Raw genomic sequence first — 117,275 nt, 5'->3', positions numbered from 1 at the left:
CTTTCTTATGAAACCCACACAGGTTCCCTGGTGAGCATTAAAGGGATTTTTTTTATCATTCAGATATTATGATAGCAGGTTAGCCCAGTTGCTTTAGTTCCTTCCCACCACTCCCTCCCAGAACAGAGGACTCCCTTTGAGAGATACACTCCCCCAGAAGACTGCTTTCCCAGGCAAACATTCCTGCACTCCGCCTGGAGCTGAGCAGAGCCTCCAGCAGAACGCCTGGCATTCAACCCACGGAGACTAACCCCAGGAACAAGGGAGCTCCAGGACTTAGGAAACCTGCCCTGAACAATGGCTTGATTAGAACCTGAGAGTCTCCTTTGGATTTTCAGGGGCAGATGAAGAGGCTCACAAGAAAATCATTTCTCCTGTGCAACTGTTGGCACAATCCCCAAGCTAGAAATCATGTAAGCAGCCAGCAAGCCTGAATATTAACCATGCAACAGAGCAATACACGACATCACAGTCAAAGTACCCCTGCTCCATCCTTGTCATGGTGACCAGTAACTCTGCAGTGCAACAGCAGAAATAGCTTAAGTGGGCAGAGAATGGTCACAGTATTTCAAAACAGCTTGAAATTCAGCAGACTCTTCCACAAACCTCTGTAGTAAGGATCCACCCACATATCCTCCAGAGGCATCTCCTCCAGAGCTATCACAGCTGACATCCAACTGCCCAAGCAACATAGCTCTAGGGAAGCAACAAACTTGCAGACTGTACTACGAACAAGCTCTAGCACACAGCAAGCACCATCAACCACTATAATGAGCTACAGGACTCCGTTATATTCCTGTGGGACAGGTGTGGTTGCAACATCCATCCCCTTTCCCAGCTGATACCAATGCAATCCTTACCAGCCTCTGTGTAGAGGCCCAGACTGAAAGAAATCCTCAGCTCACCTCCAGAGGTTCTGCCTGTGCAAGGCTGGGGCGTGCTGAGTAACTACTAGAGAGGAAGACTGGCCTTGGTGTGGTTGTTGCCCTGCTTATATTTGTTTGGGTTGAGAGAAGAGATCGTGACAGTGTCTGTAACACATATCACTATGTCACACTAGTGCAGACTATCTGCACTAAAGAAAAAAGAATTTATTGAGCACAGTTTCCTTCTCCACTGCCAGAGCAAGCTGGTGGCAGTGCATAGCGGCCCTGCTCACACCTCCCTGCCATCTTATGCCTGGCAGCCATTTTCATCTTTGCAGGGAGAGCATGGCTTGTGCAGGCAGGGCAGTGTGTGCTGGGAGACTGCCTGCTGCTGGAGACGCAGAGAGGATGCTGACTGACACAGGCATAGAACCACAGAATCACAGAACCGTTTGGGTTGGAAGGGCCTACGCACTCCCAAGTCCCTGCTGTGGGCAGGGCTATCCCCCACCAGCTCAGGCTGCCCAGGGCCCATCCAACCTGGCCTTGAATGTTTCCAGGAATGGGGCTAACCCTGCTCCCTGTCAAGTGAGCCCCACACCAGGTGTTTGGGCCCTGGCAGCAGTCTAACAGTTCTGGTTTCAAAGAGCCAGGCTTTGCACCCTTGCTCTGGATCAAGGCTTCTGGCAGGCACCCTGAGCTCCTTTCTTTGTCTTTGCTGCTGGCCTTCAAGTGTTTTAGTCTGGGACCAAGCAAGCTCTTGAGAGCACATGGTTTTGCAGAAATCCCACACCTTCCTGGTTTTGTCTGCAGCAGTAGCATCTGAGGTAGGGTTGCTCACAGCATGTCTGCTCCCAGCCCTGGGCAAGACCTGCAAGTCTGCCTGCCTGGCGGGTTTCCCCCAGCATTTTCACAAGGTCTCCCTACCTTCTTTGAGCTTCAGGGAGTTCAGTTTGGGGTGAAGGATAGGTCAACTCTTATCTCGGATCTACATGCACAAGTGTAACCCTTACCAGTTCCCTTTCCAGCTCCAAGAGTTCCTGCCTGGTGGCACAGCAAGGACCACGCTTTCCCTCTTTGCTGGGGCCTTTCAGCAGGAGTCAAGCAGAGCCAAGGAGACACAGCAAGTTCTGAGAGACTCCCCAGCTTTAAGGAAAATCTTGGGGGCATCTGTGATCTTCCTCCTTATCAGTCTTTGATGCAGGGCTTCTGGCAAGGGGAAAGCACAGCCACCGGCTCCTGTTCTAGGCCAGCCAGAGCAGCCTGGGAGTCATACTGGGCTGTGACAGGAGCTGAATAAAGCCCTCAACTGGCCTGCAGGCCCTGTGAGACTGAGAGATTACATAAATCCACCCTGAACTCCTTTTCCTTCTGCAAAATGCTTGTAGTGCAACCAACATGGATTCAAGAACTTGAGCTACAGTTTGTTTTAGCAAATACTGTCATTGTCAGTTTTCCAAATGTCTGTTCGCACACAGACTGTCCTAGCACCCTGCCAGAGCTCCAAACATTCATCTGTGAAAAAAATTTCCAGGAAATTGCCTGCATTCTTGCCTGTCCTTGTGACCATTTAAAGACCAATCACACAAATATGAGCCCACGTGGATATATAGGTGTCAGAGGTGTAGTTCTCCAAAGCCTTGTAGACATACATGACTCCTACTCAGACCACTGCTACCTTCTTCTTATCACAGGACATCATGCTCAGCAAAAGCTCCAGACCAACAACTGCTGCCTCCACCCCCCACTCATGTGCTACCACAGGACAAAGATGCCGAAACTGAGTGGGGGTGGATGGGAAGGGAATAGCACAGCAGGCAGAGACAGTTGGTCCCATGTGTTTTCTTTCTTTAAAGATAAAAACTTACACCGGTCAAATGAAAAATCAGGAACAATGCAGGAATTTTAAAGAGGCCCAAGCTGCCACCTGACTCAGCGTCTAGGCAGGATATTGATTAGCAAGGCTATTCTTTATTCCTCTGCTATTGTTTAAGACTGGCCTCGCTCATGACAGCAACAGGCGTGGGAACACAGCAGCTATGGTGTTAAAAAGTGCTTTTATCACTGAGCTGAGTAGAGAGGTCTCTGGGAACCAGAGATGGTGTGTTCGATAGCAAAGGAAAAGCATTTGAACCGAGAGCCTTATTCTGAGATCATAGAATCATAGAATGGCCTGGGTTGAAAAGGACCACAATGATCATCTAGTTTCAACCCCCCTACTATGTACAGGGTCACCAACCACCAGACCAGGCTGGCCTTGAATGCATGAATGAGATCTATAAGGCCAATCAAACATTTCTTCTGAGTGATGTTCAGGCTTCAGTGAGTTTGGAGAGACGCAGAAAGAAAACATTCCAGTCTTCTAAAAATCCTTGTGTTTCTCCTTGAGCCCCAGTAGTTGCTGTGGTGGCAGATCCTATATACGTACTCACCCAAGTTTTAAACAAGTCATTGGGTTCTGTAAGCGGTGTGGCACAGCACAGAGAAGAGGGTCACCACACATATCTTCATCATGCTTGAGCAGGTACTGCAAGCCAGGTTGTGCTCCAGCCTGCAATGGCCATCACAGGAAATCAGCAGAACCAAATGTATGGTAGCATATATCATTTCCACTTAAACTATCCATGTGCTGGCAACCCATCATCCTGAAAAACACAGGTCTCTGCTAAGTGAACCAATGAACAATTATACAGTTTTCTGATAGCTCCAGGCAGGAATCATGCAGAATTGTTGTCTCTCTGGCAATTGTACATGCACTAAAAAGCAACACACTTCAATACTTAAACACATTTGATTTGATTGAATAGGAGGCAAACAGGGACCACTAAGCAGGTTTTCAGCTAAAATATTTCTGGTTCCCTATGGGGCCGGTAAAGCAGGCTGCTGATTTTATATTCTCTGTAGGTTTGTTCTTTGTTTGCAACACAATCTCAAATGTGACCACTTTATATATATATATATATATAAATAGGAGTCTTGTTTTCGCCTATGCTTAAGACAAAATAAAAAATGAAACTCCTTCAGGCACTGATAGAACAAACATCCTCATGTGGATTCATTCCAAAGATGCTCAAAATGAAAGCACACAGTGCACTGCAGAGTGGACCTTCTGACATAGGACATGCTCTCTGTAGACACTAAACATGTATGCCAGTGTCTAGAAACACTTTACAACACTATCTCATGTGTCTGTGTAAGCATGAACAGTTTGGTTATAGTATACCAGCTTTCTTTGCAGGCTCTCATGCTTCAGTTTCATTCTTTCCAATCATTTTTAACCTTCCCAAAGTTTAAAGGCAGATGAGACTCAGGCAAGATACTCCTCCTTCAGTCTGTAACAAATGGACAACTAAGCTAGGCGTTTAGATCATAGCCCACCTTCTACAAGAACCACATTAGCAGAAATATTGTTTTTCATCTATGAACACCCTCTGCTGTTATCTCAAAACTATTTATACTGTTCTTTATTATATTGGTTGTTTATCCTACCTCCATGCCAGCTTGTACTCAGCACAGAGCAAGCCATGTGCCAGGCAGGGAAGCTGAAGCCTGGAGGCTGGCTCACTCTGCCCACACAGCACCACAGACACTGCAGACTGGAGCCACTCAGCTGAAAACAAACTCTGCTCCAGTGCTAACCCACACTCAATCCAGAGATCAGCAGAGCAGCTACTGCATCAGGTCATAAGCTTAGCAAAGATGTCTGTCATATCCTCATCCATGTACTCTGGTAGTCGTGAGTTAAACAATCCATCTTCTTACCCATTATTCCACAGTCCAAAAAGCAATCCAATAAATGTAGCAGGTTGCAATTTAAGGAACAGCTTCTCTCTCCTTGAGCTTAGTAGTATGATCATATTTCCAACCTTCCTTCCATTCTAAACCTAGCTTGCCCTCAATGTAGGTGTGTCTGTAACTCACAAGCCAACAGGACCAAGGTACAGGCTCCAATATGATCCTGCTGTCATCAGTGCTGTTTAACTGTCCGCACACTCTCTGGCACTTTTTCTCCAGGCCAGGGATGCTCTCCTAGGATGGATCAGGTGCTAGCATCACTAATAGCAGCTCCCAGAAGGCAGTGTGGACAAAAGCAACACATTTGGGATCTGAGGAGGGGTGGAAAGACGTACACTGTTCTGTGTCATTTGCCCTTAGAGCCAATGAACAGAACAGCCTCTCATCAATAGTAAGATATTGCCTTTTCATCCCATATTGGTCAAACCCAGCAAACTCTTGCTGGAATGAAAAGCCTCACGTTTGGGCAGTTGTGCCTCTCTTATCAAGCAGCTGGTCACAAGAATGCTTCCTCTAGCTTTTCCACTAAGGGTTAAGTTTATTCAGGAACCTCGAGTACTAAGAGATGGATGTGCTTCCTCTGCTAATGCAGAGGCTTGTTATCCTCCTGTGAGTTCCATCTCATACCATGCCTGGCTATTTCAGCTTATTCGCAGAATCACAGAATGGCTTAGGTTGGAGGGGACTTTAAAGATCATCTATTTCCATCACACAAATCCAGGCTACTACCACTCCCCCAAGGACTTGGGACATGGTATCTCACAGTGCAGAAGAGATGGCTCTGCAGAACTGCCTGAAAAATCCCTCAACACTTTACATGAAAAATGCGTCTGTGAACCACTCCAGCAAACATTCCTTAACCGGAACCAGAGCCCAGAGGTAAGGATAGTCTATGAGAAACTAGGGGACAAACTACAGGAGTTCCAACCATAGCACAATCTTTCAGATGAACTGTCTCACAGCTCTGTTGCACTTGGAAACAAAATGTGAGTTCCCATCTAGGTCAGCACCTGCACAAGCAGGCCCGATACCAACCCACAGATCACCATCAGCCTCTTTGTGGATTCCTGTAATGCTGGTCAATTTGCTTACACAGCTGCAGGCTATGATTTCACATCACATCAGTAGCTGAAAGACAATCTTGCGTCAGTCCTACGCTGGAATGTCCACATGGTTCCACTTTTCAAAGTGGAAAATAATACTTTTTAATCATATGAAGAGATTTTGCAAGGTATTTTTAGTGCAAGGATGATCACAAGAATCTGAACAGAGGAGGAAAAATGAGAGGGAATGGTTGAGTGGAAGGAAACTTATGTGGTTTAGATTAGAAAGGATATGACTGGAAGGCTGTCTTGGGTTTGCCAAGACCTGTAAGACAGCAATGGAAGTAGACATCCTCTCAAAGGTTTTTGGGACAGGATTGTAGGGAGTGCAAGAAAAAGCAGCTCATGTGAGCAGTATGGGCCAGCCACAGTAGTTTAAAGAGAAACACTGAAGTCTAGTATTAGATTTACACTGGATTGTGGCATTTGTGGACATCTCTAGCTTTTGAAAACCTGATGGCATTACAACACCAACAGCTCCTCTCAAGGCAGCAGTCCTCATGTCTTCCCAACAATCTGCAAAGAAGTTCACATTTCTCAACTCAGTAACTAAGCTGTTGCCTCAGCATTTTTCTATCAGCATTCTTCAAAGCTCTCTAGATTTCCTGTGCCAGTGCAGTGCAGCCACCCATCGTCCTCCAACAAACCTCAGACCTTACTGATTATCACCAATAAAATTATTGATGTTAGAAATGCTGACTCGAGAAGATAAGGCTGTTTGAGAGTGTTTTACCAGATGTCAGTGGAGTGATACTGCATCATTTCATGCAGCACATCACAAAACCTCTTTCTTCCCCGCTGTGTTAAATTGTTACTTACTCTCTCCCTGAGATGAAGACTTGTTTCTTCAAAAAGTTGGTCAGAGAGGAACGTGTGGGAAGAGCACAGGAACAGCAGACAACCTCAAGGCTTCCCATTTTCCTACTCTGTTTCTTGTGAGCAATACTGCGTAGTTTAGTCATTACCACTCTGAAATGCTCTTTCAGTAGGCACATCCTGCAGTGCCCCCGTTTGGTGACAACATTCCAAAATACTGAGAGCACTGTCAAAAACCAGACTTGGGTTCCTTTTGATCTGAAAGAGCCAATTTATTTTTCCCCTTCAGATAGGCATAGGATAATTACAGAAAGCGTCATGCCATCCATATGGGTATCACATGCAAAAGCCATCTATCGTATCAGCATGTGCTGCTTAGCCATCTCATTTCTTTACACACACAGAAAGCCACAGGAATCATCGCTGACCAGGAAGAACTTTACTCATGACTGTAACAGTTTTTATCACGATTTTTAACATGTCTCCATTTTGTTTTGCTTTTTTTTTTTTTCCCAAGGAAAAAAAAAATGTGTTTTCTTATCAGATCTGTATTTTGAGTACCAAACATACCAAACATGTTCAAGAAACATTTAGATATGATACTAAGGGACATGGTTTAGTGGGGAAATAATGGTGTAGGTAGATGGTTGGACTAGGTTATCTTGGAAGTCATTTCCAACCATGGTGATTCTATGATTCTACTCTATGAAACTGCAAGATTTCACTCAAAAATAATTAACTTATAACTACCTACGCTTGTTTCAGTCAAGTTTAAATATCCCTTGTTTTTCTATCATTTTATGAAAAATAATAAACACCAGCAATATAGCACACTCCTGGATGACACCACTTACTTGTCAGGTGTCGTCGCCAGATTTATGCACCAGCAGCTCACAAAATCAGAGAGATGAAACCCACAAAGAAACAGTTCAGGCTAGCAATTTTGCGTATGTGCCCCTTGGTCACTCTTCATCTTAACCTCCACCAGCAATAAAAGCAAGAACATATAGCATGCAAAAGTCTGGTGAGAAAGCAGTGCCTGGATTTATAGACATCAGTCAGTAGTGAGAATTACAGCAGGCTGCATCAGGTTGCTCATGAAGAGTAAGGTGAGAGAATTTCAATGAAATTATATTGGAATCTAAGTGGAGAATGCCCTACTTGAGACCATCGGCAGTACTTCAATGCTCAGAGGATTCCCTAGCACCAAGCCAGTCCTCACAGCTTCACATGGGTGCTGCCATGGCCATCTGTAAAGCCCTGCGGTTCCAGCGTGGCGGAGAGGCGATGGCAGCCACTTCCTTGCCTTTGTGGCTGCTGGTGACTAACATGCACACCTGCTTCCTCTGCAGACTGTCACCTCTCCTGGACAGCTGGGCTGTGCATTTTACCAGGTGTCCAGAAAGACAATTAAGGAGACTTCAATTGACTAAATCCTTCACCCTCCCAGAATAGAAAACTGAATACAAATCTCTTTCAAGCTTTCCTCTAGAAAATACTCAGGACATCATCTTAATGCTTAATAGGTGCTGAATGCCATCTCTATGTTTATTTGCCTTTATGCAGCCACACTGAAGGTGCAGCATGAGCACCAGAGTGGCCTGAATCCCTTGCATGGCTCTAGTTAACTTCAAGACACATTCTGGAAACAGAAGTTCACTGTACACCACAGCATTGCTGGGAATTGGGCTCATTTGTGAGCTCTTGCCAAGTATATTTCATTTGAAATATACTTTTATTCCGTGTGTGTATACATGTGTATGCATATAGCACATGAATATTTGGTCTTCTCATGTAAAATATATCTTTCTGTTCTCCTTGGGCCATCAGTGTACTCTCGCCTCCTCCACTTGCTGTAATTTTCATTGTTCACAGAAGGCTTCAGAATCCAGCCAACACACATCATAGAATTAGTGAGAACTATTAGTCAGAAATTTGTGCACTAATTAAGCTCTTAATTTTACACAGGATATCATGTCTTGAAATGCTTTCATACCATCACAGAAGAGAACAAGCTGTCTGGGAGCAGTAAGCACCATCTGAGATTTCTTCCGTAACTCAGACTGTCTACTATTCAGCTTCACCCACCCCCATTCGAGCACGTCTCTTTTCCCTCATATCCTTTTACTGCTTCTTCCTTTGAAACTGACTTCCAGGGATAGCTCAAGTCCTGATTTCTCTGGCCCCCAGCAACGCCTAGTGCACACCAAAGTCCTTCTACCACACTACAAAGCTAGGTTTCTTTATAACAAGACACGTCTGCGATTCTTTCTACACTGGTAGAGTTACTTAAGCAGCCTTTTTCTAAGCTCAGGCTTTACAGCTGGGACATGTGGCAGTACCACAGCTATCTAACCCCTCTATGAGAGAGCACAGCCCAGGAACCAGCTGCTGGCACTGGCCCCACATGGCAGCATGTGCAGCTGACCAACATGAAATGTTCCTCAACATTCACATGTCCAGCTGGCTGGTAACCTTTGTCATCCTTGAACCTTCTGGGAAACCAGAATGAAGCTCCAGATAGGAAAAATAGGAGCTTCAACATTGTCCACTCAATGACATTTGTAAACAGACAGACTTTTACACACATGAATGCCCACAGGATGTAATTATATCACTTCCATGACCAAGCTTTTGCACGATCCCAGCCCCAGGGATTACTGAGTCCAACAGCGTGAGCAAGTGACATAAAGATTCTCACAGCATACACATGGAGTTCCTGATTATTAGAACAAAGCATGAATTATACGATACCGGTTCAGATGACACAGATTCCAAATAAGTGCAAATGAAGTATTTCTCTTTGTCAGACCACCATCACATGAGATACATGTGGCACCCCTTACAACAGAGGCAATTGAGAAGTATATTGGCTAGCTGCTGTTTGCTCGGAATTCCCCCAGTAAAACTGGCCTGGTTAGCATTGCAGGGTGGTCGACTTTTGCTATTAAGGCTATTAAGTCTTGCTGGAGTCAGTACAACTCAAGAATGTACTGAAAAATAAGTAAATGTCTATGGACTGCAATAAACTAAGATACAGCATTTTCTAAGCATTTTTGGCTGCTTTGTTTACCAAGGAAGTATCTCTAAGGGACACGAATTAAAGAAACTTTCTGAAAGCTGTAAGAATACCTTACAAGCAAGATAAGTATAAATTGAATGCAAATGCAAGGCAGTTGTATTTACACTGAAATGATTAAGTTTAAGATGCAGCTTTCTAGGTCTTTCCAGAGATGGTGCACTCCCTTTGACCTTCAAATAAGCATCTAACCTGGCTAAATTAAAAGAAAACATAAACCAAATCTTCTACTACTTGCCAATGCAAGATGCACTATTGCCCCAGGCTCCAAAGATCACTATAGTTGCACATTCCCAGTCTTATTTAAGCTAATGAGGAGGAGTAGGAAGAGAATTTTTGAGGTGGGATCTTCTTCCTTTCATCTGAAAAGTGATTACTGAGTTGTTCAAAGCTTGCACGCATAGCTCCGTGTGCCCCGCGACTCTCAGCGTGTGACTTTCTAGAGACTACTGCTGCACCACTGAAAGGAAAGGTGAGTTTTTCCTATATGACCCTGGGAAGAGGGCTAAAATCTCAATTAGCAGAGAGCCCCCTGAAAAAGGGGTATGGTTTTTCATTAAGAAGAGCTTGTAAGTGCTTCTCAGTAATTCATTCTATTCTCGTTTCTTTGCCAATAATGAAACTCCTTAAAAGGAGTCAGACAGCATGGACATTTTTGGCTTGCAAGTCTAATAGTTTGGTTGTCTATTCTTCTCTGTAGCTACATGCCTGCATGTGTTCAATGACTTAATGGTGCTGCTACTTTGGAGCAGCTAAACAGAGAAGCAGACTGCAGCTGCTTCTGAAGGATATAAATATTTTTATAGTTGGGGGGCTCAGCAAGTCCAACATGATCAAAGACACCTGGGTTCTATTCCTGGCTCTTTTATAGACCTTCTGTATTGTTTTGCTCTTTTTGGTAGCTCTAACTGAAGATCTTTTCCTTCCATATCGATAACCTTAGGTGGGAGATTTTGATTTGAAAATTGGACCACAACAAGTAATTTGGGGAGACGGGGCTGAAATGTGAATGCAGGCCTGGGCACTTACCTGATAACAAAATCCAACTAAAGCCACTGCACTGGTCAATACGATGAATGGCTCAGAGGCCAGCTTTGCTTGCACCACTTACCAGTTAGCCATCTGCTCCCTTCAGATATTATTTTATGGCTTTCCTTTGTTTTCACCAAGGTCTAAACAGGAATGAAATTGTGAGTCTTGTCGCTGGCCCTTTTAAACAAATAGCTCTGCCATCACTCTAATAAGTTTGACAAGTTGGTCCCAGGCCCTGGGCAGGAAGCTAATAAACTTTAAGTTGCTTTTCTATTGTTTTCCTAAAACAATTTGACTTCCTTTCTGATAGCCTCAAATTCCTTCATTAAAAATAGAGTAGCTGGGAGCCAGAGGAAGAGCTGAACTTGAGCCAAGTTGTGCTTACAATGCCGCCTGCGTAAGATCACATTTTTATCCTGATCCACGAAGACTCTTTAAAAGAACGACAGGCAGACAGCTGCCAGTGCATGTCAGGAACAGCTCGGGAGCCAGGCTCCTCCAGCATTGGTCCTTCAGGCCGGAGGGAATATCCGGCCAGTGAGCCCTTGTCAGACCACAGCGGGAAGCTGAGTTCCAGGGAGTTGACTGGGGTGTGCTCACCTGCCCAAAGTGTCCTCCGTCAGACACGGATCTCTTCTGGGAGCCAAACGGGGACAGAGAGGTGGGCTCCAGTGAGATAGAGGGGGCTGTGCTGAAGCAAACACTTCAGTCAGCCACCTGCTCCTCCCTCCACCTGTGCAGGCTCTGCAAAAAGAGGTAACTCTCTGTTCTTTCTTTTCTTCTCACTTCGTGAAACATATTTATGTACATATGCATGTATACTATACTTGTGTGAAGCAGCAGTTCATCGAGGTGGAAATTTACAGGACAAGGTGAATGTCTGGTGGCTGGGTAGGTGAGGATTTCTTGCTTGAAAATGGCTTGTTCATCCCTTGGACAAATCTTTTAGGATCCCCATGGTTTGGTTCCTCCACCTGTGGAGCAAGGAGAGTGTTTATTATTGCGTTATTATTTGCAAAGCACTTCTCAACTACTGAGATACGCTGCAGAGTTAGGAGGTGGAAGCAGTGTTTGATTTCCAGTAACACAAAGAGGACAAGTAAGCATTTACTTTGGGATAGATGGTCCTTTCTTCTCAGGGAGATGAAGTCCTCTTCAGGTTTTTCCTGCTGAAAATGTTATTGGCAGGTGATGCTGGCACACAGTGACATTTCACACCTTGTTGGTTCTCGTTTCCTCTTTTCTCATTCTGGTACTCTGAGCTGTGTGGTGGTTTCATGCTGATGGGCAGCTCAACTTCACCAAACTCCTCTCTCCTTCCCCTTCCTCAAAAGATGAAGGGAAGAAAATACAATGAAGAAGAGCTCGCGAGTTGAGATAAGGACAGAGAGACTGCTCACTAGTTGCCATCATGGGCAAAACAGACTGAGCGTAGGGAGATTAATATAATTTATTGCTTATTAATTATAAACTAGAGTAGTGAGAAGATAATAGCAAACTATAATCACACTTCGACCCCATTCACCCTTGTCTACCTCCTCCTTGTGAGCAGTATAGGGGAATAGAGGCTGCAGTCAGTTCATAGTCCTTCATCTCTGCTGCTCCTTCATGGTCACCACTCATGCTTCCCCAGACTTCCTGCTCCACCATGGACCTCCTCTGGGATGCAGGGAACTGCTGCTGTGCACCTGGAGCACCTCCTACCTTCCTCCTGCACTGACCTTGTTGCCTGCAGGGTTGTTCCTCTCACATCTCTCACCTCTCTCTCCCAGCTGCTGTTGCACAGCAGATTTTCCCTTCCTTAACTCCTCTCTCCCAGAGCACACCGAGCATCGCTCACAGCTCAGTTCTGGCAGCAGCATGTCTCTGTTGGAGCAGCTGGAGCTGCTTTGCTCTGACGTGGGGCAGCCACCTCTGCAGCCTCTTCACTACAAAAAGCTTGCCGCACGAGCCCAATACAGGCTGGAAAGAAATCAAGGGGAAAACGTCCATATATAATGACATAAATGGGGATTTTTTTTACTAAGGGAGGAATAGCGACTATAAAACTATCCCCTGTCATTTGGGGACCTATCATTACATGCTGCTCCTGCTCCCTTGGGCCAGGCCCGTCTTTGGGAATTTGCCTTTAGCTGGAAGATGCCTTCAAGCTGTCTCCAGAGGTCTAATAGATAACTGAGAACTTTCTCTCTCCTTCTCTTTCAATCATATCCATTCCCGGGGACTTTGGATAAAAAGCTTCACCAGGAAGGTAGCATCCACAGGCACTTGAGAGGGAGTACTTAGCTGTGTCCATCCAGCATGTGACAATTTAAAGAAACAGAGTAACTGCAATGCTGGCCAGGCATGGGAGATAACATACCTACAAGAATTTTCTCTCTCAACCATTGGTGGTGACAGAGAGGTGTCCGAAATTTCCCAGGGCAGTAAATCTGATATTTGCCCAGGCACAAAGGGCTCCGTAACAGCAGGACAGAACAAGGTATTTTACTTTCAGGCAATCTCTTGAAGTTCTCAAATCTCAGGAGAACATTTACCCACATTTGAAACAGCTTTTCAGCAAAGCCAGATGCTGCAAGAGCATCTGCTTTATGTGAAGAAGCTCTTTCCTATCTGAACTCCCATCTATATTACTGCACCTTTGCAGACCTTCTCCATGCATTGTGTCGGCTTGCTCTCATTGTTTGTTTAAATCCTTGACACAGAATGAATACTCCATTAAATAGTCATGGGATCAATGCTGAAAAACTCATCACGCTGAAACTCTGTGCAGGATTTACCTGGCTTCTGCATGAAAAGGAGCAGTTCTGATAAGGCAATAAGGGAAGTGTGGGAAATAGAATGAAAAAGGGACCTCTTGGCTTATCAGCTTCAATCCCTTTGAGTAACAGGCAAGTACAAAACAAATGGCCTTTTCTAAACTTACTAAGCTCTATCCTAAATCTCATTAGGTTTCCGCCCTCACTTCTGTTACTAGAATGCTGTTCCAGCACCTCCTCTGCCCTGTTGCTTAGAAACCTTCTGATTTCCAACCTAAATTCATTCATGGCCAATTTATATCTATTTATTCTTATGCCACATTGTCCTTTAGTGTATGTAGCTCTTCTCTCTCCCTTGCACTTACTCGCCCAACCCCCATCTCTGAGAAGTATTTATAGGCAGCAAATCTCTCCTCTCTTAACGTTTGTTCTGCCAGACATGTAACCAAGCTCCCTTGTAGTATTTGCCCTGCAGGCACGTCATGCTGTGTTTTAATTACTTCAGGTAGCTGCAGTAGCATGAAGTTCAGTGTGAAATAATGAATGTAGGAAAGCTTGTACTTGTATCTCATCTATTTTCAAATCAGCTCAAATATCTGTTTGCAGTCACTTCTGTGACTGATAAGTAAACACACTTGGCTGAGAGACACTTTTCCATTCCTCTGATCACCCTGATGCCTTTCTTTGCACCTGTTCCAAGCTGAACGTCTTTCTTGAACATGGGCAGGCACTGCACACACTGCTCTGGTGGGGGTCTCACATCCTCTTGGATGACATTAATCTTAGCTGCTGCAAGTGGAAAACTGCTGTGTCCTGGGAGCTCACTTGCCATTTTCACCTACACATCCCATCGCTGGTTCCTCCCCTGGTGACCTTCACCCAGGACGTTCCCCTTCTCTGTCATGTCAGCTAGGAACTTCCAAATGCTAATTTTCCTTACTCTCTCAGCAGCAAGGCCCTGGAGTGTGTGTGACTTTGTATTTTCCAATTTAAACCTCACCTCAGTCACTCCAGTCGTAAAGAGCCTTCAGTTCTCCTGGTGCTGGAATCCACCTTTGCCCTGATAATACCTACCAGCTTCCCTACATCAGCAGATTTCAGTAGCATTTCTACTTTTGGTGCCAAGGTAATTAACACAAACATTTCAAAAGATCAGTCCTAAGTACAATCTTTGATCAGCCTCACAGCTAACTTCCTTTCAGATTATTAGGGAACTGGTGTCTCAATCCCATCAATCTCTTACTCACTTGAGGATTTCTCTAATAATCCCTGCCTTCTTCAGCTGAGTCTTTTGCATTAATTTGTTTTTTTCTGGCACAGCATATCTTGTGCCTCACTGAAGACTACGTAGATACAGTCTGCTATGTTTCTTTTACCAAGAAGAGCAGAAATCTTACCCCCAAAAAGCCATTTACCTTTGATCAAAAGATGGCACATGTTGTTCTATTTTTCCCTTACCTCCTATATTTCCCTTTCCTGCAAAATATGTTCCACAGCACTACAAACTGCTGAGATTCACAAGCTGCACAAGGCAACCGTCAGCTGTTCATCTCATTCCCACTATCTAGGGGAATATTCTCTTCCACTTGATCTCCTCATTCAAGCCATAAAAGTTTTGCATTGCAGTTGCCTGGGGAAGGAAGAAAATCCTTCTTCCCAGCTCACTAATGGAGCTGGAGAAGCTGCCTCTGTTTTCCTTAAAAGAGGTGGCAATAGAAGAAGAAGGGCACACTGAGGGTCTGGCAGAGGCGTCCATACAACACCTCCATTCTCTACTGTCTTTTGCATCCTACATGGCCTTCACCCATTTCCCTTCTGTGCATCAAAATTCAAACAGATCCCACCATCACCAAAAAAAAAAAAAAAAAAAAAAAGGAAAGAGCTCATAACAGTCACTTCATGTGCACAATGTGTGTATTTGACAGAATCCTTCTCCCTGTATTCATCAATAGAACTACAGCATAACTGTTTGATTGTAGGGGAAACAGCATTCCACACTGGAACAATGCTCGGGTAAGAAAAAACAAAGGAATGATAAAGAAAAATCAGATCTGACTATCCTGAGTGCACAACAAAGGTACAGCATGGAAGGGAGCAGATGTTGCATTTCAGACAGCTTGCTCACAAGAACTGCATGTGAGAAAGAAATACCTGACAAGCCCAAAGCCCAAAGTAGAGCTGTATTACTAATACCTGTTTTGGACATCTCTATGATGAAATGTTTGACAATTTCACTGGCATAAAATCAACGGGATAATCACAGGCATAATACTATTATGCAGGAGAGAGAAAATGAACTCCAGAAATATTCTTATTTTCTTTGAAGTCATAGGAGACCCTTCAACAAAGTTAGAAATGCAGTGACAAACAATTATTGGTTTCTCAATATCAGTTTACTGAACTGTTATGGGAACGTACCGCACATCCTGCAATAGTCATCAGTGAGGATATAGCAGGAGGGAGATTTGCTCTCCTGAAAAGGAGGTGCATTTCTAGCTACAGGGTGAGAGTGCCCACGCAGTCCTGTGGCTTACTCTCAGAGCTACCTTTGCTTCATGATCTACACTAGCTGCCATACAGAGACAACTGGGGAGTTATGTTCTGGATGGGAGATACCTAGGTCAGGAAGGGCTGCTAGAGGAACACCAGCCAAAGCCTGTGCGTAGCAAAAGCCTTTTAAGCAAATCACATTCTCCTGACACTGATTCCTTCAGATCAGCCTTTATCAAAGCCAGAAGGTATTTCTAATTCACCCTCATCTCTTGGCCCAATGTACAGGATTCAGAAGCTCAATTTGACATGTACATAAAATGTACCTCAGTGTGCCAAAAGCATTTGTAAGAAAGGCCCCTTCATCAGAGTGTGTGTGTGTACAGGAATGTGGGAGGTTGTCAAAAACCACCACACCTGACAGACAGGTTGTTCTGTATGCATCTGTAAGGGGACCTGGGACACCTTCCTGGGAAGCACTAAGTGCCCTGTGGGACAAGGCAGCAGCTATGCTCCAGCTCCTTGGAGCTCCTTGGAGAGGCACAGGACCCCACTCCTCATAGATTCTGCTTTGCTTAATCCTGAATGAGTCAAAAAAAAAAAAATCCTTCATTGATGTCCTGTGCAGAAGAGCCTTCTCAGGTTCTAGCTGGGGTAGCTGTGGGGCAACCCTGTCTCTTTTCATTTAAGGAAGACTTAGACCATGGCGTGTTATCTGGGGGAGGAGGTGTAAGGAGCATTGGCAGCAGCAACTGTAAGGGACAGGGAGAAGGCAGTAGTAAGTGCATCCAGTCAGTGTGGGGAGGGTGGCACAGGGAGAGGCTGAGAATGGAGAGGGAGGAATAAAACCCATGGTCTTTAAAGGAAAAACAACAGGAAACTAGGTTTGAAAATAGAAAGATTAAGTTGGAGGTTGTGGGAGAGACAAGAAAAGTAGGTGAAGAAAGAAGGGGAAAGGCAGAGAGGTGGTGGGGAAGACAGAAAGTGACATGGAAAGGGGGTGGAGAAAAAAGAAGAGAAGAGAGAGAGAGAACCATACCAAAGGAATAAAACCAAGTGACTGAGAAGAACAAAGGATTCAACTCAATTACAGGAAGGAGAAGTGCTGAAGCAAGGAAAGGAGGCAGAAGAAAAGACACTGGAAATCAGGTAAGTAACCATGAGGGGTAAATAACTGAAGAAGCATCAATAGGGAGAGCAGGCTGTTAGACTACAGGGTAAAATAGCAAGAGGGGAGAGATGGATTTGGTGAGGCAGAAAAGAAGGACAGCCAAAAATAACTTCAGAATTCTGCATTTTCTTCCCATTTCTCTCCAAAACATTCCCTAGTAACAAGGTGGGCTTGGAGCATTTAAAAAATTACACTACTTTTGCCACGGGCACTCACAGAAGAGCCTCCTTACAGTGAACGTGGATCCCAACAGATTTCAGTGTACAGGAAGACAGGATAAAAGCTCCAAGTACCCTCAGACATTGTAATGTGCAAACCGCAGTTTCTCCTAGATCCTGTTTCAGCACACTATCAGGCTGCTTTAGGGAGTGTGATGAAGGGAAATCTTACCTGTGAGAAGCTACTAGGGCATAAGTGCTTTATCAAGTGTCTGCTTGAGCTGCCTGTGTTCCAGAGCACACACGATAGTTTGAAATGTTGCAGCTTCTTTTCCTTGAGAATATTCTGTCCTGGCCAGTTTGTGACATGGACTCTGGGAATGCACGTCAAGTATAGGAGATTGTCTTGCTCGTGTCCCCCAGTCATATGTACGGCACGCACCGCGGGTGGACTGCTTTTCTTCTTCATCCCAGCACTGCTGAGAGCAGCCTCAGCAAAGAGGCACACAGACCTAGGGGACAAACACTCCCACTAGCAGATTCCTCTTTTTATTTGCCTTCCAAACTTTTTTCCCCTTGCATTTTGAATAATTATCCTATTACACTTCTATAATTTAACATCTCTTGCATGTTTCGAACAGCGTAACTTGAAAATACAGTACCTTTATAGATCCATCTGGAAAGAAGCAATGACTGAATGCAAAGGTTATCTGATAATTGCCACCTCTAATCCAGCACAGTTCCTTCGGTAACCCCTTTCATTTCCCAAAGGGTCATTCTACTCATCATTTGTAGCATCTAATGAATGAGTTTTGTGCCATTCTGGTTTTAACAGCTCGAGTAAACTGAGGCAATACCCCGTCCCAGAGTACTACACAAACCCATCAGAGGATGATGATGTAAATAGCATCTCTGGATAAACTTTAGACAAAAAAAAAAAAAAACCCTAACTGGGTAAATGAGCCTTAATTGTTGAAGTCTTCCTCCATGCTAAAATCTTGGTGAAGCAGTATATGTGAAAAGTTTTTCCTGCTGCTTATATGATCCTCTCATTAAAGCTAAAGAACTTAACGCATGGGATATGTGTCTGCATATTTGTGTGCAGCTAGGAGTGGGTTAAACTGTTATTCAGAATTCTCACATCCTTGCTGTGTTTGTGCTAGAAGCCAAACATTTCTGCATCAGCTAGTCTTTTAAAAATCTCTGAGAAGAAAACAGAATCTTTCTGACTTTCTTTCCTCTTTCCTTGAGAGCAAAACAATAGTTTAGGAGAATTCCTGAGGGTTTAGGGTTTAAAATACTCATCAGAATCTGGTTGCTGGGAACTATGTTAAGTATTCCTGCTACTGTAAGTATTTGGGATTTGTTTTTGCTTTTCCACTCAACAGAATACATTATCACAATTCTTTAGTATTTTGGATTTCCACATGAAAAATTTAAATCTTGCCAGAAGACACAGAACTTCCTATCCAGCTTCTCTTCTCTTTTTGACCTTCAGACAGATTTCACTCATTCTGCACGTTTGTCCTTGTTTTCTGACTTATCTCAAAGCACTGAAGGAATGAGTAATTCAGCTCTATTCCAGGTCATTAGGGAGCAGATTTCAGAGACTGCTCCGCACCTCGGGTGCTTCTGTATGAAGCACGAGGACAGAGACTTAAAATTAGAAATAGCTCCCAGGGGGCACCAGAGAAACTTCAATCTTCAAGCTAAGAATTCATAAAGAGAAAAATAAATCAATTTTATGGCTATTGATAAGCAACAGAGAGATCTCTCTAAGCAGCGCACTAACAGGCCGGCTCTTTCCTGAAACAAAGAAACATTCATGCCATGCAGCACGAAATGAACACAGAGATGCATGCCTCTTAAGTCTCTTCAGTGTATTTTCCAAGAGGGGTCAGTGTTATTTTCCAAGAGGGGTCAGTGTTTTTTTAATGTAAGAACTAAGAGTTTTACACTTACATTTCCTTCTCTCATCATTACCTTTGTCATGATGGACATATCTTGAGAATGGTTGAGAATTTCTGTACGAAGCTCTTCTCCCTTGGAAGTGGAAAGCCAGCAGATGCCTTTGTCTGGGCACAGAGTGACCACAGAAACAGCAGTCCAGCCAGGGTGTTCCAGAGCCCTAGCGTCTGGTGGAAAAGGGAGAGAATAGTGGCATGGGAGAAAAACTATCTCCAGTTTAAAAACACATAAAGGTATCCAAGAAGACAGGGTTTTATTCTTGCTGTTTACTCCAGTGTCCTATGCCATGATGAGGAAAATCACTCAATCCGGGTTTGTTCACAAATGGTCCCCCAGTTGTGCCTTTTAGACGCGGTCTAACAGGTGGAACTGATAAATGCTCCTGCTCCACTGCTAACCAAAGAGAGCTCTGTATCAAATATACATTATATAGGTCTGAGAATACGGAGGGGGGTGGAAAAAAACAGATTAGCAACATCTCCAACCAGCTTCTGAAAGTAATGAACATTTTTTATCTTAATCTCTGACTGTTGTAAAGTTGATAGAATACCATCACCATATCTCCAAGTAGTAATGAAAATAAGTAAAGAAATAACTGTGAAGCAATCAGGTACTGTTGGGATGAAAGTTGTAGGAAAACCCATGAGGAAACGAATAATTCTGTCTTTTGAATCAGACTTGAATAATGTACAGTAAATGAGGCACAGGCCACCCACTGAACAATAAGGAGAAAACAAAACATTGAATAGCTGCTGTGCAAGAAAGCCCCAGCCAGGCTGGCACAGAATGAGGCAGGCATCCTGTACAAAGAATGAGGTGACAATGTGAGGATGTGGTTAAAGGCTCATAGCTATGAGGCACAGGCACAAAGAGATTGAATTAAGATTACTTAGAAAAGTAACTTCTTGATTACTCTCTGCTGCTTGGTTTTGAAAAGTTAATATTAGTTTTTCTTAAAGGGTTATATATATGTAGATATATGCACATATCCTGAGTATATAAAATAACCCACTCACAAGCTACAGCCATGCTCTGCTCTGAATGAGAAACAAAATACTTGGAGGTAAAGCTATGGCAGTGATGCTGGGGTGTGAAGAGAATCCTATGGTTCTTTGGACAGAAAGAATTTGATGAGGTAATACTAAGTGGGCAGTAGACGACTGCTGAAAAATTCCTCATTCTAAAGCAGAAAGCGCTAGCAACTCGAGTGCCATAGAGAGTTAACTAATCAAAGGAGCCAAACAGCTGAGGCAAATGTCCAGAGAAGGGAAGGGGTAGGCAGAAGGAAGAAGAAGGGATGTGCTAAGTCTGAACATGAGCCCTTTCCTTTTCCCATTACCTCTACAGTCTGTTTTACCCCAACACTGCTCTGAGTTGCATCTCGTGCAGTTTGTGGAACAGCCTAAGCTCATGTAGACTGGTTTTTTACCACTATATCAGGTCCATTGTGATGCTTACCATCACTTCCATGTCTCCGTACACCAGCCTCCTCCATGGACAACACAACGCAACAGACAACGCAACGCAATGCACATAAACAGTTTCTGTCAGCAGAGCTCAGGAACTTCTTTACTACAGCAATCCCCACATTTGTCAACATGTTTCTGCCTTCCACAGCTCCCTCTGCCTTGTTTGGCTGTCCCCTCTCTGGTACACAGCACTGCCCAATTTAATATCAGTTGCCAATACATCTAGATTAGCTTCTCCCTACTGAGATAAATAAACTGTCAAGAACACCACGCTCTCTAATTCCAAAATGGATGCTCTTCAACATATTGGTTAAGGAATAAGGAATAATATCCATCAGCCTGTTCACAGCATTTACATCAGAGAGAGAATTGTGTGTTTTTTTTTCTAGCAAAAAGCATATCTGCACCTTTATTTAGCTTATCCCAAGTTCAGTTCTATTACATTTGTTTGGCTAAGGGCCGACATTTGCAAAGCACAGAGTGAATCCCAAGAGAATGAGAGGGTGCTCCCTGCATGCTAAGTATAAGCCTGGATGCCACTACCACGTAACTATTTCAAGCAGGCGTTCAAACACAGAGGGACAAATTCATTCCTCAGCTGGACCCAGATGAGTTTAAGGCCTTCTCTGATTTTAGTTTCCTGTGTGTGCATAGGGCAGAGCTTGGCCCTAATGCCTAGGTTACATATGAGCACAATTTGACTACAGACAAGAAAAAGAAAACAAAACCAAAAACATTGTATGTCATGTATAGACAAGCAATAACAGTTCAGCAAATGGCGAGTCTGCAGTTTCCACTATCACTTCAGATGAAAATATTCCACATAATACCGTCATCTGTGTGTAACACATCCCTGATGTATGCACTTGGAAGTGTTGAGTGAGCTCCCCTTGTGCCCATGTGCGTCAGGAGGTGACAGGTTATTCGGCTCCCTTATCTCCTCACCCACTCTCTTTTTTGTGAACTCTGAGATTTTCCACATTTGGAGAGGAGGGGGAAGGCACACCTCATTAGGAATAATGAGCTGTCTGCAACTGCAAGCTGGGCAATGGTCTGGGTATCAGCACGACCCCTCCAGAATCTGCAGCGAACTCAGGATGAACAGAGAGATGAGAAGCACAGGGTGGCTGTCTGCTGGGACAGAGGTGCTAACAAAGAGCCTCTCCTGTGAGATATGAGCACAGGAGTCAAAGTAACTGTCCTTGCTGCTTATTCAGGACAGGATTCAGAACCCAAGCAACTAGAAAGGAACCCAAGCAAATATGTCAGACTTCCTTTTATTTTTGTAAGCAGAAAGAAACATGAACTTATCAGTTCAGATCCATGCACAGATCAGAGTAACCACTTAGGCTAAAAAACTGGCCTATTTCAGGCAGAAATTTGTCATAAACACATGTACATACATATGAAGCCATAGGAATGGGGTTTCATAGAATCACAGAATCAGAAAGGTTGGAAACGATCACTAAGTTCATCTAGTCACATCACCAACCCACCACCACCATGTCCACTAACAGTGTCCCCAAGTGCCACATCTGTGTGTATCTGGAAAACTCCCAGGGATGGTGACTCCACCACCACCTCCCCGCATCACTGTTTTTCCTGAGAAGAAATTTTGGTAAGCTTTGGATGATGATACCTGATGTGTCACTGCTCATCTCTTGTATATACATATGAAAAAGCCAATGCCAGCTAACTGAACAAAAAGGTGCATACTGAGATGGGCTTCAGCACTGCATTGATTTACATCCCGTTGCACTGTTTATGTCCCAAGGCTCTAAAAAGCCTCTGGAATTCAAAGCATCACTCTCACGTTGGAGAGAGCATTTCTAAATTTATTCATCTTTTAATGTTGTAAGTCATGTGCCCCTAGAAGGCTCCCTGACCAAGTCCTGACAACAAAGGAACACTGTATTTGTATACTGAAAAGTCAGCTTCCTTTGGGACACTGACCCAGGGCTGTGGGCTCTGCTGCAATAACAAGATGGTCACTTCTTGGGAAACCACAACTCTGGTTCTGCCAGGCATCCCTGCTACAGAAGAGTAGCGTGATGGGAATTTATTTCAGATTGCAGAATGCTAGCATGGCTTGGGTTGGGAGGGACTTCAAAGATCATCTAGTTCCAACCCCCCTGCTGGGGGCAGAGTTGCCCTCCACTAGATTAGGCTGCCCAGGGCCCCAACCAACCTAGTGTTCAAGATTGTCTCGAGATACAAGCAAGAAAGGCATCAACTTGCCCTGTGGCTTTGGTCTGTAGAAGCACATGTCCTAGTGCTATAGAAGCAGTGCTGTGTCACTATCAGAAAGTCTAAGAAGCAGTGCGATACAGAAAAAAAGGCCATAGGTTTACAAGTCACAGCCCCTATCCCCATGCTTCCAGTGACACAGTGACCTTGAACAAGCAGTGTGAGCATTTCTGCACCTAAGTGGGATGCTGAAAGACTGTACTGCTGCTAATGGGGGGCTGGAGATCGCTAAGTGAAATGTACAGCTGTAAAGCAAATCTGGGTTAACTACCTGGCAGCGCAGAGCTGGAAGCCTCTTTCTAAGTCTCTACAGGTGTGAACAGCCAAATTTACAGTGCTGGGAGCTCTCAGGTCTGGCTGCAACTTGACAATTATTAATGCAAGAGAAAAGACCTCTGCCGCGTGCCTCTGCAGTAGCTATCTGCTGTGCCACAGATTGCCTGGGCCTGATAGGAAGTGGCACAGCTGGAGGAAGGCAGGCCACAAGCAACTCCTAGGCATTGGCCTTGCCGCAGCTGGCTGGGATGCTCCACTAAACAGGACTGAGGCTTTCATTAGCTCAGTGTGGGGGACCTGCTGCACGGCCTTGAGCAAAATGCGCTGACTTTGAATCCATTACTTTCTCCCCTCTCTGGGAATCACACTTCCCTCACACAAAGGAGCCCTTCTCTACAGCCTCTCTGAGCCTGCCTGGGTCTTGCCAAGGGAAAGAAGTGGGCTGAGAGAGGGAGACCAGAACGGTATTATAATCAGGCTCTCCACTTTATTTTAGAAACAGCCCGCAGAGATGTCGACCTCCTGTCACCTTCCTTGTGGGAAAAGTTAGTGTGAAGTGTTGAGCCCAGCTATTTATATCACTGCTGATAGTCTCGCCTGTCTTCTAAAGAGGGGGAAATAGTGGATTCCTAACAACTCCTGGGGAATCAGACTTTCATAAAGAAGAAAAGTGGGCAGGAATAGCCTTCTTGCCTCTTTGGTGCGGCTTTCTTAGCGGTTCTCCACAGCTCCATTCAGTCTGCCCAGCCCAGTTCACTTGCCAGAGCAAGAAGCAGAGATGCAAAATGCCTGCCTGCCATTTACAGCACGTGACATCAGGAACACGAGAGACAAAACTGCTCTGAGAGCTACGAACACTTCTCACAGAGGAAGGTAGCACAAGGAAAGGATAGAGGAGAGCCATACTTTGGTGGCAAGCCAGCCTGGCACACAAGCAGGTGCCGTCTTACTGGGGTATTTTTATCTTGGAATTTGGCAGTCACAAGGCTCAGAGCTGGGTGGATGCCATGCTTGGTCTGCAGTTTTGATACTTGTTTTTTTCCCAGCTTTAATTGCATTCCAGGTGATGATTAAGGCAGAACAGCCACATCGCTGGGTTTATGCTGGGCTATGCTGGTCTTTGTCACATACACATTTCGTGCTGCCAAGATCTCCTGGCTGCACACAACTCCTTTGTTGATCCAGCAGAAAGCTGCCAGCCAAGTGCACGACAGCACAGTGGCACAGCCCAAGACACTGCATGAATATGCATGACTGCTGTCAGGCAGCCTCTGCTATCAGGTGCTGAGACCTCACAAAGATACCCAAAGGTATTTTTTGCTGAGTCACACCAGAGAGAGATGAGATTTGTCTAATTAAGTCCAAAGTAGGAATATAAAATCTACAGATGCTCACATGCTGAGAGGTCAAAGCATGTGGAGATAACAGTCTGGGAATGAGGAAAGGGAACTATATGGAAAATTCCCAAGAATAGTAAAGCCCTGAGGAAAATGGCTAGGTCAGAGTCTGTCCTGCATAGCCTGGAAAGGCTGTCAGGAGGTGACAATAATTCTTTGCTTGCTGGCAGCACAGAACTAGATGCTTTCGTCTGTTGTTGTCAGAGGTTCTTTGACTGGCTTCACAAGAATAGCCCACTAATACCTAAAAACAGCGAAGCCAAAAGCACCACACTAAGAAGGAATCACTTTCTCTTGGTATCCACCACTCATTCTCTCCTGTCCACCTATCTCCTTGTAGCAGCCCCCTGGCTCTCTGGGGCTGCAGCAGAAACAACAGGAGGCGTTCTGCTCTTTGGTAGCCCCTCCACCAAGCAGCCTGTGCAGGGGAGCAGCCAGAAGGGAAGGACAGAAGGAGTGGTCCTACTGCCCAGTCCAAGCCTCATAGCTGCCAACATTGGTCATCTAGATTGACCTCCTTTTGAAAGATGTTGTGCAAACAGTTGACTGTCACTCACATGTCCAGTGTCATTTTTAATCTCTGGATTCTTCTTGCTCTCATGTTTGCCAAGTTCATGTTCTGTACACATTGATTTTAATATCTGCCAGTGTCTAGGTATAGAAGCCTTCAATAGGGGATGCCTTGTCATCAATCTGCAAAAAAAAAAAAAAAATCCTGTGATTCAATACAACTCTCTGTAAATATCTCCCATCCCTGATTTATCTGTCTGTACTGAATTCCCTGGGGCTTACAGAACAAAGCCATACGATAATTTCCCCAATGCACTAACTGTACCAAAGTCAAAGTCATTTCAGAAGACAGGCCCTCCGATTTTTCAGTTTACCAGCGCCAGGAGGGGGAGAGTCAGCAAGATACAATGATTTTCTGTGTTGCTGCTCCTCTGGTTCTTGACTGGCAGCAGATGAAACAGCTTTAGCATACCCCAGAAGTCTCCAGGATCTACATTCACATGACTGCAGTATGTCTGCCAGCAAAGAGACGCAGCCCATCCTTGGCTTCTCTATCTGCCTCTTCTTTCTCTCTCCTCACACAGCTTCCAACAGGCAGAGGGGCAGCAGAAATCCCGTCCCATCTCCTTACCTGGGAAATCCTCAGGGCAGCCCTCAGTAGCACCAGCAGGTTAAGGATTCAGCTTTTGATCTTCATCCCATCCATCCTTGCAGACTGATGCTGTGCACAGACAAGTAATGGTGTAAATCATGGTGTGCATTGCTACATTAAATTATACCAGTTACATAGCTGGAGGAGGGGTATCATTCTCTCAGCAATCATATCTCCATCCTCTCCAGCTTTTGCTCACAGGAAATCTACACAATATTACTGCAGTAAATTTTCAGCATTTAAGTGTCTACTCTCCACAGCCTTTGCATGGCAAAAATAACTGGTTCTCAAATATGAGAAAAGGAAAAACAAAGGAGCATTAACACTTTTGGTGCCTATAACTTTGAGATTTACCTTGTCTAGTACTTTTAGTATTTCATTACCATGATTATTAAGTTCGCATATATTTATTAAAAAGGTTTTTTTATTTAATTAAAAAAATTAAATAAGTTCTCTTATTTTCAAAAAGAGGAACTGTGGGAGAGCATTATCTTCAAGGTAATTCTGCCCACCGTTTAGAGCCTTGCCCCTAACCCATGCACAGCAAAAAGCTTCTCAGTGGCCTGGGAAGATACATATGGTCAGCCTAACCGGACCAAATTATTACATAAGAGCCCCACAAAAGACAGATTAAACCTAGCATTCTCTTTTTATCCAGGGAGTTAAGTGACCTGGCCAGAAACAATCTGCCAGAGTCAGAAACAAAACTGAAGTAGGCTCTCCTACATCCTGACTCTGCCATCATACTACCAGCCCAACTAACTTTTCCTCCTCTCAGCAACCACCTTCCAAATCCTAGTTCCCAGGAACTGCTGGTCTGCTGGGAAGCATTACAGGAAGACTTTTTTTTCTTTGTCTATATAACTTGAATAGTGAACATTATCTCAAGGCTTAAGAGGAAGGAACGAGATCCACCATTATGATTAGGCAGCAGATCCCTCTTGGGCAGGTATGGCAGTGTGGCTGCAGGTTAGGTTTACAAGACTATCACAGCAATCCGAAGTCTCTACACATCCCCAAACAGTTCAAACTTGTAATGAAACAGTCAAAACTAGTTATACTGCCAAACCAAAGCAAAACCTATGGGCAAAAGGCAGGTGGGCAACAGGAAGGCTCTCCATGCATTTCTTTCAGTAGTGACACCAAGCTCAGAAACGAAGCCCAGATCTGCAAGGCCTTCACATTCCAAGTGTCAGTGCAGATATTATGTAAAAGTGACATATGAACGAACCCAAGCAGTGCTGAGACCAAGCTGTATGGTCCAGTCTTATCTCTCAGAAGATCAACCCATTTAGGGATTCTCCAGAGTACTGTTTGCAGACGGATGAATACTGCTTTAACTACACAATCTACAGAGGACACAGTATGCACTGTGGTGACAGGACTTTCTGAAGCAAGAAAAAACCTGGCTCGCTCTCAAAATTTTAGTGGCTCATTTACAGATTGCAGATGGATCGTGCTAAGAAAGTCCCTTTCTGTTTCAGTAGCTGAATTTAAAAAAAAAAAAAAAAGCCAGCCAACACACATTATCTTCAGTGAATGTGAAACAAAGTCTTCAGCAAACATGAACACATTGTTCATCACATCAGGTCAAATAAAAACATTTCCTTTGATACAAGATAAATCAATTCACTCCATGCATCCCTAAGCTGGACATTTCCTAACCTTAGAATCACTCTCTTCTATTTTCTCCCACAGAGGCTGTCTCCAATTCTGCCTTCAGGACTTCTACCCACTCCTGGTGAGCAGAAATGGGGGACTGGAGTTTCCTGGGAGAGTTCCTTGAGGAGGTCCACAAGCACTCCACAGTGGTGGGGAAGGTCTGGTTGACTGTGCTGTTCATCTTCCGGATGCTGGTACTTGGTACAGCAGCTGAGTCCTCTTGGGGGGATGAGCAGTCTGATTTCATGTGTGACACCCAGCAGCCTGGCTGCGAGAACGTCTGCTACGACAAGGCCTTCCCCATTTCCCACGTCCGCTTTTGGGTCCTTCAGATCATCTTTGTCTCCACGCCATCCCTGGTGTATATGGGCCATGCGATGCATACGGTGCGCATGGAGGAGAAGAGGAAGATGAAGGAAGCAGAAAGAGAGGCCCAGGAGATGAAAAACAATGGTGACACGTACTATCAGCAGAAGTGCCCCGTGGCAGAGAAGACTGAGTTGTCTTGCTGGGATGAATCAGGAGGCAAAATTATACTCAGAGGCAGTCTGCTGAACACCTACGTTTATAGTATTTTGATTCGCACTGCCATGGAAGTTGCCTTCATTGTGGGACAATACATCTTGTATGGGATCTTCCTGGAGACCCTGTACATCTGCCAGCGGGCACCTTGCCCCCACCCTGTCAACTGCTATGTTTCCCGTCCCACAGAGAAGAACGTGTTCATCATCTTCATGCTTGCCGTGGCCGTGCTCTCCCTGTTCCTCAGCCTGGCTGAGTTGTACCACTTGGGCTGGAAGAAAGCCAAAGAGAGGTGCTCCCGTGCCTACAAGCCCAGCCCTAGCACAGCTCCTCGAAGGCTAGAGTCCGCCCCACAGGTAGAAAGGGCCCAGATGTACACTCCCCCACCAGATTTTAATCAGTGTTTGGCAAGTCCCAATGGGAAGTTCATCAGCCCCTTCAGCAACAAGATGGCCTCCCAGCAGAATACAGCCAACTTCGCCACTGAGCGGGTCCACAGCCAGGAGGATGCTGCTGGGGAAGGGCCCTTCATGAAGTCCAGCTACATGGAAAGCCCAGAGGTGGCCAATGAATGTGCGGCACCTGCCCTTCCTGAGAGCTACTTCAATGAGAAACGCCGCCTCAGCAAGGCCAGCCGTGCCAGCAGCAAGGCGAGGTCAGACGATTTGTCTGTGTGACCTGTCTGCAGGAGGGAGGAGGAGTGGTCTCAGCGCTTAGGAAAACTTCTACAAAGTAAACTGCAGACTCTTGCCACATACCTCTCTCCATTTCAATGTCCTCCTGTTCCTTTTCAGTGAACGTCACTGTTGTAATTCAGACAGCACTTCCCACAGCTTAAGGCAGGGGCAGCCCCTGGACAATACATACCTGGAGGTTGAAGAGAGGCACCAGTCTCTAGATGTGAAGTTCTCAGCCCGTGGGACTCAAGGGAACTAGGGACTCACCGACCTTAGCCACAGACTGGCACACTCCTGAGGCTGCCTGGATGCTTCAAATGTGAGGCAGTCATCACTGCGACACTCTGTTCAGCAGACTGACTGGACCTCAACCCTCTTATATCTTCTTTGATGTCTGTTCAACATAGGCTAAAACAGGTGGGCAGTTACACTGAGCTAAAGTTCCTCTCACCTGCAGGGATCTGAAACACACTTTCAGAAAGACTTCCTCTTTTTCTTTGCTCTCTTTTTAACCCCCTCCCCCTCTCCACTTAAGTCCAGATATTTTAATCCAGTTTACTTTTACAATAAATCTTACTTGAATTTTTGACACTGTGCATTAAACTCTTCCCCGTGGATACAGATGCCCATGGTCCCCCAAGCACAGCTGCCTCATGTCTAACTTTGGAATCCCTTCCTCATTCCTAAGTCAGCAGAGCAGCTGGCCTCATGGCCCTGGGATATCGCTCCGATGACTGGCTGATGAAGACTAGGGAATGTTCCCAACATACTTGTCATCAATTATAAGCAAGACACCCACTAACAGAAATAGAGATTGTCCTGTGAAAACAGATATCCAACTGCTTAAGAGAGAGGAATTATCACATGGAAACAAAGTGATTTTTCCCCCTTTTAAGCTCATCTTTCAAGCAACCTGAATCTGCCAAAAGGGTGCTACCAGCTGCCAGTTTGGGAGAAAAACATCCTCTGTTTATCTGCAGAACAGGTACAGTCTGTATTTTCTTGCCACCACCCTACCAAAATACTTCAGCAAATTTTGCAAGGAGCAAGAGTCCTGTCCAGGTCCTGCACATCACTGAGCTCCTGGCTGCTCTCTCAAACCTGTCAGCCACTGCGAGCAGTGATATTTGTCCTCTCTGCAAATCTCTGTTCTGCAAACGAGTCATCTTCATCTTTACTGCTAGTGCATACAGTACAAGAAACACCCACAGACCACCTCTTTTCACCACTGTAACCTCCCAGAGCAGCCGCTGAAGCCCAGCACTGCACAGTGAGCCTGGTGGGTGAGGTCTGCAGGCAGCTTCCACCCTGGACATGTTTTCTCACTGCAGAGCTGACATACTGAGACCAACCAAAGCCACGCTGCTGCCTGTTGTTTACCCTGCACTGCCCTTTCAGACATGGGCTGCAGCTTCCCAGTGTTGGACTGTGTGAGTGAATGGCCTGGGACCAGATTGTCATGGACTGAGCCATTCCCTCTCCCAGGAGCTGCTACAGGTTTGTGAACCTTGCTCCTGCATAGTTCAGTACCCTGTACATGTGCATACGTTCCAATATACAGAAAGGGCAAAACCATGTTTTTTGTTGGTAAGGTGTCTTATGAACATGTATTTTTTAATCTTGAAAAGACTTGTGTGTTCTTCTTAACATGTGATTTTAGTCAATTGCGCCTAGGTTTCTCCTAATAAAGTTCTAACTCCATCTCTTCTTGTTGGTGTTCTGACTTTCACATGGCTGGAGAATGAGCTGCTAGCATCTATCAGGCTGCCTGCCAGCCTCTGCTGCTCAGAGATCACCCAAATTCCCATTGCCCAGAAGGGCAGGGATGAGGGGACAGCTTGGCCAGGGGGATAAATAATAAACATTGGGAAATGATTGATCGACTAGCTGGCAGAAAACCCTCCAGCTCCCCTGCACTACCAAGAAGAGAAAGAGCTGTCTAGAGAGCAGCTGTCCTGTATGGTTCCATCCTCTATCAAGCACACTTTTACACACAGAGACCACTTGCTATCTAAGGGCAATCCAGCAGGAAAAAGGTCCCCTGAGCACCTGATTTATTGTCCACAGCCTTGAAAGGCTTTTTAAGATGCAAGGTCCGAAGAGACCGTGAGAATCCATGGCTAACAATCACTGCAGAGTTTTCCCATCACTACTCAGCTCTCATAAGATGTGGTTTTCCAGCCCATCTCCCTACCCATACCTCCCCTTCCAATACCCAATCTGAACTTCATCCCTTGTTCCCACTTTCTGGCTTTCACAGGCTCCCTTCTTCTGACCTTGAATCTCCGTCCACCCAAAGGAAGTGCCCTTCCTTCCTCTCTCCACACAATCTCCCATCCCAGGGGATTCTTCATGCTGGGAAGCTGGAGACTAGTAAGGTACTGCACTCCAGCAAGGAGCCTGAAAGGAAGCATAGAGAATGAAAGTGGAATTTGATGAGGACACTGGAGCAAGGACCTTTAGCTGTTAGAATTTGCAGGGATCAAAGGAGTCTTGGTTTGGGGATGTTTAGCACAGATATGAGGATGTCACGTGGGCCAATCCACTGCCAACACAATGCAGCAAGGGGAAAGTATTAGTCCTGGTACAAACTTTTACTGATGTGTGTACAGACTTGAGCATGCCCATCCCTTAAGGTGCCACCTTGGCAGAAGAGGCATGCAGTGAGAAAGCCAGGAGCCCATTAAAAGCATATTCACAGATCACTTCCCTCGAATAATTTGGCTGTTAAGTGATATTGCTGACAAGCGGTGGTCCAAACTTGAAAAACTGTGTTGCAGGCACTTAGAGAGGCAGTGTTTGGAGAGCAAGACATGGTCAAAAAAATTAGAATAAGGATTTTCTTTATGCTACTTCTCCACAATCTATACACATTCACAGATTGGGTTTTGATGATCTTTGAGACCATGACCATTCCATCCCAGCTCTCTGCTGCATAAACACATGCATCAAAGCCAACAAGCTCCCTGTGCCACTCTTACCTTACTGCATTCCTAGTTCTTCTAGGTAGAACAAGCAGGGAATAGTCGATGGATGGATGTTTGCACTGGCTGACAGACTATAAACTTGTAACTCGTAGAATCCATAGTCAAGGCCAGACAAGCTATCATATCACAACAGGAGGATATTTACTTCAGCCAGTAAGCAGAGAGGCTGGCCTGTCATTTCAGAGTTTGTATTCATTGCTTTGCAGCAGATGGATGCATGGATGGACTATCTTATAGCTGTGGCCTAAATCAACATTACATATTACATTCAACCCTTGGATAGGCACTCAGTATTTAAATGGCAGCACTCCAAAGTGCTCTGAGGGGAAAAAGAAAACAGCTGAGAACTTTTTATTCTGCATTTTTCCTTCTCAAGAGCCTTACCTGCTGGGTCTAGCACAATCTCTGAAAACTGTATTTTCTAGTGAGAGATGGAACTGCCATTTAACAGAAATACTCACTGTTGTCTTCACCTCCATCAAATTCGCACCTCAAATCATTGCAGCATTTTCTTCTCTTAATGGTGTCTTAATGGTGTCAGAAGTCAATTCTGTATTGTGGTTGTTTGCTAATCTGCAGCAGAAAATGTGTGTTTCACCAAGCTTTTAAAAGAGAAGTACTTAATCCTATAAAAGGAAAAGTTATATTTAAAAATACAGAGAATGCCAAGACTAACAAAGTAACAAATCAAGGCAAAGTCATGCCTGTAGTCCTCTCCTTTCTCCAACAAGCACAGTGGGACAGCTGAATGGGGTAACAGACAGATGTGAGAGATAGTGAGGGAAATACTGAAAATTAATGGCTGATCTGAAGCTTGACGGTTAAGCAAGTCATTTCCTCTTTCAGAATATGTGAGCAAGGCAATACTCATGGAAACTCAAATCTTTAAGATTGCTAAAATGCAATTGATGAAAAGATGCCAGACTACATAATCTCTCCTTACATATTTTTCATAGTTACTGTATATCTCACATCAGAAGGGACTCGCGAGGATAAAATTATAGAACCATAGAATGGAATAGAATGTTTTGGGTTGGAAGAGACCCTAAAGACCATCTAGTTCACACACCCTACAGTGGAAATGATTGCTGCCTACTAGATAAGGCTGACCAGAGCCCCGCCCAACCTAGATCTAGTCAAGTAATTCAGAAATGCTTCATTTTTCCTCCAGTGAGCATTGTTTTACAGTTTTTTAAATGATTTTTTTTTAAGACCACATTCACATAACATACTGGCTTCCCAGAGATATTTTAGCAATTGAGTTTGACGGGCAATAGAGCTCTCAGAAAGTGAACGACAGTCATGGAAACCGTGTTTTAAATTCATACGTACAAATATTCACCCCAGAGACAGTTGTGCATCCCTGAGCCATCAGGAAGCACAAACAATATTGTGTAACTGATCCTGCCAACCATAAGCCTAACAACACACCTCCACTGTGCATGCCACAAACTTAGACCAAAACTGGACAGTTATGGAATAGATCTGTCAGAGTTAAACATCTGAGAGAACTGTGATCCACTAGTATTCTGCGGGTAGAAGTAGTGGTTACACATTTAGTTGCCTTTCACACATCCCTATGCACTACCTGAGATGCTGCTGGGAGTCCCCTGCACCTACAAAAGGAGGTGTGTGGATAAGGGGTGTAGATGACCTCACTTTCTTGGCAGCTCACAAACTCTCCATGGGAAAGGTCTAATTTCCCATCAGCTGCTTAAGGCAAGCACTTTTCACTATTTTGTGCTCCTGCACACAGGCCTCAAAATACCCCTGCAAGCCCCTTCACAAGCACACTACATAGCAGAAGTGTTGTAAAAGCACAGCCACTCAGGCATAAACCACCCTCCCTAACCTCTAACGCAATTTGCCACGCTAACACAGGGCTTCATAGCCTACCTATTCACACAAAGGCATTGGGCTCTGGATGAATAAAAGTAATCAATCATGTTGCATTTCTTGGCAAAAAGTATTCCCCCAGAGCAAGCTGGGAAGCAAAGCTCTGAAAACCTGCAATATTTACTTATTCCTGTAAACTGATTTCTGGACCGAGGCCTGTAAGATGGCTACATTAAGTCGTGTTACTCACTCAAGGTGAGCAACCTTTACTAGCAGATTAGGAAATCCTTTCCTTTTTTCCATTTCCATATTGCTCCAGCCTCAACCCCTGCTCAGCTGGCACGTGATGAGTTCCCACGAGGCCATGGCCTCACTTTGACGTCTGCAGGAGCAGGCTAAGGGCAGCAGTGGACTTGGATGACAAGCTGCCACTTCCTGCTGCCGGAGGTGACATCCCTTGTATCAATGCCTGCATTGTCCCCCTCCCCTGATATGTTTGTTGGTGACTGACATGCTCTTTGATGAGTTCTCTGTAGACCACTGCTGGATTTTATGAAGACATCACCATCTGGCAGGGCTGGACCACAACAAGAAAGCACTCAGGGATTACTCTGAATGGAGTTCTGTGACTCACTGTTCACACGTAGTAGCTCCTCTTCACTGTAGGATTAATTTAGATGCAAGGGTAAGGCAGATATGGCCATGCCAGACATTGAAATGAACTGTGAAGGACCCATGAGAGAGTTAAATTTTCTTGTTCATGTTGGACGTGAGCCTAACCTTAAAAAAGCATGTCAGCAATGGTCAGCCATACAATATTAAGAGAGCAAAAGTCATCTCTAGCAATTTTTCCAGAAACTGGATACAGGCTGCTAGGACATGCCATTTTTAACAGCCCGCCCCCAGTAAAACCCGACACTCTCATACTCAGCTACACTCAGGCTTTCACAAAAACTTACATTACCCACCAGCTCCTACCCTTAAAAGGAATCAGATTAGCAGGGAGAGGCAAGCTTGGGGTCAGAAACTTGCTATTTGTTTGGGTGTGTTTTGAAGTAAATGTCATGCCAGCTGTTCAGCCTGGGAACAAAGTTTGAGGTTGAAAAGGGCTCTTAACAGAACTGGTTTGATCGGTGCTGGGCTACAAGCAAGAAGTCTTGGAAGCAACTATTTAAACTTAGCCATCACTAAAAAATGCTCAGTTTCCACCTGGCTTTTCTTCTACTTCATCCAACATCCAAGAAAGCGTTAGGTACGCATATAGAGCAGAAATTACCATCACCTTCACTGCATATCATGAAATAACAACCCAAGGCACATGTGGTTTGTAACTGATACTCCACTGAAAACTGGGCTTTTTTTCCAACACATTTTCCCCTTTGGATCACTAGAACTCTTTTCTCATCCTTTTTTTCCCCTCTGAAATGAGACATTGGATTATTTTTTTCCTCCTCCTCCATGGTCTTTTATTTTGTTAGGATACAGCTTTATATTCCTTTTCATATTTCCAGCTTTTCCAAATTTCCTTTTGACTCCGGCAATTCCAATGCATCAAATTCAAGGATTTTCTGAAAAGTTAATCGACATCCCCGGTTCTAAGTCATCAATAAAGACATTCAGAATAATCCTCACTGGTCTCTGACTGCTGTCTCTGACCAAACAAGCACATCACAGGTTCCCAGCACAAGGAGGTACCTGGCAGAATGATAAGGACGTCAAAAGCACACACACTCTTCAACCCTTTTCCTCTCCCTGAGCATACATGGAGCAAGAACAGCCCGCTCGCTTACCATCGTGCATAGAAAGTCTACAGCACATAGAAAATCCAAAGCACTCCTCCCCACAAGTCAAATGAGGGCTGCCACTGCCCCTGTGTGTATTTCTGAGCAAGCAGCACCACACATTTACAAAGCCAGCAGCATGCCCTGGCAGCCCCAGGAGCCAACTGTACCCTGGGGAACATCAGCCACTGGGCAGGGGGAGGGGTTGTCTGGTCTGCTCTGTCCTGTGCAGCCTCAGCTCCTGCACTGGGTGTGGGTTTGGGTGCCACAGTGTAAGAAGGACATTAACAGTGCATCCAAAGAAAGGCCACAAAGATGGGACAGTCTGGAGGGCAAGGTGTATGAGGAGCAGCTGAGGCCCCCTGGTTGGTTCAGCGCAGGGCAGAAGAGCTGAGGGGAGGCCTGATGGCGGCTGCAGCTCCTCACAGGGAGCGGAGGGGCAGCGCTGAGCTCTGCTGTGTGACAGCGACAGGGCCCGAGGGAACGGCATGGAGCTGTGTCAGGGGAGGGGCAGCTGGGGGTTAGGGACAGGGTGGGCATGGAACAGCATGCCCAGGGCAGTGGGCCCGGCCACGAGTGCCAGAGTTCAGGGAGCGCTTGGACACCGCTCTCAGACATAGGGTCTGATTTTTGGGTGGTCACGTGTGGAACTGGCAGTTGGGCTTGGTGGTGCCTTTAAGCTCTGGGTATTCTCTGATTCTGTGATACCTCCCAGTACCTCTGCAACGCAGGCAGGCCTATCAGAACAGTGAGTGTAATTAACAACTGGAAAGAGCAGCCTGGGGATGGGATAATTTCTAACTACTGCAATGTGATTTAAGAGGTATGCACTGGTACTGATAGAAGTTACTGATCCCACCAGAAATTGCTGGTTATGGTCTTCTCCCCTGCACTAAGCAGGAGTTAGGTTAGGCACCCCAGCATTAAAGTCTACGCATCTGTGAAAAATTTGCCGCAGTCGATGCACTGCAGTTCATAATGATTATTTTCTGTCCACAGCGCTGCTGTTTGTTTCAATCCATTTAGCAATATTCATTAGCTCCCTACTTCAAATTAGGGTAATTGAGAGTAAGAGATCGTGTAATAAAGTCTTTTACTAAGGGAGACCTGCCACATTCCCTTCACTGACTCATTTGTTGACTCTATCAACTTGCAGTCAAGCTTTCCCAGCTATCTTTCTTCAGATTTGCCAAATGATTCTTGAGAAAAATCACAACATCCCTTTCTTACCACCTCATTATTACCAACGGTTTTAAGTTGTAAGCTTCTTTTCACATTTATTCTACTGTCTTACACAGAAAAAGACATTAAACTCTAATGCCGAGATGGTTTTGCCTCTGACCCAATCTCACGGCCAAAACCACGGATACCAAAGCCCTAGAAAAACTCATGCCTGTCAACAGTCCTTAAAATAAATACTAAAAAGCAGTCTTACGACAAAGCTGCTGTTAGCCATACCATTGTCTGGGATACTTTAAATTCTTCTTCTCAGGGAATCTCAGTCACTCGCATTAAATGACTCCTAACTGAGACATGAGAACTGGTAGCAGCGCAAATACCCATGAAGCAGAGACTGGTACAGCTGACAGTCACACGGCACCAGAATGGCAACAAAAGATAACACTGAGCCCAGAGGAGAGGCTCCAATACCCTAAGCTAAAACTTTGGAGAGCACCCTCAGGTCCCTCCTGCAGGAAGCTGTGTGTGTGACAGTGGAAAAGTCCAAGAGCCTTTCTTCACCTGAAATCCGTCTGAAAAATGACTACAGTGGTGCTTGCCTATTGCTGAGATATTACAGGAATCAGATGTCCTGAGACAGGCAAGAGATGGGAACCAGAACAAATAAAATTATATCCAAAGCAAAATCAGTTGGAAGAAAAATTAAAACAAAAAGTTAAAACTCCATGCCTGGAACTGCAGTAAAACACAGGTATGGCACTGTGCATGTACACGTGTACCTTGCACAAAAGTAACGCAGGACTATTTCCTTAGTAATAGCAATGCTTTTGCAGCCATGATGGGGCAGGGATGTAAGGCAAGACTTGGAGAAAGATCATATCCTTAATTCAAATAGGTACTAATATAGGCGGAAAAACAAATGAGCTCTTACGTATACAAACTCTTCTGCATGTTCTTTGCTACCTCAGAGCCTTCCTGGTGAGGCAGAGAATAAGCGTTGCTCCCATTTGTGAAAAGATCAATTTTTCAGTGGCCTACTGAACACTCCATGTGAAATTGCACCAACTTGTACTCAGCTCAAGTTCCTAGTGCTCCCTCCCCAATTCTCCTGGTGTGTCAGCACCATTTTATGTTCATTACATTCATGTTTTGAATTATCACCTACCACCTGCATGCAACTGCACAACTTGCGGCTAACATTTCAACAGCTTTGAAAAACAATGAAAACTCTTAGAAAAAATGCACTTAATTCCTTCCAGCACTGTTGCATGACTCAGGTTCTTGTGTGCCATTCTCTGTTCTGCCGTGTATTCACTGCATCACCGGAGCAAATCATTAAAATGCCTGACAACACTGTATTTCCTATGCGTGCACCAGAAATCGTAATTATGGCTATAGGTCTCCACTGGGGAATGGTACAACTGTGAACTGCTTTGCATTGTGTGGGTGGAAGACACTATGGACATATGAACCACAAAGGTAATAATGGATAACTGTACTTCTTCATTAAAATCATCAGTTGCGGATTTGTAATGGATTTCTCTTCCAAGAATAAGCAGTATACATCTCCTTTATTTATGAATGTAAAAACCACGGTATCTCTCATCTCTCTGTTAGTTCTTGACACCAGGAGCATTCACCCTATAGTTCTGCAACTGGTATTACACCAGATTTAGGGACTGCCCATCCTCTTCCATAATTCAGCTGTTTTTATTTTTTCCTTAGAGCTGGAATGGGGAGCTAACTGCTGCTGGCTTACTACTGATTTATACCAAGTGCCAGTCTGATACGCAAAATAGTTTTTCCATTTGATCTTATGAAATGTATTTAAGAGGCCTACCATACATTTGCAATTAAGACACTGAAAAAGCAAGTGACAAAGGTCCATTTTAAGCTAACAAGAACGATTTTCACAAACCTGTGGGAAAAACACAGTTTTAAAAAAGGATTATTTTCCCAGGATATGATTGCTGCAGGACCAAGAATAGAAGGATGAGTTATAAGCCTTTCAAAGCAGAGATTTATCATGGAAAATTCTGACAACCATCAATGCAAGCAATGCCGCCAGGCACCACTTAGAATCCACAACATCTTTCAAACCTGTCGGGGTTTTTTATAAAGGGCTAAAAATAAATGTAGAAATGCAGCAATACACACACACACACACACACACATATATATTATTGTTCAAAAAATAACAGGTGGTCCTGCCAGCAGTGTAAACACAGATGACTCTTGAAAACAGTTAGCAAACACCCAGCTAGACAGCCCTTCTAGCCATGCAAGCAGCACGTTCAGAGCTCTCCTTCAGTTCTCTCAGTCCATAAGCCATAATCATCAGGGATCCTGACTCCCTGTCATGACTAGGCCTGAGGACTTCCAAGCGTTTTGATCTCCTTCACCCACTGTATTTGCACAATTCCACCCTACTGACCTCCGGCGGATTATTGCCCTTCTGAAAATAACGCACACAGAACAGCTGGTGGGGCCAGAAACATCGTGAATGTAAATAGCATGGCTCCCCAAGACGAGCTTTATGTCCTCTCCTGTAGCTCCCCACCATTTGGTCTGGTCCCCATCCTCAAATAACAAAGAGTATATACTAAAGGAGAAAAGAGACTGGAGAACTATGGGCAACCTAAAGGGATTCAAACAGCCAAACTGGATAACTGAACGCTGCAACTCGGCAGTGAAGGCAAAGCAGATAAGAAGCTGCCCTTGAGTCTCAAAACTTGTAGCCAAACAAAAGGAATACATTTCACCCCAGGTTTCAGTTATGTCACCCCATCCTGCAGCAGGAAGAAGGCACACAAATCCCACGGTTTGGGCACTTGTGTATGAGTATGAAAGCATAACGAAACAAACAGCTCAACGAACTAGGAACGCACATTAAGGTGCAAAATGATCTCTTTGTAGCCCTTCTTTCCTGGCTGATTAGAAGAGAGTAACTAGACTGACTTACTCTTGCATTATCTCCCTTAATTTCATATCATCCCAGCCTGTTTGATGTAATATATGTGCACAAAAAGCAAAGGAGATGGTAAAGATTAAAAGTGCCAAACATTTAAATGCTGCCATAGGGAAGCACCTCTGCCACAGTATCAAAGCACCACGCCTCAGGACGCAGCAGCTGAGCAGCAGTGAAAGCTCAGCTGCACTCCGACCACATGTAGGGCAGCTCTACAACTAAGGCACTGAGAGTTCACCTTGTGAGGCTGGAACAGCTCAACCACCTTGCTTCTAGAGGTTCCTCCTTATCTAGGTCCTCATTTTCCATGGAAAAAAAACACCTACAGCTGACAGGAAAACTGGCCCACTGTTATTCCAGAGAGGTGCATGATCCCACGGATGACCAAATGCAGCAGATGGCTGTAGGCCATGCAGGTTAGGATGACGAAGCTTGAACGAAAGAAAAACAGAAGGCAAAGAGTGCATCTTTCGCGTTAGGACAGGGGATGAACAGCTACACAACCAGCATGCCACCCAGCATTCAGCCTGCTTCTACCACTCACGGGGACCAAATGCCCCATCCTGTAAATTAAAAGGAAAAAAAGAGGGAAAATAATGTGATCCCCAGCAAAGGGCACAAGAACAACCAACCATCTGATATGCTGTTTCTGAAATCCAGAGAAAAAAAATCTCTGAAAATGTCCTCCTGACGCTGAGTCTGGATGCCACAGCTCCAGCTTCCAGGGCTGTGTCTCACAGCCCACACAAATTCAGAAATGACATGTAAGTATCAACACACACCATTTTACCAAAACAAGGAAAATAAACTGATATTGTGAAAGCATGCAGGGAAAGAGATGAGATGCATAGACCCACACGCTGTACTATGAATGGTGCTTGGTCTGGTGGCATTTAAGAGTTTATTTTTTGCCAATTCCACCCCAAAGGATCACCGAAATGAGGAGTGGAAACATTCTTTCCATTTCCCGGGATGCCTTGCTCACAGAGCAGCTGGCTGAAGGTTTACAACAACAGACAGACTGGAGCAGAGACGAGGGTGATGTAGCTCCACAGGAAGCAATGCAGCATACTCAAACAATGTATAAATAAATTTCCACTCTTTCTGACTGCTATACAGCTTACGTGCCCAGACCGACTAGTCTATTATAGTCACTGTGGTCATTAATTGCTGCAGGACAGAGACAGCACCAATAGCACTACAGTTGAGAAAGGTGTGGGCTCTTTCGGTGGCAGTGTAAAGAGGTCTGTGATTCTGCACGAGTACTGCTTACGCTGCAAGGCACCTGACAGTTGCAGCATCTGAGATTTGGGTAGTCATAGACCAGAGTGAAAAGCAGCACTCTGTAATCAATTGGAAACCCAGCCATAGGAACGCTTTTCATGGGGGGAAGTCATATAGTAGAACACTCACAGTAAGATCCAACCATTTCTACCTCACACAGATGCTCTCTGTGCCCCACAAGACTGGGGCAGGGAAACACCACACTGGGCATTAGCTGCTCGTGGATGGCTTTGGACACTGATGCCAGCCTGGATGTGTCACCCTCCTGCGGCAGCCAGCTGCACTGCCCAATTCCCAGCACAGCTGCAGCCTGTGGCTGCACACAGCTGCTGGGAGCTCACTCCCCTTGCTAAGCAAAAGGCATTCAGAATAGAAGCAAAGAAACCAGAGGCAATACAAATCTATTTTCTGCCCCTTCTTACTCCAGAAAAGTGTATCTACCGTAGGGGCATCCAAATTCTGCTTGCATTCCTACTGTATGGGAATTTTATGGTATCTCTGGTTTATACAACAAACAGCTAGAGCCATTTGTTCAGGGAGAAGGCATCCAGGTAGTCCAAGAAACAATACAACACTCAAACGTGTCAAGCTAAATAGTTTTATCAGGAGGGACTTTTTAAACACTAATTTCAATGAGCATTGTGGAATAAAAATCTGATCATGACAGGACTCAAGTAAACAAGAGTGGGCATAACTTAGCACTTACCATGCACATAATGACTGTGTGGTTTGGTCAAACTAGGAAACTCACTATGAATCAGTTTTCTTTTCAAGAAAATGAGAATGTTAATGCAAGTTTACCATGCAGGAGTGCTCTGAGGCGTGATATGTTTGTGGAATGTTATGAAAAGGCAAACGATTGATAAGAATAGTAATAGTAATACTTTGCCAAGGTAGTAATCATTGTAAATTGGTTAAATTCCAGCCAGGAGAAAATCTGTGCTCTGCTTGCAGGAGAAAGAGTTCCTGAAACTTGGTTATTTGTTAGGGCTCATTAACTATCCTCAGTGAAACAGTTTACTCACAATGACCATTGGAGTAGCCTCCTGCTCCTTGTCTAGTTGCAAAACGCTACAGAAGAATGAAAATAACAGATCCTCAGAAAACAGGTCTGTAAAGAAGACCCATCTTAGAATAACTACACAGTTGGACAAAGCAAAAATGGGCAACACCACTTGCTAAAAAAATTGACAGCCGCCTGCTATTTCAGAGAGCTCTCTTCTAATTGCACACACCTGCTGTGGCGTGATATATTCTAAAATACATCTCTACAGTAATGCTGCTCGGAAGCAGCCAAATCCCCCCAGGAGGGACTGCAGTCTCAGTCTTCACAGCTTCACAGAAGCTGGGATTTTCTTCCAGGGTAACATTAGAATGGAAATGCAAATCAGTGTGCTGCCAGCCTCTTCCCTCCCTCCACCTCTGCTCATTTATATCACACCATGTCTCTCTCTCCCCCTCTTTCCCCCCCTCTCTATAGCTTAACTACATTTTCCTATTCCCTCTCCATTCAGCATCTTCATTTCCTTCCCACCCCACACCGCAAGATTGAGGCTTGATTTCTCTTGATCTGTTATTTGATTAGCTTCTGCAATAGTCTTTTCCACCTCTCTGCTATAGCCATGAGTGTTTCGAACATCCCTACTCGGAAAATTCAGGTAGCCCTGTAGGAACAGCACTGCTTCAAGACACCAAGATCACCAAATCCCCCTGCCTGCGCAGGATAGAGGTGCAGGTGGCTGTGCCTTTCACTGCCCGCATCACCTGCTGTCTCTGCCCATTGTGCATGTTGCTATCCTCTCTCCTATTACCCTGGACTATTCCCTGCACACAGCAGCTGCACTGCTCCTCTCCTGCCACCACCCTGGCAACCAGAAGCCCCACAAGCTCTGTTTCAGCCAGCTCTGGGTTCTGCTCCTACAGAGGTCTGAGAAAGGCTCCCTCAGAAGTGATGCTCAGGCGACCTGGTTCCTATGCCTGTATCTTCCCATCAAAATAAGGGTGAACATTAATTCACCATTACCGCAAGTTCCCATCTGTAACATACAATTCCTACTGCAGGATTGTTCAAGGGTACTGGCCTTTAAAATCTAGCAAGAACTGAGCTGCTATGCTGAACAGGGCTCATACACGATTTTCCAGTAGAATCATAGAATGGGCTGGGTTGAAAAGGACCACAATGATCATCTAGTTTCAACCCCCCTGCTACGTGCAGGGTCGCCAACCACCAGACCAGGCTGCCCACAGCCACATCCAGCCTGGCCTTGAATGCCTCCAGGGATGGGGCATCCACAGCCTCCTTGGGCAACCTGTGACAGCAGGCTCTCCTTGGAGCAGGAAACCCTGACCCTGCCAAATGGACGTTCTCAGCCACTCTTATTCAGCCTGCAAACCCCACCTCAAACCACGGAACACCGGACAGCCATTTACCGCCCGCCCCAGACGCACGCATCATCGCCGGGGGCGGGACGGGAACCTCCCCACGCGCCCCTCCCTGCGTCTGCACACAGCGGTGCCCGCTGGGAGCTGTAGTCCGCAGCCGCGCAGGCGCACAGCTGTTTCCCGGCGGCGCGGCGCGGTGCCCGGTGGGAGCCGTAGTCCTCTGCCGCGCCCGCCTACTGGGCGCTGCCCGCGGGGGACTTCGCTTCCCGTCGTCCTCCGCGGCCCCAGCCGGTCCGGTGCTGGCAGTGCCGCCGCCATGGGTTGGGGCTGGCGACTGGGCTTGCTGGGCGGCCTGGCCGCGTGGACGCAGCGGCGGCGGGCGGCGGCGCAGGGTCCTGCGGGCGGGGAGCGGCGGGAACTGGAGCTGCGGCTGGTGCAGGTGGTGTTCCGGCACGGTGCCCGCACCCCGCTGCGGCCCGTCCCGGGGGCTTCGCCGGTGAGGAGGCGCGGGGCGGCGGCTGTAGGCGCCGGTTCGCTTCTGTGAGCTGGGGGAAACGTGATGTAGTCGGGAGTTAGGTGAGGGGAGGCGGCCGGCAGCCGGCAGCAGAGCGAAGGCTCGGTTCGGCACTGCGCTGCGTTAGCGGCCGGGCGGCGGGCAGCGATGTCCAGCGTTGGCTTAGGGCCCTTGGGAGCCCTCGTGTTCCCCTGAAGCAGTTTGTTTCAAAGCAGGTGGAGTGGCCGCCCAGTCTGTTGGAGGTGCCCGCTCACACCAAGCTGGACTACACGGTGACCGACCTCCGTGGCGGCCCGCAGCCTCCCTCGCCCTATGAAGAACGCTACAGGAAAACCGCTTTCAAGGTGAGGCTCTCTTCTACACTTCCTTCTGCGGATTGCTGTATTATTGGCATGTTCCGGCGAGACCCTTCCTCTTCTTTGTGCGCAGGGTGGTGCGCTGGCCGGACAGCTGACCGCTGTCGGGATGCAGCAGATGTTTGCCCTGGGGGAAAGGCTGAGGAGGAGCTACATGGAGGAAACCAGCTTTCTCTCACCAGCATTTAAGCCTGCTGAGGTCTTGTGAGTTTCTCGGTACCTTTCTGGACTTTCCTTTGCTTGCGAGTACCGCTGTGCTAGGGAAACTTCCTCTGAGCCTCGTGTGAGACCTCCCTCAGAACACAAAGCATCCCAGTTCCTAGCGGAACCCACTTAGGGTTAGCCATTGGCAGTGGCGTTATGTGCTTTTATGGTGAGTGAAGAGAAACAGGTGTTTCTGAGGCACAGTCTAAAGTTCATTGAGATGAAGCACATAGTTGTTGCTTGCATCATTAATGCTGGGAGATAAAATTACAGATAAGTGCCCATTTTTCATCTCCGCTGTCTTCAAAGGGAAGTTACATGGCACTTAAAGTAGAGGTGTCTGTATTTTAAAGTATGTATAGTAGGGTGAGATGAAATCCAAGCACAGGTTTCGAAAGCCATGATGAAAGCTGAATCCTCAGTTCCAGCAAGTCCTCCCCACCTGCAGCTCCAGCCACATGAAGGAGAAAGTGCTACCTCACATGCTGCTTTCTCTCTTCCAGTATCCGTTCCACTAATATTTTCCGGAACCTGGAATCCACGCGATGCCTGCTGGCTGGGCTGTACCAACAGCAAAAAGAAGGTTAGGGAGACTTCTGACCAGTACCTTTCCTTTTATCAGTCTTCCTAGATGCACACACCTCTCACATCCCGACTCTCCCTGGCTCCTGGTTGTTGCTTCGTAAGCTCTTTGCTCCTGGTCCTTTTCCCCAGTCTGTCCTGTTTGGTACTTTCTTTATCAATTTGTCACTTGCCTCCCTCTCTTTGTGTAGCTTACTGCTGGTGCTTGGATCTGTTGCCATCAATGCTGCAATTTCAGACCTACTGAGGAGGTTTGCATTAACTGCACTTCAGAATCAAGAGAGCAAAGAGTTCCAGGTCCAGTGTTTACAAGATGCACTGTCACATCTGAAAAAACTTTGAGGCTCAGAGTCTCTCAGCAGTAGGAGTACCAAGATCCTTTGCAAGTTCAGTATCTGGAGTAACTTTCAGCTGTATCTGATAGTTGACAACTACTTGTATGTCCTAGAAATACACTCTGGATTTTTAAGTTCTCACCTCTGCTCCCTCTGTATTGAGTTCCAGGAACAAATAACAAAAGTGACCTGGCCAGAGATCAGTACGCTTCATGACACAGAAACTCATTTTTGACACATACATCAAACACTAAAAAAAAAAAAAAAAAAAAAAAGTTGAACATGCAACTAGGAGATATTACAAGGTACACAGCCGACAGCACTATGGAAATAAATGCTGAGTGAGCAGTAGCAAGCACAGGAGATTGTATTGCTAGTGATAGCTCAGTGGGAATTGCTAGTTGACAAGAGTAGGCTTGAACACAAAGGCTGTGGGAGTGATTAAAGGAGTCTAAAGACACATACACTAGCAATCACACAGTCTTCCTTCTTATTCCATAGGACCTGTTGTCATTGTCACTGATGAAGCAAGCTCAGAAATCCTCTACCCCAATTACTACAACTGCCAGCGCCTGAAGTGCTTGACCAGGTAATTGCCAGCCATACCTCCCTCCCATATGATTTCACTGCAGTTCCATTTCAGCAACAGTAATTTAAAACAGCATGTTTTCTTTCCATTTTCTGCTGCCCATTGGGTATGTGTAGCTAACTGTATAAAACATGAGATGAGCACAGTCATGTACTAAGCAGTAGCAGCAGAACAAAACAAAAAAGACCAATTGTTTAAAAGACCAATTCAATTTAGTGTGCAACTAGCAAACACTCGTTACCAGCTAATGTGTTGCGATTCTGCAACAGAATTAATGTCATCTGCATCCTTTAACACACTTTAATGTGCAAACACATTGGGCCTCCTTCTAAATTAATCTCCTGCCACATTTATACCTTCAAGAAACTGAAATATACTCCACCTTGACACATTTAACAAAAACTATTGAATTAAAATAAGAAACATCCTACATAAAAAGAACACTCATGTTTGCAGAATCAAGTATTCCATAAATGTTTATATCAGGTTGGGCATAGGGTGGAAGCCAGACAAGGCAAATATATTACCGTTTGGTTGGATTGTATATTAGCCTATTTTTGTCCCAGGATATCTAAGGGTTTTCAGAATTCACTTGCAAAAGCTTATTGTATAAAACTCAACACTACAGGCAACAGGTTGTTCATGACAGTGGTGAGGTAACAATCCATAGAAGCAATTCAGAAAAGCCAAAGTATATTCAGACTCAGCTAGTAATACCAGCAGTGCAAAGGGAGAATAAGGTGTAAATCCTCCCATCCCTTCCCCCATCTCACTAACCACACATTTTGCAACCATGTCAAGGTGGATTTTTTTAAGCTGCATTAAGAAGTAGTGACCCAGCCCGGAGGCCACCCGTGCCAGAACTTTTAGTGCCTTTGATTTCAAACAGAAAATACAGATGTTTCTGGGGGGAAAAAGAAAAAGAAAAAGGCAAGCAATGACAATAAAAAGCACCAAACTTTCCAATTGCTCCCCCAGCAGATAAGGGTAAGAGAAAAAAATCTGCAGTATACTTAGCTTCAAGTATAGTCAGCACTGATAGTTAAAAATATAGCTCAAACCAGTGTAATGAGGCGTATGGGTTCTACCGGAGTGAGAGGAGAATTGAAGCTACCAGTGATTTTTTAGGTATTTCTCTTTTCCCACACCATGCATAAATCTGTTCAAAGCTTCTAACTTTTTTTCTTCCATGAGGTAGTTAAAGGCTGTTCCCCAGAGATAATAGGCTTGTAGTCTTCTAGTATGATGAGATCTTTTAACAGATGATACACAGCCTTTGCTTATGGGAACCTCCTCATAGGAGATGTTAACATCTCATCTAAATTTTTCTTTCCCTGTCTGTGAGAGCAGATGCCAACTGCTGACATCGTGTCTGTCCTCTCTGCCTCTGAGACTCCCATCGTCAGGAATCCTTCAGTCTCCTCTGGTGCATCTACCCCTTACTGATAGGACACAGCTCCTCTGGACTGAGATTTACAAAAAAACTGAGAGATAAAAAGCCTGATCTGTGAACAGCTTTTGGCTTGTTTGTTTTTTTCCCCAATTCCCTGACAGGCAGAAGCTGAAGGATGCTCAGCTACAGCCAGCTATCTCTGAGGACTTAAAAACAATTAAGAAGAAGATGGGTGTTGATGGCGATGAGTCTGTGGATTTTTTTCTCCTCCTTGATAACATTTATGCTGAGCAGGTGGGCTGGTGATCTGTTGCACTGTCACATTAAGAAACGTCTTTTTTTTTTTTCTTTTTTCCCTGATCCCAGGCATATGGAGAAGATAATAGAGGTGCTAACTCTCACTGATACCATTGGGTATCCCAGTACCTCTTTATGTAATTCAGGAAGTCAGTAGAAATAGTTTGGCCTTTTTGAAAAGCAGGATAACGGAGTCGGCCTTCTTCTAGATGCATCTCCCACGTTCATGTTCTTACCTTAAATCCAGTATCTTTTTTCAAGCATAATGCAGTAGATCTAAGAGGGTTGGTCCTTGCTTACCCCACTGCACAGTGTTGTCCCTTTTTTTGATAGTCAGCACCTAACAAGATCATCTTAATTCTGGTTCCAGCATACTAACCCCTGAGCCAGATTGTCTCTGAAGAGAGCAGGGCATGTTTGTGCCTCTTCTTAATACACCTTTTTTGCTGGAGCAACTGGTAATTGGTAGTTGCACTTGGTAGTCAAGGTCAAGGACATCCAATCTTCTGGTACACAGAACAAGTCTCTGTGTTTAAAAAACATACTAGAACACCTCATGTGAAAACTCTAGTGTGTACAGTAGTACAAATGCTGTGATACAAACAGCTGTTTTCTGAAGGTGATCATTTGTGTTGATTCAGTATTGGCATGGAAAAGAGCAATCCTGTTCTTACGTTGCCTTCTTTCCTTCCAGGTGCACGGTTTGCCAAGCTGCCCTGTGCTGAAAGACTTTCAGCAGACTATCGAGCGTCGATGCATAGACTCACTGCTTTTCGTTCTGGAAGACGGTTCAAGGTGATAGCTTCTGTTTGTGCCTCCACCTTTAGCCTTTGTTTTAGGTTACCCAGGTTGGGTGAGCTGTACCAGCTTACAGTGGCAGACAGGAAGTGTCCTTTCCAGTTTGCTCAGTTTTCCTATCGGAGGTTATTGTCCTTTCATCAGGTCTCTGCCTCAGCCATCCCAACACCAAGTTCAGTGCCTCAAGTCAGGAATATGATCTAGGACAAAGGAGCCCATACTGAGGAAGCAAGATGTGTATTTAGGTCCTGTTTTGTTGGCAGCCATGGAGGAATTAATGTCCAGGGAACAGGAGCAAGCCACTGGTAAGCAGTGAATGGTTCAGTTGCTAAAGTGGCATCAGTGAACCTGTGTTACAAGCAAAAGCAGAAGAGAATGGGAAATGCTTCAAGCCTGGGTGCTGAGGCTGCATAAGGCAAGGCTGTCCTTGCAGACACACAAGTATGATTTGAATGCCGACCAGGTACGTTTATTCCAGAGATGGCACATGCACAGCTGGGCTGCAAAGTGTTGATGCTAGAGGAAAAGGTGATGCCAGGCTCTACACATGTAACAACTTGCAAAAGACCTGTTGCTACATGCAATTAATTACTTGCTTCACAGTCATTTGTAAAGGTAGTGGAGTTGCTAACCTAGCAGCAACTTTCCAGAATCCGTCACAGCTGCCACAGTCATCTGCTCTTCTCACATGGTGGCATAGGGCTGCCTTCTCTGGGAGGGCACTGGGCCTTAGTCTTTTCTTTATCTTGTATTAGAGATCTCAAGTATTGAATGATTTTTCTCCCAGTTCCATAATACCCAGTACAGCCACAATCACAGTCACACTACCATTTCCACTTAGGTATTCATTAATTAGACAGTTTCTTCACAATGGAAGTCATCTGAAGAGCTCCTCTGCTACAGAGACAACAATATTAAAAAAGAAAAAAAAAAGTAGTAGCTTTCTTCTTATTCTTACTCCCAAAGGCACCCAACACTTCAGTTGTTCTTTTAGAGTCAGCTACTGTCATCTTCCCTAGTAAAATCTATGCTTCCAGAATCACAGATAGGGAAACAAAATAGGCTAGAGAACATCAAGGAGTTTCTGAGTTTTCCTTTTAGCATACCACATCTTGTGAGACTGGCTTGTTAGCATTTCTCCCTTTCAAGTCTGCAATCACGTTGGAATCTCTGTGGTGACTAAACGACTGCTGAAAGAAAACATAACCGTAGGAATCACATTCAATAATTCTTAGCTGTATTCAATACACATTATCAGTTTGTAAGAGAAAAGCAGGTTTCCAAGTGTTCATTTGAAATTAAGTAATTAGAAGGTTAAAAAGTTAGTAGATTTATTTCTGCTTCTTTTATAGAGAAGTTCTACAGATGAGTGTTGGTCTCCTTTTCTATACCTTACAGAAGAACATTACAGAAGCAGCAGATCCCTCATCTCCAGCTGAAAAGGCCAGGTACAGGGCAGATCTCTCCCTCTAATCGTAAATTCTGACTTGCTGTCAGTGTGAAAAACTGGTTCAAAAGGATGTTCAGGGGGGTGGGTATAGAGAATGAGTGCTTGTCTGCTAGAAAAAGCATGGCTATCCATGGAGAAACACAGCTAACCATTTAGGATGATTTTTTTTTTTCCTTTTTCTTTTCTTTTCTTTTTTTTTTAAATTATCAGAAAGCTCATTCTGTATGCTTCTCATGATGTTACCCTTATTCCTCTCCTGATGGCCCTGGGCACCTTTGATCACAAGTGGCCCCCTTATGCTGCAGATGTGACCCTCGAACTGTATCAGCACCGGCAGTCCAAAGAGTGGTTCATTCGTGTATCTTACCATGGAGAGGTAAGACCCCATAGGAAGCTCACCTTACAAATCCTGAGCTTTTGCTTTAGCTCTACACCTGTGTAAGGCTGTGAAATAAGATTTGTTTTGAGCATGCTCTCAAGCTAAATAACAGAGCAAGACTCATAAGGCACATCCACACTAGCCAAGGTATCTTTTCTGCTGAGCTGACCATTGATCTGATGCAACTTCACACAAGGACTTGCTTCAACCCGTTTATTTCCCTGCTGCAGAATGCATGTGGATTAACAACGAAGTTAGCAGTGCGTGAGATCTGTGATTTTGTCTCTTTGCCTTTGCAGGAGCAAGTGGTGAAAGGATGCAGAGCAGGCCTCTGCCCACTAGAAGAATTTCTAAAAGTTCTTTCACAGTACTCAGTCAGTCCAGAGGAATACAGTAACCTGTGCTCTCAAACAGAGGGGAATCAGCAAAGCGACTTGTAAACAGTTGTCTTAAATTAAATAGTTTAATGTCATCAGAATCTTTGACTATTTGTATTCTTGCCAGCCACCTTTCCCTATTGTAAAGCTATTTTAGATGAGGGAAGTTTTTCTGACCAGACACAGGGTGGCACAGTGTCACATTTCACTGTTAGCAGCAAGAGGAAGGAAGCTGAATAACAAAATGGCTCAAGTTCACTTCTGAGACAACCATACAAAGGCAGAAAGAGTCTGAAAACAGCAAGGGAGAGAAGAGCCCTGTTTGAACTGCCCTGCAGCTGTAGGAATGCATGAAAGCATAACAGCTCATCATATGCTGGGACTGTGAGATGAAGCCCAGCCTGCTTTGTGCTAACAGAATTAAGAGCTGCAGAAGCTCCTGTGCCTTTCCCTTTCTTGCCATGTTGCAGATAAATGAACCTCCCAAATCACATAGCATTAGCTACCCCATCTTCTCAAGTACACTTTTGTGCACACAAAACCTCTCCAAAGGGACAGTAAGCCTCCTGAGCTCTGCCCTGCAATCCTGTAATTATGGAAATTCTACAGTGAACTTGCAAAACAACCACAGAAGAACAGGGCACTCTTGGTGAACCTTGCTTAAATACGCTTTAAACAAAGAAGTCCATGGAGCTGCTACTGACTTCAGCTTTGGGCAGTGTTGCAGCTATGTAGGTCACTCCAAAAATAATGCCTCCTATTTATTTCCATGGAAACCGCAACATCTACAAGGTGTAGAATGACAGTTTGTTAGAGCAGATTCTCAGCTACAAAACACTATTTTTCCAAGAGTTGCCACCATTAGCTATGCTTTTTCACCAGCAGTGAACAAGAGCTAACATGCCACACTCATAGAAATCTACAGCAGAAGGAGGTGAGCCGCTGTTTCACAGCTGCTATCATGATGTGGCTAGGAAAATGTTGCCCACGCAGTCATTGGCCCAAACAGCTGGATGTCAGGAGGCACCAAATCCATACTATATGGGAGATATGGTAGGATGGTCCAGCCAAGATTGGCAATGCACTCCATGCCCCCCAACCTGGCATCATCATGTTGCAACGGAAAGGTTGTCCTCTTCTTTGCCTGACTCAGGAAGTTAGAGCCTTCAGCTTAGTCAGCATCACAATATAGATGTCAGACTGGATGGTTACTCAGGCTTCCAGGAAATCCAGAAGAATCACCCCTTTCCTGTACCAAAAGATAATGCACATCACCGTAGCCACTGAGGACTGCATCTTTAACTTTTTCTTTGATGGGGAATTCACGTTGCCATTCCACGGACTGCTGTTTCAACTTCAGCTCATAGTGGTGACACCATGTCTCATGACCAGTAATGATGCAATCCATAAAACTGTCACCTTCAGCCTCATATTGGTTCAATAGGTCCTGACAAACTAACATATGGTGTTCTTTCTGTTCCTGTGTGAGAATTTGTGGGACCCACCTGCTGCAAATTTTTTATATTCCAACACTGGCACCATTGTTTCCAATGCATTTAAGCCGACATTCAGCTCTGCGCAGAGTTGCCTGGTCATAATCTGCTGATTCACATGGATGAGCTGATTGAGATGCTCTTCATTTCATGGTGTGACAGCTATGCATGGCTGTCTGGAATATGGCTTGTCTTTCATGTCACTGTCACCACTGCTGAAACGCACCACCCACCGCCTCACTGTGCTCACATCCACTGTTTGGTCTCCATAAACGTTCAGCAAGTGCTGATGAATGTCAGTGGGTGCCATTCTTTCCACATGAAGGAATTTAATGACACACCTTTGTTTCATCTGCACTTCCGCATCAGATACGATTTTGTAAGACTGCCCCTCTGCTACCATCTGTTATGTAGCAACAAAATGTAACGGAGTATTGGTGGGAAGGTTCAACCTTTGCTGCCATATCACCAGCATCCACCTCTAATATCATAATACAACAGAAGGCATTATTTTTGGAGCGGCCCTCGTACTTTGCACTTGCTAAAAAAGGAGCATTACCAACACAGCCAACAGAAAAGTATTTCTAGCTGCGATGCTGACACTTTCCTAAAGGACAGTACAAGGACCAATATGTTGCCAAAATTTCTCTCTCAGTAAATAAAACTTGGATACTACTTTCCTGGGGATACGCAAAGGCTAAAACAGGTGGACCAATTACTAAAGTGCTGCTGCAGCATTGGTTCTGCAATACCCTTTCTCACTTAGACTGCAGCAATGTTAAAAGTGAACCACTGACAGATAGGTGACTGCAGGCTTTTGGCTACCTTCTCCCAAGAAGAGTGGGGTGGATGATTTAATGCTACTCTTTCCTTAGGCTGCCCCCACTACAGTTACTTGTTGACACTGTGCACAATGAACAGAATGATTTGAATATTAAATACATTGCTGGTCTCACTGAACTGCTGTTAGAAGCTGTCAAAAAAAGCAAACAAAACATTGTTATTTTCCACCGAGCTCTTTATACAGCCTAAAACCATAATACCGTTATATAAAAATCAATGGCCTTGCTTAAAAACATCATGATCTGCTCTAATCAAGCTCTCTCTTAGGCATGGTATGAAGCATATGGAGAGTAGTGACTGAAACACGAGGGGTACAATTGGAAGCCATTTGCAAGACAGGGATTGTTTCAGAAGGGGGATATTAAGGAATGTTGTTGGAGGCTTGAGCTGTGATGGTAAGCAAAGCAGGAATTCATGCACAAGAGCCAAGAGCATATCCCCACAAAATCGAGTGGCAAATGCACTTGCAACACTCAGAAACTGCAACACAATCAAGATCAAGAGAATTCAGCAGCACAAGCTATTCCAGTGCTCCCAGGACTGTTAAAGGGCATTGCATTCACACTATTAAAATAATCTAATTGCTCTAGGCAGGAAAACATACTGAAATGTACTGAAATACATTATTACAACAGCAAAGGATTTCAGAAAAACAAGCCAGCCAGCATCTTGGCAGCAGCTAGGAAGGAACCTCTGAACAGGTTATTCATACTTCTCTCATAGATTTCTGCACCATCCTCTGCACCAAACTCTGCCTTCCCCTTCTCCTTGGTACCCTTCTCCTTGGAGTTGCTTGGACAGAACATTGGCCAAAGCCCATCAAACATCTCCAAAGTTGTCATGGAAGGAGGCATATTTAAATACTGATTTTGGAAGTGGGATTGATGGGACAGTGGAAGGGTTCAAAGATCACAAGAAACAGTTAGGTGGCAAGTGCCAAACTGCAGAAGAACTGAGGCATTTCTGAGAAAATGAATAAATAAATAAAAATAGTGAAACTGTACATAAGTTCCATACAGAACCAATGCATCTATATGGAATAGCCTACTTTCCACAAGAACCAGAAAGGACACAAATCCATCCGAAATAATGGGCACAAAAAAAATCCAAAACTTTTCTTACCCCAAGGCTGTTAGTAGGAGTGCTGCTGAAGTGAACTAAGGGAGTTTAGCCTCAGGTTCCTTCATGAACTTGAGCTGCTCTCAAGATTTCTAGCATCTCAAACAAAACAGCATTGCTTTTCTTCTCTGCCTCACACTCTGCCTCCAACAAAAGTAACCAGGAGAGTAAAGCCTGGCTGTGCAGTAAGTTGAGAGGACCCACAGTGAAGGACCACAAGCACTGAAGACTTACTGGCTGAACATGAAGATCAAGGGGATATTGAACTTAATATATTTTAAGTGACGTGGTTTAGAGGTATGGTGGTGATGTATTGATGGCTGGACTGGATGATCTTAGAGGTCTTTTCAATGTTAATGATTCTAGGATTCTATATTTGTCAACAAATCCAACATAATAAAGCTAGCAGTTTGAGTTAGGAGTTTAAGGTCTGAAAAAAAAAAAAAAAAAATCCACTTCAGATAACGTGCTTTAATCTTAAACACAACTAACACAATAAAGCTCAGTGTTACTCATCTATCACAACAAAGAGCATTAACAGAAATAATTGGAAACTACATGGACTGCTTCAGAATAGGAAAATCTTTCAGTTAGAGGTCACCTCATCAGGATGAGGACAGACCACATAAGCAACACAAAACTTACACCTTGGGACAGCTTTAGGATTACTACCTAATCAATACAGTGAAGCACCCTCTTACCATCCTTAGGAGGGGTCAGTTTCTCACATCTACCCCAAGTCAGGACCCGTGCAACATACCAGAAGCACAGCCAGTGCTCAAATCCCAACCAAGACTGAAGAAGATCTCCACATACTGGTCTGTTTTCTGAAACATTACCCATTGGGTACCACTAGGAGGTCAGTACTAAGCCAGTTGGTCTAGCACATTGCTTGTAACAGCCTTTGGTGGATTAGCTAACCCACAATACAGGCACAAAACTCAAATTCATTTGGGCAGTGCTTAAAACTGCCAGCGTACTTCACAGGTGACCTGTTCACAACAGTCTACTACTTTAAAACAAACAGATTTAAAACATTTTAAACTTTTGATTTAGCAGGCACATTACTTTGCGTTTCAGAAGTTCACCATCTGCTGGGTTTACCTTTTAAGTCTCTGCGCTCCGGCTGCGCAACCATCTGGGATGAGATAATTTGAACGGCAGACTGTTTCCTCCCATGCTACTAGAGAGGAAGAGCAGCCAAGCATGTATGAATAAAGTCTATTTCATTCTTTCAAACAAAAGGTGGAGGAGGAGGATTTGAAAATTAAAAAAAAAAAAAAAAAAAGATGGAGGAGAGGAACTAAAAATGGCAGCCCCACTATCCTTCAAGTGCACCATGACTACCAGAGCTGAATCACAGCTACTATTAAAAATAAGCAGGAGAGAGCAGAGCCTGAACTTACAGATCCTAAGGTGAATTTGCAAGGCTGGCAGCTAGAAAGCTTTTGCATTTGGGAAGTGAGAAGGGGAAAAAGTGAGATCAGAACAAAACAGGGCAGCTCAGTCCACATCTACCAATTTATTTATTTTTTTTTCTCAACTGGATCCAGCTGAAGCCTTCGAATCTCGTAGCTGGGAATGCTACTGAGGTTAAGGGGACCTATGTGATGCAGGAGAAGCCAAGTCTCTTGAATTTCCTGCAGGAAAAATCTTGTTAAGATACCAAATGCCAACATTTGAAGTTGGACGCAGAAGGAGCTTTAATTACATAACATCTTAAAAATGCATCTTTCCACTTGCCAAGGGCCTTTGATGCAGTCATTTCATATCCTTTGCTACTCAGAATATCTCAACGTGTATAGGAAGGAATGGGGAAGACATATTAAAAAAAAACAAAAAAAAAACAACTGCTTATTACCATGACAGTCGAGTTTGCCTTGTTCAACATGGTAAAACAGTCAAACATGGCAGCAGCAGAAATGTTTATAAAAGTTGCACTGTGACAATTTCCAAGATCCTGAAAAAGGAACTGTGCAACCATTTAGAGAAAAGGTAACTCCACTGTACAGGAATAACACTTACTATGTCATTGTCAGCTGTCTGAAATCTGACAAGCCCATGCTTCAGGCACGCTACTTGTCTTGTTAGAGGGAAGCACCACAACACACATCCCACACGTTGTCAGAAGAGTAATTCTCACCCAAAATCATTTCAAATTTGCATGACAGCACAAAGGTGAATTTGGAACAGCCAACACAATGCTTTGAAGACTGTGTGCCTCCCGATGTGTGTGGGTTCATTCATTTTGTAACACTAGCAATTAAACTTTGGTAAAACAGCCGTGGACAGAAACTCTTTTTCCATCCTTTAAACATCAGCCAACTTTCACAAACCCTCAGACACAAGCATATTAAAGATGCTCATTCTCATGTGAAGTTTCATATGAATTGACAACCTTTTGAGGAAACTACTAATTTAAATAATTTCAAATAAGGACAAGTGAGAGGAAGAGACTACATGTTCCATATACAGTGCTAGGGCAAGCAGAGAGCACCTCCTCCCTTCCCGACAGATCTGATATATCCCAGTTTTCTCCAGCAGTGGGGCCCAACTCACAGACCATGGTTTAGCATCCAGCCCTTTACTTCTCATAGACAAAACCCAAAAACCTGCTCACTGAAACTCAGAAGGCAAGCATGAAAAGACAAGGATTAGGAAGCAATCGATGACAACTGCAGCAAAGCAATAATTTACCCAGCAGGGCCATCTTGATAAAAATCTGCTCACTGATAACTTCTTTCTCACCTTTGTTATTTAAGTTCATCCACTCCCTGCTATCTCAACCTCTGAGCGACAGAAGTCAGAGATGCTACCCAATCCAAAGCCCCCTGGGGGGCAAAGGGGGCAAGGGGGACACAGCCCAGGCACCCAGCACAGCATTAAGACTCCAGTGCTCAGCAGGTGGACTTTGCTGCTCTGGGAAAAATGAAACCACCTACCTTGTAGAGTTGCAAGCACTTGCCAAGAGAAAGCAATAGAAACAACAGGCATTATCTTTGACTGCCAGTAAGGAAAGATCGTAACCATCATCCCTAGGGCATTCAGAAATAAGGCCTCACTCCAAAGAAAACCAAACTCCATTCAAAAGTAAGCAAACAGAAGCACCTTGCAAAGAGCACGTGGCTCCTACAGACCTGATTTTTATGAGCTGCCAGAGCTTGCCCCACCTAACCACCAGACTGTCTGTGATCACAGGAAAGAGCAAATAGTCATCTTGCCAGCCATTTGATGTACATAGGAAACAACTGGATTGGATAAAAAAGACAGTTCATCTTTGTAAGAAACAATATATTTTATTTTTCTGACACCACAGCCCTGGCGAGTGGTTTTGTACCAAATTTAATGGAGGTTACACAGAACGTTTTACGCTGGGGAGGAAAAAAAAAATAACCACAAAAAAAATTCTGGATAACTTTTAGTGTCTGTTCCACTCCCACATTAATAAAATCACTTGGGGTTTCTAAGAAAAGGAGAATAGGAAACAGTGAGAGAGACTACTGTAGAATGTAACAGTGTCCAAGTCCAGCCCCTTCCTAGAAGTGGGAAGAGTCCCCACGTGAGGAGAGGCGCACCTAGATTTACCCCCCAAAATAACACAATGTATTGCAGCTGCCATAGGAGGAGATAGAAGGGGGACGGAGAGAGAGAAGCCTATTTAATAAAGAGTGGGAGGGAGAGACAGAAGGTGCTGGACAGCACGCCATAATTTGAAAAATATGTCCTTAACTTATTATTTATTTCTTTTAAAAGATTCCCCTCACTGAACTTAAGTTCCTTTTTGTGCTTTTCATTAATACTCTGCTCTGAGGTCGTAGTTTGGTTTTTCTATACATTGGAGTTGAAGGAAAATAGTCCGAAGTTCTGAAGATGGATTCTCCACCTAAAGTAAACAGCCTAGAATCCCATTCTCCTCTCACCCCAAAGACTAAAGTCTCTGCTAAAATCCCTTTTACAATATAGTACAGTACACAAAAAAAAACAAAAACAAAAACAAAAAAATAACTGAGAGTCCTGGGAGAAGCCAGTCCAAAGGACGTAAACATACAGAGAATGGTGCAACTTGTGACAAATGGCAATTCTCAAAATACAGCTACAGATTCTCAAAGCAGGTGCCATCACGGGATACCCAAGTCCACAAAAATAATTTTTAAAAAATAAATCTTAAAAAAAAAAAACAACCTGTTAAAATGAATAATTTTTTTTTTTTTTCAGGTAATTCCATACATTCGAGATTTCCCAAAGTGTTCTCTGGTCTCTTTTCACCTATTGCATGGCCAAACTGTACTCCTGAAGCTCCCAAAAAAGCCCTCAGGACTTGGAATCTCATCTTGACAAGGATCGGAACATCCAGTCTTACGGTAGCAGCTTAAAACATCATGTTCCCTGGGTTTCCAGGGCCTTGGCTAAATCCTCCCATGCCAACATCAGCAGCCATACCTCGGGGCCTCATCTGAGGGGGAATCATGATGTTTTGTTGGGGTCCCATCATGCCCTGCATTGACATCATCATCCCAGGTGACCCCACAGGGCCCGGGTGGCTATACAGCCCGGCGGGGGCTCGGTCCTTGCCTGGGATCATGCCCACGGCAGCCACAGGGTTGCTCATTAGCGCAGGCTGGCCAGGCATTGCTGTTTGTGCTGGTGACATCATGCGATGGTGCGGCCCCATCATGCCTTGCTGCAGAAAGGCTGGCGGTCTCATCGGGTTGTGACCCGGCATGGACGGAGCCGTCCCAAGGGGGATATCCGGAGTTCCCACTGGCCCGGGGCCCCCCATGCCAGGCAATGTTAGTCCCATCCGCGGGGTCTGCTCTCCAATCATTCCCTGCATGTGGGAGAACCCAGGCCCGGGGCCCTGCGGTTGCTTGCGGCCTGGCACCTCTCCGCGAGGGAAATACTGTAGTGTCTGGCTGGGCTTCTCCGATGGGATAATCCGGGACAGGTCAAACTCGGGTATTCCCGTGGCTCCGGGACGGATCACCTCCTGCAGCTCTGGGTCAGTGAAAACCGAAGGCATATTGTTTCCAAGAACAGTGAAGGAGTCTGGACCACCAGGGCCTCCAGTCTTGCAAAGTGCTGGATCTGTCGAACTTTGGGGCAGGTTGGTGGGACGCCCCAGAGGTCCTTCTCCATGGAAACCCATTCCCGCTGGGAAGTTGCCTTGTCCACCGCTGGGCCCATTGTGTGGGAACGGCACCTGCTGTGGAGGAGACTGTACAGGAGGGAAACCCTGTGGGAAGCCCAGGCGTCCTTGAGGTACCATTGGAGACTCTTGGGAACCGTGCCCCATCATCGGGTTGTGTGACATCAGGCCGGGTCCCACGGGGACCCCGTGAGGAGGTATATTGGGTCCCATAGCATTTGGAGAGGGCATCTGGTTGTTATGGGAAAGAGGTTGGGTCATTCCCATGGGGCTAAGGGTTGGCATTGGACCCACTGGGTTTGGACCTGAAATTCGAGGATTCTGAGAATTAATGCCCATTCCTAGGGAAGAAATAAGGAATCGGATTTAGATAACAACCAACAGTTAACAAACATCAAAGATACCAGAGAGCTTTCTGCATGGTTACCAAGTCCAAACACACACACGAAAAAGAATTAAAAAAAAAAAAAAAAAAAAAAAAAAAAAAAAAAATCACTGCTAGTAAAAAAAGCATCAGTAGTGGCTCTGGAGAGTGATATTTTAACCAGAAAATTGATGGCACTTGCACAGCAGTTTATCTAAGTTAGTCTCTGCTCTATCAAAAAGGAATTAAAGCCTGCTCTGTAAGTAGCCTCTCAATCCAACTTGTACCTTTACTACTTTCCTGGCACTCTAGCTCAGGCAGTTGGTGACAAACATGTCTGTGGCAGATTACCAAGATATGGACATTTGTCCACCAGGAGGTGACAACCTCCTTTCAAAACCTGAGAAGAGATGAATGAGATAATGCTTGCAAAGCCTAGACAGTGGAGATCAGTGAGCTATCATCAAACTGACTCAGGTAAGCCAGCTTTCTCAAGTATATTTAGCAATTCTCATTACTACTGTGTGAAACAAATAGCATAGCTACAGGTAAACTCATCAAGAATTCATTACTAATTGCCACTCTCTTCAAACATCCAGTCATCCTCTCTTTCAACTGTATTAATTCAACTGGGTGGAGGGGCTACAAGCTACTTTTGTATTTAATAAACTCGTACCTATCATCACTGAAGTGTCAGCAGAAATTGGATTTATCATATAAACATGCTGATCCATGAGAAAGCCCAAAAGAACAGCATTTTATTTTGCCTTCCCCCCCACCCTCTCAAGTAGAGACCAGGACAGTTCCCTCAATTCTGGCTGAGGTTATCATTACATGCACACCAAGTATAAGTAAATTTTGAGAAACTGCTTTAACATTCTATTCTGTAACAAAGGCAATACGTTAAACATAGTGGAGGAGAAAAGACCGGAAGATTCAGTGTCAACAATAAAACAATTCTGTGAAGCTTTTATGACAGTGCCTGAAGAAGACAAAGGAAGAAGACTTCTCTCTAGATAGTACACTGTAGGTCTGACAATTACCCCCATGAGCAGCTTTCACTCACACAAGTAATTTCACTCAACCTGTGTTGAAATCTCTCTTATGCATAAACAGTTTCCTAGATTAGATGCTTTACAAAGAAAAGACACTTTCCAGTCAGAAAAACTGGTTGCAAAGAGAACTTCCATCTCTCCACTTCAGAGAACTGCAACTGTCTTCCCTGAAAACAACCCATGGCTATACATCCTTCAAGGTTTTCCCCCTCACCATCTTCATCTGATGAAACTTCCATAAAAATCCCCACTATACTGCCTGATAGCTTGGGCTTATGTTCCCTTGAATTTCTTACCTGGTACACTGTTCATAGGAGGCAAGTTTGGGGAGCGTGCAGGTGGGGAGTCATCATCTGAACTGGCCACAGTTTTGATGGCATCGTGATAGAGCGGTGTTGAGCTGGGCATGGCAAATTTGGACATCCTGGACATCATAATGGAGAGAGGATTTTGGGAGAGGGTCGGTTCTGGAGGCATTGTGTAAGGACTGCTAGAGGGAAGATTTCCAGGGAGAGTCACAGGAGCAGGCTGGCTGACGGTGGAAGGAGGTGGACCACCTTAGGAAAAGAGGAGGAAAAAAAATTTTTTTAAATCTTTTCACGGTTTCTTCTTCTGGAGAGCTCAAAAACTAGAAAGCTTTTTTATTATAGGAGACCATCTGACTACTGCAGTCGATGCCTGTGCAAGGTAACCAGAAAAATAAGCCTATCAGTCAGTCAAGATGGCTAACATTTATTATCCTAGATTGTACTGTAACTATCCTGAGTCTGAACAGATCCACAAGAACGATCTTGTCTGCAAATCCTACAATTTGACTTCCATGCACTAAAGACAATGTATGTACCAGATCTAGTAACAAAAATCCAAACTAAATACAGGGTCAATTAATTGTTCCTGCACCCACCGAGTGCAGGAACACTTTTTTTTCTTTAGGAGGCATCTAACAAGCACAAAAGACAGTGCAATGAAGAGATGTAGCAGATATTATGCTGAGAAACACAGGCAGATTTCTGACAAGATATATTAGCAGCTGCAAACAAAACTCCTTTAAATTTCACTTTTAATTTTACACATGTATGTATGTTTACTGCTCATTCCAGTACCTATTCGCTTAACATAATCCTTTGCTCTCCCAATATTAGAAATATCTGCACTTCCAGCCTCCTTTGTTCTTCAGCAATGAATTCCATACCCCTCGGAACACGTCTGAAGGAAAGACGCTAAATCAAAGTCATACCACCCCTCAAAATTCACTGCACGTTTTCAGCCCACCCCAGAAGAGGGAAGACAGAACAGAGAAGACAAAAATCCCGCAGTGCCAGAACATTTCCACTTTGAAAGTATTAGATATAAAAGCATCCTTCAGGCACAGACTGAAGCATTTGGTTCCGACTTGCAGGAGCTCCAGCTCGTGCTGGGCAGACACCAACAGCCAGGCTCCCCTACCACACACTCGACGGCCCGGAGACATAGCCGGCAGCCCTGCTCAGTGATGTAAGAGGTCGCCCTGCCTGCCACCACTGCTGCTGGAGATTCCAGTCTCACCAGCCACGTCCCAGCTGAGCCTCTGCAGCGCTGTTACCCACGGCAGCACTAGAGGGCAACGTGGGCAAGCCTCTCCCAGCCTCTGGCCGGCTCTCAGCAAGATCTCTCCAGGCTGGAAAGCTTCCGCGCCTCGAGCCTGGATGGAGGGTACAGCCTGCTCCTCTGCAAGGTTGTGGATGGCATGCCACCAACAGCCCAGAGACACTGAAGAGTACCCTTTCACTCCACTGTCCTCCCAAGGACCATCCCTCACCCTGACACCCATGCGAGAGCCCTCTCCAAACCTCTGGATAACCCATCGAAGCCAAAGAGCCGGGCCGGACTGGAAAAGGCAACACTCACCCGACTCCACGTTCCCCAGCATGGCTGGAGAAGACATGGTGAGAGACGCCTTGTGATTCGGGGGGATGCCAGGGCTCTGCAAAGGAGGCTTTGGAGACGAAGTCCATCCTGGAGAAGGTGCAGGGAGAGACGGTGACTTGAGGTGGACAGGAGAAGCAGCAGCAGACCCCAAGACCGGGGGGGACTTGATGGAAGCAGCGGCAGCTGCGGCGGTGGGGCCTGCGAGCATTCCTGCCAGCTGGGAGGGCGTCTGAGGAGACTTGAGGTTCCCCGAGGGAGACCCCATCATGGGAGATTGGACCTGGCGCATGGTGGGAGACTTCAGAGGATTGATTCCTGGAGAATGCACCTGACCGGCTGCGGAGATATCCAAGGGCTTGCGGCCCAGGCTGCGCTGCGCAGGGGGAGCAGTGTTGAGGCTATTAGGGTTACTGGTGGGATTGAGAGGTAGTGGCGGCATGTGGCTGAGCCGGTTGTTAGTCCTTTGGTCAGGCCCTATCTGTTCTCTGAGGTTTCGGAGACCAACTGCCGGGCCCTGAGACATGGGAAGGAAAGGCCTGGGACCCATGCCATACTCCTGTTGCGGGTGCTCCCCAAACGGCAGCGGCACCATCTTCTGCTGAGAGGAGAGCATCTCCGAGACACCCGGTCGCAGTTTCATCATCTCTTCCGGTCCGACTCCCGCCTCCCTCAGCTTCTGAGGTACCAGGGGTGGATTGGAGCCCATGCTGACATTCATGCCCATGTCCCCCTTCATGCCACCAGGGCCCATCCCAAACTCCAGCTCCCTGCCAGAGCCCATTTGGGGGGGCATTCCTTTTGGGAAGTCCCCCCTGGAGGGGCTCATCGGCCCTTCCACTGGCATGCGAGGGAAGATGGGGTTATTCCCAGGCTCCATGTGTCTCTGGGAGGCAATCATTCTGTTGATCTCCATGCCAGGCCTGATGCCTTCCATGTTGAGGCCAGGAGGGAGGCCCATCTGCTTCTCAGCCAGCTGCTGCTGATAGATCTCTTCCGGCAGGCCTTGCGGGTTGGGGAACCGCTCCCCTCGGCCAGGGCCACTGAAGACACCCTGGCCAGGAGGGAAGTTTCGGCCATCTGGGATTTTTGGCACATCGTCTGGCCAATTGACTCCTGAAAGCCCCGGCCGAGAGGCAGGATTTGGGACGTTGGGGCCCTCCATGTCAGGGTTCATCATTCCCGCAAAACCAGGCAGGCGCATCTGGCTCCCAGGCATGTTAGGATGAGGGGCCATGCCCCTGGGGGGCAGAGAGTGTGACATGTTCATGCCTTCGGGGAAGGGCTCTGGACCCCCAGGTCCCCAGCCTTCCCCAGGGGTCATCTGGTAGGGAGGAGGGGGGCCTCGGACAACCCCACGAGGCCCGTGCTGATGGACCATCATGTCCTGCAGGGAACACTGCTGCACAACAACCTGCTCTTGTTTTCTTCTCTTCTCCTCGTAGAACTCCTGCTGCAGCTTGAGCCAGGCCACCTGCTCAGGAGTCATGTGGTCCAGGTGGTCTGGGCCTATAGGTCCCGACTGGGAGTTCATTGGTGGTGGCCCCATTTCATCTGGGGAAAAGGGCATGTCCCTGTGTCCTTGAGGGCCAAACGGAGCCCCTCCGTCTGTCCGAGACCCTGACCCTTTGCCTAAACTTTGGGATTGCGCCATCATGGCCTGTATTGGCCCTTCAGGTTTCTTTTGGGGCCCATCCATCACCCCAGAATTTGGAGGTGGCCCTCCGCTTTGCCCTCCAGCAAACTCCTTCTCATCAGGGAAGAGCATGCGCTGTATGTCTCTCAGGGTCTGCAATGAGCGCTCTCGATGTTCCAGCTGCTCCTGCGACAGTCCATCTGGATTCTCACCCAAACTGGATGGGTCCCCACCAGACACCTGCTGGGGGGGACCTTTGGGGTCTGCAGCAGAGCTATTGCTACCTTGGGAAACAGGGCTAACTGCTCGATTATTGGGGGTTGAACTCTGCCCAAATCCTTCTGTCTGCAGCGGGGTCGAGCTGGCAGGGCTGCCCACAGACATCACTTTGCTTTCCACACTGGGGCTGTCCTGGTCTATGGGACACGGGGGACCAGTGGATTTGGATACTGGTGCTGACACAGGTGGAGTCGGCTGCATTTTGGCGTTCTGAGGAGGGTTCTGGTCCTGGGCTGTAGGGGGCTGTGGCTGCGGCAGGGGTTTGGGTTCAGTCCGAAGTGCATTGATCTGGGGGTTCTGAAAAAGAAAGTCACATGCCATCACTCTCTTCTTACAGCTGTGCCACATAAGCAGAGGTGCCAATAACAATGTCCTGTCTTAACCTCACCAGCCCATGCTCTGCAAGGAAGGGTAGCATCCTTATAAAAGGCATTTACAGAGCAGCATCTTGGCCGTAAAAAACAAAACAACAAAAAAACCCAAATGTTTTTGCTCAAGCATTTCAGCAGGTACACCTTCCTTCTGCATTAGCTCTGCATGATCAGTGGGTTGGAAATACACTACCCAAATATTCCAAGACAAACTTTCCTTTGGATAATTCAAGACATTTATTTGCAGAACAACCACCTCTCTCTTTTCCATCCTAAAACTTATTTCAAAGCATAAACAATCACCCATCTCTCCGAATCACACATGCACAAGCACACTTAACATTTCCCTTCCCACCCACTTGCAGGCAGCTCCCTACCAAGGGTACAGTGTTTCGTTCCACCTTGCTGTTTGAGATGTTCTGGATATGAAAGGACACAATGGTTTCCACCTGTCCCTTCAGCACGGCTTCTGCAGCCCTGCAAAGATAGACAGACAGACATACATATCCAGTTGAAGCTAAGAATCAAACTTTCCTAACTAGCATCCTTCACCTTTCAGCTGGCAGAAGGATAAAAGACTTAACCACACATATTTGATACCAGAAAAGCAGCAAAAGGAAAATACTTACATCTACAAACTCAACAACTCTTAGGGGTCACATCTAGGTTTAAGTCACTCCAGCTTATACTTGCTGTGTGGATTGCAAATCAATATCTTATTGACATCTGCCAAAAATGCACCCCATAGGAATATACCATCACTTCTCAGAGAGCACGGGGCCTCTTCCCCACGCCAACCGGGGAAGCACCGTCAAAACACTTAGCATTGCCTTTTTGCTACGAAAACATACATGATAGAGAAAGGGCACCTGAGAGTTTCATGAAAAGGGAATAAAAATATAAGCCCCTTTCCCTGAAGACATTCAAGCATCTACCTACTTGTTGGCCATCTCAGTAGAAAAGACATAAACCACTTTGGATGGAGTCTTTTGCCCACTTGCTGGCTCCAAAGCAGCAGTCAGGCCATGGGAAGGTGTGGAAGACCTTGGGGCTGAAGCATTTGAAGGTGTCATGGAGTGCGGTGTGTGCTGAGAATCCTGGGACTTCACATGATCAGCAGAATTGCAGTCTGGAAGGAGGAAAGAAGAAAAGAGGAGAAATCACATCTTGGCACCTCTCCTGAAACCATTTCTGGTTCATATTTGCAAACTGACAGAGTTTAACTTCCTCTGAAGTTTCCTGCTTATCCACCAAGCACTAATAAAGGCAATTCATTTATTACACCATGCCCCTTCCCTTTAATGCCACGCTGCCCTAGAGATACTGCTGGGGAAAGCTCGCCTTGTCACATTCTAAGACAAGTGGCAGTTCCCAGAGCTGATCTCTTTGCATTCTCTAATGGCCACAGAGAACAGCAGGAAGACTACACACTAAAATGTGCAAATATAAAAATGCCTGCATTCAAGGAGAACACTGCGACAAACTCTGCTTTTCCCTCCTCCTCCAGTCACCTTAGCCAGGATACCTAGCAAACAGATGAAATAAACGAAAGATGGACAAATGGCCATCTTGTCTATTTTCACACCACCTTACAACGGCAACACTGAAGTCAGGAACAGAATGCAGAAATCTCAACTCTCTGATTTGTGTTACCAGTCAGGGTGCTACAGGTTATGTATCTGTGTTGACAAAACAAGCTTGCATATTGTTCAAATCCCCAGTTACAACAGAGCAGTTCCTGGAAGGCCAAAGGCCAGAAGGAAACCAACAGGTTGTATTTGTACTTTCAAATCCTCGGGGGAGTTTCAGAGTTACAAAGGAACTTTCCTACCAGAGTTGAGTCTGCACTTCAACTTAACATGAACAAGAGGACATGCTTATTGATGTCAGCTATGGCATCCCCTCTTTACTTGTTCTCAAGACCTTTAGACATCTTTGGCTGGAACCACACGCATAGCAATTCTCCATCTCACAGACGACGCACACCAATTGTCTGTAGTTGTGCACATATCCTAGCAAACATACCTTTGATTTCAGGGTCGTCATTAGGAGTCCCAGCTTCCCTCTGTTCAAAGGAATCTGCTGAAATGCTTCTCTCTCTCTTTCCCTTCCCCTTGGCACCATTTCCAGCCCCATTCTTCAGCCCCATGCTCCCACCTGGGCCAGGGAGCACTTTCGGGGGATGACCTCCACTTTTGGGGTCACAGGGAGAGGGCTGGGATTGGCTGGTCGAGCCCCCTTGTTTGCCCTGGTTGGAAAACTTGGAATCCAGCTGGGGGTTGCCAGACGGGGACATCACTGTAGGGGGACGGACCATCACCTCCTGCTTTGATTTGGGGCTACTGGGGGCAGAAGAAAAAAAGGAAAAAAATTAAAAAAAAATAAAAAGAAAGTGACAAATCACTCCATGGATTCATTCAACCCTGTGGGAACAGAAAGCAGAAACAACCACTGCAATCTTTGCAAGCTAAAGACAACTGCTGACAAATAAGAAATGCCTGCAAGCTTAGAGTCATCCAGGTGGTTTTCTGAACATGCCCTGAAAGGGTTATTATCCAAGATGGGATCTCGTTGCTCAAGAAGACACTAAAGAGAGCTACAGACCTGCCAGATCCCAGGAACTGTTGTCACATGAGGACCTACCTCTGGGGCTTCTGTCAATAAAGACAACGGTTTCTATGTGCACAGAGAAGCGCCTCACACCAAGACCAGCTCAGAGTAAACAAACACAGCACAATAAAGTTCACCTCACTGCTCTCCCAGACCCAAATTACACAGCGTAGCCTTGATCTGAGCAGATCCCCCCCCGCCACGCACCTCCCTATCCAGTTCTACAGGGAGCACAAGGAAAACCCAGCATTACTGCAGCATTCATCATACATTGGGGCGAGCTGCCAGGAAAACACAAATCTCTGACCGTGAAAACAATTAAACCAGCTACAACCTGCTTCTGAATAAAGAAAGAGAAGTATACTATCTCCCTGCACACTCCTTTGAAATAAGGCAGATGAAGCTTCTTTCATTTGCCAAAGGATATTCAGAGTCTTCTCCTCCCCTCCTCCATTCAGTCAATTGCATCCTAAAAATATTTTGATCCTCTGGGTTTTATCCATGTATCAGTCATCCTTTCCTCCTCTGCCTCTAGTTACTCCATTCCTACTGCATTTGGTTTTCTTAACATCAGTGCCACTTCCAACAGGCAGTGCTCGCTAGCATCCCCACCGAGGGACTCGCACATGCTATTTCTTCCTTTGGACAGATATCTGAATTAGAGGTATTCCCTCTGAGTTACTGTTAAGCTCCACATGACCTCTAGGAGTAAATAATCAAACTTGAGAATGCTGTCAATCAGACCACTGCAAGTCCCTGGACGCTGCTTCACTTCCATATTTTTCCCTTCCAAATTAGCAGAGGAGAGATGCTGACCTGCTGCACCAGCAGGTGAACGATACAGAGGACCTCAGCGCACAGCTGATCAGTTCTCCAGGCCATTCAGTTCAGGCACATAATAAGAAGGAAGCATTTTGTGTGAAAATACAGGCAGAGAGACCTCCCGCTGTCCAACCACCCCTAGGGAAAACAGATAATTAGAAGGGGGTGGAGGGAAGAACACAGATAGAAACAGCATGATCGCTCTCCTACAACCTATTTAGACACCTGCTGGAAAGGAGGAGGCCATGAGGAGCACAGAATCCAAACTTCATGGGCTTAGAGCTCTTTCAGTTCACTCTGAGCCTGGCAAACACGGAGGCACGTTGGCACCGCACAGCTGCCCGACAAGAGCGCAGAGGAAGATCAGTAAGTCACATGCATCAGTCTGGCTAACACCACAGCAGAGCAGGGACAGCATCATGCACCAACCCAGCAGGCTGTTTTCCTTACCTCTGTGTGTTGCCTGACGGGGAGTTCCTCACTTTGGGGTTACTGGAATGCATTGACAGAAATCCTGAGCTCAGTCTCACACGCACGCAGATGGGCTCTCGTCAAGTTCCTCTGGGGACTGTGCCGCCAGAGGCAGCTCTGTAGCACTTTCTGCCACCCGCTTCTCTCAGTGCTGTCTGTCTGCTTGCCTTTTTTCTCTTTGCTCCTCTCTGGTTTTGCACGGGGTGCTTCCCTCTTGCAGCTCCAGCATTCTCTAGACGCGTGCCTCCTGCTGCCCAGGGGAAGTCTCGCATCTCCAGGGCACACTGTTAAAACCATCCCACAAGAAGAGAACAGAAATCCGGTGAGGAGCTTTCCAAGCAGATGTCTCTGATGCGAAGCAGTAAATGGCAGTCCTTCCCCGTTACTGAGAAGACGCAGGAGAAGAGCTTTCAGATGGCTCAGCACAGCTGTCTGTGTATTTCAAACAGAGGCAGCCCTGGTTGGCCGTTCAGTTTACAGGCAGCGAGGCCAGCTTCCCCTCATCCAAAGCATACGGCTCTGGACACAATAAAGCAGGGAAGCTTCTCATACCTGCATGCTTTGATTCCATCTCTGCGCTCAGCATGAAGACACCTCAGAGCAAGTCAGCAGGAAGCCAAAATTACAAATCCCCAACATGACTTGGCTATCTAGAAATCCCCCGTGAATGGCCGTAATCTGATATTTCTTAAGAACATAAACTCTGCTCAAATCTTTTCTGTCTCCTTGGTCCAATATAACTAGACATATGTTCAGTGATGTGTGCTAGGAGTTGCACAGAGGGAGGAAAATAAAATAAAATGCCTTCCTGTCCACCTGTAAGCAACCAGCTATGCCGTGATTACTCTGTAAATACCAGAGAAGTTAGTTAGTCATTATTTCCTACTAGAAAGGCCAAAAGATCACTAGAGAGCAGTCCCTCTAAAAATTTGCTCAGCAACACGGAGACACCAATACACAAACAACAAGAAGGAGCACACAACAAAATAAGCATTTCTTCAGCTTATTACCAATTAAACACTCATGATGCAAGCAACACAGCACACAAAACTGATTCTGAAGGAGGAAACTATTGAACATTATGGTGTACATCCTTTGGGCTAAATTATTTTGGAGCAAATTTCTGTCTTGTTTATGTTTCAACAGAATCTCTTCTCCTCATCTCATCTACTCAGATGCAAATCCACTTAATTTAGAATCTAACCAAGATTTATTGTTAATGTATTAAGCATTGCTAGTTAAATATTATTCAAATGTAAATATTCCTGGTATTCCTTCCCAGCACCGAAGAAGCAGTTTCTTTCTGTATGTATCAGATGAAACAAAGTAAGTCTCATCAGAAAGGCAGTATGCTGAATATGTATTATGGAGAAACTACCACTTGAATTGTATTTAAAAAGCAAAAAATTGGCTTGCTTGTATGTTGACATGAGAGGACTAAGAAATTCTGGTACTGTATGACCACCTTTAGCCAACGAATGTTATCAGAAACTTGTGTTATTGAGTTCTGCAGTTCCCCAAATGATCTTGCTGTGAGGTTGTGCCATTACAATTCTTAGTGATTTTGCATTGCTGTATTTTAACAGGGCAGCTCTCTCCACTGCGATCCTTCCATGAGGAACATCACCTCCAAAAATTCTCCTCTTTGCTGTATACCTCCTTCACGAAGAGAAGGAATTAACCTGCTCCATAGTCTTACCTCTGCTGTGCTGCACATCCCATTAACACAGGGCATGTTTCTGCAGTAACGGTCTCATTTGTCCTGCCTCTTACTAGGCACAATCAGATGAACTCCAGCCTGAGCTGCACACTCCACAAGATCCACGTGCCCCTCTGGGGCTTTAAACTGGTTAGCCCATTGATTCTGAGAACAATGTTGTGTTACTCTATTACTGTTGTTACCACTATCATGCTGTAATTGGAGCTGCGGCAATATGTACACACTGAAGACAAAAGAAAACATCTTCCTAAGTAACTAAATGGTACCAGCTTTCCATACAGATTCTACTACAAGCTGCTACTACAATTGTTTTGAAAACAAACCTGTAGCATTATCAACAGCACCTAATTCTGCTTTTCAGAAGAGATTTATGCATCAGTAGAAGTTAGTGATTCTAGAGAAGGTGAAGGTGTGACTGAAAATACAGTGAAGTTCATGTTTAAAAAAAACAACAGCTTTAAAATGAGCTGAGCTCAATCTAAAAGAAGCATACGGGTGACTGAGTGATGGACTTTAGGTATTCTAGTTGCTTCTTCCTCTGCTTTTCTTCCACTTTCGATATTTTTGCATTATGATGTTACCTTTTACTGCAAGATCAAAATTATCTCCGATTCCCAGTGCAATAGAAAAACACTGAAGATCAGAATCATGACCACGCTGCCTGTACAAGATTTCTGACATCACCAAACTTACAAGTGCTTCACAGGGGAAATTAAAAACCTCCTTTTGCTTTAACCCTGCATTTTATATTATATACATATCCCCCATCTACCAGAATGGTACACTGTACACTGGGAACATGCCATCTTTTATAATGTGAAATTGAATGCCTCATGATTTTTCTAAATGTACTTCTAACATATGTCTGTCTGGAAAACTAGGGCCCAGTAATGGAAAATCTCTAGAGAAATTCATTTTTACAGCTGGATTCTGCCTGGTCTAGTACAGCCCTTATCACTGCTTTAAAATTAAAGGTAGGGTCACAGATGGTGAATGGTAAAGCAACTTTTCAAAGTATTTTGGCAAGCTGCATCTGAGGCTGTATTTTCAGGATTGCTTGAAGGCATGCCAGGGTGGTTCGACTATCTGCTCATTCTCACCTCTCCCCTGACCAGATCAGGGGAATATCTGAAAGGGAATCGACCCAAGGCAAACAGGAGAAATCTCCTTTCAGCTGGATCAGTCTCCCCTGATCTGGTTGATGATGCAACAACAACAGTGCCACTGCAAGCTCAAAGGAGGAGGTGAGAACAGGTGAAAAGTAGCCTCACCCAACTTGGAGGCAGCTCGCACTATGGATGGCTTAAAACGACTTCAAACATCAATTTCGGAGACAAAAGAGATGTACCCATGTTTGTGGAAACATTGAAGGCCCTCCCCTTTCCCTCAAGTAGCTTACCAAGACCCCTGGCGTCACGACACAGCAGTACTCATTGTGGAGGCCATGAGGTGCAAACCACTCCTCTCACAAGCAATGATCACCTGAAAACAAGGAGAGAGGCAGAGTTTCAGCAACAAGAACACACAGCCCAGCCAGCTGCCACCCCCTCCTTCCCTGCACCTAGCCCCAGAAGCAGAGGAGTCAAAACTTGCTCTCAATCACTGATGGGGAGAGCCTTTGCCTAGGCTGGCAACATTCATCAGAAGCAAAAACGCCATCGTCAGACTAGAACCATCTGAAGAAGTCTGCTGCAAAAAGATGTGCAGAGGGGAGGTAGCTCAGACCTGCTTCAACACTCCCACATTTAAGCTTGCTGGATTCCCATGAGCTCATCTGTGCTCCGAGAAGCTGGCACAAGGCTCACATGAGCAACTTCCCTTTTCTCTGCATCCATTGCTCTTCAAAGGCTTACTTTCCCCTCACTGTGAGTCCAGCCAAACCCCTATGCTTGATACAAAACTCCTCCACATCCACACCAGCCATAAATGAAAACACGAAGCATCAGGTAAAGCCAGCTAACGGCTCCATCACATCTCGGGGAGAACCAGGCAGGTTTTAGAAGGAAGACGCACAACCTGCTGTTCTACCAGCCCTTATTTCATGTCACTGTGCTATGCCCCGGGGAGAAGGGAACTCACATGAAGACCTTTCTGCGTAAGACAGCCCTAAAGTTTGCTCGTGAGAAGTGCAGAAAGGACCCTTTGCATTACGGCTGTAGGTCAAAGGAGTTCATAGGCTAAGAATAGATGAGCCACACTTTCAGTACTGGAGACAACCCCGCAACAGTAATGCCCAGTCACATCTCAAAGAAAACACAAGTGCCTGAAAACATTGTGAGGAGCAGCTCAATAGTAAATTTGAGGTCAGTAAAGAAAGAGCAGCTAGCTGCCTGCCAGCTTCTTCTCCTTCACCCTCTCTGAAAACCAGAGAGGCTGCAGGAGCAGTATGAATCCAGACGGCATCCAAACTGTCAGAGCCAACGCAGTCCCTCTGTGCACCCCGTGCTTACAGCAGCAGACAGCCTTGCATTACTGTGACTGCACACCAAAAGAGCTACCAGGGTTTTTTCTGTGCTGCCTCAGTCTGTTCTGCTGACCAGATCCCTCCAGCGGGAGCACAGGAGCTGCTGCGAGGCTGTTAGTTACGCACTGTGAAACACTCTGCGTGCCCTCTTCCCTCCGACGTTCTCCAACTGTTATCTACTGCAGCTTCACCTTAATAATGAGGCAATGCCTTGCCATGTAATACACTTCAACAAAACCAAACTACAAAGCTGGGCCCAAACAATGGAGCTACATTCTCCACTCAATCCAGCCAAATCAAACAATGAAATCATCAACGTGATAGACCATCCTTATCTAGCTAAGTCACACCTGCAGACAGAAACTGAAACAAATACCTATTGCAACAAGCTGCTTCATCCAGCAAAATGTACAACAGCAGCACAATGATCCCTGACTCCAATTACCTGCTCCTATCGCTTCTTCCCTTTCCCCACCCAAGACAACAATGCTGGCAGTGCCATGTCAGTGCCTATACTGACACACTGCTGTCACCACAGCAACAAATTCACCCTTTCCCTTAAAAGAGAAAGCACAAACACCAGCACGCATCACGATGGACAGAATCTATCAGAAGAAATGGCTGGAGCTCTGTTGCTTGAAACATTCAAGTTCAACTTGGCAAGGCACCAGAGAAAGCCTTACAAAAGTGAGCACCATGAGAGGAACAAACGTGAGCCATCTTTCAGGTGACCCAGGCCAGCTTATTGCAAGGTAACGCCACAGTCTAGTTTACTTCCCTTTGCTGCTCACCAGCACAGTCTTAGCCCACGGCCAGTGTAAGACAGCTTGCTTCTCAGCAATAAGGTGAGAGCATGCACACAAGCAGCCACTACTGAGTAACTAATAAGACATAGATACTCATCTTACCTAACAGTAACTTACTCATGAACCATCTTCTGTGAACTAACCACCATATTACTGCGATGCAAACAGAAGCTAAAAGAAGAAAAAACAAACCACACAAACTAGTTTACTCCCCCTTTATGCCCTCAAACTGCAGAAGAGGGCTTGCACTGCTTGACAGCAACAAGTGGCCAGGTACTTGGAGGTGTACAGCACTGTGGCTGCTTCAGCAGGATCAGCTGTAGCTATCGCTGATGCACTTCAGTCTTTTCTCCCTCTTTGAGGAGGAGAATGTGGAGATGAAATAAAAGGCATACCAAGTAGATAAAAGTATCAAACTTATGGCCTTACTGTGACACGAAGCATTAAAGGCAAGAAACCTTTTAGCGTACAAGAAAGAGTGCAGCTCTTTTTTTCCCCACACAGCCTTTCTGAGGCTGTCAATCTGTGCTGGACCAAGGGTGGCAAGAGCCCAAAACCAGCATGGAAAAAGAAAAAGGCTAGAAGCCTGCTGCTATTGAAAACAAGCGATGACTTTGAATGCAAGCTGAGCCAGCACCCTGAATTGTAACTGGGGTAGTGAAGTAGGAAAGAGATGAGAGAGCAGCTGGAGTTAAGAGACTGCTCTGCAAAGAGCTGTAGCCTCGGGAGGGACCGAGAGCAGTGGCATCAGCAGCAGTCTGAGCTGCTACCACCAGGAAGAAACGTGTGCATCCACCACTGGGCTCCCCATGTGACTGGAGCGATGGGTTAAGGCAATGAATGAACGCACACGCTCCTTTCGCACAGTTTGGCTGGGAAGTGCACATCCTATTTCCCCCACCCTCATTTAACCACTTAAGTGCGACAACATCTACGCTGGCAAAAGGTGAGCCCAGATTTACTGCTGGTTTTCAAACACACATACACCTTAACAGTTGGTTAACACCTGCCTTTCCTGCACGCTTGCAACTGAACTGCACGTGTTACTTTTTTTTAATAAGCTGCTGTTTAACAGAGTATTTGATTACACACCTCACTGATAAGAGTGCAACTAGGAAACAAGGAGGACGCAGGAAGTGTTATTCAATGCTTTTATTCAGCTGTCACACTCCTTAAAGATCATGTGTAAGCAAACAGCCCAGTCGACATGAGTATTCCAACACCGCACACATCTCCCCATGACAACTGAGGAGGTGGGGACACAGAACACCCTTCATACTTCAAACCAGTCCATACTTCTAGATATAGCCCCTAGCAGGGAATTTTAACTACACTTGAAATCGCTCCTGTCTCTCAGCAAAAGCTGTTCTCACCCTTTCCCAGGACAAAGCACACACCTGTAATACAACCAGTACTGGACCCAGATGCATTCTTGTCAAAGATAGGCTTGTCAAAACACTGCCCTACCTTCAGTAGGCCAAGCACGTGCTGCAGCCAAGGAAATAACTTCTATCAGTCTAAGAATATCCAAGTCTATCCCTTCCAGCCACCATTTGCACTTGTAATCCAGCTGAAAACTAACTCTACAAAAGATTAGATTAATTTTCAGCAGACAACCTTCCTGCTTCAGCCAACCAGGTGGCCACACGCTCACTGGTGTTGGCACGAAGCAGGCAGGCACAGATAGGCTTCAGCTGGTTGTTCAAACGCTCGTACATTGTTCCCCTGCCTATTTCTTCTGCACTTCTTCTTAAGTGAGAGCAGAAAATACACCGGGTACCCAACAAAGCACCAGGGCTAGAGACACATGACCAACACACGTCAGCTGGACATATTACAATTCTGCTTGTCCAAGTAAGTAATCAGGAGATGGCAAGCTATTGTCACACCCTCTCCATAGCACTGTTTGCAAACCTCATTCTCTAAACAACCAGCATCGTAACTCAGTAGACTTTCAGATGATACACTCATATGTTCCTTCTGCCAGAATTGCAGAGGCTATTTGCACCAGGAGCACCTCAGGTGGCCCATGAGTCATATTCCACCCCAAACCAGCTGCTGATCTGGGAAAGCTAGCAAGTTCTATCACTACCTGGGGTAAGCTACAAATTCAATTGACTCACAAATTATTTCATAAAGATGGCATAGCACGGAGCTGTGTCAGGGGAGGGGTAGCTGGGGATTAGGGACAGGTTCTGCACTAGAGGGTGGTGGGCATGGCACAGGCTGCCCAGGGCAGTGGGCACGGCCACGAGTGCTGGAGTTCAGGGAGTGCTTTGGCACAGCTCTCAGACACAGGGTTTGGATGGTGATCAGTGGTCCTGTGCAGAGCTGGGAGTTGGATTCAGTGTTCCTTATGGGTCCTTTCCAACTCAGGATAGTCAGTGATTCTACGAAGATCAAAAGCCAACTTGTTAATACTAAGCTGACTGAACAGCAACTCACAGCCAGACACCAGTTTCCAGATGCATCCTAACCTACCCTAAAACAGTATGGACTTTGCCATGTTTATGTCTTGGCAATAAAAGTGATGACACACCTAAGGTCCTTCCAAGAACTTCTTATGCACGAGTCAGAGAAGCCTTCACAGCACTGCCACTTTGCTGACAGTCTTTCACAAAAGCAACTGTCAATCAAAAAAAGAATCCAAATCCTGTCACCTAAATTCATTTCCCTACATGAATACAGGACAAGGCTCACTACAACTTCCAGAAGAGGCTGATGAAATAACTTTCGTTGTACACACGTACTGTGAATCCACCACTCCATTAACCTCTAAATCACGGGCAGATTACTGCTCAGAACTAACTCCATGCCTTGAAGCACAGAGAAAAGGTCTGAGCAAAGATAGGCGGCACACACAAAAATCAATACTTGATGATCTACAAGCATATTTTCATGGAAAAAAAAAAAAAAGAAAGAAAGGAGACTATGTCACTACAAGAAAGTAAGTCCCTTTGAGTAGCTCAGATTAATGTAAGATTTCACAGCCATGCTACAAACCCTCCTGAAACTATAAGAAAAAAGCACACCATGCAATGTGATGTGTGGTCATCCTAAGTGCCATTCCACTGGATCTAGCTCTGCCTACACATTCACACACCTTGGTTAAGATAACACAGGTACTTTCTTCCACACTTCCCCCCTCCCCTTATTTCTACCACCACACGGATGTTTTCCAAAGAACCAGTCTCCCCCAGATCCACTCAAAATAAGTAGAGACAGCCACAGAAAGTTCTACCTCCCATTCTCCTGTCTTAAAAAAGCACAGTCAAAACCACCACTGACAAAGCAACCCAAGTTTCAGAGAACAGAGTTTTATGATATTCCTAATGCAACAGCCCACTGACTGTTCTCTTCCTTCTGACAAGCACAAGGATAACAGCAGCTCTGATGTAAAGGCTGTTTAAGTACTTATTCACTCTGAGTATTTACAGAAACTACTCTAAAACAATCTTTTGCAGTGGGCAAGTGGTCCAGTAAACCATAAAAGCTGTCCATAATATGTCCATTAAACTTTCGGTGCTGTAAAAACACTTCATTGTGCTATTAAGACAAGGAGGATGATCACCTTTCACAGATAGTTTCTGATTTCATACAGCTCTTTCCACAACTCCCTCCACAAAGTAACAGGGGAGACGGATATTAATGGACACTGGTGAGCAGATTCAAGCTGTCCACAGACATCTGGAGTTCCCTGCAATCTCTGACGCAGTTCCACAACACACCAAAGCTACAACTACCTGCTTCTGTACAACTATGGTGCAAACAATTCCCGTTGTTAACACCATGGCTTCACCAACTTTGCAGCTACAGGTTGGCAGGGATGCCACCAGGGTGCTTGGTGCACTGTGGCCATAATATGCTGCAGCATCCCGCTAGCACCAGCCTCAGCATCCCGAGCATAGCTGCCAGAGCGATACCAGCTCTACTTACACCAACAAAGCTGTTTCTGTACTCATACATTACAGCTGGAGTTTTAAGCACTTTACGTGGAATGTCACTTACCTGAGCAGCAGCCTGTCTGCTCTGGAGTTCCTACTATTGTTAACACTGACAAAGATCAAAAGCTTTTAGCAATCAGAGATTTCTCAAGAAATGCTTTAACAATATTTCCAAAATGTATGACAGGCTTCTGCAGCTTTCTACATCATGTTAGCAGTTAACAGACCTAGCATCAGTCAACACTACGTGGTGGAGTCCGGTGGATAATGCCAGAGATGTCCACAGGCTGCCTTCATAGCTTTGCCTCCTGTCAAAATCTGTTTGGGGCAAAAAAGATAACAGGATTGCAGCCAGAGGCAATCTCCCCTACTCCCCTGAGTTTATTTTTTCTAAAACATAAACGGTGACATCAGCATGAACAACAACCACAGGTAAAAAAAACAAAAAACAAAACACCTGTACAAAGCTTTCCAGAAGCCCATTCTTCACAAACTAACCCATGGAAAGAGTAAGGATGAAAAATAATAATAATAATAATAATAATGAAAACAATGGATAGGAATACAGGACTGAAGAGACATTGAGTTTGTTCTTCAATACGTAGTAACACCACAATGTTTAAGCAGAAACCTTGGAAGAAATAAGTTACGTATCAGCTCAGAATGGAGGAGAGAAAAAAAAAAAAAAAGCAAGTGCTTCTTCGTTTCATTTTGGCATCCCCTCGCCAAGCTTCTAGAATGAAAGGTATGAAACAGTCCTCAGGCATAACACCTCAGGCTGCAATCTTGTCAGTTTTCATAAGCTAAACTGAGGCTGGGCTGGGTCAGCACAGGACAGACCTCCTCCAAAGAGGACCGTAGCTACTGGGTGTGCTGGGTGGGGACACCATACCCCAGGTCTGGCAGGAGTGCTGGGGGAAACCCACATACCTTCCTTCATCTAACCTTGGCTGACCAGTGACCCGGCCTCCCACTCATCCCACACGAGCAGTGTCTCAAGGCTCCCCTAAGCATCACTGCCCTCCAGCATCAGTTTTCTTTCACAGCCACACCGCCAGCTGCTCTCTCACCTGCACAAGCCCTCCCGCAGCCTTCTAACACGAGGCAGGTTGGCAGGGTGAAGCACACACAACCACAGCGGGTTACTGAGGCTGTGCTGAACCTTTCCTTTCTCCGCTTTTAGACCCACGTTGGGCACATTACACACATCACTATCTCTAGTGACCCAGCATGGTGCTTCCGCGTGCTGCTTTCCTAGCTGTTAAACGTCAGCTCGTCAGCACAGCAATGATTCTTCTGAGGAGGAAGGCACTTCAAAGAAAGTCTACAAGCAAAGACAGCGTGCACACCATGCTCCAGGAGGCTACATGATCGTATCAAAGCTGCCGGGATGAAAAACTGACATTTGTTAAATAACAGGAGGTCACCTAGAAGATCTCAAAACGCCACATGTAAAAATTTTATTTTGACAAGAAATTAAGAAACTCTACAATCAGGCCTATTATCTAATCTATTGCCTTGTTGTGATCTTATAAAAGCACAAAGTGCGTGCAATTCCAACCGCTGCAGAATCCTCCCTCATTCGACCAACATGTGCACATTTAATACTCTCCTAAATAGCCACGCGTGTACAGCAAAGCCCAAAGAACTTCAAAGTATTTACAGTGCTGTATAAACAGAGTGCTATTCTCAAAGCCTTGCAACTGTCAAATCAAAGCTACCTTTCACAAGAACATTCAGAAGCATTTCTCCTGGATGGTGGCTATTTGCCTGACAGTTTCAACTTTCAATCCCCAACCACAAGAAGGTTAAGGGCTTTTTTTTTTTTTTTTTTTTTTTTTTTTTTTTTTGAGGCAGAAGAGAGCGTTTTCTTGCTAACAAGCTGTCAAGCCATCTCAGCCTGAAGTTCTTTACTCCCTTCTCATTCATGCACATAAAATGCTGCAGAAAATTTCAATTCTGCTCGCACGGGCTCTGAGAAGAGCTCCTCCACACCGAGGATGGCCTCAACTCTACTGCAGCTGCTCCAACTGCAGAAGCTGCAGCTGCCCTGCTTTGACAGGCTACAGCTTACATTACACCACAAATACACCTCTAATCAATCCCCAAACAAAACCAGATCAGTGCGTAGATAAACCACTGCAATTTCGCAGGCAAAGAAACGTGGTATCGAGATGCCTGAAGAAGTCACTTTAGCAAAATGCAGAGGGTAGAGCTCTGAGTAAGCTGAAGAAGGGTCTGCTGCTTGACTTTACCGATGGTTTTTAGCAGTGAGCTACCAAAAGAGAATCTTCCATCATATTCTGCACCAATCCATACACACCACGTAGGTGGCAAAAACTCTTTCGTGTGCCGTACTCAAGTATAAATGCAGATCTAAAGCATTTTGTGGAGTGGAAGTAACACAGCCTAGTCAATAAATCACAGGCATATTAAGAGCCTGGTTTTCTCCTCAAGTTCACCACAAGATCCAACCTCACCTGGCTTTGAAAGGTATCAAAGGTAAAACAGGTACCTGCAACCTCTGTTCCAGAAGTTCAAAGGGCACTTGGGGCCATGCAGTGACAAGATGGACAAATGTTGCTGAGCTCTCCCACTCTGCTGATGCACACAGGCATCCCTCTACCAAGGTAAGAAGCAGGAAGATAGTAGCACTCCTTTCTTAAAAGGCCCAACAGTCAGACAAACTGGACAGCCAGCTCAGAGGAACTGCTCATGTGCTATCTGTGCCTGAATCACAACTACTCCGACCTGAATACAGAAGGAAGCAAACACTCCTTCCATTCTGTATGCAGTTAAATTATCACATATATCACACACTCTTTTGGCCACAGATTGCATCTCTAAGGAGCACTTAAAATCACTATTGTTTTCCAGACTGCGGCACCCGATTCTCAGTGACTCTCAGAGGACATTGCTCCAGCACCTCTCAGCCTTGCTTTGTTGAGATAAATTGTGTCACATGTAAAGCATACTTGCCATTCTCTCTCCTTCAAAAGCATTTCACTGATTCCAGCCAGGCTTCAGAAGCAAGGAGACAAACAAACCAGCCACCTTACAGTGACACTTCTCATCTCCATTCCCTATTCCACAAGCTCCTTCTCAGAAGCCAAGCAAGGAACAGCGCACCTCTGCTTTTAAGTCACTGTGAAAAACAAGGGATCTTGGAGCATGGTCAGCTACCTGAAAGAGATAAGACTCATCCTTAAGATACAGTAGACTGCAATTTCCTAACAGCCTTTAAAATAAATTCAGCGAAGGGTCACCAAGATAAAACCAGAAGCCCATGCAATTTACAGGCACATCTCAAATTCTGGTACCAATCAAGTTTCCAGAGAAGCGTGCAAGATCATCGCGGTAAAGGCGGGCAAAACAACCCCTGCCCTCCCCCTCTTTTCCCAATATAGAAGCACATCTGTTAGAGCAGAATAAAATCAAGGTTTAGATCACAGGCTTAATACTTCTTCCAAAATTTTTACTGTCACTGATTATGATAATTGAATATTCTTCATATTCCTACAGACATCTGATCCTTTTAACTCTTGTTGAATTCTTGCTCCTGATGATTCTCACAGCGTGAGTTTCACTGCTTAATTGCAACCACGTTAAATATTCTATCAGCAATTTACACTACATGTTCTGTATCATCAGACTGTCATGAAGCGGCAGAAACTTCTCCAAAGCTCAACAGCCACGCTCCTCTTTTTGCCCCCACTAACACTTAACCATGGCTTCTCTTTTCATACGTAGCACACACGTTTGGGGATGAGAAACACTTTTGGCAGAAAGGATAAGATAAGCTGAAGGAATCATTCTCAGGCAAGGGAAGCTGTAACAAATAGGTGTAAATAACATTTAGCAAGTTTAGCAGACTCTTAGGGGTACAGTTAGGTGAGCGTTCCGTTTGGCAGCAATGTCAGCTGAAAAGACTGCAAGATTTACTTCCACCCCTGCACCACGCTGTCTGATGTGCCAGTACCACCACATGCCTGGCCAAACACCAAACTACTTTGGCAAACTGATCCAGGCTAAATATAACCTTTTTTTTTTTTTTTTTTTTTTTTTTGCCAGGCTACTTATAGCCCAGATTGGTCCCTTGATCCATTTCAGCATCCAGCTGCTCAGGCAGCACTGGCATGAAGGAAGGACTGGACTAGCGCAGGGTTCAGCAGCCAGGCTCCTCAAAAGCCAGCTCTGCCAGAGAAAGAACTGCTCACAGGCATGTGAACAGCAGGTAGACAGGCCTACAGGTAAGGATACAGTCGGAAAATGCAACCCCATTTCTGCAAAAATATGAACGATGCTCGTTTTAAAGTCAACACTGAGACAGTTAACTTGGATTCAGCACACCTTTAAATATCATCTTATGTCTTGCTGTTGATACAGTTAGCCAGTGTTTGTAAGATATCCTGGTCTTAAAGGAAACTTCCATATTCTCCCAAAAGATGTGTTTGGAGTTTTTTTTGCTCAAATTTGTCACGATCATCTGCAATCCCAAATTCTGTGCAAGGTCCCCGTTCTGTGCTTGCACAGCCCTCCCATAATGAATATCCAGTCCCAAAAGAATTAAAATAGGAGAAGAAAAATGTAACAAGACAAGCAAAGGTATGGGGAAAGGCATTTTAAACACGACAGGCACAGCAGTACTCAGACCAAAGGGGAAAAAAATCAGAAAGAAAAAGAAAAAAAAACACAAAACAAACAGACAAACAAAAAAAAACAGCAAAAGAAATCTCCTTCCATTCACAACATGCACTCAAAACCTGAGTTAACACCTTCATTTTGCCAGCAGGAAGACTAGAGGGACTCCAGCTGAGCTTGTAAGCAGGAAATCCTAGCCCACAGCAAATCTTGCTGGGTTAAAGGACTTGATATCTATGTAAACAGACCACAGACCTTACTGAGGCACCGAGATTTCTGTGAAGTCCAAGGCCATGCAAACTAGATAGCAGGATTTTATGAAGGCTGCCTGCCTTGCTCTGAAGAAATCCTGGTAAACTTCTAGAAAGTGGGAGAGATCAAATCCTGCTGGGTAACATAGTTGACATTTAGGATGTGAATGAGTTTGAATACTCATTTGAGCGGCGGTTTCTCCCTAAGATAAAGATAAGGAATTTGGGTGTTTTTTTTTCCACTGAATTTATAAAAGACCAACTCTAAAACCACACACACAGTTTGCAAGGCAACAGAACTGCCAAGCGTGTTAGGAACTCAAGAAGAAACAGAAATCTAGAAAAAATCCGGTGGAAATAACAATGGAAATTCAACATATTACAGAGCAGCAAGTCTTTGAACAGCTAGAAATGGATCAAGGGTTACTCCATTCTTATCCAACATACAAATCATTCACAAAAAAACGTTGCACGTGAATATTTTAGCCTTGTGGCTTATAGGTGCCTCTGTTTCTATATTTGGATATTCGGTGACAAATGCAGTTCCCTTGGCTGTGGATTAATTGAAAATAATCCAAGTACATGAATTGGGAAGGTTCAGTGCAAGATGGGGAGGGAGGGAAGCGCGGGGAAGAAAGAGTCCACGCTCTTTGTATTCATAATATACAGAACAGATCTACAAAGTTTCTGGTTGTATGAACAGAAACCTATTTATTTTCTTCCACATTAAAATTCAGGTCCTGCCTAGAAAACCGTGTTGACCGACAAAGAAGTGAACCGAGCCAAAAGAAAAGCATCTTCCCCAAACCTCACAAAAGCCCCAAAAGACACCATGCACGCACCCTTCCCCCGCAAGAAAATGGTTACAACTGCATTGTCATATCCCTGCTATTTCCCTCGCATCACAGCAGAGCGCATCTTCTCTCAAAACAATTCTATTGCATCTACGAAGCAAATAATTTGCCTTGGGAAGAAAAAGATACATACTGCTAAGTCAGAAACATAACTTTTACCACACGCCGTCAAAACCAAGTGCATGTAAGCACACATGAAGAACACCCCCAAAAGAATTGCTAACACTAACCTGACCAAAGACTGAGCAACTGAATAGGAGGGGGGGGGGACTTAGACAAAAACTTGTTTAGGGTTTTTTTTTTAGTTGGTTTTGTTCACACTTATTTAACGTCAATGATTGATTAACATTTTGGATAAAGGAGGTCTTTGTTAATGCTTCAGCATCTCCACCCCTTCAATTAAGGTGTTAAGAGTTCACAACAGTGCAGTGAGATCCAAGATCCCAAGACCCCTTTGCCACAAAAAAAAAAAAAAGACGAAAAACCACCATCAAAAGCCCCACCTCAGTGGGAAAATTCCCAGATCCCAAAACTGCCACCGTCGCTAACTCCAACTTAAAATAAGAATGCTGTCTTTCTTTTGTTGTTTGAGGAGGAGCCAGCAAGGGGAGAAAAATATGAGCCCTTGAGCCATTTTTATGCTCCGAGTTAGAAAAAAGGTCACATTCATTGCAAATAATCTTTTTTGGAGATCGGTGCTAAGTGAAAACAAACAAACAAACAAACAAAAAAAAACCAGAGCCATTACACCAATGGTGCGATATCACACCGGCTGTAATATCTCACCGGAGCAGCTCCTACGATTTCCAAGAGAAAGCTGATCAAGCTGCTGTGCTATTCGTGCACGTGCACTTGTGCTGGATGAAGGCACAACAGCCGCCTGCCAGCCCTTACACAGCTCCACCAGCCCCACACCTGTAGCACCACGTCACTGCAAACAGGCCTTACAGCCCTAATATAAAGCTGGAGAGAGGTGAACGGAAAGAAGACAGGACTAAAGCTCTTTAGGTATGCCACTTCTTTCATTCCATACCCTGTGGGTTGTTTGTTTTTTTTTCTTTTTATTTGATTTCACATATTGCATTGCTTAGCTTCCCAATACTTGTTTTCGTAACGTGTTGAACAATCACTGACTGAATGTTAACTTCCAACAAAACAGAAGAAAATAAGCTTCACTTCTTTTCCTGGTTTTAAAGGTTGATGCATTTAAGGATGCTTCACAAATCCTAGAGCGTATGAGGGTTTTTCATGGAGAAATCCAGGACAAAATTCTTACAAAGGAAAATAAAAACATTGCTGGATCCCCTCAAAACTGGAAGAGCTGTTTTCTCCGCTTCCTCCAACTCTATTTTGGCATCAGAGCAGCTCGTCATCCACAAGGCTTGGCGAGACAAACCTGACTTGGTACAGCCTCCTCTCCTCAGCCCCAAGTCGGTGAGGTTAAAACTGCCCCAACCAAGGAGAAGCTGCTGCTTTCCAAGGTGAGTGCTATGAGACCTGCTGCTCGTCTCGCAGAAGGCAAGGATCTTGTTCTAACTCCACGCAAGGTCTGGCATCTAGAGAATAAAAGCATCTTCCCTTTCATGCTGGCAGGCTTAGAATTGTTCCACAATCAACTCCCTACTTTCATTTATTAGTTGATACTTCTCTTTGCTTCATGCCAATTTCCTGACCAATTGCTCATTCTGTTTACTATTAAGCCACCACTAACCACGTAACTATACCACTTTCATGTTTTATGCCCAAACAATAACCCACAGTTGAATGTCACATCTGATTCTCCCCATCTGTGTCCTGTGTGATGCTTTGTCTACTCTCTCAGAACACCATCCATCTCCCACATCCCAAATGGTAAGTCATCATGCAGTACATGACGGCCTCAGGAACAGAAGGTTGGACCACACAGAAGAACAGGACACTCTTTCACTCCAAAAGTGAAGCTTCATTGCTTGCATGTACCTACCTGTCCCATCATTTCCCTTACCATCTGGACTCTACAGCATCATTCTTATACAGACTACCCAGAGAAGCAGGGGCTGCCCCATCTCTGGAGGCACTCAGTGCCCGGTTGGATGGGGCCCTGGGCAGCCTGAGCTGGTGGGAGGCAACTCTGTCGATGGCAGGGGGTTGGAACTGGGTAGGCTTTAAGGTCCCTTCCAACCCAAGCCATTCTCTGATTCATCCCATCATCCAACCATGAAGGATCTCATGAACTTGCAGCGTCTCTCCAGAAGCCTCCCTCACCCTGCTGACAGCCTCTGCTACTCCTTTGCAGTAGGTTAGGGCACAAGCTCCCCATCTCGCACACGTGTGCGGTGTCTAGTAGAAACTCTTACAAACAGACCATTTCATCTGCCTTCAGATACTTCTCCTGCCCACGATCCTTACGTATAAGACCTCTTCCCATACTTCTGGTATCCCAGACTCACCTTGTGCAACTTCTTCACAAAGAACCCCACACCACACGCTCAGCTTCCCTCTGCTCTTTCACCCCTGAACTGCACGTGCTGCTCCCCAGCTCCAGACCCCCTGGCAGACACAGGTACAACCTCCCTCCTGCCAAAAGCCCTTCGTAACCCATTCCCTGACTCCCAGTGCTTCCCCACAACTTGGCCTCCTCCTTCCAGCCACTCCAGCCCCAGTTCCTCTCACCCTCCCCTGACTACATTCCCTCCTCCTGTATCAACTCCAGCATACCTCATGCTGCCGTACAGCTCTCCACATCCCTTCACGCGGACACCGATATCTCAGTTCCCCCCTGCAACAAAGCCCCCACCCTTTCCTCACAGCCTATCCCAAACGATCACGTCCTCGCTGCACCCCTCTCCTCCCGCCCCAGCATCCCGGCCCCGCACACCTTTGTGCCCCGGTGTGCCCTGTGTCAGACCCAGATCTCTCCCCAGCGCTGCCGGCTCTCTGTCCCCGGACACCCCCCGCCGCAGCCCCGAAAGGGTCCCCCCATCCCCTCTTGGGACTCAGCCCCGAAGCCCCCCGTGCCGCACCCAGCGCCTCTCTTCACGCAGCAGCCCCGGCACACACCTCAGAGCCCGTCGCTCATAGCACACGGCTTCCAGCTCACCCCTCCGCACTCAGCAGCCCCGCGGGTTCCGCTACAGCACAGCCCCCTCCCCGCAGCCCCCGGGGCAGCCGGAGCTCAGCGTCGCGTGCACCTCTCCGCAGCCCCACACACCAATCCCCCCCGCCCGCCGCGCATCCCCGCGCCGCCGCCCCGCCGCCGCCGCACACCCCCAGCCCGCGGGCGGCGCTCTCCCCCCGGCCCCCAACTCTCAAACTTTGGGCGGGCGGCGGCCGTCGCCGGGGGGCGGCTGAAGAGGAGGGGGGTGGTGGTGGTGATGGTGGCGGGGGGGGCAGTGGCCGAGCGCCGCCTCCCCTCACTCACCGCCGGCCGCTGGGGGAGGGGCGGGGGCCGCGGCCGGGCTCAGCCCCGGGCGGGAGGGGGCGGCGCGGCGTCTCCCCCCGGCGGCGGCGGGTCCTTCCCCCTCCCGCAAACACACACAGGCTCCATTGTCCGCCGGCGCCTCCCCCCCCTCCTCGCCGCACGCGTGGTACCGCCCATCGCAGCCCCTCTCTCCCGCTCCCCCCCCCTCCCGCTCCCCTCTTTTCCCCACGCACCGCTTCTTCCCCCCCCACCTCCCCCCCCCGGCCCGCTCCCCGCTCCCGCCCGCCTCCCCCCTCCCGCCGCGTCCCGCAACCCGCGGAGAGCGATGGTACCGCCCGTCGCGCGCGCCCCGCCCCGGGAATGGTACCGTCCCCGACTCACTCCGGCGGCGGGACCGCCTCTTACTCCCCGTTCCGGGCAGTGGTCTCGCCCGGCCTCCCGGCCCGCCCCTCCCCAGCGAGGGGGCGGGGACTGCGCCCCTTCCCCCCCCCTCCCCTATCCCCCCGCACGCGCTCCCCTCCCGCCTTCGCCCGCACGGTGGTAGCAGCCGGGCTCTTAAAGGGACAGGCGCGGCGCCCCCCGCGTCTGCAAGGAGCGCCGCCCCGACCTCCCGCTGGCCGCGCCCCCTCCCTTCGCATAACCCCGCCCCCGCCCGCGGTGACCCCGCCCCTCCGCCCCTTTTAAAGAGACGGCGCGCCCACCGCGGGCTGCCCGCCCTCTAACGGCCCCCCGCGGGCACGGCCGTCAGGGAGCCGCACTCCCTCGGGCCGCTGAAGCCGGGCGTAAAAATTCCTTTCCACGCGCTTCTGAAGAGAGCCGAGAGCTTCTTCTGGTGAAGGCAGCATCAGGCCGGGCGGCAGCCGGCAGCTGAGCAGAGAAAGCGGGCAGCAAATGGCAAACGGACACAATCTATCGGCACGCAGGTGTGCCACGGGGAATGTCCTGAACACATGTCCCACGTTTGGGGATTGAACGCTGGTGTGGCAGGAGTCTGGCTAACACTGAGGAGTTTTGAAGGTTTGCAGTGGCCTCGCATCCTTCTCAGACAGTGAAAAAAGCGCTTTCAGCGTCCACCAACCCTCACCCCCGCAACACGTCCTTAAAATGGGCGATCCTGTGGGCTAAAGCGAGATCTTTCCATCCCGCAGCTGACAGAGGTGCACAGAACCACTGCAGTCTCACTGGGGAAAGCAGGCTGCTGGTTTTTGCATATCCGCAATGCTTGAATAACCTGTTTCACCAAAACACCAGAAGCGAACAGAAACGCAGTGGGCTCTCCCTCTATCCTCAGATGACCTGCAATGCCAGGTCCCTTTCCCACCCTTAGCACCATCCCAGAAGGCGGCCCTGACATCACAGGGTGCCATTCTTGCAGATGAAACCATCTCTGTCCTCGTTCCCCAGGTGCCTTTTCCTCCTTTCCAGTCCCTGCCCATCCCCTTTACGGAACTAAAAGCAAGACCTCTTTACAACCTCCTGAACACTGCAACAGTAGCTAACTCAAACCTGGCAAGCTATTAGATGTTCTTCCTCGAGGTGGATACTTCTTAGCAGCAGCCTTTAACCCTTCCAATTTGCAGACCCTGGACAGCCCTTTGACTTCGGGGTTACATTTTCCACACAAGTCTGTTCCCAGGATCCCTGACCCCAAGGTGGCACTCCCAATCCCCAGACAGCCTTTCCAACCCACCCACTATTGCTAGCCCTAGGGGAACCTGCCCGCTGAGATCAGTAACACTGTGGAAATACTGGTGAAACCAAACTGCTCAGCTCCGCTTAGAACTACCACCTCTGTTGCCATTGGCTCAGCCCACTGATGCACAAGCCTTACTTACTTTTACACTGATACAGGCCTTCTTTTTGGTAACACCCACATTTTCTCCTCTCCTTTGCACTTCCCACTCTAGAGATGGCTCAGCAAACGGAGAGGCTTCACAGAATGCCCAGGTCGAGGCAGCAAAACGCAATGTACGGATCAGATACACCCATGGTGCTGCAGGCCTAAGAGCCAGTCCTGCCCTCACTGATTTCACGCACCCATTGTGGTTTGTTGAAGAGGAACCTTTGCTTACCCTAGGTGGTAAAGGCTGGGATTTTCCTAAGGAGACTAAAAAAGCCAGGCACCCAGCCTCATTTTTCTGAAGGCATCTTTGGAAATCCTATCCTGTGCTTCAGTCTTGACAAATACAACAGCAGCGATAAGCATGAGGTGTTAGCGGGCCGCTGTTCTTGTTCTCATCCCTCCTCTGGCCAAGTACTTTGCTGTCTTCTCCCTGGAGGAGCTACAGGGGGAAAGGGAGCATAAAATGCTCGGAGCTCACATATGCTGTGGTTCCTCTGGCTCCCCTCCCATCCCCCTAACCCCATCCCCCCGCATTTCAAACAGTTATAAATGACTGTGCAACTCTGCAGGCAGCGGTCTCAAATAACCACACCAAGCCTCTCCCCTCCAACGGCTTTATGTCTCTTCCTTCCTCTCTTTGGGGCTCCGGATAGCAACTATCAAGGTGTTCTGCTTCACCCTCAAGAGTCAAGCCGATGCTGCACCCGCCCGCCTTTGGGAATTTGCCACAGCAAACCGCCACAAGCGGTGAATTCCCAAGGCAGGGATTCTCAGCCGAGAGTTCCCTGGTGCTGTCCTCGAAGGGTTTTACCATGGGAACTAACAACAAGAGGCTCCCAAATGACGTTCACTGTGACAACAGGCTGTACGACAGGGAAGTCAAGCCCCAGACCACGGAACTGCCCTGGCCAATCTGGAGAGCATCACCTTATCAGGAGGCTTGCTTTCCTTTCGCCACACTTGTAACGGCAGCACCACAGAAGGCGGCTGCCCTGGCTCTGCAGAGTGCTCCAGCAAATCCAAGAACACCTTGGAAACTGCGGCTCACCACCCTAGGTACACTTTCCTCACAGCTCCCTGGCAGCAGCAGCGTCAGAAGACCAGCTTTTCAACTCAGAAGCAGGTTCCTCTTCCATCAGTGCGAACCAAGCCTAAGGAAAGTTGCTACAGGAGCTCCAGTTCTGCAGAACAGATTAGACGAGATAGGCCAGCCAGCAAAATGCATTTGCATTACACTTGCTATAGATGCCGGCACACCCCAATTCCAGCTTTTATGCTCATTAGGGGCCTGGCCCTGCAAATACTGAGTTTTACATGTGTAAGTAGATTGCCACTGAAATACAATGGAGCTACTCATGCAAATAATATTAAGAGTGTGTAGGGCTGTGGCTCCATTTCACTACTCCATCTGCAGCAGACATAGAGGATCCTTCCACCCTCTCTCTACACAGTCACTGCCACTCACTGGTCCCAGTCAAACAGTTTATGTAGCCACACTCACAGGTGAGCTACTGAAACAATCCAACTTCTCTTCAAAAGCCTTACTAACAAGAAAACCTCTTAATGCCAGACCAGCTCCAACGCAGATTTCCCAGCAAGTGGCTGAACTGGCACAACTGGAGGAGGTGGAAACATCTGAAGAAGAGGAATTTTTGAAAATGAGATTGAGGGCAGGAGAAATGGCAACATGGAGCCTTAGCATGTAGAAGTTGGAGGCATGACTCTCGTCTGAAGTTACACCGTGCTGATCATCCACTCTCTGAAGCTAAACCAGCTCTAACCAGACAACTGTTCCACGTGAAAGAAACATCACCTCAAGTGAAACAGCAGATTGTACCTTTTCAGCCACTGATGCTTAAAAATGTTCCCTCAAGCAAATCTCCCACCACTCAGAAGAATTTGCAGACAGTTATTACTTCCAGGATCAGGGACATATGCTCCTCCCTACAGGAATGGGATGCAGTAACCACGTACTGTGGTCAGTACACCACCGCTTCTGCAGCCAGAAGATCCCTCATCACTAGCTTTGACATGGCACACGTTGGCCATACAAAGTGTTCCCTCCATTTTTTTTTCAGTTTATGGGCTATTTTATCTTCAGCAACTCTGTGCTGAAATTGCATCACATATTTCCTGTCTGCTGAGGCACGATTTCCCACTTTCAGTGTGATCATAACCTTCCAGCAGGAAAGCTCCACTAACTCCTTAAGAGCTTTGCTCTCCGTACTGCTTCCTGACTTCTTTATTCACATACACCTGTGCAAAGCCAGTGTAAAATGTCAGCATGGCTGGAAATGAAGAACACAAATCACCGGGAGGATGCTGTGCTTTGTTTGCTTTGGGTCTGGGGCTTTTTGCCCTCTTCTTGCTCTGGAGCTGTAGGACCACAGACAGATTGCACTCTGTGAAATCTTCTTCTTATGAGCTTTGAGTTTTACATGGCTTTGCGTTCTAATGAGCCTTCTTCAAAAGAAAACACCCCGTTCTGTGAGGAACCCAGGTGATGATGGTTCTCACAGTGCCATGATCTTTCTGCTTCGGTACAGGGGAGATATCTTGGTGGATTGTGCTGTGGGATGAAATCTAAATCTGGATGGTGTAAAAGAGACAGTAAAGGACCACAGCTAAGGGTAGTTTAACATCCACTGTTAACTTGGAAAAAACGCCTCTCCCAAAAAAACATTTTATCTGTTATAAATCATTCCAGAAAGATGAGGAAATGGGGATTAGGGGGAGGGGGGCAGATGGTTGTGGCTTTGTTTGTAGTTCAGTTTCTTTTAGCATTCGACATTATCCTGAGCCCAGACAGTGTTGTCGATCCTCAAACCTGCAGACACCAAAGAACATTCCTTACTGGTTTCAGGTGAATGGTCCCTCTGCACCTTGATGTGTGTGGAACCGTACAAACTCGCAGAGAAGGGAAAAGCAAACATATCTCTAACAATATCCATATACATATATATATGCAGACACATATATACCTTCTTGCAAAAACACACTCAAACACCCCTACTTCTGTCCCTGCTCCTGGCATGAAGCTACCTGTAGCTCATCTATACGGCTTGCCACTGCCTTGCTGGCTGCAGAGAGTGCAGATGTCTGCTAGGAAGGCAGGCAGTGCAGGCTGCACAACATCACTCTGTGGCAACAGCGTACAGATGATGGCAAACTCAGCTTGGGCAAGTAATGCCTCGCTCTCACTACTCCTATCTGCACAGAGAAGCATTTAATCTGGTGTTTTCCTATTCACTCATCAATCTCCAAACAACCTGAGCCCTAATCAGGTTTGGGCTGGAGCACTGAGCCAGACCTGTGGTTAAAATACACGACAGAAATGCATCTCTAGGCAGCCTTCTAGTTGATCTGCCTTTCTTCAAGGGCTAACTAAACTCACCTCCCCAGGACAAACATTTCTTACACTTAATATAAGTAAACTTCTATTTACACATCCAATGTTCAAATTATCCCACAACAAAACTGAAATGTGATGAACAAATCCCACACATTGTAACATCGTAGGTGCAGGAAGCTCTTGCCTTATTTAAAGAGTCGTCTCCAAAGTCAACAAGCAGGTACGAGGCAAATGCTATGCAGCAGTACAGATAAATGCTCAGTTTTATCCTCTGTGATTAAAAAAAAAAAAAGGGGAAGAAGGAGAGAAGAGATATTGAATCAGAAGGGAAATCAGGTAAACAGAATCTGGGGAAACATATGCTCATGCACTGCATGAAAAATACGAATTGATACAAAACAGAGGTGGCAAAATTTGGCACACAGGAGGTTCCAAAATGAATGTTTGCCCAGGAACACTGTTCCCATTACACTGCTCCTATGTTTTACAGAGAACCGCCAACATACAGCAAGCGCTGTGGCCCTGCCAGGAGAATTTGGCTGCGGAACTGCCTGGCCCTTGAGCATTTTAAGATTCTCAGCCATCACTTTACACTCCTTTTGTATGCGTATGATTGTCTTTGACTGCAATGAGAATAGGCATGGCTGCAGCCCAGAAAATTGCCAAGCTCACCTCCCGCTTCCATTCAGCCACCTGATGAGCCTGTTCCAAGATAGCAAGCACCCTAGCACAGCCACGTAGCTCTGTAATGCCTGTTCCACTGCGCAGGGGCACACACACGTGTAATTTCATGGCATCAAACCAACCAAACAGAACGTTAACCCCGAAGGAATATTTCTGCAAATGTCCCGAAGAGCTGAAGAAAGCATCTTTCATTAGGAGCATCCTTTTCACAGGGTAAACGGAAGAAGGCTAAGTCTGCTTTCAGACAGACAGGCAGGCAGAAGTCATCTGTGGTCAACATGTACAACAGCCCTTTTGGCATAACAGGCTCCTTGTATCTCCAGCATCTGGCTGCTTGGGGTGCCCGCCCACTGCACAACGGGGCAGCAGCACTACAGACCACAGCTGCCCCTACAGTCAGCGCACAGATGTTTGAGGGTAAAACGTGGCTCACATCTCTCCCACGAGGCTACAATAAAATAAAAATAACCTCAGCATGATTTTCCCTCTAGATTGCACATGAAGAAGAAACCAAGCCCCCACGGTACTGCAGACTGGCCCATTAAAGCGAATGGTTAAATTCTTGCTATGAAAAAGTAGGCGTTGTTGTCTGTTTTGTGAGGCAGAAATCAATATTCCCGCCTCCTCTCCTTCTGTTATTTCACCTTGAGATACTCATACTCAGATAGATGAGATGTGAATCTTACTCCCCGCTACCGCAACTTTTCTCTCCCCAGCACTTCACGGGGTCACCGACGTTCTTGCAGCCCTAACCTGCCTGTAATTTACCACTCGGCTCCCTAAACTGAGCGCCACTGGAGGCTGACGCAGTGACTGATTTTCCTTCCAAATCACACCGTCGTGGCTATTTCTAACTATTTATCCACACCCTCTATCTCAGTCATTTGGCTCCCCGTGTGCTCCAATAACAACCCTCTCTCTACCGCAGCCTCTTTCCTCTCCGTGCCCCTGTAATTCACTCCCCGGCGCTAGTCTCTTCCACACCACGGCCGTCTCATACAAACACAAACGTCTCCCACATGCTGCGAGATGCTCCTTCTGCTCCCTCTTAAACTAACTGCGGGGGGCAGCTGGGTTAAGCCTGTGAATGGGGGGGAGCGAGGTGAGAAGGACCCGAGTGACTGACGTTCAGCTCAAGCACGCCTGAAGCAATGCTGGCTGGGGAGAGACAAGCGGGGCAAGATAAGCTAGCAGCGCACAGGAACAGCTGCTCCTGCAACGAGGTTTCCCTTTGGCAGTTCAGACTCAGGGGCTGGGACCGATTCCCGCAGATCAGGTAGCGGTAATGCCAGGCTGCCTGGACTGATCTGATGAGTCCTCTTGGATGCGGCTCTGCCTACTATCATGCCTGCCTCTGTCACCTAGGATTAGACAACTGCAATATGCTCTGCTTGGCACAGTGCTTTAAATCCATTCATAAACTGAAGGCAGTGCAGAATTCAGCACTCTGTGAGATAAGCCACGTCTCTCACCCACGATCATTCTCACATTTGCGCTCCATTTTTATGCCATCTGACCGCTGCTTTCCAGACAGATTTTAACGTGTTCCTGCTGACCGCAAGTGCCTTGCGTACTAGAAATCTTCTCACCTGAGAAATCACCCCTCCCTACACTTCTCAGAAGCAGCAGAAAAGGCTGCTCTGACTCGATGCTCAGGAATCCCCCTCCCCAGCTGGATGGAAACAGACAGCAGTCGGCCACGTTTTGCATCACATCCTAGCACCCCAAAAGAGGTGCAAATTTGCACAGGTGCTGAGGAGAGTGGTGCTGAGGGCTGCTCAGTCTCTAGTCTGCCATTGTTTGCTGGTGACAGCCTGATGAAATTGCTTGAGTTATAATGAAGACAGTTTTCATTATCTGTCATTTAAAAATGTCAGGGGAGCTCAGACTGAATGAATAGGTGCTACCCGTTGTTTCAAACAGCTTTTGATGAAGGCAATACATTCGAGAAGTGCTAGTCACTGATTTATAGGTGCTGCACGAAGATTACATAAAACAGTGAAAACTCTCCATAGAAAACAATCAGATTTCCCCCTTGCTCTTCAGACACTGCTTTACTATCAGCGCGTGCTGCTGACTTTCTCCTGCAATAATCAGCGGAGGCTTTTCAGATCTGCAAGATCTCAGATGACAGAAGACCATACCGACAAAAACAGGCATCTTATACCCATCTCTATTAGAGGGCACTTGAGAGTTTTGGCATAGCTACTTAAATGCTTCACTCTAGTCCTGCATTTTCACTTGTGCACTTGGACTACTTTAGCAACAGATGTCATGACTGGACATACTTCTGTCCAAACATTTTGCTAGTCACTCTCTGCTGAAGGTGTTGGCCTCTCAAGCTGAACCGCAAGAACAGACTGTGTGAAAGTTCCTAGTCCATCTGAGCACAAAATCTGCCAGCTTCTTTTAAATTATGTCTGTTTATCCCCTTGTATGGATGCATCTGCTCACAATACCTGCCTTGCAGATCCTGAGAGACACCTAGGACAGCATGTTTCTTTTCTGTCTGCATCTTTATATCTCAGAGCATCTATTTAACAAGTGAGATGGTGCTGCAGAGGGGACCTGCCTAGCTAATGTTACCTTCATGGGATACAGCTGCCTGCAACATGGGCGGTTCCTGCAGGCAGCCTGCATCTTGTGCCTGTCCTTTCTCTTAGGCCACAACAAACTGAATGCCAGAAGTTCCAGCCAGCAAACAAGGACTGCAGGTAATACTCTGGCCACATTGTTTTCAAGAACCACTTGCATTTTTGGTAATTGCTTTTATATAAGTATCCAACATCAAAGGGTGTAGCACCAATCTCTTGTAAGCATTTGATCCTTGAAGCACAGGTACCTTCAGCTTAAGAATGAGACAACAACAAAGACTGTTGCCACTTGTCCCAGTTAACACAACTGCTGCTTGCCCTGGTCCCATGCAAGTCAGCTCGCCTCCTTACCCAGTTCACTATCTCCCCACGCACAGATGCTGCTGTGTCCTCACGGCATCCCAGTTTTCAGTGATGCATATATTGTCCAGAACCTTCAGAAGGCAGACTTGGTAAGTCACAAATGTAGGGGAGAAATAACAGTTGTTCTGAGACCCAATCGCTTTTCCATCTTGTTTCCATTAGGACAATGTTTCCCAGGCACACACATGAGGCACTCACATCCTTACAAAGCATCTCCCAAAGAAAAGGGTTTATGTTCCTGGCAACATGCTCCAAAAAACATGTCCCCAGTTGCCTGCTGCCATAAGCAAGCACAACTCCAATGATTTCAATAAAGCTGCACTTTCTGCGGCCCTAAGGCTATAGCACTACAGTAAACAAAGCCAAATACCATCAGCCAGATGCTTGAAGCTCTGAACCAGCCCTCCAATGTCTGACAAGCACGAGCCACCAGAAGATGGCTGAATCCCCCATCTCAGTTAGCCATCACAGAGCTCCTACCCTGCCAGAAGAACAGTGGCCTGGGGCCTCATTGCAGGGCACGGCAAGGGCTGGTGCACATCAGCTCAAACAAACACCTCCCGCTTCAAACTCTGGGCTACTGCTGGAACCGTCTGGGGACACATCAGCACAAGTCAAAGGCAAACCCACAGCTCTGTTAGATGCCAGAATACAACCTGGAGCAGGAAGGATGCAATGCTGGGTGACAGCTCAGGACACAGCAAATTGACTTTCTGGCTTCAAAAGCAGTCCCTCAAAGCTGTCAGCAAGGAACCTCAGCTTAATAGTGTAGTCTGGGGAAAGCACTGCGCACAGTGAGTAAGGCAAAAATCCATAGGCGAAGGAAATATTTTAAAACAGAGGAGGAAATTCTACTTGAAATGAACACGGTGAAGGTCTCTAAAATGAAACGCTCTGCAAAAAATAAAGGGAAAGAAAGATGCATTTGCCACATATAAATCTTTAATGATATCCTGTAGTTCTAACAAAGTCTTTTTCTAGAAAACAAACAAACAAATAAAAAAATAGAGACTGTAGTGCACCTGACAGAGCGACAATCCTTACATGGTCAAATATGATTTTCACACCTGGTAGATGGAATGACTCCGCCGCATCCCAGTGACAGGGTTAGGGGCTAAGGTGATCTGCTAATGGAAGGTTAGAGACCACAGAATACATAATGGCTCTTCAGAGAGCACCTTTCCGATGCTCTTCTCATGTACAGTAGTGCACGGTGATCAGAAGGTCCTGGCAGCACAAACTGAAGTCGTTGTCACTGTCAGGGCTTCTCACTGTGCAGAAGCCAGCTGATAGCTGGGGTTAAGACAGCCAGCTCTCATGCCCATGCTCAGGCTCAGGATAAGGTCTGCTTTCTTGTAAGGGCAGTCCTGTTCTCTTTCATCTCCCTCCAGGCATGCCTCTTGCAGCACACCAGGGCTAACCAGCCTCTCTCCTCACAGGCAAAACCATTGAACTGAGACAACAAACTTCTCCACCACGTACAGATGGAACCTCCGAGCCTTTAAAATTAAGGCACGCCGTGAAAATCAAGGGAAATATTGATCACAAGCCACGCCGGTAAGCACCTGATGGCATTCAGTCTGCCCCGCACCAGCACACCAGAGTGCCGGATCAGGCTGCACAACTTGCTCAGGGACAAGACAGCTACAGCCCGCAGCCAGCCAGCCAGCAGCCCCCGGGGTACCGATACTCACAACAAAACATCCGAGTGGAACCCGCTAGGGGAGGAGGCGAGGAGAAATGTACTACACGCCCTAGCACCACACAAAACATGTGGCTGAACAATGCGCTTGAAAAAATCTGGCTCCATAAATTAGGCTGCGATTCCCAGTTCTTTAAGTCTCGGCTCCTGCTGACTTCTGTGGAGAAAGGGGATGTTTGGCACTCCCAAGATCAGAAGCCAGATCGAATGCTTTTCAAGAAGTACACGGATGAGCATGTTCCTAGGGAAGAATGAGCTACAGCTAAGCCTTCAAATGATCACAAGGAGAACCTCCTGCCCACAGACAGGAAAGTGGTAACCTCCTTCACTTCCTTTGTGGCTTTAACCTAAACCACAACTCCTCCCTTTGGGTTAGGAGTCTCTTCCACTCATTCAGATGTTTGTCAGCTTGCCTCTGTCTATTACCCGGCATCTGTCACTGCCATATAGCAAAAACAAGCTGTCATCTTCTCTCCTCTATCCCACACCCCTTCTTGCAGTCTCTTCCCTAAACAAGAATGGCTTCAACGCAAGGCAAAGCAAGTCTGAACTCTTCAGGCACAAGCAAAAGCTTGGCAATTTCAACAGCAGGGTGCAGGGGGAAAGCAGCAGACATCGGCACGCAGGCTACAGGAGGAAAGGAGACATTGGCATGCAGGCTCCACCAGCATTTGGGACTGCTGACAGCGAGGGAACTCTGCAGCCAACAGAAAGGATGATGCTGAACCAACTCACAGGCTTTTCCAGGAGCACGAGTGCTCCTTTCAATCCTGGGTGGAACATCCCTCCTTGTGCCCCGAAGAGTTTCAGAGCACCGATAAGATGCTGTGAGTGGGGCTGAGCACAGGGAAGATCTGTGCTGCATTGAGGAGCCCAATGCCTGCAGCGCACACAGAGGTGGGAAGGCGTGGGGCACCCAGCAGGGAGAGGCAGCAGCTCCCCTGCCTACGATCTCCTCACCTGCTGAATGGAGAGAGGGAAGGCTTTCTCTTCCTTTGAAACTTTCAGAGATTTCAAACCATTGTTCCATACCTAATTAAGGGGAAAAATTGCTTTCACAACCTATACCCAGAAACTGTGATCAAATGAATCAAAGGCAAGATTTCATTTTATCTTCTTGAAGCACTTTACTTCAAACTTAGACATATTTTGTAGCAATTTACTTAAAAAGAACTGATGGCTCTGAAGGACAGAATTACAATATTGAGAACTTTCAAACACCGGGGCATTTGAAGTTTCAAAACTTTTCCCCACTTTTCTTTTTCTCCAAGATGGGATACAAAACCAGAACCAACATTTCCCGAAAATAGCAGCAGCTTTGGCAAATCAGCAGTTCTCTAAGAAAAATGTATCACCAGAGAAAAATCTTAACAAAACCTCATTCTGTTATTTCCTCCCAGCACTGCACAAGAATATGCCTCCGCGGTGTAATTCAGCCTTAAGTTTCATAGCAACTCTGATTCAGACATATTGCACGCACAGATATTAGACCATGCCTTTGATATCATGAGAGCAATGCAAAATAGTGTATATACAATATGGCCAAGCAACGCTGCTATGGAAACCCCTTGCTTTTGAATTCCCGCACACGGCTTGTTTCAGTTCTTATCCCTAACACTGCTTTAACAGAATGCGGTGCATTTGATTTCCCTGCTCATCTCTCTCCTTTTGGACTCTCCCCTTTTGAACAGTGAGTGCAGCAGGAGGCGATGCGACCTGCTGCACGCTGCTGATTCTGTACACATCCAGCAAGACGAGTAACTGATTTGTGCCTCAGTTGCTGCAACTGTAACATGGAAACAGCTGGCAAAGAGCTGCTTGCACGTCTGCCTTTGGCTACGAGTCTAATACGCCTGGACTTCTGTGGCAGCCAGAAGATGCACGCATCTCGATTCTTATTTGTTAGTTTCTGTAGGCGAGGAGTCGCTGTCCCCTGCAGACCTATGCCGCTGATCTCTCTATATCGAAGAGCCGAATCAGGAAGTACAGTCGCCCACTCATGTAGCAAAGAGATAAGTAATAAAGCGCTGCACTTGCCAAGTTCTAAGGAGGTGGTTTCTTAAAAAGACATAGGAAGCTTTCATGCTTTGAAGCTGACTAATTTCAGAAGGCTCCCGTTTCTCTCTCTTCTTCTTTAACCTCTTCAAACTGTAGGATTATCTGCTCCCTCAAAGGGCTTGCTGCTTGGAACCGGACAGATTAGAGGCGTTAATGCTGAAGGATGGGGACTCTCTGCTGACCAGCAAGGCGCTCTCAAGGACCCCCCAGGCACCTCTGGCTCCCTGCAGCATAGACACAGCACCCCGTGGCAGCCATCCGAACTGCTGCAGGCCCCAGGATGAAGTGTTCCCGTCCAGATGACTGCAGCACCTGAGCAGAGCAGGTCCTCTCGCAGCGACGGCTGCGAAATAAGCTCACCCGTGCAATCCAGATTGCAAATGCAGATTAAGTTACTTGCATTTGTCTGATTGTGTAATTGCCAGACTGCACATTCAAATGAGTATTTGTTTAACTGTGTGATATACAGATAGAGCTTATGTACTCGAGGCCAAATTCACCCCTGTTGCAATTTCCCCAACTCCAGCAGCAATTACTCTGAGGATTAATTTGGCCCACAGTGTTTTCTAGTGGATGTGATTCATCATCTCTTTCCTATAACAAAGAATAATACAGTGTTTCAATCAGCGGTGATGTCCTGGCCTCCTCGAGGCTGCCGGACTCCCTGTTTAATCAGACATAAAACAAATCACTTGTAGAGGCAGAGGCGTATAAGCATGCTTTAATTACAATATTGTAACACCAATTAGAGATCTATCTAATCGAGGACTCAGTACTTCCTACTCGGGTATTACTCCCATGTTGGGATAATTACTGCTAATTAAGCTTGGAACTAATTAGGCCAAATGATCTCATTTATACCAACATAGATGACTTCTAGGAGTTCACACACACAAAAAAAAATCCAGGGGTGATTGTATCGCTCCTGGACTCACCAGCACTTGGCTTTTGAGATAGACTGTCCCTCCCCAGCAGAGAAGCCCTGCTGGAACCCAAGTCCCAGACCTCAGGGCTCTTCCCAAGGTGCAGCAATGCTCTCCGGTGGCATTCCCATTGGCTGGCCCAAGTCACCGCCTGCTCTAAAGGACACCGTACATTAACAGAGCCATATCCCATCGTGGTCCAGTCCAGGAAAACCTATCAATCACCCTCACCCAGTCCCAGTCACCTTCTCAGCGCACTTCTATCACCAAAGCATTTCTTAAGCGCACTGAATGTACTTGTTGCACAATGTGCATGGATGCTGTGTATGGTTAGAAATTACATCCCAAGCGTTTGGTAACAGAGGCTCAGCACACCTCGCAGCACGGCCGAGGGAAGCAGCTGACTAGCAAATGGAGCTCCTGTTCTCTCAGGCTAACTCTGCTTACAGCCTGGCTGGTTTTAACAGAGCCGACTTCTCACTGCACTCAGAAAAAATAAAGGACAGCCTGTCAAGCCGTGTTTATGTTGCAGCTTCTCCTCCTCTCCCCTAGTCTCAGAATTTCTGCACCAGCTCAGCACTGAGACTCTCAGGTAAAGAGACACCAAGTCAAAGCAGCTGTTAGCAAAACTACCACTTAGACCTGCCTTTGGTTGATGGAAACAGCAGCAGGCAGGCAGTGCAGTGTTCCTTGCCTAATGCCAATTGGGTTGAACCAGTGGTAAGACAAAGCTTAAAAACAAAACCTTTGAGTGCTGGATCTTTATCTGGTTAGCTTAGGGATTAAGTCGAACAGGAATTCAACTGTTGTTTTTCACCCGAAAGATGTTTTTTGCAACAGCGGTGTGATTTTCTCCTGCACTGTTTGCTGATTTCAGCTTCACACTGACTGAAAGAAAGCCACTTATTGAAAAGCACCTTTTGAAGTAACTGGACATCCTGCAAATGCAAGGCAGGACTCAGATCTTCAGCCTCACCTGTCTGTGCTACTAACATCACAAACATACACGGCCTCCCATCCCCGCACTCCAGAGCAACTCAACACCTCTGCTCAGCCTGTCACAGCCGCTGAGGCTGCAAACTGACAAGTCTGTGCTATAGTACAGAACAGGTCCATCACATTCACCACACAGGTCACCCCTTCCCTGGCATCCTTTCTTCCAGCTTCTTCAAGATTTCCAAGATCTGCTTCAAGGTGACGAACAACTCTGCACGCAGTAAAACCTGCTTTCTCTTTCCTGTTGGCTTTCTCTCACCAGCTCCTTTTATTGCTCCTAAACACTTCATTCTTTAATGTTTTCTTCCACTTCAAGCCCGAACCCCAGAGCCAAAGCCACTGACACCAGGAATGTGCCATTGTCTTCAGGTCTTCTTCCAGCCTGCCCTTTTGTCCTCACATGATCATTGTTCCCTGGTGAGTCACAGCTCCCCCCCTTCCCTTCCACACGCCTCCCTCCCGAACAGGCTTCTCTTTCCCAAAGCCTGTCAGAGGGGAGCCCAGAAGGATTCCCTACACCAGCTTAAGCCGGTAACAACACCTCCTGGAGCAGACCCTCCAGATGCCTGAGGCATTTCCAGAGAAGTGCCACTTCGCTGTGTGGCACATCAGTATAAGATTCATACATCACACACAGGAATCCTCTGCAAACAATATTCTACTTCTGCCATTTTCTTCAGTGAGCAACATGGCTCCTAAATCTGATCCTCCCCCCCCTCCACTTGTTGTTACCCACTCCCATCGCAGCTCCAGAGTTCACTCCTCCCTCCTCTGGCAGTCCTGTCATTCCTTTCTTCCCAGCTGCCCAGGCCTTCCGTGCTACCTCCTCTGGCCCAGATACACCAGCAGACTACAAATGCAATCATCCATACGCATATCAGATTGCATACTGGAAACGCACATGCTTCCACATGCTGCAACAGAGCAGCCCGTGGCCCGTTGAATCACATTTATTTGGGTATCGTGAGGAAAGGGGTGGGTTGGAGATCTTCTAACAGAAACACAGCCGTCGAACCCAAAGCCTGAGCAAGGCAATGGAGGATACATCATCAGGGCAGCATTCAGCAGAAGCACACGCTGGGCCAAAGGGGTCTCTCTGAATGGTTAAAGGGGAGAAATTCACTAGCTTGAGAACAGAAGTGCATCCCACCTGAGCAGAAAACACCAATAAACAAGACGCTTTACGCTGACTGAATGCCAGGAGCCTCCTAACGTCCTCCCCGAGCTCTGCATACAGGACTCTTTTGAGCTGCCAGTGGTTTGGACGGCAGAAACCAAGCAAACAAGCTCCCTGAGTAACAGAGGAAAGAAGGGAAGCAACACCCAGGTGGAAGAACATCAAGTCACAACCACTACAGAAAGCACCAAGAATGCCCTAATTTTGGACTCCAAGAAGTCCTTCAGGATACAGGCTGTCTCTAGTCAGTGCCTGAGCTGCACACTGCACCACAGGACCCCAGGAACAAATACCTCCTGTCACCACCCTTCTGCAGAGAGACCATCTCCACAGCACCTCCCATGGGGCAGCTGCAGAAGATGATGGTCTCTGACAGTGCCAGTCCAGAAAAACACCCAGGGTCCCAGCAGCAGAACGGCAGGTGAGATGGGACACTGACCCTGTCCCCTTCCATCTCAAACATCTGGGTCGGGACTGGCTGCATTTTTAAAGGGAAAGCGAAGGGGCTGCTGCTTACTGCAGCAGTTGCCTGTTTTGAATTCCCAGCCCTCATAAGAGCCCTCGCTCTGGCTCCCACAGCATCCGGCAGGAACACATCCCTAAGTCTAGCTTAGAAACAAGATGTATTTATTTGTTATCATTTTCAGTTATCCGAGCAAGGTAAAGGTCAGAGCACTTATCTTCTGGGATTGGTTCCTGCTCCCACTCATGTGATTCAAAACCAATTGAATGATTTTTTCCATCCTTCTCAGACAGAGAAAAATTCAGTGGGTCTGAAACCTGATACAGGGCATTTTCTAAAGAGGATCTGTGAGAAGAAAGGATCCACTGCAATGGGAGGCAGGGGAGGTTTGCAGATACTCCTAGGCACTCCTCCCCGGTCCCATGAGATGCAATGAAACATGCATTGAGATGAGTAAGGAAGCCATGGCTTTTTCCCCAAGTTTGACCCAAGCTGATGACAAGGACAGGAGCGAGCAGGTCACCTACGTGGCACTCTGAGGGGCTGCATTTTGGGTGACGAGACTCAAGGATAGGGCCACGTGTACATGGGCTGCTCCATCATCTACAGGATTAATTGATGCAAAACATGGGAAGATGTGCTTTCTCTCTTTGCATTGTAGGACTTTATTAACCTTTCAGGAGCTTGCTGATAGTGAAGTAGAAGCAATGGGAAAATCACTGTTCTGGGAGAAGTGACTTTTGCTGTGTCATTAATAGCACACATCTGGGAGAGATGAAAGCCACCAGCAAGCAATGGACACTGACCCAGTAGTACCCTGCATTCCACCTCTGCTCTCTGATCTGCTGTCTCAATGTCCCTTCTCCCTCCTCTCCAGTTGACAGCATGACCAGGGAGACAAGGAAGCTAGATGGGGAGGCAAACAAGGCTGAAGAACATGATAGTAAGAGTTTGAGGAGAGACCTATCCCAGAGTCAAAGCAGGAGGGAAGGACCAAGTAAAACTGGTGAAGCAAGTACAGAGAGGGGGGAGAAACAGCTGTGGGAAAAACTGAAAAGGATGTATGGCACCTTGCATAGAGCATGAGGGATGGATGCAAGGTCAGTCTGCTGCAAAGACAGAAGAGGGAAATCAGGAACTGTTTGGGTAATAGAGCCAAAGCCCATGACTTCTATTAGCCTAGGACTGAGTCATGCCTGGCAGGGACAAATGTGATGTTACTTAGAAATGGTGGAGAAAGTCACCGTGCCCTGTCTTGACAGACACTGGCTAAACTTGAGCACACGGTCATCTGTGTGACCTTTTGATGCTTTGCTGCCAGGAGCCTCGACCTGGCCAGCACTCCCATCAGCCTGCTGCACCACTGCAGCCCACCCTGGGAAAGAGCTCCTACGTGCAGGGGCTGTCGCTCTGCCTGTGACAAGCACAGATATCTCCGGGTGATAGCCAGAGGAGGTGGCTGTACCACAGCCAGGTAGATCACAAAAAGCCAGGAGATGGTAGGGAGTGTGGGAGTAGAACAAGCAGCCAGGACCAGAGCAAGCCATGAGGCTGTGTCCAAGGAGGTACAGGGACTCGAGGAGGCAAAATGCGAGACGACAGACTTCAGGCTGTCAGGCTGATCCCATGTGCTGTCATTTTCTCTCAGCCCTTGCTAGCCTGGCCTGCAGGCACAGTCAGCAGCTCCCATGCAGCGAAGCTATGAGGATAGGCAGCACAGGAAAGCAAAAAGAGGTCCAAGGTGGAGAGACTCACAAGGGAGGGATCCAGGAGAATCAACCGGAGAGAGGAGAAATGAAGAGTGTGGCACACGAATAATGGGGGAGGGTAGGAGATACAGGGTGAGAGAATAAAATGACATGAACAGAAGGAAGGGAGCTGCAAATAGAAGGGGATGTGGAAACAGCAGAGAGAAACAGATTGCCAGAGTGGTGGAAGTAGAGGAGACCTAGAGGGACAGAATATAATAAGAACTCTTAAAATGAGAGAAAAATAGGAGAGAGAAGGGAGGGAGAGGAAGAGTGAGAGAAGGATTTATGGTCTCCCTGAGAAGGAAGAAAGCTTTGAGCTTTTTTCTCCCTATCTCTCAAAGATTTTGTGAAGGCAGAGAGAAGACCTGTCATCCTCATTTTAAGAATGGAGGAGCTAAGGTGCAGAGGCTGAGGGATGCAGTGGATGAATGAGATGGCAGAAAAAAAGCTTAGCTTCCTACTTAAACACTCCTGTCAGAGACACAGGTGAAGAACAACCCTGATGTTCTCCTCTTGAGCATAGCAGAGAAAGATCACTACCCAGAGATAGTAGGAAGATAGCTTGAGAGAAGAATGAGAGATCAACCAAAGTAGCTAAAGGAGCCGCACCTGCTCTTTTTCACCAACACTTAATCTCTAGAGATCCAAATTTAGAGGTACTTGCAGTGAATTAGCCTAGAATGCACCAAAACAAGAGACAGCTCTTTTGGAGAATCATCAGCAGGGACACTACAGCACAGGTCCAGCTGCTAACCTTCCCCAGAAGCTCACAAGGAAGAGTAATAGGGGCTCTGCTCCTCCAGTGCACACACCAACACCTTCCATTTGCAGAGGTTGTTTGTTTGTTTGTTTTTGTCCTTCTAGAGGATCTAATATTTATCCAGCTTCATTTGTACCACCTTCATGTTTCAGCTGCCACTGCAGAAAACTGTCTTTCCGTGCACACAAATAAACATCAAACCCCTAAAGTCACATACACCTGAGTCAAATATGGCATGCAAGAGCCCTGAATAAACCAGATACCCGGTGCCTGTTTGCTCTCCTCTATGCACACAGGCAAACAGAGCTTCCCAGTCACCCACTCTACACAAGAGCCCACAGGATCAGGTGCTCTCTTAACCCCAGGCAGCGCTCCTTCATCACTTGCATGCTCAGGAGCTGTCTAGGATTCCCCTCTCGGTGAGTGACCAAGGTCCCTCAGCTATAAACTGATGTTAATGGCGGGTTGTGTACCTTGTTTGTTTACCACTGAGGAGGAACGGTTGTCGTGGCTGTCAAGATTATAGAAACATTTCCATGACTTCAGACAGCTTGGCATTTTTACATGCAGCTGAGAGAGTGGGTGAATGTACAGATGAAAAATTAAAGAAACATTATTAAAGGAGTACAGAGACTACCTCCTAGCACCACCAAGATGGCTCAGAGAGGCCAGACAGGTCAGAGACGTTTCTGAATAAAATGCACTTTTTCCCCCTCATGTCTCTGAAGAGCTGGCAATAATCAAGCCTTACAACACCTTTCTGGGGTAGATAAGTCAGCCGAGGCCAGCCAAGGTTAAAGGACTCACCGGTGATCACACTTAGCAAACCAGAGAGGAGAATAAAACCCAACAGATCTCGGTCCTGTTAACCAAGCTCTGGAACACCTGCTGACACGCAGGCCCAGGGACGGGACTACGGGGAGGCTGCCATATGCGGGTCCTCAAAGCCAGCATGACAATGGGACAAAGCCGAGCAGCAGCATCCGCTGCGACTTGAAGATGGTAATTGTGAAAGCAAGTGACAGAAGGCTGGGAAGCAGTGCCTAGTTACGAACTGTGGTGCCAACTGTATTAAATATACATTGATAGATTCAATTACAACGAGCATCATGCAAAATGGAAGCGTCTGCAGTCAAGGACCCAGGATGGCAAGATGGGCATAACCCCAAAACATCATCATGTTTTTCAGGAATAAACTCCTGCCTCCTGATTTCATAGCAAATGTGCAGCCTTCTCACTCGGCGCACTGTCCGAAGTCACCCCAGCCAGGGTCTGGATGGTGACACCCAAGCTCCAGTGCTAGTGAGAATTGCCGGTGACTCAGGTTTAGTGGGCTCCATTCAGCTGTAGAGATCCATATCACCTACCTCTGAGCAGCCCTTTGTTATCCGTGTCACCAGAGAAGCTGCAGAGTGAAGTGGCAGAGAAAGTGAGCGACTCATCAGCGAGCCACCGTCAGCTCGCCAGTGCCTGCTGAACCTGGACTAGGATGCGCCGTGCTCACGTGTGTGCTGCCCTGTACCGGTCCGACATGTAGCCCTGCATCCATCTGTGCCAAAACACTGCTGTTCTAGGGAGCCCTGGGAGCATGGGATGTGGCAGAAGGCAAAGCCAGATCCTGGCATCATTAACTGACTCGATGGTTAATGCAATGAATGCATATTGCAAAGGGAAGGTCACCGCTTCGCTCTTCTCCCATTTTTACGCATTTCCTCAGGATTTCAGAGTTATGAAATTATCGCTGTCACTCCCCAGAGCTCCATCCTGTGCTTACCATGACACATAGACTACCCAGACCACCAGTAATGATTTAATTTCCTCCTCCTCAGAGCAAAAATAGCAAGGATAATCATTCAGCACTCCATACACACAGCTGCCACCTGAAAAGTGCAGGTGAGCGCAGTTAAATGGAAAGGCAAGTATGATCTTAGGCCATTTTTTGTACCTGGAGAACTAGACCAGCCGTATTTTGCATGCAAGATTACAGGTCTGTGTGTAGCTGCATTTTCACATTCCATTACTGCAATTGCACACGGCCAGTTACGTGCTTTAGCAGCAGCTTACAAAAGCAACTGCTGCTAAACATACAAAATCCAGCTCACAGATGCAGACTAAAAACACGCTCCTTGTTTTTCTGCCATAGGAAAAACATGCATTTGCTGTCTGCCTGCCCGTTGTGCAAACAGCACCCAGCATACTGCCTCATGCTTACACTTGCACACTGATCCACGTTCAGCCAAGCCTTCTAATAACTTGAAGTGCATACAGCATTTTGCAATTAGAAGCATCTCAAAAATGCAAAAAAGGCCCAGGTTTTGCATAAAAATCTCCCAGCAAGCAGCCGTAACCACTTCTCTGCCTCCAGTGTACTATCTGCTCCAGGCTCCCAAGAAACACAGCACTCACGGTGTAAGACAGTAAGAGAAGAATACCTTTTTCATTTAAACTATAGGGGAGTTTTACCTAGATAGATTGCAATTTCCTGAGCTGGAACCTGGCAAAGCGCCCAGGGCTACGACCACCCCCCTCCTTCGCTTGCAAAAATTACTGTGGAGTCTTCAACAGCCAGAAATAGTTTTCACAGTTTTGTTTTTACGTTTCTTCTGAAAGATGCTGAGGCAAGCTCAGTTGTAAGCAAACCCGGGCGCTGCACAACTTCCAAGAACTAAACTGATGCGCGATGTTCTAAGCACACTATCCCCAAATACCCTACTGAGGAATGGTTCAGCACTGAGTCAGAGGGAAGCGGGCTGAATCACAAATAGCGATTCCTGCAAGCTGCCTTTCCCCCCGCCCCCAAGTCCATGATCCAAGCAGTGACCAGGTTGTGGTTAGCTTGGGAAATCTGATGAGATCACAGTCTGGGGAGATACAGCTTCAGACACTTGAGTTTTTGTTAACCAGCTCCTTGTTTTGCATGGAGACAGGGACGGCAGTTGCTCTACCAGGTTCCCCATATGTTTGTAATACTGTTGTTATGGGAATACATGTAGAGTCCATGTCACTGGCAAGTTGCGCTGCTTTGTGCTGCAAGGACAGAACAGAACTCATTGTCCAACAGAGCACCGAGTTTAGGCATAGCTCAAGCAAAATTTATCGCAGTGTGAGTCACGCTCAGTGCAAAACACATGCTTCATTCACACGATGCTGTGGGACCCTGCCACGCTGTCCACCATCAGGACCCACCTTCTGCAAGACCTCTGTGTTTGAGACCGCTCTTTCTGCAATGGGAGAAGTGAAGGATAAAGTGGGGACAACTTGAGTACTAACGCATGAATCCACATCACAGAGCAAAAGTATCTGCTTCCTAAGTACCCCCAAAATGGGCAATGAGCTTGCTTGCAGGAATATTGTGTGTGTTTATGTCTGCAAGGCTCTTATCAAAACCACTATGCCTGAGAAGCCTACATACACCCTTAGGTGCTGGCAGGGAGCATCTGTGGGGCTCACATCTCTGGAGGCACCAGCAGCAACTGAGGCTCTGCCACATCAGAGTGGCGCTGAAGAACCTACGAGGACAAACCTTCGTGCCTGACAATCCCAAAAAGTGCGAAATGCAAGCGGGAGGAGTGAAAAGTGTTTTGTTTACTGCCAACCCCACTGACTCCTGAGCTATTGCTGAAGATCTCAGCCACAAGAGAGGAGCTGACTGGAGTAACATGCAACCAGCTCAAAGGAATACCAATTTGCGCGTTTAGTCTCCTTTTAGCTGTCCGCAGGCAGTGACAGACACGGCTCCTTTCCCTGCCCCCCCCAGCCCTGAGACATTGCCATTTTCTGTCCCCGTCTCATGCAGCCAGGCACATCCTATGCTGTAGGTGAGGTTTAATTGCATATGCACTCTGTGGGGAATGGCAGCATGGGACAGAGCCGTCCACAAAGGAGAGGGGCAGAAGGCTAAGAATCTTTCCTGTCCTCCAGTCACCCTCACTGATCGACGCATCTAGGATTTTAAAGTGCATCGCTGATCAGATCTGCAGGTTGTCCTAGAAGGAGAAAAGTGACATAAAATATGCACAAGCCTTCCTTCTGTCCTGACAGCAGGTTGAGTTTTCAGATGATGTGGAAACAGCAGCCTGCTCTCCTCCCCCAACATGGTGTCCTCACGCCTTCGCTTCAGTGCTGCCGCCTCACTGCCCTCTCCAGGGCCCTGCTCCCTCCCCAGCATCCCTGCTGTGGCTCTGCCCAAGTCTCCTTGCCATCGCCTTTGTGCCTGTTTAGCCCTTGGCCTCTACTCTCCTCACACCAAGCAGGGGCCCATTAGTGGTCTCTGCTGTTCGGCACAAACCAAAAACAGAAAGGGCATCAAATTGCCATCTGGGGGCAGAACTTGGCCACGCTGCCAACCCGGCTGCAATCCAGGCAGGTGATCCCAGAGAGGATGGGAAGAGCGTGCACATGTGCAATACGTCCATGTGCACAGCATGCCAGCCTCTTTGCCAGGCACAGGCATTGCCTTCCTTCTCTCCTCATCTTCAATAAGAGACACACAGAGAATGTCTGACCCGAGATCAGCTCTCTGCATGTATATGTGCATAAAATTTTTATGGCATTGTTTGTGTGTGTGATGTCTGCAGTGTGCGTATGCTCCATCACAGGACTGCTGTAGTGAACAGAAATGCCAAAGTGTGGCACATCTTGGTTTTTGGTCTTGACTGCCCTGTATCTCACATCAGCTCTCATGCAAAGTCGGATGTAAAATCCTACCAGTGTCTCACTGATAGAATGAGCTCTGATTCACAGCGAGGAAAACAAGAGAACCGAGCCATGCCTACCAAGAACCATGTTTATAACATGTACTCCTTGCCCCTCCGGAGGGACAGCATGCCACTCATGCAGATACATCAGCAAAAACTTGCTGCTTCCGAGAATAGGAGTAGAGTGCATGTGAGAAGCTTGACTTCACCCCTAGGCCTACTTCACCAAAGCTTGGAAAGCATCAGATTTGTCCTTGCTGTCACTAGATTCCAACATAATCAACAGAGATTCACCAAGTCACGCTAACAGAAGGTCCCCTACACCACTCACAGACAAGGCAAGCCACACACTCTCTGCCACCAGCCCTCAGGCTGCTTACGAGGAGCTCTCCCTTCCCCTGCTCAGCAGCGAAACACAGACCTCCACTTCCTCCTGTGCCCCAAAGTCCTGCTGCCCCACATCTGGCTCACTCACGCTTGCCCCTTGCTCGTGCCCTCACTGAGTTCAAAATTCCCCCTCATTTCCAAGCTGCTCCCAGGTCTCCATCGGCCACCCTCATCCCCCTGCTCCCTACCTGCCAGCACCTCTCCTACTGGTTTTCCATCAGCACCAAAACCATTGGAGCCGGCAGCGCAAGCTCCTCACTGGTCCGCCTGCATGAGGCCAGCATCTCCGTCCCCACCTCACTGCCCAACGAGGCCCATTCCAAGCTTCCAAGCCCAGCCCGAGATCTCTCCCCTGCCGTGCCCAAAACCCCGGAGCGCGTCTCCCCGCACGCCTCCATCACCGGGCTTCCGCCTGCACAGCGCGGGATGGAGGAGGCATCGCGGAGAGCGCTACACCCAGCCATGCTTTTCTGCTTTGATTCTTTCGCTGCTTATTTATTTATTTTGCGGAGGGAGGCAGCGATGCCGAGAGAAACCGGCTGAGATTTGTGCCGTGCACGTTTTTTTGTGTGTGTGTGTGTGTGCTTTTTTTTTTTTTTTTTTTTTTTTTTTTTTTTCCAGCAGCAGCAGCAACAGCAGCGAGAGCCTCCATCTTCCCCGCCGGATTGAGCGGGGTCTCAGGACGACGGCATCTCCCTCCCCACCTCCGCTCCCCGCGTCCCCCGGCAGCGAGGCTCCGCTCTCGGCGCCGGCTGCGGGGCACGGCCGCCCGCCCTCTCCCCCTTCGACTCCCGCTCAGCTCGGGCTGCGTCGGGACGCGGGGACGACGGATTCGCGCAGTCCGTCGCTTATTTTCACCGAAACGACCACAAACCAGCGAAACCCGATGCCAAACTTACAGACCTCCCGAGAGGCGCGGAGAGGCTTTCCGAGGGCAGAACCCCTCCGGGATTCACGGAACCCGGGGCGCGAAACGCAACCGCGCGCGGACCGCCCCCTCCACCCTCCCGGGCCCCGCCGACAAAAGACCCCGGGGGGGGATCCCCGGGCCCGGCCGCCAACAGGTGTGACGCGCCCCGCGTCCCCCCGCCGCCACGGGGGAAACCGAGGCACGGCGCCGCCCGCCCGCCGCAAAACTTTCCGCCCCCCGCCGCGCCGCGCCGCGCAGCGCCGGGCCGGACTGCGGCACGCACCGCCGGCGGCCGCCGAGGCGGAGGCGTCCCGGGGCCGGGCCGGGCGGCGGCCGCAGCTTACCTGCCTCAGGCGGAGGGCGCGCTGCGCGGCATGGCGGCGGGGCGGGCGGCGGGAGGCGGCCGGCGGCCCGGCCTGCGCTCGCAGGGCGCTAGGGCAGCATCAAGGCAACTTAGGGGGAAGGCTGGCGGGGCCTATTGTCTGCGCGGGGCGGCGGGGCGGCGGGGCGGCCTCCCCCCGCGGGCGCCGCGGCGCTTGGTACGGCCCAGGCATTCATGCCAAGCGGCTCTGGCGCACGGCGCTCGCCTCCCGCGGCTGCTGACAAGCCGCAAACGAGGCGCCCCCTCCCGCCGCCTCCCCCGCCCCAGCGGCGGGCGGGACGCGTCGCGGCCTCCCCCGCCTCGCGCGCACCGGCGGCGGCGGCCCCCGGCCCCTGGGGACCGCTCCGGCTGGGCCTCCCTCCTTCGCGGGGAGCCCGGCCGAGAGCCGCGGTGCCCATCGAGCTCCGCCACCGAGCTGCTGGGCGGTGGGCGCGACGTGCCCGAGGTGGCGGGAGCCATCTCACATGGCCGTCGTCCCCATCCCAGCTCCGGCTCCTCTTGGGGGGTGCGGGCCCGTGCCCCAGGGACCGCCAGCTCTCTGGGGCTTCCGTGGGAACCCAGTGAGGAAATCGGAGTGGCTCCCAGGCCACGCAACGCCCCTGAGCTCGGGCTGGGGCTGAGCCCTTTGGTGGCACCCCAGCCATCCAGGCCTACGCGCCCTCCATCCTGCAGAAGATAAACTAAAACGTGGCCAGTGTGAATCACGGAGCGGTGTGCCTGGTGCACGGGTTCACGAGGGTTCAGTCGGCACAGCGAGGAGCCACATGACCCACTGTCATAGGTTTCATAACAAAACCACAAAACTCCATCTCAAAAAACACATCCCTGTCCAGGGACAACAAAGGGTTTTTCTGTGAGGCTCAGCGGAAAAGGACAGCGGAGCCCAGAAGTGTTGCACAAGCATCAGCTGGTTTCATTTAATAAAAATAATTATTATAATCACAATAATTGCCACGCGAATAGCTTTTTTGTCCAACGATCTCAAAGACACTTCACTAACTCGAGCAAGTATTTTTATCTAAATTTAACGAGGGGTAAAACAAAGTCAGACAGACAAAGTGACCTACCAAGGTCATCTTGCAAATCTGCAACAGAAGGGAGAATGCATGGTTCTGAATTTAAGAGCCCAACAGAGAAGCCACCTCCCGAACGCAGAGCTCCTACAATCTCCCAAAAGTTTCATTGAGTCATAGAATAATAGAAGTTCTGTATTAGTCCATGTTGCTCTGTGAAGAATTTTAATCAGGTCCAATTTGTAGTTCGGATACTAGGACAGATGCAAATGATGTGTTTCCTAGGAAAGAGAAATGGAGGTCAAGCAAGGAAGAAAGACTGTGACCAAGAATGGCTGGAGATGGAGAGAGGAACAGGCTGGGGGAAGCACAGCCAGGCTAGAAAACCAGTGTGCACACATGCATCATAACTGTACACCAAAGCTTCTTCACGGTGCCAGAGCTCTGCCCTGAGAGGAGCTGAACGCAGTTTGTTTCTGAATGAGAGACCTGGGTCTTGTCAGGGTGCCATAAAAGCTGGGGTACACTCAAGCCATCCTAAAAAGTTCAGGATTTCTACATCTTCTCATATAGTCCTTTAAGGGAGAACAAACCTCCCCAGGCTGCCACAGGTTGAAGCCTGATCATTTTCAGATCCGCATTCTGCTAATGGGAAAAAAACAACCCAGGGCTAAACTCACCTTGTCTAGGAAGGCTGCACCCAGCAGAAACAGCCTCTCTTGGCCGCTCTCAGTCTCACTTTTTAGGCTGCTTTTGTACCTCAATGAAGATGACTTCGTCCTCTCTGCCAGCCCCCGGATCTGCTAGAATCTAACCAGCCCTGGATGAGACCGTGTCTTCTTGCAGATGATGAGAGCTGCTGCTCCTGGCGGGGTGGATTTTCCCTCTTCCTTCATTTCCATAACGTTTCTCTTCTGTTTACTTTCCCATTGCTCTCCTCATGGCCCCAGTTCAGGACAGCGTGTAAGCACATGTTTAATCTCATTGATCTCATGGCACTCCACGTACGAAGGAAAACACGGGTCCCTTCACCAAGTGCTTGTCTCTGAATTCTACATTAAAGAGACGCGAGATAAAATTCAGAAGCGGTCACCTGAGGGTGGACTGGGACGTGGGCATCCCCCTCTCCTCAGGTGAAATGCGGAACAAGCAGAGTGCCGATCCCTGCAGATGCTTCCACCCCAGTGTGTGTCCAGGGAAACCACAACGCCGTTGGCAGGAGAGGAGAGCATACCCTCTCTCCTCAAACAGGCGCGGCTCAGAAGCTGGAGCACTTCCACGGGAGACACAGACTGGAAACGCCAGGGGCAGAGCAGGCAGCACAGGCTGGGGCTTCTGAATCTTCCAGGAGTGCTTTAACCCGCCTGGATGCTGCACCTTACCAGGAAGCATCAGCTTAGCAATTTTGTACAGTGCCCATCCTGGAGGCACGCTCTTGGAGGCACAGAAGCATTTTGTTTCTGGATTCGCCTGCTGCTGTGCTAAGCTTTGTCAAGCAGGAGGACAGGTACAGAGCAGAGCTGCTGAAGCCAGGGATCTCACAGTCAAAGCTGATGGGCCTGAGGGTTCTGGGCATCCCCAGAACCAGACATCAGCTGAGCAAGGGTTTGCAGCGTCGTATCTTGCACACAGGTATCTGAAATTCATCTGAATCCTGCTTCAGGAGATCAAGAGCTTTACTTGACTCATATCTGGGATTAATTTCCCTGTCTGTCAAGTAGGAATTACAATATCCCTTATTGGCACTTCTTAATTCAGACTGTATGATGTTTGGTGGGTTTATTTGTTTGCTTTGGGGGGAGAGAGATAAAACATTTTCTGTATGTGCATGTACATACAGAATGATATGATAGGACCCCAACTCTAGTTAAAGTGATGAGATGGCTCCTGTAAAGAGGCAGATAGTGGGATAGTCTAGTTTACATACATACCTGCTTCCTTTTTCCACTGCACTGAAGCATTCATCTCCCACCTCCTCTACAAATGTTTCAAGAATGAGTAAAGAAACAATAGTACTGTGCTTGTCTTGTGTCCCAAGCAGGAGTACACACACTTGCACCATGCAGACCTGTGCATGCCCAGTAGACCAGACACCTCTGCGAGGCACATAGGCAGATCACCTGCACAGCAGGTCTGACAATGTGGGGATTCGTTAGGCGTTGTGTTTCAGTCCTTGTATGCTATACAGTACACCTCACCAGCGTGCAATTGACCTATCCTGAATTTCTGGATGTTCAGCAGCCCAGCTATCTGACAGACCCGATGAGCATGTGGAAAGGAAACTCTGATATTCCAATTTCATCCCAACAAAATTCCCAGGTGGAGAAAGATGAGAAATCCGGGGAAATATGCACAAGTGGAAGATCACCATGCTGAAAAAGACAGGTTGATTCACCTGTACCTGTGCAGCAACCATTCACACCTCTTCTGCTCTTTGCTGCTATGCCTCACCTCGTGCTCGTTCCTCTTAGCTGAGTGCCCAGGTTGTTCAGAAAGATAGGGGTTCTCAAGTAAATGCTCCTCTGAACTGGCCTGGCTCTGCTTGTCCACACGTAACACATCCCTCCTCACAACGCATCAGCTGGTCGTGCATGTTGGCTGTCCCTCTGTCCCTTGTAGCAGATGTTTTGAAATGTTGCACTTGGTCACGTTTTACTGCACTTTGGGGAGTCTTTTACTCGGCCCCATTAGTTTTCCCCACTGTCAATGAAGCCTAATGCCATTGCCATAGAAGCTTCATTCCTGGTCAGACCTCAGATAAAATATTCTTAAGAAAACCTCAGAAATCCCATTATTGCCAATTTTCAAACCATCTGTTCCTTTTCTTAAAGTCCCTGATGTTGGATTCATGGGCTTATGCAAGAATCTCTGTTTTCACTAAAAAAGGAAAAGTCGCTTTTCTAGTTCCCAAAAGCCTCCAACACTGGAATACCAGAGGAGGACTCTGAAGTGATTGTGCACTTATCTCAAGCCAGATTTCTGAGATAATGCCCTGATTTGCAGGTCCTGGCTCTCAGTCTTGCTCTCTGGGAATGAGAGCGCACCGTTCAGCTGCTTTTAGAGACCTTTCTGCTGGAAGCATAGGGGATGCACTGTGAAGTATGGGAAGAGGAGGGAAGGGATAGCTCTGAAGCAGTGCATTATAAAGGTGTTCTTAAGCCTTCACAGCCAGAGGCGGAGGGGGGGAGACCGGGGGGGGGGAGGGATTGTTCCTGTTGCAGTTGCATTGTTTTATGGTGGTGTCATGCAATGAGATGGTGCCGGTTGTGGTTGTAACCAGCAGGCGGAGCTGAGCTGAATAAACAAGAGCGAGCTATTCATAGCCATAAGGAGGGCAGAGCACTCCTCTCCTAGCAACAAAACCAGAAGAAGAGCAGTAAGAGCTCTGCCCAACTGGGGAAGAAATGTGCGCGAAATGTGGATGTTCTTCCCCTTCCAAGCAGTTCCTCTTCCATTGCTGAGATGCCTAGAGACCTCTCACCTGTCCCGCTTGCTCTGCCCAATTGCCCTGTTTGAACTCAGCACTGTAGTACTTACACAGGGTTTAGTAAAGTCCATTCTCTGGGAGTTGGACTAGCAAACGCCCTTTTCTGCTTTAAAATGAGAAATGCAGGAGAGGCAGAAGGCGGAACACAAACCTGTGCTGCAGACTGTTGCACCCAGGAACTTGGTGGGATGAGGGCTCTGTTCTGCTGTCTCAGGGCTGCTGATGTACCACCCTTGTTCCACAAGCAATTGGAAGGCTGCTCCATCTTGCTACTTCTTCACTCATTTCTCCTTATCCAAAGTCCAGTGATGTCAACATGTGCACACAGTGCCTGATGTTTTTTCTGAAGGGGGAATCCTAAGGCAGAGCTCTGGAAGTTTTGGGTGCATGCAATAAAGCCCAGAACAAAGTCTGTTAAACACAGAAGGACATTTTGTAAAGGAAGCTAGCACACCTCACTGTTTGAAAGATTAGACATGTAGTAGCAAGGTACTGACAAGTGTTCCAAACACCTGTAACATTGCCAGTAAATCAAGCAAAAGCATTTGTCAGCTCATCATTTGGAGAGTAATGAGGTAAGTACTATAGAATTTAGACTAGGCAAAGAGGCCTGCATCCATCTGTAGGAGATATCACCGCAGTGAAAAGTCACTATTTAAGAAGAAACTTACAGACTTCCAGCAGAGGGAATCCAGTCCATAATGAAAAGTGTCCCTTGTTCTGACCTCTGCACAGTGCAGACATAGAGCCACACCTCTGGAAACCAGCAAATCTGCCTTCATCATGCTACCATCACATAATTACCGTATGCAGACTTCTCAGCTTGTGAGTCCACCAGTCCATAAGCTTCACAAATGACTCAAAATCAGAATACAGGTATTGTGTTCTCTGATACACCACAATAAGCAGATTTTTGAACGACATTTTAGTTTTCCAACAAGTTTTTAGTGTGTGAATTTAATAAATTGCTGGGAACAAAAAAAGGAGGAGGGTAATCATAGGCACAATTACAGTGTCTATCTGGAAGGTTGCATACTAGGCTTCTAGATCTCTTGCAAAACATGCCACCACTTGAACTCCAGCAGTAATTATCTTTTACGGAGTTTGGCAGCAAGAGAAGGCCTCGACTCACAGTTTGCCATTCAGTTACAAACTTTCTGTTAAAGGAGAATGACAAAATCCAGGAATCCCAGCTTTCA

At 46.8% G+C, this 117,275-nt stretch overlaps 5 protein-coding genes and 1 long non-coding RNA gene across 17 annotated transcripts; 3 read left to right on the top strand and 3 right to left on the bottom strand.

Moving 5' to 3' along the window:
* Window positions 1-11,129: 11,129 nt before the first annotated feature.
* GJA5 (gap junction protein alpha 5) lies at window positions 11,130-28,846 on the top strand. 2 transcript variants are annotated; one of them, XM_003202851.5, is made up of 2 exons: window positions 11,130-11,447; window positions 27,487-28,846. In XM_003202851.5, the coding sequence occupies exon 2, from the start codon at window positions 27,540-27,542 to the stop codon at window positions 28,647-28,649; it is 1,110 nt and encodes a 369-aa protein (XP_003202899.1). In that variant the 5' UTR covers window positions 11,130-11,447; window positions 27,487-27,539; the 3' UTR covers window positions 28,650-28,846. The 2 variants fall into 2 exon arrangements, with proteins under 2 accessions (XP_003202899.1, XP_010719804.1); XM_010721502.4 differs by lacking the exon at window positions 11,130-11,447 and adding an exon at window positions 16,553-17,089.
* LOC146545514 (uncharacterized) lies at window positions 11,446-25,653 on the bottom strand. The gene is made up of 5 exons (XR_014887536.1): window positions 25,184-25,653; window positions 19,253-19,404; window positions 17,502-17,781; window positions 11,803-12,017; window positions 11,446-11,665 (listed from the first exon to the last, which is right to left on the bottom strand). It is a non-coding gene; the product is annotated as an uncharacterized LOC146545514 (long non-coding RNA).
* A 14,463-nt stretch (window positions 28,847-43,309) lies between the features above and the next one.
* On the top strand, window positions 43,310-50,441 carry ACP6 (acid phosphatase 6, lysophosphatidic). Of its 3 annotated transcripts, none has more exons than XM_085240573.1 (10): window positions 43,310-43,562; window positions 43,793-43,924; window positions 44,010-44,140; window positions 44,644-44,723; window positions 45,559-45,646; window positions 47,201-47,333; window positions 48,031-48,131; window positions 49,487-49,582; window positions 49,795-49,960; window positions 50,263-50,441. In XM_085240573.1, the coding sequence occupies exons 1-10, from the start codon at window positions 43,383-43,385 to the stop codon at window positions 50,401-50,403; spliced, it is 1,248 nt and encodes a 415-aa protein (XP_085096699.1). In that variant the 5' UTR covers window positions 43,310-43,382; the 3' UTR covers window positions 50,404-50,441. The 3 variants fall into 3 exon arrangements, with proteins under 3 accessions (XP_085096699.1, XP_085096709.1, XP_010719848.1); XM_085240583.1 differs by having other exon boundaries at window positions 43,311-43,562; window positions 43,796-43,924; XM_010721546.4 differs by lacking the exons at window positions 43,310-43,562; window positions 43,793-43,924; window positions 44,644-44,723 and having other exon boundaries at window positions 44,009-44,140.
* Window positions 50,442-57,071: 6,630 nt separating this feature from the next.
* Window positions 57,072-68,580, bottom strand: BCL9 (BCL9 transcription coactivator). Its single transcript, XM_085240560.1, has 7 exons — window positions 68,434-68,580; window positions 66,577-66,893; window positions 65,491-65,680; window positions 64,929-65,028; window positions 62,248-64,477; window positions 60,657-60,917; window positions 57,072-59,282 (listed from the first exon to the last, which is right to left on the bottom strand). Exons 1-7 carry the CDS (start codon window positions 68,484-68,486, stop codon window positions 58,165-58,167), a joined length of 4,269 nt encoding a protein of 1,422 aa, XP_085096686.1. The 5' UTR covers window positions 68,487-68,580; the 3' UTR covers window positions 57,072-58,164.
* Window positions 68,535-113,803, bottom strand: LOC146545512 (uncharacterized). Of its 9 annotated transcripts, XM_085240694.1 has the most exons (4): window positions 86,174-86,509; window positions 85,832-85,892; window positions 71,574-71,656; window positions 68,535-68,738 (listed from the first exon to the last, which is right to left on the bottom strand). In XM_085240694.1, the coding sequence occupies exon 4, from the start codon at window positions 68,724-68,726 to the stop codon at window positions 68,535-68,537; it is 192 nt and encodes a 63-aa protein (XP_085096820.1). In that variant the 5' UTR covers window positions 68,727-68,738; window positions 71,574-71,656; window positions 85,832-85,892; window positions 86,174-86,509. The 9 variants fall into 9 exon arrangements, with proteins under 9 accessions (XP_085096820.1, XP_085096804.1, XP_085096792.1 ...); XM_085240678.1 differs by lacking the exons at window positions 85,832-85,892; window positions 86,174-86,509 and adding an exon at window positions 113,270-113,803; XM_085240666.1 differs by lacking the exons at window positions 85,832-85,892; window positions 86,174-86,509 and adding an exon at window positions 111,539-111,675.
* Window positions 111,569-112,524, top strand: LOC146545513 (uncharacterized). Its single transcript, XM_085240657.1, has one exon. The coding sequence runs from the start codon at window positions 111,569-111,571 to the stop codon at window positions 112,253-112,255; it is 687 nt and encodes a 228-aa protein (XP_085096783.1). The 3' UTR covers window positions 112,256-112,524.
* Window positions 113,804-117,275: the final 3,472 nt, after the last annotated feature.

This window comes from Meleagris gallopavo, chromosome 1 (assembly GCF_905368555.1).
Source record: "Meleagris gallopavo chromosome 1, MGAL_WU_HG_1.1, whole genome shotgun sequence".
NCBI classification, from domain to species: Eukaryota; Metazoa; Chordata; class Aves; order Galliformes; family Phasianidae; genus Meleagris; species Meleagris gallopavo.
Note: the sequence above shows the minus strand (reverse complement) of the source record. Positions and strands in the feature narration are given on the sequence as shown.

Bases quoted from the DNA above. Each gene is read 5' to 3' on its own strand.
- LOC146545513 (XM_085240657.1), top strand. From the start codon at position 111,569: ATGGCGGCGGGGCGGGCGGCGGGAGGCGGCCGGCGGCCCGGCCTGCGC.
- LOC146545512 (XM_085240678.1), bottom strand. From the start codon at position 68,726: ATGCGAGACTTCCCCTGGGCAGCAGGAGGCACGCGTCTAGAGAATGCT.
- GJA5 (XM_003202851.5), top strand. From the start codon at position 27,540: ATGGGGGACTGGAGTTTCCTGGGAGAGTTCCTTGAGGAGGTCCACAAG.
- BCL9 (XM_085240560.1), bottom strand. From the start codon at position 68,486: ATGCATTCCAGTAACCCCAAAGTGAGGAACTCCCCGTCAGGCAACACA. The intron at 65,681-66,576 runs GTATGTTTGCTA...TCCTCCTTCCAG, and splicing joins TGACGACCCTGAAATCAAAG to ACTGCAATTCTGCTGATCAT. The intron at 64,478-64,928 runs GTAGGGAGCTGC...TTTCTTTTTCAG, and splicing joins AACGAAACACTGTACCCTTG to AACCCCCAGATCAATGCACT.
- ACP6 (XM_085240573.1), top strand. From the start codon at position 43,383: ATGGGTTGGGGCTGGCGACTGGGCTTGCTGGGCGGCCTGGCCGCGTGG. The intron at 44,724-45,558 runs GTTAGGGAGACT...CTTATTCCATAG, and splicing joins GTACCAACAGCAAAAAGAAG to GACCTGTTGTCATTGTCACT. The intron at 45,647-47,200 runs GTAATTGCCAGC...ATTCCCTGACAG, and splicing joins CGCCTGAAGTGCTTGACCAG to GCAGAAGCTGAAGGATGCTC.